Genomic DNA, 122,278 nt, shown 5'->3' on the forward strand with positions numbered 1-122,278 from the left:
CATTAATAACAGGCGATCAGCCGGGTGTGCGCCCAACATTAATAACAGGAGATCAGCCGGGTGTGCGCCCAACATTAATAACAGGAGATCAGCCGGGTGTGCGCCCAACATTAATAACAGGAGATCAGCCGGGTGTGCGCCCAACATTAATAACAGGAGATCAGCCGGGTGTGCGCCCAACATTAATACGACAAACATCTCACTAAAGACCTCTCCGCACCTTGGTGATGACCACCTTTGGTTTTTGGTAACTCCTAGAATTAGAAGATATATCGTTCCCTCATGTAGTGAGATGAGAAGAATCCGAGAGCTCCGAAGACTTTGTATCCTGTTATATGAGGACCAGTTTGGGTTCCATCCCTTGATGATGATAGTCCATTATTATCCCAGTGACCTCTCAGCTTCTCCTTTTGTCTCATGCTCTTACCCCTGACAACCTGCATTCTGTGCCCAATTGTCCTTCTTGTGTCCCAATTTGCACATTACACGTCTATCACCACCATCAATGATCATTTCTTAGCCTCGCCTCATCAACAATGGACTTCTGCAGAAATCTTGGCTCTTGGGTGGAGACCCAAGGACTCTTGCAGCCGCCAGGCCAGGGAAGGATTCCACAGGGAAGATGTGCAGATCGTTGGTGTAATGACAAGATAAAGAGAGGACGAGACGCAAGACTGCGGAGCAAAGCTAGAGACGGCCTAGTGTAGGTTCCCGAGGATGGAGCTAGAGAAGCAAGGGTCTGCCCAGGGAATGGAGCTGGATGCAGCAACATGGCGGGTGAAATTGGAGAGAGCCAAGTAGATGGATTGAGTAGGCCCCTAATCAGTGCAACCTATAGGTGCCAGTACCCGGTCTAGACTTTTGGGTGAATACACAAAGGCCAGGTGGCGGCTCTTCAGCTCCGACAGTACCGATGTGGGCTCAGAGTAGAGACAAAGTAACTGAGAAGATTTACGAGCCCGACCATTACTTGTTTCTGAGGTTTGGCTTGGTGTTGGGGATTCACTTCCAAGATCTATTGTATTCTACCTCATGGGGTAAAAATTTAGATCTGTATGTACTGTAAATACTTTGGCCTGTCTGCACCTCCTTTAGTGGCCACAACCTGGGCCTATGCCCTGTCATCTTCTCTAGCCCTGCCCTGCTCATGTTTACTAGTCGCACATGGCCTATATATACCCAACATGGACCCGTATTCATCCCACCCACCTCTCCATCCGCCTCCTGCTCGGTCCTCCATCATTTACCTCATTGCTCCTCCTCTCGAGGCTTTTTCCACCATTGGTGATGTTTTTGATTCTAGAAATGATGCAATATTGTAATTGTGAAGAGAAGATGAAACAAGAGCCGATCCCGACCCTCTGCCCAGCAGGTCACGGGCAATCCACCATATCATAGACCTTAGGTGCCCCTTGGTCTTTCCGCCCACGGCCCGGGCCGCTTGTTTGGCTCCACGTTCACCTCTGTATGTTGGATTGGAGCAGGCGGTGTCAGAGATTTCATGTTCCCCAGAACTTCCTGACTGACATCTTCTCCTCATATTTGACAACTTTTTTACACGATGCGTCACCTAAAAAAATAAACAACCTCAGAACTGCATGAGGCAATCTGTGTGCGGGATGAATATAGCCGGATTGTGGAGCTGCGAGGCCATGAAGTCACCGCCTGCAAAAATAAACAGACATACAAGTATAAGGCAGCCGAGGGATGTCAGGCTGTCACCGGGGATTCATCCAGAGAGCTACAAATTATCTGCAATCCATATGTAGATACATTAGCAGGCGCTGGGTTATTATCAATCCATATATAGGTATATCATCAGGCACTGGATTATTATCAATCCATATGTAGATACATCAGCAGGCACCGGATTATTATCAATCCATATGTAGATACATCAGCAGGCACCGGATTATTATCAATCCATTTGTAGGTACATCAGCAGGCACCGGATTATTATCAATCCATATGTAGGTACATCAGAAGAGACTGGATTATTATCAATCCATATGTAGGTACATCAGCAGGCGCTGGATTATTATCAATCCATATGTAGGTACATCATCAGGTGCTGGATTATTATCAATCCATATATAGATACATCAGCAGGCGCTGGGTTATTATCAAAGCATATGTAGATACATCAGCAGGCGCTGGGTTATTATCAATCCATATGTAGGTACATCAGCAGGCACCAGATTATTATCAATCCATATGTAGGTACATCAGCAGGCGCTAGATTATTATCAATCCATATGTAGGTACATCAGAAGAGACCGGATTATTATCAATCCATATGTAGATACATCAGCAGGCACCGGATTATTATCAATCCATATGTAGGTACATCATCAGGTGCTGGATTATTATCAATCCATATGTAGGTACATCAGCATGCACCGGATTATTATCAATCCATATGTAGGTACATCAGCAGGCGCTGGGTTATTATCAATCCATATGTAGGTACATCAGCAGGCACCAGATTATTATCAATCCATATGTAGGTACATCAGCAGGCGCTAGATTATTATCAATCCATATGTAGGTACATCAGAAGAGACCGGATTATTATCAATCCATATGTAGATACATCAGCAGGCACCGGATTATTATCAATCCATATGTAGGTACATCAGCAGGCGCCGTATTATTATCAATCCATATTTAGGTACATCATCAGGCGCTGGATTATTATCAATCCATATGTAGGTACATCAGCAGGCACCAGATTATTATCAATCCATATGTAGATACATCAGCAGGCGCTGGGTTATTATCAAACCATATGTAGATACATCAGCAGGCGCTGGGTTATTATCAAACCATATGTAGATACATCAGCAGGCGCTGGGTTATTATCAATCCATATGTAGGTACATCAGCAGGCACCAGATTATTATCAATCCATATGTAGGTACATCAGCAGGCACCAGATTATTATCAATCCATATGTAGGTACATCAGCAGGCGCTGGATTATTATCAATCCATATGTAGGTACATTAGCAGGCGCTGGGTTATTATCAATCCATATGTAGGTACATCAGCAGGCGCTGGATTATTATCAATCCATATGTAGGTACATCAGCAGGCGCTGGATTATTATCAATCCATATGTAGGTACATCAGTAGGCACCGGATTATTATCAATCCATATGTAGATACATCAGCAGGCACCGGATTATTATCAATCCATATGTAGATACATCAGCAGGCACCGGATTATTATCAATCCATATGTAGGTACATCAGCAGGCACCAGATTATTATCAATCCATATGTAGATTCATCAGCAGGCACCGGATTATTATCAATCCATATGTAGATACATCAGCAGGCACCAGATTAGTATCTATCTATATGTAGATACATCAGCATGCATCGGATTATTATCAATCCATATGTAGGTACATCAGCAGGCACCGGATTATTATCTATCCATATGTAGATACATCAGCATGCACCGGATTATTATCAATCCATATGTAGATACATCAGCAGGCACCAGATTAGTATCTATGTATATGTAGATACATCAGCATGCACTGGATTATTATCAATCCATATGTAGATACATCAGCAGGCACCAGATTAGTATCTATGTATATGTAGATACATCAGCATGCACTGGATTATTATCAATCCATATGTAGATACATCAGCAGGCGCCAGATTATTATCAATCCATATGTAGATACATCAGCAGAGGTCACAGTATACAGAGGGGGTGAGCTGTCCTCATTATCTATAGCCTTCTATAGGGGAGTGTAGTGAGCATGCTCTGTGACATATACAAAGGTCACTGTATAAAGAAGAGGTGAGCTGTCCTCATTATCTACAGGGGAGTGTAGTGAGCATGCTCTGTCACATATATAGAGGTCACTATATACAGAACGGGCGAGCTGTCCTCATTATCTATAGACTTCTATAGGGGAGTGTAGTGAGCATGCATTGTGACATATATAGAGGTCACTGTATACAGAGGGGGTGAGCTGTCCTCATTATCTATAGACTTCTATAGTGGAGTGTAGTGAGCATGCTCTGTGACATATACAAAAGTCACTGTATACAGAGGGGGTGAGCTGTCCTCATTATCTATAGACTTCTATAGGGGAGTGTAGTGAGCATGCATTGTGACATATATAGAGGTCACTATATACAGAGGGGGTGAGCTGTCCTCATTATCTATAGACTTCTATAGGGGAGTGTAGTGAGCATGCATTGTGACATATATAGAGGTCACTATATACAGAGGGGGTGAGCTGTCCTCATTATCTATAGACTTCTATAGTGGAGTGGAGTGAGCATGCTCTGTGACATATACAAAAGTCACTGTATACAGAGGGGGTGAGCTGTCCTCATTATTCAAAAAGTAAAAAAGAAGAAAAGAGGAAAAAAAACTAAAGGAGTAACAATATAATTTTCTGAGAAGCGATTCTTTCAGGATTTATTCCACACTCCCAATTCGGGATTATACTGATTTCGGGTGTTTACGGTTCACGCCTCTTCGCTGACAGGAGGTGACCGGGTGTATAACCTTATGATGACTTTTCGGCTGTCTGATGTCTGGAGTCTCCTCCGCGGCCGCTGCGGGTTTATTGGCCATCTTCCTGCCTCTTGTGTTCTTAGCTGGTTTTATTAATGGCCCATGAAGCGTTAATACCGCAGAAGAGTCCATCTTATATCCATCAGGAGAGGCGAGGGGTGACCTCACCGAGGAAGCAAAGGAGGCCACAGCTCGGCCCGAGTCAGGGTATAGCGGTCATTACATACAAGCCGGAGGTCTCCACAACCTTATAAACCAAGAAACCCGAGTAATAGGCTGCTAATATCGAGATTTTTATGAGAATTTGTGGCTGTGACCACAACAAGGAGCAGACAGGAAGGAATGAAGTGTAGAATCAGCAAAACCGACGGCAGAGGAAACAAGTAGTAAAATAATACCGCCAAACCAGGAAAATAGACAGAACAACAAATACAAGAGGCCAAAGGCGAAAGCTTCAAAGTAGGTGGAGGAATCATGTACAGAAAGCAATATATATAACGTGTATACAGCAGAGTATACAGAGAAAGCAGTCACCTATAATAAGACTATATAGCAGTTATATCAGAGTATATAGGGGAAGTATTATAGTAGTTATATTCTTGTACATAGGAGCAGTATTATAGTAGTTATATTCTTGTATATAGCAGCAGTATTATAGTAGTTATATTCTTGTACATAGGAGGTAGTATTATAGTAGTTATATTCTTGTACATAGGGGTAGTATTATAGTAGTTATATTCTTGTACGTAGGAGTAGTATTATAGTAGTTATATTCTTGTACATAGGAGTAGTATTATATTAGTTATATTCTTGTACATAGCAGCAGTATTACAGTAGTTATATTCTTGTATATAGGAGGTAGTATTATAGTAGTTATATTCTTGTACATAGGAGTAGTATTATAGTAGTTATATTCTTGTACATAGGAGCAGTATTATAGTAGTTATATTCTTGTACATAGGAGTAGTATTATAGTAGTTATATTCTTGTACATAGGAGCAGTATTATAGTAGTTATATTCTTGTACATAGGAGCAGTATTATAGTAGTTATATTCTTGTACATAGGAGGTAGTATTATAGTAGTTATATTCTTGTACATAGGAGTAGTATTATAGTAGTTATATTCTTGTACATAGGAGGTAGTATTATAGTAGTTATATTCTTGTATATAGGAGTAGTATTATAGTAGTTATATTCTTGTATATAGGAGCAGTATTATAGTAGTTATATTCTTGTACGTAGGAGTAGTATTATAGTAGTTATATTCTTGTATATAGGAGTAGTATTATAGTAGTTATATTCTTGTACATAGGAGCAGTATTATAGTAGTTATATTCTTGTATATAGGAGCAGTATTATAGTAGTTATATTCTTGTACATAGGAGCAGTATTATAGTAGTTATATTCTTGTATATAGGAGCAGTATTATAGTAGTTATATTCTTGTACATAGGAGCAGTATTATAGTAGTTATATTCTTGTACATAGGAGCAGTATTATAGTAGTTATATTCTTGTACATAGGAGGTAGTATTATAGTAGTTATATTCTTGTATATAGGAGTAGTATTATAGTAGTTATATTCTTGTATATAGGAGTAGTATTATAGTAGTTATATTCTTGTACATAGGAGTAGTATTATAGTAGTTATATTCTTGTACATAGGAGCAGTATTATAGTAGTTATATTCTTGTACATAGGAGTAGTATTATAGTAGTTATATTCTTGTACATAGGAGTAGTATTATAGTAGTTATATTCTTGTACATAGGAGTAGTATTATAGTAGTTATATTCTTGTACATAGGAGTAGTATTATAGTAGTTATATTCTTGTATATAGGCGTAGTATTATAGTAGTTATATTCTTGTACATAGGAGGTAGTATTATAGTAGATATATTCTTGTACATAGGAGTAGTATTATAGTAGTTATATTCTTGTACATTGGAGCAGTATTATAGTAGTTATATTCTTGTACATAGGAGTAGTATTATAGTAGTTATATTCTTGTACATAGGAGCAGTATTATAGTAATGCATATTGTGATATGTAAGGGGAGTATTATAATAGTATATATTGCATATATTATGGATTTAACCCCTTCCCGCCGATGGCATTTTTTGATTTTCGTTTTTCGTTTTTGACTCCCCTCCTTCTAAACCCCATAACTTTTTTATTTCTCCGCTCCCAGAGCCATATGAGGTCTTAATTTTTGCGGGACAAATTTTTCTTCATGATGCCGCCATTATTTATTCTATATAATGTACTGGGAAGCAGGAATAAAATTCTGAATGGGGTGGATTTGAAGAAAAAATGCATTTCTGCAACTTTCTTACGGGCTTTGGTTTTACGGTGTTCACTGTGCAGCCAAAATGACATGTCCCCTATATTCTGTGTTTCGGTACGATTCCAGGGATACCAAATTTATATGGTTTTATTTACATTTTGACCCCTAAAAAAAATTCCAAAACTGTGTTAAAAAATTTTTTTTCTAAAAGTCGCCATATTCTGACAGCCGTAACTTTTTTATATGTGCGTGTACGGGGATGTATAGGGCGTCTTTTTTTGTGGGGCCGGGTGTACTTTGTAGTTCTACCATTTTCGGGAAATGTTATTGCTTTGATCACTTTTTATTCAAATTTTTATCAGAATCAAAACAGTGAAAAAACGGCGGTTTGGCACTTTCGGCTATTTTTCCCGCTACGGCATTTACCGAACAGGAAAAATATTTTTATAGATTTGTAGAGCGGGCGATTTCGGACGTGGGGATACCTAACTTGTATGTGTTTCACAGTTTTTAACTACTTTTATATGTGTTCTAGGGAAAGGGGGGTGATTTGAACTTTTAATTCTTTTTATATTTTTTTATATTTTTTTTTAACTTTTTTTTTTAATTTTTTTTTTTTTTGCATTTATTAGACCCCCTAGGGGTGTTGAATCCCAGGGGGTCTGATCACTAATGCAATGCATTACAATGCAAAAAAGCATCCTTTCTTTTGCAGGCTGCATAGACCAGCCTGCAAAAGAGAGGATTTGCAGACAAGCCTGGGAACCTGTACAAGGCTCCCGGCTGCCATGGCAACGGGACATCAGCCCTGGAGCATGCTCCAGGAGTCGGCGATCCCGGCCAAAATGGCGGCGCCCATGCGCCACCGGGAAAATGGCGCCTTTGACCGCGGCGCCGGAGGGGTTAATGCCTCCGATCGGTCCGGGGACCGATCGGAGGCATTAGAGCCGGTTGTCTACTGCTTAAAGCAGTAGACACCCGGCGGCTATGGCGGCCGCCCAGCTCCCGGGCGGTCGCCATAGTTACAGACCTGACATGCGCCGTACTATTACGGCGCATGTCGGGAAGGGGTTAATAATAATAATTAGAGATGAGTGAACGCTGTTCAGGCTGTTCGGGATATTTGATTCTAATCTAATACAAGGCCGCAAACGCAATAAAAATTCGTGTCCCCTCCCACCTTCCCTGGCGCGTTTTTTGCACCAATAACTGTGCAGGGGAGGAGGGACGGGAACTACGACAACGGAGGCAATGAAAAAAATTGAAAAAAACCCATTGGCTGCCGAAAACATGTGACCTCCCATTCATAAGAATAGTGTCGGCCATCTTTGTCTCATGTTAGTTTTGGAGTCATAGAGTGAGTGTGGTGATACACTGATATTAGCTGTAACTAGGCCGGAAATAACAGATCTTATCAGAGCTCAATACATGATGCAGCAGCAGGGGACGGGGCGAGGACAGGGACACCCAGCTGTATATCCACCCCACAGTCCAGGTACTGCAGAGGGGCTGTCAGCACCCAATTTACTCCTCATCCTCCTCCTACAACCCCAGCCCCTACTTCAGAGGGGGTTGCAACTCAATTTTTTAGGGCTCCAGCCTAAGGGCCAAAAAATGAAGCCCTGCTGCTGCTGCTGCTGTGAGGCTCTAGTCACCAAAAGGGCCCCAAACCCTGCTTATTAAAGCGTCTCTATCTGTGGGAACAGTCCTGGATCTCTAGTCCCATCCTGGCATTGTCTTTAGTCTTTCCCTCACTTACCTTTAGTCTGTAGATCGCCTCAGTGGTCTCTGTATAAGTCGGCCTTTATTCACATGCTGATTGGTCTGTAGCAGGATACATGGTGCACTGCTCTCCTGTTGTTTCCTATGGGAGGAGGAGGAGGATGATGAGGAGGATGATGATGATGATGACGACGACGACTTCCTGCTTCCCTCACACACACAGGAGATAATAGGAGAGAGGAGGCTGCTGGGAACTTCCTGTGCTGGCTGCAGCTCATTAGCATGTTATTAAAGGCCGACTTATACAGAAACCACTGAGGTAATGTACAGACTAAAGGTAAGTGAGGGAAAGACTAAAGGCAATGCCAGGATGGGACTAGAGATACAGGACTATGCCCAGGGATAGAGACGCTTCAAAGGCTCCGCTCACCCCAAGGGACAACAAATCTCTGCAGATAGAGGCTGAACTAAGTGACCGGGCCTAACACTCTGCAGATAGAGCATACCTCCCAACCGTCCCGATTTCCGTGGGACAGTCCCGATTTGGGTGAGGTAATTTGGAGGGAGGTATGTCCCGATTTCAACTCAGATCTGCGTCCAGAGGACGCAGATCTGAGTTGAACACACATGCGGCTGAAGGAAGGAGCTGACACAGATCAGCTCCTTGCTTCCCGCTGCCCGCCTCTCTCCCTGACACACGCGGCTGAAGCTGCTCGCGTGCTCGCTTCGCCGCTGCGTCTCTCTCTCTCGCTGACACATGCGGCTGAAGCGAGGAGCTGACCTGTGTCAGCTCCTAGCTTCACTGCTGCTGCTGGCTCCTGGCTTGTAGACGCGATGTACACAACAGGAGCCGGCGGCAGCAGCGAAGCGAGGAGCTGACACAGGTCAGCTCCTCGCTTCAGCCGCATGTGTCAGCGAGAGAGAGAGACGCAGCGGCGAAGCGAGCACACGAGCAGCTTCAGCCGCATGTGTCAGCGAGAGAGGCGGGCAGAGAGCGGCGAGGGAGCGGAGGAGAAGGTAAGTTTAATGTGGAGGTGGAACGTGAATCTGGGGGCAGATGAAGGAGAGGACGGCATGACATTGGGGCAGAGATGGGGGACATGAATCTGGGGGCAGAGATGGAGGGGACATGAATCTGGGGGCAGAGATGTGGGGACATGAATCTGGGGGCAGAGATGGGGGACATGAATCTGGGGGCAGAGATGGAGGGACAAATCTGGGGGCAGAGATGGAGGGACATGAATCTGGGGGCAGAGATGGAGGGGACATGAATCTGGGGGCAGAGATGGAGGGACATGAATCTGGGGGCAGAGATGTGGGACATGAATCTGGGGGCAGAGATGTGGGGACATGAATCTGGGGGCAGAGATGTGGGGACATGAATCTGGGGGCAGAGATGGGGGACATGAATCTGGGGGCAGAGATGGGGGACATGAATCTGGGGGCAGAGATGGGGGGACATGAATCTGGGGGCAGAGATGGAGGGGACATGAATCTGGGGGCAGAGATGGAGGGGACATGAATCTGGGGGCAGAGATGGAGGGACATGAATCTGGGGGCAGAGATGGAGGGACATGAATCTGGGGGCAGAGATGGAGGGGACATGAATCTGGGGGCAGAGATGGAGGGACATGAATCTGGGGGCAGAGATGTGGGACATGAATCTGGGGGCAGAGATGGAGGGACATGAATCTGGGGGCAGAGATGTGGGGACATGAATCTGGGGGCAGAGATGGGGGACATGAATCTGGGGGCAGAGATGGAGGGGACATGAATCTGGGGGCAGAGATGGAGGGGACATGAATCTGGGGGCAGAGATGTGGGGACATGAATCTGGGGGCAGAGATGGAGGGACATGAATCTGGGGGCAGAGATGGAGGGACATGAATCTGGGGGCAGAGATGGAAGAGGGACATGAAACTGGGGGCAGATGAAGGGTGTATATGAAACTGGGGGAGAGATAGAGGGGGGACATATAATTTACGGGTGACTGTAGGAGGATTATACTGTGTGCGGGCACATGAAAAATTAACGAGTGGGCGGAGTCAACACAAAAGTGGGTGGGGCTAAATTTGCCGCGGCGCGCCGCACATTTTGTCCCTCTTTCGCTTCTTCAAAAGTTGGGAGGTATGGGTAGAGGCTGAAGTCTCCTGAAGGGCCCCAATCTCTGCTGGAGCTTAAGGGCCGGGAACTTCATTTATACGGGCTCATGTTAAGGGCCATAAAAGTGAATTTTGGAAGGTCTCCCCACATCATACACATATATACATACATATACACATCACACACATATATACATACATATATACACATCACACACATATATACACATCACACACATATATACACACATATATACACATCACACACATATATACATACATATATACACATCACACACATATATACATACATATATACACATCACACACATATATACATACATATATACACATCACACACATATATACATACATATATACACATCACACACATATATACATACATATATACACATCACACACACATATATACATACATATATACACATCACACACATATATACACACATATATACATCACACACATATATACATACATATATACACATCACACACATATATACACACATATATACACATCACACACATATATACACACATATATACACATCACACACATATATACATACATATATACACATCACACACATATATACACACATATATACACATCACACACATATATACACACATATATACACATCACACACATATATACACACATATATACATCACACACATATATACACATCACACACATATATATTCTCCCTTCGATCATCTGCTGTAATATTCAATGGCATATAATCCTGTATTTCACCTCTGTATTTCACCTCTGCCTGATTACTGAACTATATCCTAGCATTTCATCCAGGCTGTATATTTTTTGCACTTCCATGTCTTCTTATCTGCACTAGTGTCAGTCTTTTGATCTTCACTGATTTTATTGGTGTTTCTGGCCAAGTGTTTACTTGGATCCACACTGCCAGTCTCCTCATGTGTCACAGTTTGTAGATTAATTAGTTAACGACTTAAATTAGTGCTAGTCTGAAGCTGTGCTTTCCTATATAAGTAGATATAGCTTATGGGGTGCATCTCATATGCGGGGGCATCTCATCTGCAGCATGCATCTTAACCGAATTGCATCTTAACCGAATTGCATCTTAACCGAATTGCATCTTAACCGAATTGCATCTTAACGGAAGTGCATCTTAACGGAAGTGCAGATTAACCAAAGTGCACTTATACATGGCACTTAAACAGGGCACGGAACAGGCTAACCATGGCAGAACACCAGGTAAATTTCAACCTAAAATAACAAGTTTTACCTCATGGTATCCTGTAGCTGCACTGTCTCTTACTATCTTAGCCATTGTCTTCCTGCAGATCTCTCCTCCATCTCTACCACCAGTACACGCCATCCATATCAGACCTCTCCTCCACCTCCACCACACGCCATCCATATTAGTCCCTCTTTTCTTCCTTCTCCCATGTACAGCTCTCACACACTTTTCACACTCTTTAATCATCCCTTTACTTCTTTTAGCAGTGACACCAAACAGAAGCGCCCACATAAATCCCTGAACCCCCTTCTGTCTCTGTCCATGTTACTCCTCCTCGCTGCTGGGGACATCTCTCCTAACCCCGGCCCTCCTTCCTTCACTAACTCTTCTCCCTGCACACATAGAAGGCCTACAAACCTCATCAATATTTACCGTGTTCCTTCCCCTCATCTCTCCCCTGTCTCCTTTAACTGCTCTCTCTGGAACGCCCGCTCAGTGTGTAACAAACTAGAATATATTAATGACTTATTCCTTAGTAAATCCCTTGGCCTGCTCGCCCTTACTGAGACTTGGATCCAGCAGGCAGACACGGCCTCCCCTGCTGCTCTGTGTCATGGTGGCCTACAATTCTCACATACCTCTAGGCCTGACAACAGGCAGGGTGGTGGGGTAGGATTACTCCTGTCCCCACAGTGCATTTTTCAGTCCATTCCCCCGGTCCCCTCACTCACATTCTCCTCATTTGAAGTCCATGCTATCAGACTTTTCCGGCCACTCTCCTTACGTGTAGCTGTGATCTACCGCCCACCTGGCTCACCCTACCAATTTTTGGACCACTTTGCTTCTTGGCTTCCCCACTTTTTATCCAGTGACATTCCTACCCTCATCATGGGTGACTTTAACATCCCTATTGCCCCCCCTCACTCCTCGGCTGCCTCACAGTTTCTCTCATTAACCACTTCTCTTGGTCTCTCACAATGTTCTTCTTCCGCCACACATATAGACGGTAACACGATTGAGCTAGTCTTCCATCGACTCCTCACAGTCTCTAAATTTTCTAACTCTTCTCTGCCGCTTTCTGACCACAATCTTCTATCTCTCACCATCAGTGCTCTCTCCCCTTCACAAGACGCTCCTACCCATCACACATATAGGAACTTGCGTGCTATTGACACCCAGCACCTCTCAGATACTCTACAGTCCTCCCTGTCCCCCATCTCCTCAATCTCCTGTCCCAATCTGGCCACCAGTCACTATAATGAAACCCTCAAAAATGCATTGGATGAGGTTGCTCCCCCCTCCACTCGTAAAGTCCCACATAGGAGGCAGCAGCCCTGGCACACACCACAGACACGATTTCTTCAGCGCTGCTCTAGGTGTGCCGAACGTCTATGGAGAAAATCACGCTCACCTGCAGATTTCCTCCACTTCAAGTTTATGCTTAAAACATATAGCTCTGCCCTTTACCTCGCCAAACAAGACTATTTCACCGCCCTCATCTCTTCTCTCTCCAGCAACCCTAAAAGGCTTTTTGAAACCTTTCACTCCTTACTCACACCCAAGGTGCAGACGCCATTCACAGACCTTAGTGCTGATGACCTGGCCATGTATTTCCATGATAAAATTGATAAGATCCGTCAGGAAATTACTGCCCAAGCCCCAGGTGGCATTGACTCCCACACCTACGATAGTACTGATCCCCTCACCAGCCGCACTTTAGACTGTCCATTCTCATCTTTTGAACCTGTCACAGAAGAGGAAGTTTCCCAGCTACTTTCTTCATCTCGCCCCACAACCTGCAGTAGTGACCCCCTCCCCTCACACCTTCTCCAATCTCTGTCCCCTGCTGTCACTACTTACCTTACTAAAATATTTAACCTCTCTCTCTCTTCTGGAATCTTCCCATCCTCCTTCATGCTGTTATAATCCCGCTACTGAAAAAACCCTCCCTGGACCCATTCTGTGCTGCTAACTATCGACCCGTCTCTAACCTCCCCTTCATCTCTAAACTTTTGGAACGCCTGGTTTATTCTCGGTTAATCCGTTATCTCTCTGCTAACTCTCTGCTTGACCCCTTACAATCTGGTTTCTGCGCTCTGCACTCTACTGAAACAGCTCTCACAAAAGTCTCTTATGATCTCCTAATGGCTAAATCCAATGGTGACTTCTCTCTTCTTATTCTTCTGGACCTCTCTGCAGCTTTTGACACTGTTGACCATCAACTTCTCCTCACTCTGCTCCGCTCAGTCGGCCTCAATGACACTGCGCTCTCCTGGTTCTCCTCTTATCTCTCAGACCGCACTTTCAGTGTATCATTTGCGGGCTCTGTTTCCTCCCCTCTTTCCCTTGCTGTTGGGGTTCCTCAGGGCTCGGTCCTCGGCTCCCTGCTCTTTTCTCTCTACACAGCCCCCATTGGACAAACCATCGCCAGATTTGGCTTCAGGTACCATCTTTATGCTGATGACACCCAATTATACACATCTTCCCGTGACATCACCCCTGCACTCATACAGAACACCAGTGACTGTCTCTCTGCTGTCTCTAATATCATGTCCTCGCTCTATCTGACACTAAATCTCTCTAAGACTGAACTACTACTGTTTCCACCATCTAACAGATCTGTCCCTGATATATCCATTGCAGTCTCAGGCCTTACTATAACTCCTAGGCAGCATGCCCGCTGCCTCGGGGTCATATTTGACGCAGACCTTTCCTTCACCCCTCATATTGAATCACTCGCACGTTCATGTCACCTCCACCTCAAAAACATCTCCAGAATACACCCTTTCCTTACCAGAGATACACTAAAGACACTTATTGTCTCTCTGATTCATTCTCGCCTTGACTACTGTAATTCCTTACTAATCGGTCTTCCCCTCACTAAACTCTCCCCTCTACAATCTATTCTGAATGCAGTGGCCAGGCTCATCTATCAGGCTAGACGCTACAGCGATGCCTCCGGTCTGTGCCAGTCACTACATTGGCTGCCTATTCATTATAGAATAAAATATAAAGTTATTACTCTCATCCACAAGGCTCTCCATAATGCCGCACCTCCCTACATTTCTTCCCTCATCTCTGTCTACCACCCAACCCGTGTTCTCCGCTCACTCAATGACCTAATACTTCCATCCTCTATTATCAGAACCTCCCACGCTCGTATACAAGACTTCTCCCGAGCTGCACCACTTCTCTGGAATGCTCTACCCCGGACAATCAGATTAACTCCCAACTTCTACAGTTTCAAACGCAAACTAAAGACGCATCTTATCAGACAAGCCTATCACAATTCCTAATGCACAAAATTGTCTGAACACTGTATAAGCAATGCCGCCCCTGCTACCTCTTGTGTCACCCCCTCTACCTCATAGATTGTAAGCTCTTTTGAGCAGGGCCCTCAGTCCCATTGTGTGAAATGACGTTCTTTGTTATGTATGTCTGTATCTGAACCCTATAAATTGTACAGCGCTGCGGAATATGTTGGCGCTATATAAATAAAATGTATTATTATTATATATACACATCACACATATATACACATCACACACATATATACACACATATATACACATCACACACATATATACATACATATATACACATCACACACATCCACAATGACAGTTCAGGGTGGGGACTGAAGGGTTTCCCATTGTCTATTCCATCTGTGCTTGTCATGGGTAATGTGATATAAAGGGGGGCTCGGTAATGTTTGTGGAGCTTACATTGGGGTTTGTGTCCCTCCATTTGGGGAGTAAAGAAGGTTTCCGGGTATTTCCCCCCCACTGTGATAGAGGTTGTAGTGAGTGTGTATAGTGTGTAGTTGTTAGGCTGTGATAGTGGGGTAATAGAGGGGCTTTGGGGTGTTAGATGCCCCCAGACATGCGCCCCCTGCTGGCCCAGTTACATTGCAGAGGTGTTGCATCATTTCCTGGGGTGTCATAGTGGACTTGGTGACTCTCCTGAGGTGAATGGTGGGATCCCCTGACACAGAGCATTGTCTCCCATAGACTATAATGGGCTCCATATTCCTGCCAATAGTCCAATATTCAGATGATATTCAGAACGGATAACGGACATCGAATATTTTACTGCTCGCTCATCTCTAGTAATAATAATAATCTTACAGAACTATATTTTGCATAAAATAGTTCTACTTAACCCCTTCCCGCCGATGGCATTTTTTGTTTTTCGTTTTTGACTCCCCTCCTTCTAAACCCCATAACTTTTTTATTTCTCCGCTCCCAGAGTCATATGAGGTCTTAATTTTTGCAGGACAATTTTTTCTTCATGATGCCACCATTATTTATTCTATATAATGTACTGGGAAGCAGGGAAAAATTCAGAATGGGGTGGATTTGAAGAAAAAATGCATTTCTGTGACTTTCTTACGGGCTTTGGTTTTACGGGCGTTCACTGTGCAGCCAAAATGACCTGTCCCCTGTATTCTGTGTTTCGGTACGGTTCCAGGGATACCAAATTTATATGGTTTTATTTACATTTTGACCCCTAAAAAAAATTCCAAAACTGTGTTAAAATTTTTTTTTTCTAAAAGTCGCATATTCCGACAGCTGTAACTTTTTTATACATAGGTGTACGGGGATGTATAGGGCGTCTTTTTTTGCGGGGTCGGGTGTACTTTGTAGTTCTACCATTTTCAGGAAATGTTATTGCTTTGATCACTTTTTATTCAAATTTTTATCAGAATCAAAACAGTGAAAAAACGGCGGTTTGGTACTTTTGACTATTTTTCCCGCTACGGCGTTTACCGAACAGGAAAAATATTTGTATAGCTTTGTAGAGCGGGCGATTTCGGACGCGGGGATACCTAACATGTATGTGTTTCACAGTTTTTAACTACTTTTATATGTGTTCTAGGGAAAGGGGGGTGATTTGAACTTCTAATTCTTTTTATATTTTTTTATATTTTTTTTTTGCATTTATTAGACCCCCTAGGGGTGTTGAACCCCAGGGGGTCTGATCACTAATGCAATGCATTACAATGCTAATGCATTGCAATGCATTGCAAAAAAGCATCCTTTCTTTTGCAGGCTGTATACACCAGCCTGCAAAAGAGAGACTTTGCAGACAAGCCTGGGAGCCTGTACAAGGCTCCCGGCTGTCATGGCAACGGGACGTCAGCTCTGGAGCATGCTCCAGGAGCCAGCGATCCCAGCCAAAATGGCGGCGCCCATGCGCCGCCGGGAAAATGGCGCCTCCGGCGCCTTTGACCGTGGCGCCGGAGGGGTTAATGCCTCCGATCGGTCCGGGGACCGATCGGAGGCATTAGAGCCGGTTGTCTACTGCTTAAAGCTACAGACCCTACTATTACGGCGCATGTCGGGAAGGGGTTAAAGGGGTTGTCCCGTCACAAGGATCCTATCTATACTGCTTGTTAATGTGGATGTAAGACTTTTCCTAAATACATTGCTTCAGCAAAACTGCTTTGTTTGTCCACTATCTTACTTTATTCGATTCTTTGTGGCCACAGCCCTGACCTAGCTGCTGCTCATGAGTCCAGTGATGTATCTGCTGCTCTCGGGGGGAGGGAGGAGGGGCTAAGTGCAGGGAGGAGCCTGTGTATCTAGCTATTCCTTTTTTTTTTTTTTTTTTTTTTTTTTAAATGTAGATTATGAGCCCCACATAGAGCTCACAATGTACACTTTTTTTTTCCCTATCGGTATGTCTTTGGAATATGGGATGGAAATCCATGCAAACACAGGGAGAACATACAAACTCCTTGCAGATGGTTTTCTGCCCTTGGCGGGATTTGAACACCAGGACTCCAGCGCTGCAAGGCTGCAGTGCTAACCACTGAGCCACCGTGTGGCCCCTTGTATCTAGCTATTCCTGTGTCTGCACCACGTGACCTAGCTTCCTGCTCTCAGATAGGGGAGAGGAGCTGCTTGCATTTCTTCTGTTCTCCCAGTTATTAGGCTAATACAATTGTGTTCATTATGGCAGAGACAGGCAGTCCCTGTATGTAACACAGAATGGAGTTGCTGCTGCCTGTACTTCATAGGCCAATATGGGCGGGCGGAGCTACACACAAATTTGGGGGCGGAGCTAAACAGCAAGTTGCATGTGAAACCCCGCCCACCAAATGATGCAAGAAACCAGGAAGAAAGAAGATTTTACAGAAGTGAAGACTGGTGAGTATGTGAGGTGGGAATACCCCTTTAAGTGACCAATGTTTATGACAATGTGACGGGGAGTCCGGGGCTACACCTTGTGGGATTTTGCTTCTTATGTTGATACTTTTCGCTGTTGATGTTGAGTCTATTGATCCCCAGCACAAAGGTAAGCACCCCTCTTACAATACTGGGGGGCAGTTACAAGAATGTCACCTCCCCTCCCCCACAACTACACCACCGAGAAATGACTTTGCAACCTTAAAAATACTGAACTTTGATAACATCAGATCTCTATGGGAGTTTTTTTATTCTACTCTTCTTAGTATGGCACTACATGGGACATAACCAGCAACGTATAGGGAGGGTTTAGAGAGCAGGAAGGAAGTTTGTAAGCCCACCAGGCTGGGATAATGAAGATCAATCTGAATTACTAAATCTGGATCTAAAGGGTTTTTTTATTATTATTGGTAAGACAACCCCTTTTCATACCCATGTTGGCGTGAATTTCGTACCCATTGCGGTTCCTAATACTACTGTATTGGAGACATGATAGTTATGGCCTCTCCTTGGGACACACCGTCATTTGCCAGAGCCTGCTGTTAAGAGACTTCCCGGTCCCAAAGCCCATCCATCTATTAATTGGTTCACTGTTCATCTCAATGGCTGGCTGATAATCTGGTAATTCTCCTGAAGAGGTCGCTATTGTGGAGATGTAGGGGGCGGCCAATGGGATTCCTTCAAGGGAAACTGCTGATCCCTGAAGGTTTCTCTCAGGCCGACTTCACGAGACTCTAGAAGACCCCAACATATTGTATCAGCGAGAAGGGAATAAAGAGGAGACGGAGCTCATTGACAATTTCAAATACATTCATTGTTTTATTTTTTGTTTGTTTTTGTTATACAAAGATGTTAAATAACTTAAATACATTCTCAACAGCCGCTCAGAATCAGATCAAACCCTACAAGCTGTACACATGAGGTAGAGATAAATTATTATTAGAAAAATAATGTACAAAAAGAAATCCCCTCCTCTGACTCTCCTGCCGTGTCCCGTCTGCCGCTCCTCTCCATAGCGGAGATGTCCTCTCGAGTGCACACAAGGAATCTCAGAACCCAAATCGGTAATAATGAGAGGATTGCAAATGTTGGCGTGAATGTTGGACCCATTGCGGTTCCTAATATGCGCCAGGCCATTGGAAGCCATAGCCGTGCTGTAATGGTGGCCAATGTAGATCATGACATACTACTGTATTCTAAAGCAAAAATACACAGGTTAGATATTTGTGAAAATATGTGCCCCCCCCCCTAGAAGGACCTATACCAATATTCGGATTCTAAATTTACTAACTGAATTGCAAATCTCGTGGGATGGGAAAGAAAATACATACTGATGAGAGGTTTTGGGAAACAACAAGTCCACATTTAATTATTTTTTTCTCAGAATTGTACATTTGGTCGTCTCCCCCGCACGGATATACAGTGACACAGGCTTTACAATGTTCTCCATTCTGATATTTATTAATATTCTGATTTTTTAAGTTAAATGTCTTAGTACAAAGAGTAGAAGTGCAGCTTAAGAAGATGGTTTTATACAATAGATTTCCATGGCCCTTGGAATAATCGTCTGTACATTTCTCTATACACCCAACGTCTGCTTTTATATCTTATAGTTCAGAAAATAATCTAGAAAATTCCATGAATAAAACAAGGAAATATTAAATGCAGAAAGGATTGAACCTCTCCGTCTCCCCCCTACGTGGGTGGCCTCTTGGGTCATTCCTGGAGTGCATGTCGCTACAATGTTTGAGGGGTTACAAGGTTTCTATTTTTAGGTAAGAAAAAAATTAAATTTATTTACAAAAAAGTAAAAAAAATAAATTAAAAAAAAAATTCTTCAGCCGAGATCCTGAAGTCTCTAATGTAATGTGGAGTCGACAATAAAACCCAAAAACACTTTTTTGGGTCTGGGGAGTTTTAGACGTCAACATAAATCTCAGCATTTTAATATTTCCCAGTTTTGTTCATTGTCGATGGGAAACCAAAGAGAAAATCTGGATGTTACAATAGAATACACGGAGTCGCCATTTCTTCCACCCCGCTCTCCGCACAGCTGTGCACATCCAGCGCTCGCTTCTAGCAAAATATTCCAGAATTTACAAGAACTCCAGGGAATTTTTTGTTTCTGACACAATAACATTTTGCATCGATGTGTAATTTTACTGAAGCAGGAAATGGGGATTTGGGAAAAGCTCTGATTTATGTAACTCTGGATTTTTTTTGACCTTCGGTTTCTCCAAGTCTTACAGGGGGTAGGTCAAATGTCCGAGAAGACGGCAAGACCTAGATAAACAATATGGTCTAAGCCTCGTAAAGTAGAGGGATTAGTATCATTAGGTTTCCATTGCATTTCATCTGGGGAACAAAGGAGATCGGGCAGGAGAGACGTTTCACATCTTCTTAACCTACATTTAGAAAATTCCGTATAAAAAACAAGGCACCAGGTGCAAATTTTTGTACAAAAAATTTGTTACAAAATTATATTTTAGCATGAAAATTCTTTTGTTTAAAAAAATTAGATATAAAAGTCCACGTAGCTTCTGTTTTACGAAAAAAAAATCTCTATAAATTAGATAGGTTTTCCTGGAGTGGCAGAAATATTCTCGGATATAGCAAATGGCGTTCTGCATCGGCCAAGAAATCTGGCAAGACCGGATCCATTGCTCATCGGTGATTTATTAAATTAATTTAAAAATAATTCCTATACACTTTTGTACAGAGACATTCAAAAACATCAGACGGGTTTGCACCCCAAAAATTGGCTTGAGTAGCAGAGTAGGACCCTCCCCCACCTAGCAGTCCTCGATGAGTTGGGCATAACACTAAGTTAATGGATCAATTTTTAGATTTTGCTTCCATCATCCGGAAGATGAGAAGACATCGCCCTGGACTGAGATGTCAGGGGCATGTGGGAAACCCAATGGTACTCGCGCCGGGTTAGTGAAAAAAAAGCGTGGACTCTATCAGAGCAGCGACGAATTGGAGCAAGATGGGAACCCAAATTTAAGAAAAAAAATCTCAACCTAAATTCGAAATTTTCAAAAATTCTATCCCTGAAGAACTAGAATATATTGTATATTATTGAATGGTCTCAGTTTACGCTCATTGACACATCCTTACCCTACTATGGCGCCCCCATAGACAACCCGACTAACTGAATCTATAAGATCGTTAGAGTAAAGTTGCCCTGAAAATTTGCAATTTTTTTTTATATTCCAACTTTCACTTTTATAAAATACATCCTACCCTCCGCCCTGGCCATTCTGGATAAAAGCTGGATAAAATTTATTAACTTGAAACTTTAGTAAGGTCTTAAAATTTTTTAAGATTATTCTATTTTTTTTCATAGTCCTGAAGACTTAAATTTGTTAAATCCAGTTTAAATAAATTGAAAAATTTGTTTTTTTTAAATTTAATTGGAAAAAATTGGGCACATCATATTTATATTGAATACATTTTTTTCCCCTTTCAAAAAATTCCAGTTTGCCCCAATTTAATCCCATGTACAGAGCCGGGGTATGAAGGAGGAGGCGGGATTATTTATAGAAGTTTTGCCGCTTCTCTCTTCATATACCGCTCGCTTGCTCTGGTCCCTGAAATGCTCTGTGCCTCCTTATAACATCATGTGGAGGGTGTGTCCTAAGAACATGTGACATCACCAGTAGAAGTCTACTGTTGGGGTCAGTGATGTCACCTTATTAACCCTGTGTGATCCACAGAACGTCTTGAACATAAATCTGATATACCGCGGAGCGAGTACCATTGGTCGTAAAGGTAACAGGCAGCAAATTCTGGTCAATCTCACTTTTTTTTTTTGCAAGTTTTTTTAAATATTGTAATACCACAGGAAACCCCCAACTATGTACAATATATAACAGAAGAGCCATATCCACATGGTCATAAATACCCTTTAAATACAGAAAGCATCCAGGCTTCAGTGCGTGTAACACTACACTCCGAGGAGCTTTGTCCGCTCAGTAGTTCATTCCTCCTCCTTCACTAACACGCTATTATTTGCAATTTTTTTTGCTTTTTTTTTTTTTTTTGTATTTTTTTTGCATTTCGCAGGAATATTGAAAATAGGTCGATAAAAGGTAAAAACTATGTGCAAGCTTGTTGTATCTGATTCCGCCTCCTCCACGCGACTCTTCCGTACTGAAGGCACAAAATCTGTGTCTACTCGATAAACAAAGGAAAGGATTAAGAAAAGCGGGTGTGTTAGGGTAAATATCTGGAGGTAATACCACAATGAAACCATAGTGAGCTCCTTCCCAAGGCTTTAGAATAAATAAATGTTCTCCTATATAATAGAATATGCGCGTATTCACACTGAGTACAGCTCCGGTCGTGAGCAGATCATCGCTACACAATTAGAGCACTTTGAGTTTATTTTTAATTTTATTTTTTTTTTGTGTTTTTTTTTGTGTTTTTTTTATAGCTATGGATTTGGTCAATGCTGTGGAGTCCGAGTATTGGGGAGTGAGAGGTCAACGGTCTATTGGAAAGGACCTCAATGTGCAGCTTTTTATGGGACGGAGATGTTGCGGGGTGAAGCTTTACTCGCCTGGTGTGGGCCGCTAGGCTTGGTGGGAAAGATTTCAACATCTAGGGACTTCTTGAGGGGCTTTAGGGTCTGTACGGCATTGTATACATTCCTGAGGGCTATGGAGGAGAAGCTCTCAGGGAACTCATGTGACGATGACAGACGGAGAGGGCCATGAAGAGACATGTTCCTCGTTTACAGTCCTGACCGGCAGTCTCTCTGGGCTTTGTGTAGAGGATTTTTCAAGGTAGTTCACATTCTACTGACTCTTTGTTGCTCTTGAGAGTAAAGCGGACCATACAAACTAGACGCATGCCATGTACCCTACCGATATCTGCAGAACTATCCCGACTTCCCCAACAACAGATGGATTTCCATGTGCCCAATCCTTCTGTTGTCAGGGGAGATACATGTCTGGCAATGGTTTCTCCTCTTTGGGAAAATAATCATGACTGGCCAATCCTGGGTCTGGGGTCAGGAGTATCTGTCAGGTGAATGAGCCTTATACTGATGGCTAAAGTATCTGGCCAACCCAGGAGGAGCATAGACTGTTATTCTGAATACACTACTGCGACAGAGGCCTAAGAGAAACGTGGTCAACTGAGCGACATCACCCAACTGGCCTTTACAACATTGACTGATGATGCCCATACACTCCATCATCCCTCCAGTAGATTCCTCTGTCCCCTCCAGATGCCATTGTCTCCTTAGTATAACCCTTTATCCCCTCCAGAACCACCTGTTTCCCTACAAGACCCCTCTATTCCCTCCAGAACCATCTGTCTCCCTAGGAGACCCCTCTACTGCCTCCAGATGCCATTGTCTCCCGAGGAGACCCCTCTATCTCCTCCTGACTCCATGGTCTCCTTAGTAGGCCCCTCTATCCCCTCCAGAACCACCTGTCTCCTTAGTAGACCCGTCTATCCCCTCCAGAACCACCTGTCTCCTTAGTAGACCCATCTATCCCCTCCAGAACCACCTGTCTCCTCCAGACTCCATTCTCTCCTTAGTAGACCCCTCTATCTCCTCCAGACTCCGTTGTCTCCTTAGTAGGCCCCTCTATCCCCTCCAGAACCACCTGTCTCCCTAGGTGACCCCTCTATCCCCTCCAGACTCCATGGTCTCCTTAGTAGACCCCTCTATCTTCTCCAGACTCCATTGTCTCCATAGTAGACCTTCTATCCCCCTCCAGACTCCATTGTCTCCATAGTAGACCTTCTATCCCCCTCCAGACTCACATGTCTCCCTAGGAGACCCCTCTATCCCCTCCAGACTCCATTGTCTCCCTATTCGGCACCTCTATCTCCTCCAGACTCGCCTGTCTCCCTAGGAGCCCCTTATATCCCATCCAGCAGACATTTCTGCCCCTCATAATATCCATATCTCCCTGATTTCCAGTAAACTGATCTGTCCATTCCAGAACTTTCTGACCTCTATCTCATCCAAGCTTTTCTGTTCCCTCCTGACTCTTCTAGAGCTTGTCTTGAGTGGAAATGAGATCAGACATATTGTAATCCGACATGGCCAATTGTTCTTTTATCTGATATTTGCCACTAGAGTTGGGTCAGGACACCCGAATAGACATTAGATAGTTGTAAAAGTTGGTACAATTGTCTGGTCCATCCACATTTCCTTTAAATAGGTCCCCGAGCAACAATGAGTCAGTAGACGCTGCGATGGTGATGACCTATCAGAGGCCACCATGTGGCTGTAATATAATAACATATTAATACTGAAGGCTCTTGGCCAAAGCCTAAATTGCCTGAAGCCCCTCTCGGGTGAGGCGACGTCCCTTCGCTGTCATTGGAGTGGTCTGGAATTCTCCATTGTCCTCCATTATCTACGCCTAGAACTTTATGAAGACTAAGATGCCCTAGTGGAGAAGCTGAAGCCCTAAGTGACACTACACAGGCTTGTCCGGGGCTTGGTCTAGATTTAGGATCTGCCCAAGTCGCTTTGTCACGCTTACAGAAAAGATTTCCAAGCAACCATCATGAAGCGGGTCTGGTTAATATAAAATATCTGTCTAGTTCACAGCTTAGCCGAGGCGCGGGAAGCGTTCCTGTCTTGCATGGTTTGGCAAGGTTCGTGTCGCTGGCACATCTGATGAATGCACCATAGTCCTTAATATAGTGGTTTTAGAGTATCCTACAGTATCTAAGAAGGTTTTATTGCATCTAGTATTACAGTAAGTGGAATGAAGTCATCAGAAGAGGGAAACCAAGTCACTCTCTGGATTAAACCAATATTACGTTACTCTGTAACCTGGACGGGGAGATCGGTGTCATCCCCACTCCGGTCACCACAACTGCTCAGGTAACCTCCACAGGGACAAAAAGCAAAAATATATGTCTATATAATTATATATTTATACAATGAAAAATAAAACTTCTTCTAGTGGTTTTTAAGACAGTGATAGTGCTAAAAAAAAAGGCATCTGGGTTTTTGGATGCCGTAGTCTAAAGACAACCTACTCGAGCTATGTCGATCTTCACTGGTCGGTCATGGGACGGATCTCAATCTATCGGCCAGAGTTGGGCTTTCCATTGCCTGAGACACCAGTGTCCTGCAGTGACCTCCGATGTGGTGGGGTGCAGGACACTGGTCAGCTCTTTAGGGGGTAAAAACAAACACTAAAAACAACACAAGCTAAACTGGATAATAGAATTGTTCCCTTCTCATTCATCTGAATTCATGGAGTGGTCTCCAGCCAAGGATCCAGGAGTAACCGGGTCACCAACCATGCATGTTATGGCCTAAATGTTCACAGAGGCTGGAGAGAACCGCGAGGATCATGAGATGATGACCGTGTGAACAGACGGCATTGGAATGTCCTCTAGCTACCCAAGGTGCTCTGCCATGATCCATGACTCTTCACAAACCCAGAACATCAACAACAACAACGACAACACAGTTGGGTCCTTCTGAACCCTACAAAGTGCTTCTGTCATAGAGAGCTCTCCATCCAATATGAACGTCAGTCAACCCTGTTTGTTTCCATACGTTACGATGGTCTTGGACATATCGCAGGCCTGGAGGAGCCGGCTAGTCTTTGCAGGTGTACACTTCCTCCCTCTGAGTACACTGTTTGCACTCCACATAGCAGCACCAGCGAACCTGACACTGGCAAGGCCTCGTCACCACCTTGCTTTGGGTATTATGTCCTCGACCGCAGCAAATGCTTTCGCAGTTTTTGTCTTTGTAACACCTCCTCCCGAAGGTTCCAGGGGAGTACTTGCTCATCAGGCAAAAGTTTGGGGAATCGTCAATGTAAATTAGGTCTGTAGTCCTTGGGATGTGGTCGGTGTGACCTGAAATGGGTTTTTTGGCTGGAGAAATGTCCCCTTCCCCCGTAGCTTCGTTGGTGGTGCTTCCGACTTTCAGGGAAGTCTCATATTTTTGCTTCAGCTGCTTTCCAATTTCATGAAAAGGAGAAAGTTGTCTCCAACAAGTGCGGACAGTGCAAGATCCAGACACACCGTGACATTTGCAAGTGGTCTTCACTCCGGCTTTTATGACCTAGAAATAAAGAAATCAGTTAAATTCAGAAACCAAATCTTCCATAAATTAAGAGATGGTCTCAGTGGTGGAGAGATGATCCCCATGAAAACTGTAAGAAGCTGATCGACAACCCCTCCAACCACATCATATTCCTGCTGGGTTGTCACCCGTGTCCGGTGGAGGACTGATAGATTATATCTCGAGATGAAGTCAATGAGAAGCGGCAGATCAAGACACTGAGAAAACCAATAACAGTGTCTCACACCTCATAGAAACTTGTCGAGGTCCCAGATCAGGACCGGGGTGATATACCGGTTCTGGTGACAGTAACCTATCTATCTGCAGGGCTGGGGTGATATGCTGGTTCAAGTGACAGTAACCTATCTATCTGCAGGGCTGGGGTGATATGCTGGTTCTGGTGACAGTAACCTATCTATCTGCAGGACTGGGGTGATATGCTGGTTCTGGTGACAGTAACCTATCTATCTGCAGGACTGGGGTGATATGCTGGTTCTGGTGACAGTAACCTATCTATCTGCAGGACTGGGTGATATGCTGGTTCTGGTGACAGTAACCTATCTATCTGCAGGACTGGGTGATATGCTGGTTCTGGTGACAGTAACCTATCTATCTGCAGGGCTGGGGTGATATGCTGGTTCTGGTGACAGTAACCTATCTATCTGCAGGGCTGGGGTGATATGCTGGTTCTGGTGACAGTAACCTATCTATCTGCAGGACTGGGGTGATATGCTGGTTCTGGTGACAGTAACCTATCTATCTGCAGGACTGGGGTGATATGCTGGTTCTGGTGACAGTAACCTATCTATCTGCAGGACTGGGTGATATGCTGGTTCTGGTGACAGTAACCTATCTATCTGCAGGACTGGGTGATATGCTGGTTCTGGTGACAGTAACCTATCTATCTGCAGGGCTGGGGTGATATGCTGGTTCTGGTGACAGTAACCTATCTATCTGCAGGACTGGGTGATATGCTGGTTCTGGTGACAGTAACCTATCTATCTGCAGGGCTGGGGTGATATGCTGGTTCTGGTGACAGTATAACCTATCTATCTGCAGGGCTGGGGTGATATGCTGGTTCTGGTGACAGTATAACCTATCTATGTGCAGGGCTGGGGTGATATACTGGGTCTGGTGACAGTATAACCTATCTATGTGCAGGGCTGGGGTGATATACTGGGTCTGGTGACAGTATAACCTATCTATGTGCAGGGCTGGGGTGATATGCTGGGTCTGGTGACAGTATAACTATCTATCTGCATGGCTGGGGTGATATGCTGGGTCTGGTGACAGTAACCTATCTATCTGCAGGGCTGGGGTGATATGCTGGTTCTGGTGACAGTAACCTATCTATAGGACTGGGGTGATATGCTGGTTCTGGTGACAGTAACCTATCTATCTGCTGGGTTGGGGTGATATGCTGGGTCTGGTGACAGTAACCTATCTATCTGCAGGGCTGGGGTGATATGCTGGTTCTGGTGACAGTAACCTATCTATCTGCAGGGCTGGGGTGATATGCTGGTTCTGGTGACAGTAACCTATCTATCTGCAGGGCTGGGGTGATATGCTGGGTCTGGTGACAGTAACCTATCTATCTGCAGGGCTGGGGTGATATGCTGGTTCTGGTGACAGTAACCTATCTATCTGCAGGGCTGGGGTGATATGCTGGTTCTGGTCACAGTAACCTATCTATCTGCAGGGCTGGGGTGATATGCTGGTTCTGGTCACAGTAACCTATCTATCTGCAGGGCTGGGGTGATATGCTGGTTCTGGTCACAGTATAGCCTATCTATCTGCTGGTTCTGGCACCTTCTTGGCCTTATTCTACAGTAGACCAATAACAAAGTCCACGGCCAAGGTTAGAATGGATTACCCTCCTGAAGAGGAAAAGGCAGTCCAGGAGCGGATGGTTTGGTCCACACAAGGACGAGAGGTCTCATTACTGAGACTGTCTCCTAGGACCACCAATAAACGCCACAGCGAAGTATAAAATACAACGTACCACGGAGCGTGCTGCATAACAGTCACAGCAGACGCGGCTTTCATTGGTGGAGACTTCTACAGGATCAGAAAAATATGGATTTATATTCTTTATTCAGAAACAGTGCCACCGCTGTCCACAGGTTGTGTGCGGTATTACATCTCAATGGCATTCACTGCACTGGAGCTGCAGTACCGCATACAGCCAGCAGACAGGTGCAGCGCTGCGCCATCTCATCCCGGACAACCCCTGTCACGTTCGCTGCTTTTTGCTTTTTTTAACATCTGGAAACTTCTGGTGGATAATTGGGAATCCTCGGCCATATTCGTAGCCCGGGGCTCAGTCGTGTCTCTGCCTCTGCATATTCATTACATGGGGGGTTACGGGGCACTCGGAGACCCCTGCATTCCCACTCCTATGAACATTTGGACGCACAGTCTTGGTCTATGTTCAGATGTTTCAGGTTTCACCCCACAATACGAGGAGCCGGGCGCCCCCCTCGCCGGCCTGGGATTTGTCCGCTAAGCGCTGACATTCCTGAGAACATGGAGTGCGCGGTGCAGTGAAATAATACATGACACAGATGGGTGAGTGCCCGGCCTGGCGGGGTAACCGCATCTCCCTGCATGTGGCCCTCATGGTGGTGGGATATGCTTGGTCACACACACCTCACACAAGGTCCCACCCCGGGGGATTGAGAAACTCAGCAACTATTCTGAATGGGGCTCGAAAAATTCTGCAAATCTCACAAAAACATTGCGGCCTCCTGGTGGAGAGCGGCGGGAACAGCAGGGGTCACGAATGGCAATGGGACTGCTGGAGGCCGACAAGTGACCACTGAGGAAGGAGACCACCAATGGCCTCTACAACCGGCCACACCCTGTAGTCAGCCGGTATCCACACCATCAGCAAAGAACAGCGATGACATCATAATACACAAGGCAGCAAATAACAGCGATGACATCATAATACACCAGCATCAAATAACAGTGATGACATCATAACACACCACCTCTATAGACAGCGATGACATCATAACACCCCAGCAGCAAATAACAGTGGTGACATCATAACACACCAGCTCTATAGACAGTGGTGACATCATAACACACCAGCTCTATAGACAGTGGTGACATCATAACACACCAGCTCTATAGACAGCGATGACATCATAACACACCAGCTCTATAGACAGCGATGACATCATAACACACCAGCTCTATAGACAGCGATGACATCATAACACACCAGCAGCAAATAACAGTGGTGACATCATAACACTCCAGCTCTATAGACAGTGATGAGATCATAACACACCAGCTCTATAGACAGTGGTGACATCATAACACACCAGCAGCAAATAACAGTGGTGACATCATAACACACCAGCTCTACAGACAGTGATGACATCATAACACTCCAGCTCTACAGACAGTGATGACATCATAACACACCAGCTCTACAAACAGTGATGACATCATAACACACCAGCTCTATAGACAGCGGTGACATCATAACACACCAGCAGCAAATAACAGCGATGACATCATAATACACCAGCTCTATAGACAGCGATGACATCATAATACAACAGCTCTACAGACAGTGATGACATAATACACCAGCATCAAATAACAGCGATGACATCATAACACACCAGCTCTACAGACAGTGATGACATCATAACACTCCAGCTCTACAGACAGTGATGACATCATAACACACCAGCTCTACAAACAGTGATGACATCATAACACACCAGCTCTATAGACAGCGGTGACATCATAACACACCAGCAGCAAATAACAGCGATGACATCATAATACACCAGCTCTATAGACAGCGATGACATCATAATACAACAGCTCTACAGACAGTGATGACATAATACACCAGCATCAAATAACAGCGATGACATCATAACACACCAGCTCTACAGACAGTGATGACATCATAACACTCCAGAAGATAATACAGGTGATGACAACACAAAATAATTCCTCACAGTCCTGCTTGTAATGGGGCAGATGAGATGTAGGGCACCAGCAGTCGGTTCACCCTGTATTTGGGGTGACCTCACAACACGCCGCAGTCTGCGGAGAACACGACAGCTCAGCATTGTGGACAGGATGATACAACAATTATCAAACCACATTCCAGCCAAAAATTTCATCTGACCGCAAAACTTAATAAAATCATTACGCTCCGATCTCTGGAGACCGTGGAGAAGAATAAGCGGAGACCCCGGGGAGGTGCCGAAACATAATAAACAGTTATACTCACCTCTCCTGGGCCCCCCTGCAGTCTGCCGCACTCACCGGGTCCGCCTCTGGCCTCTTCCAGCCTCCGGAATGATGTCACGCACCTGGGGTCACTGCTGAGGCCTGTGATTGGACTCAACAGTCACATGGGGCACACTAAGTATCATGGTGTCACTCAGGAGGCCGGAAGAGGCCAGAAGAAGACTGAGAGCACCAGCGAGGAGGCCCAGGAGAAGAGCAGGGAGCGGAGAGTGTATATATATATATATATATACGACTGCTTGTTACCCCGCATGTTATACTGCGGGGGCTGAAGAGATCTCAGAATAATAAAGTCACTTCTGCTTCTATCCGACCAAGATTACACCGAGACTGAGAGTCAACAACGAGAGAAATGACTCCATCTATATATAATAGCAGTAAGACACACAGATGACATCACAACAAAGCAACTATAATAGGTGACATCACATAACTAAGGTAATGACATCACAAGTCACCAGCACATGATAGAGATGATGACATCATAAACATGGATGCAAAGATCTAAATATAGTTTTTAGGGCCAGGAGGTTTCTCCTATATATACACACATGCTACAACCCCTCCTTACAGAAACCACCCGCAACACACAAGTCTGTTCTCCGTATACCGCCCCCTCTCTGCACTCCACAGAGTAGTTATATTATTGTATATAGGAGGTAGTATTATAGTAGTTATATTCTTGTACATAGGGGTAGTATTATAGTAGTTATATTCTTGTACATAGGGGTAGTATTATAGTAGTTATATTCTTGTACATAGGGGCAGTATTATAGTAGTTATATTCTTGTACATAGGAGGTAGTATTATAGTAGTTATATTCTTGTACATAGGAGCAGTATTATAGTAGTTATATTCTTGTACATAGGAGGTAGTATTATAGTAGTTATATTCTTGTACATAGGAGGTAGTATTATAGTAGTTATATTCTTGTACATAAGAGGTAGTATTATAGTAGTTATATTCTTGTACATAGGAGTAGTATTATAGTAGTTACATTCTTGTATATAGGAGTAGTATTATAGTAGTTATATTCTTGTACATAGGAGTACTATTATAGTAGTTATATTCTTGTACATAGGAGTACTATTATAGTAGTTATATTCTTGTACATAGGAGTAGTATTATAGTAGTTATATTCTTGTACATAGGAGTAGTATTATAGTAGTTATATTATTGTACATAGGAGGTAGTATTATAGTAGTTATATTCTTGTACATAGGAGCAGTATTATAGTAGTTATATTCTTGTACATAGGAGCAGTATTATAGTAGTTATATTCTTGTACATAGGAGCAGTATTATAGTAGTTATATTCTTGTACATAGGAGGTAGTATTATAGTAGTTATATTATTGTACATAGGAGGTAGTATTATAGTAGTTATATTCTTGTACATAGGAGCAGTATTATAGTAGTTATATTCTTGTACATAGGAGCAGTATTATAGTAGCTATATTCTTGTACATAGGAGTAGTATTATAGTAGTTATATTCTTGTACATAGGAGCAGTATTATAGTAGTTATATTCTTGTACATAGGAGCAGTATTATAGTAGTTATATTCTTGTACATAGGAGTAGTATTATAGTAGTTATATTCTTGTACATAGGAGCAGTATTATAGTAGTTATATTCTTGTACATAGGAGTATTATTATAGTAGTTATATTCTTATACATAAGAGTAGTATTATAGTAGTTATATTCTTGTACATAGGAGGTAGTATTATAGTAGTTATATTCTTGTACATAGGGGGCAGTATTATAGTAGTTATATTCTTGTACATAGGAGTAGTATTATAGTAGTTATATTCTTGTACATAGGAGCAGTATTATAGTAGTTATATTCTTGTACATAGGAGGTAGTATTATAGTAGTTATATTCTTGTACATAGGAGTAGTATTATAGTAGTTATATTCTTGTACATAGGAGTATTATTATAGTAGTTATATTCTTGTACATAGGAGTAGTATTATAGTAGTTATATTCTTGTACATAGGAGTAGTATTATAGTAGTTATATTCTTGTACATAGGAGGTAGTATTATAGTAGTTATATTCTTGTACATAGGGGGCAGTATTATAGTAGTTATATTCTTGTACATAGGAGGTAGTATTATAGTAGTTATATTCTTGTACATAGGAGGTAGTATTATAGTAGTTATATTCTTGTACATAGGAGCAGTATTATAGTAGTTATATTCTTGTACATAGGAGGTAGTATTATAGTAGTTATATTCTTGTACATAGGAGGTAGTATTATAGTAGTTATATTCTTGTACATAAGAGGTAGTATTATAGTAGTTATATTCTTGTACATAGGAGTAGTATTATAGTAGTTACATTCTTGTACATAGGAGTAGTATTATAGTAGTTATATTCTTGTACATAGGAGTACTATTATAGTAGTTATATTCTTGTACATAGGAGTAGTATTATAGTAGTTATATTCTTGTACATAGGAGTAGTATTATAGTAGTTATATTATTGTACATAGGAGGTAGTATTATAGTAGTTATATTCTTGTACATAGGAGCAGTATTATAGTAGTTATATTCTTGTACATAGGAGCAGTATTATAGTAGTTATATTCTTGTACATAGGAGCAGTATTATAGTAGTTATATTCTTGTACATAGGAGGTAGTATTATAGTAGTTATATTATTGTACATAGGAGGTAGTATTATAGTAGTTATATTCTTGTACATAGAAGCAGTATTATAGTAGCTATATTCTTGTACATAGGAGTAGTATTATAGTAGTTATATTCTTGTACATAGGAGCAGTATTATAGTAGTTATATTCTTGTACATAGGAGCAGTATTATAGTAGTTATATTCTTGTACATAGGAGTAGTATTATAGTAGTTATATTCTTGTACATAGGAGCAGTATTATAGTAGTTATATTCTTGTACATAGGAGCAGTATTATAGTAGTTATATTCTTGTACATAGGAGTAGTATTATAGTAGTTATATTCTTGTGTATAGGAGTAGTATTATAGTAGTTATATTCTTGTACATAGGAGCAGTATTATAGTAGTTATATTCTTGTATATAGGAGCAGTATTATAGTAGTTATATTCTTGTACATAGGAGTAGTATTATAGTAGTTATATTCTTGTACATAGGAGTAGTATTATAGTAGTTATATTCTTGTACATAGGAGCAGTATTATAGTAGTTATATTCTTGTACATAGGAGGTAGTATTATAGTAGTTATATTTTTGTACATAGGAGCAGTATTATAGTAGTTATATTCTTGTACATAGCAGTAGTATTATAGTAGTTATATTCTTGTACATAGGAGCAGTATTATAGTAGTTATATTCTTGTACATAGGAGCAGTATTATAGTAGTTATATTCTTGTACATAGGAGTAGTATTATAGTAGTTATATTCTTGTACATAGGAGCAGTATTATAGTAGTTATATTCTTGTACATAGGAGGTAGTATTATAGTATATTCTTGGACATAGGAGTAGTATTATAGTAGTTATATTCTTGTACATAGGAGTAGTATTATAGTAGTTATATTCTTGTACATAGGAGGTAGTATTATAGTAGTTATATTCTTGTACATAGGAGTAGTATTATAGTAGTTATATTCTTGTACATAGGAGCAGTATTATAGTAGTTATATTCTTGTACATAGGAGTAGTATTATAGTAGTTATATTCTTGTACATAGGAGGTAGTATTATAGTAGTTATATTCTTGTACATAGGGGCAGTATTATAGTAGTTATATTCTTGTACATAGGAGTAGTATTATAGTAGTTATATTCTTGTACATAGGAGGTAGTATTATAGTAGTTATATTCTTGTACATAGGAGCAGTATTATAGTAGTTATATTCTTGTACATAGGAGTAGTATTATAGTAGTTATATTCTTGTACATAGGAGGTAGTATTATAGTATATTCTTGGACATAGGAGTAGTATTATAGTAGTTATATTCTTGTACATAGGAGTAGTATTATAGTAGTTATATTCTTGTACATAGGGGCAGTATTATAGTAGTTATATTCTTGTACATAGGAGTAGTATTATAGTAGTTATATTCTTGTACATAGGAGGTAGTATTATAGTAGTTATATTCTTGTACATAGGAGCAGTATTATAGTAGTTATATTCTTGTACATAGGAGCAGTATTATAGCAGTTATATTCTTGTACATAGGAGGTAGTATTATAGTAGTTATATTCTTGTATATAGGAGTAGTATTATAGTAGTTATATTCTTGTACATAGGAGGTAGTATTATAGTAGATATATTCTTGTACATAGGAGGTAGTATTATAGTAGTTATATTCTTGTACACAGGAGCAGTATTATAGTAGTTATATTCTTGTACATAGGAGTAGTATTATAGTAGTTATATTCTTGTACATAGGAGTAGTATTATAGTAGTTATATTCTTGTACATAGGAGCAGTATTATAGTAGTTATATTCTTGTACATAGGAGGTAGTATTATAGTAGTTATATTCTTGTACATAGGAGCAGTATTATAGTAGTTATATTCTTGTACATAGGAGGTAGTATTATAGTAGTTATATTCTTGTACATAGGAGTAGTATTATAGTAGTTATATTCTTGTACATAGGAGCAGTATTATAGTAGTTATAGTCTTGTACATAGGAGTAGTATTATAGTAGTTATATTCTTGTACATAGGAGTAGTATTATAGTAGTTATATTCTTGTACATAGGAGTAGTATTATAGTAGTTATATTCTTGTACATAGGAGCAGTATTATAGTAGTTATAGTCTTGTACATAGGAGTAGTATTATAGTAGTTATATTCTTGTACATAGGAGTAGTATTATAGTAGTTATATTCTTGTACATAGGAGCAGTATTATAGTAGTTATATTCTTGTACATAGGAGGTAGTATTATAGTATATTCTTGGACATAGGAGTAGTATTATAGTAGTTATATTCTTGTACATAGGAGTAGTATTATAGTAGTTATATTCTTGTACATAGGGGCAGTATTATAGTAGTTATATTCTTGTACATAGGAGTAGTATTATAGTAGTTATATTCTTGTACATAGGAGGTAGTATTATAGTAGTTATATTCTTGTACATAGGAGTAGTATTATAGTAGTTATATTCTTGTACATAGGAGCAGTATTATAGTAGTTATAGTCTTGTACATAGGAGTAGTATTATAGTAGTTATACTCTTGTACATAGGAGGTAGTATTATAGTAGTTATATACTTGTATATAGGAGTAGTATTATAGTAGTTATATTCTTGTACATAGGAGGTAGTATTATAGTATATTCTTGGACATAGGAGTAGTATTATAGTAGTTATATTCTTGTACATAGGAGTAGTATTATAGTAGTTATATTCTTGTACATAGGGGCAGTATTATAGTAGTTATATTCTTGTACATAGGAGTAGCATTATAGTAGTTATATTCTTGTACATAGGAGGTAGTATTATAGTAGTTATATTCTTGTACATAGGAGCAGTATTATAGTAGTTATATTCTTGTACATAGGAGTAGTATTATAGTAGTTATATTCTTGTACATAGGAGGTAGTATTATAGTATATTCTTGGACATAGGAGTAGTATTATAGTAGTTATATTCTTGTACATAGGAGAAGTATTATAGTAGTTATATTCTTGTACATAGGGGCAGTATTATAGTAGTTATATTCTTGTACATAGGAGTAGTATTATAGTAGTTATATTCTTGTACATAGGAGTAGTATTATAGTAGTTATATTCTTGTACATAGGAGGTAGTATTATAGTAGTTATATTCTTGTACATAGGAGCAGTATTATAGTAGTTATATTCTTGTACATAGGAGCAGTATTATAGTAGTTATATTCTTGTACATAGGAGTAGTATTATAGTAGTTATATTCTTGTACATAGGAGGTAGTATTATAGTAGTTATATTCTTGTATATAGGAGTAGTATTATAGTAGTTATATTCTTGTACATAGGAGGTAGTATTATAGTAGATATATTCTTGTACATAGGAGTAGTATTATAGTAGTTATATTCTTGTACATAGGAGTAGTATTATAGTAGTTATATTCTTGTACATAGGAGTAGTATTATAGTAGTTATATTCTTGTACATAGGAGTAGTATTATAGTAGTTATAATCTTGTACATAGGAGTAGTATTATAGTAGTTATATTCTTGTACATAGGAGCAGTATTATAGTAGTTATATTCTTGTACATAGGAGGTAGTATTATAGTAGTTATATTCTTGTACATAGGAGCAGTATTATAGTAGTTATATTCTTGTACATAGGAGCAGTATTATAGTAGTTATATTCTTGTACATAGGAGTAGTATTATAGTAGTTATATTCTTGTACATAGGAGGTAGTATTATAGTAGTTATATTCTTGTATATAGGAGTAGTATTATAGTAGTTATATTCTTGTACATAGGAGGTAGTATTATAGTAGATATATTCTTGTACATAGGAGTAGTATTATAGTAGTTATATTCTTGTACATAGGAGTAGTATTATAGTAGTTATATTCTTGTACATAGGAGTAGTATTATAGTAGTTATATTCTTGTACATAGGAGTAGTATTATAGTAGTTATAATCTTGTACATAGGAGTAGTATTATAGTAGTTATATTCTTGTACATAGGAGCAGTATTATAGTAGTTATATTCTTGTACATAGGAGGTAGTATTATAGTATATTCTTGTACATAGGAGTAGTATTATAGTAGTTATATTCTTGTACATAGGGGCAGTATTATAGTAGTTATATTCTTGTACATAGGAGTAGTATTATAGTAGTTATATTCTTGTACATAGGAGGCAGTATTATAGTAGTTATATTCTTGTACATAGGGGTAGTATTATAGTAGTTATATTCTTGTACATAGGAGGTAGTATTATAGTAGTTATATTCTTGTACATAGGAGGTAGTATTATAGTAGGTGTATTCTTATAGTACTATATATACTGTATTATTTCTCCTCCTGGCGTTCTCCGTGCCTTGTATACATCTTATATTGTGTATCTGGGATTTCCTTCGGGTTTCTCTCCAGGATTAGATTCGGGACTTGTTTTTATCATTTGCTTTTAGTAGCAAAACACAAATGGACTTAAGTCAGGGATAAAGGGGGTAAGTGCTTTTTTTTTGGTACGGGAGGGGGTCTGTTCCCATCTCATTGCCAGGGATGGTCTTCTCCTTTCTCAGGATCTACGGCTGAATATCTTGAGCTGTATTTGGCAGTAGAGAGGAAATTGTGTTTTTAATAAGAGGTCCATTCACATCCCAGACATCTCAATAAAGAGACTCTCACTTTAATTACTCATGTCCGCGCCAAAGTCTCTCCCCCTTTCATTAGTGGCTGAGGTCACGCTGAGCGCACTCCAGACACAACAGGGCCCAGCGCTGCCCCGAGAGATCACTATGTCTCTCAGGTTTGAAAAAAAATTAAATATAAAATTAAAAAAAAAAATAAAGAAATTATAATGGAGAAACCAATATATCAGTCACCTGACCCCTATAGGACTCCAGAGATAATGCCGGACACCTGCCATGAGACACCCCCACAATGAGACACCCCCACAATGAGACACATCCACCACCCCAAAGATGTAGGAATTCATAGCACCATTAATGGGGACGATCATTGGACTGGCACTGTAAGGATTACCCAAAGTTTATCTTTTTTCCTTCTCACCCCAGTAGGACATGACCCTTGTCAATCCCACATAGTAAGGTGACTGTCCAACAAGGACCCCTCAAACTACAGCCCTCCCCATCAGCAGACCCCTCACACATTAGACCCCCCGCCTTCAGTAGACCCCACACACAATAGACTCCCCCATCAGCAGACCCCTCACACAATAGACCCCCCCATCAGTAGACCCCCCTCACACAATAGACTCTCCCATCAGTAGACCCCCCTCACACAATAGACCCCCCCCATCAGTAGACCCCCCTCACACAATAGACCCCCCCATCAGTAGACCCCCCTCACACAATAGACCCCCCCATCAGTAGACCCCCCTCACACAATAGACCCCCCCATCAGCAGACCCCTCACACAATAGACCCCCCCATCAGTAGACCCCCCTCACACAATAGACCCCCCCATCAGTAGACCCCCCTCACACAATAGACCCCCCATCATTAGACCCCCCCTCACACAATAGACCCCCCCCATCATTAGACCCCCCTCACACATTACACCCCCCCATCAGTAGACCCCCCTCACACAATAGACTCCCCCATCAGTAGACCCCCCCTCACACATTAGACTCCCCCCCATCAGTAGACCCCCCTCACACAATAGACCCCCCCATCAGTAGACCCCCCCTCACACAATAGACCCCCCCCTTACACAATAGACTCTCCCATCAGTAGACCCCCCTCACACAATAGACTCCCCCATCAGTAGACCCCCTCACACAATAGACCCCCCCTTACACAATAGACTCTCCCATCAGTAGACCCCCCCTCACTCAATAGACCCCCCCATCAGTAGACCCCCCTCACACAATAGACCCCCCCTTACACAATAGACTCTCCCATCAGTAGACCCCCCTCACACAATAGACTCCCCCATCAGTAGACCCCCCTCACACAATAGACTCCCCCATCAGTAGACCCCCCCTCACACAATAGACTCCCCCATCAGTAGACCCCCCCTCACACAATAGACTCCCCCATCAGTAGACCCCCCCTCACACAATAGACTCCCCCATCAGTAGACCCCCCCTCACACAATAGACTCCCCCATCAGTAGACCCCCCCTCACACAATAGACTCCCCCCATCATTAGACCCCCCTCACACAATAGACTCCCCCATCAGTAGACCCCCCCTCACACATTAGACTCCCCCCCATCAGTAGACCCCCCTCACACAATAGACCCCCCCATCAGTAGACCCCCCCTCACACAATAGACCCCCCCCTTACACAATAGACTCTCCCATCAGTAGACCCCCCTCACACAATAGACTCCCCCATCAGTAGACCCCCTCACACAATAGACCCCCCCTTACACAATAGACTCTCCCATCAGTAGACCCCCCTCACTCAATAGACCCCCCCATCAGTAGACCCCCCTCACACAATAGACCCCCCCTTACACAATAGACTCTCCCATCAGTAGACCCCCCTCACACAATAGACTCCCCCATCAGTAGACCCCCCCTCACACAATAGACTCCCCCATCAGTAGACCCCCCCTCACACAATAGACTCCCCCATCAGTAGACCCCCCCTCACACAATAGACTCCCCCATCAGTAGACCCCCCCTCACACAATAGACTCCCCCATCAGTAGACCCCCCCTCACACAATAGACTCCCCCATCAGTAGACCCCCCCTCACACAATAGACTCCCCCATCAGTAGACCCCCCCTCACACAATAGACTCCCCCATCAGTAGACCCCCCCTCACACAATAGACTCCCCCATCAGTAGACCCCCCCTCACACAATAGACTCCCCCATCAGTAGACCCCCCCTCACACAATAGACTCCCCCATCAGTAGACCCCCCTCACACAATAGACTCCCCCATCAGTAGACCCCCCCTCACACAATAGACTCCCCCATCAGTAGACCCCCCTCACACAATAGACTCCCCCATCAGTAGACCCCCCCTCACACAATAGACTCCCCCATCAGTAGACCCCCCCTCACACAATAGACTCCCCCATCAGTAGACCCCCCCTCACACAATAGACTCCCCCATCAGTAGAACCCACACACAATAGACCCCCCCACACACAATAGACCCCCCTCACATAATAGACTCCCCCATCAGTAGACCCCCCTCACACAATAGACTCCCCCATCAGTAGACCCCCCTCACACAATAGACCCCCCCATCAGTAGACCCCCCTCACACAATAGACCCCCCCATCAGCAGACCCCTCACACATTAGACCCCTCCATCACCAGGCTCTATTCACACCAGGCTTCCATCATTGCCCCCCACCCCGCTCTTCCCCGGGGTCTCACTCACCTTGATCCCCACATTCGTGTTATGTAAGTCCATTCGCGCTCGGAGATCTCGGTCTGATTTTTTGCCCAAAAATTCCTTGACAAACTTGTTGCTGTATTTGAGGTTGTCGCCGCAGCCGCCCCACTGCCAGGCCTCCCTGTTCTCCAGGTCTGGAGCTTCGTCACACGTGCAGCGCTCCATCCGACCCGCACTGCACGCTTTGGCCATGGCGTGGGTGAGTCCAGCCGAGGAAATGGCGTAAAGGAAGGCCGTCTCCTTAAAACCTGCAGAAGAGACGAGGCTGTTAGTGGCGGCGCGGGCCATTCATGGGGTATACCTGGTATAGACCTTCTCACCGCTGAGGGTTTGTTACAGTGTCACCCAGACAATCCTTTACATATCGCCTGCACTGATACATTGTAACAAACTCATCTTCATGACATTGATCTATTTCTAGATTGCCGGAGCCCCCCTTAAACTTTCCACAATATTGAGACTCCTCTAATTTAGCAGATGAGGTCGCCATTTTTAATACCCCCGCCCCGGGACCCCGGCCAGGTTCATTTGACATGGGGCTGATGGCGAGCCGTCTCCACCGCGCGCCACATGGTTGCACAAGATATTAATTAACAAGCTCATAAACCCTGTGTGAATACGGCCATTCTAACCTCAGGTGTCTCCCGGGTCCGCCACCCACCTGTCTCTGGTTTCAGCACTTCTCACATCACTGACCGCAACAATAACCCTTTGTGTTCCGGAGAAGGGGTTAAAGTCGCCGCCAGAAGGACGTCGTATGGGCCGGCGCAGTCAGTGCTCAAAGAGTTAAATGGCAAGTCCCAGCCTGTCCCCCCCCCCCCCCCCCCCCCCCGACAACAAGTGACAGGACACAAGTGAAAGTCCAGAACTTCCCAGATAAGATGTGTCCTAAGTATAGAACCGACCGGGCGCAGCGCGTGCGACACTAGTATGGGGGGGGGGGGGGGGGTTGTAGCGGAACTTGTGACAAATGTATCAAGAGAAGGCTAAACAGAAAACAATGATGGAGAATTTAGGGAAGATGACGCAGGGGGCGCAGGCAAGGGGTGCAAAAAGTGGGTGCAAGCAGGGGGCGCAGGCGGGGGGTCATAGACAGGGGGCGCAGGTAGGGGGTGTAGACAGGGGGTGCAAGCAGGGGCGCAGGCAGGTGGTGCAAGCAGGGGGCGTAGACAGGGGGTGCAAACAGTGGGTGCAAGCAGGGGGCGTAAGTAGGGGGCATAGACAGGGGGCGCAAGCAGGGGGCGTAAGTAGGGGGCATAGACAGGGGGCGCAGGCAGGGGGTGTAGACAGGGGGTGCAAGCAGGGGGTGTAAGTAGGGGGCATAGACAGGGGGCGCAGGCAGGGGGTGTAGACAGGGGGCGTAAGTAGGGGGCATAGACAGGGGGTGCAAGCAGGGGGTGTAGACAGGGGGTGCAAGCAGGGGGCGCAGGCAGGGGGTGTAGACAGGGGGTGCAGGCAGGGGGTGTAGACAGGGGGTGCAAGCAGGGGGTGCAGACAGGGGGCGCAGGCAGGGGGTGTAGACAGGGGGTGCAGGCAGGGGGTGTAGACAGGGGGTGCAAGCAGGGGGTGCAAGGAGGGGGTGCAGACAGGGGGCGCAGGCAGGGGGTGTAGACAGGGGGTGCAAGCAGGGGGCGCAGGCAGGGGGTGTAGACAGGGGGTGCAAGCAGGGGGCGTAGACAGGGGGAACAAGCAGGGGGCGTAGACAGTGGGTGCAAGCAGGGGGTGCAGGCAGGGGGCGTAGACAGGGGGTGCAAACAGGGGGTGCAAGCAGGGGGCGCAGGCAGGGGGTGTAGACAGGGGGTGCAAGCAGGGGACGTAGACAGGGGGTGCAAGTAGGGGGCGTAGACAGGGGGTGTAGACAGGGGGTGCAAGCAGGGGGTGTAGACAGGGGGCGCAAGCAGGGGGTGTAGACAGGGGGCGCAAGCAGGGGACGTAGACAGGGGGCGCAAGCAGGGGGCGTAGACAGGGGGTGCAAGCAGGGGGTGCAGGCAGGGGGCGTAGACAGGGGGTGCAAGCAGGGGGTGCAGGCAGGGGGCGTAGACAGGGGGTGCAGGCAGGGGGCGTAGACAGGGGGTGCAAGCAGGGGGTGCAGGCAGGGGGCGTAGACAGGGGGTGCAGGCAGGGGGCGTAGACAGGGGGCACAGGCACATGGCCCCCACATACAGGCTCACATCTGCTGCATTTTAAGGTGATTTAGGGGCCGACATTAAGGTATGAAATGACTGGACCTAAGTAATGGTTTGTGGTCAGTGACAGCAAGCAGAGATCCTAACCATGTGAGGAACTGAGGCATGAAGTGTAAGGACAAGCTTTCTTCCCATAGGACTGTGCCGTCCCTTTAAGCAGGTGGTGCAGGAGTCTGTGGCACAAGGTCAGAGGTCACAGCAGGGAGGGGGATGGGAGTGTAGTGTGGCCACTATGGCTGCACTGATGGAAGGACCGGTGACCCAGAGCAGCCCAGTAATAATCTGTATGTTACCCGCTATCACCCAGCTTTCCCTGGTGCTGATCATACACACGTGAGGTTATTGTGCGACACCCGGAGTCAGAGACTGATTGATATGACACCTGACCCCTGCTAATTACTTAATGAGGGCGGGTGAGGTCAGGGGTCACAACTGGGGTCATTAAACCTACAGACTGTCCCAAAACAAGAGACCGGCGAGGGCGAGGCCTCCATTCACACCCTGCAAGTGGAGGTCTCCGGTAACCCTGCTGGAGCGTCCCGACCTCCTGTACTAGCCCCGATTACCTATAGATAGAGGGCTCCAGCCATTGGTTGTCAGGTTTAGGTATAGCGCCCTCTATATACCAGTGCATGTATCAGTCACAGCAGGACAGCAGCTCTGGAGGTGACAGGAGTAGACGCCATGAAGTCGCCTATAGGTTTATATGTCACATATAGATTTCCTGCACAGTGTAAGAATCCTGAGGCTGCAGCTGGCGGGGGAGGAGAAGAGACTGATAACAAGGGTACAATGTTTGTGGCCCCCCGCGGTGCGAAGCTGCTCACAGATGTTCCTGCAAACTGGAGATGATCCCAGAAATAATAAGTCACTGCTGTCACTCCACAATCTGCGGCCAGGCCCCAAAGAGCACAATGATGTCTATGGGATGTTACATCGGACCAGCAGCAGATTGTCCCGAAACTGAGGCCAAGCGCAAAAGTGAGTCCGACTCGTAGTGGGGACATAGAGACGGATTTATATCATGTAAAGTTTATTGTCTAGTCCCTGGGGTCTAGAGGATGAGCGCACAGTCCCTGGTGTCTAGAGGATGAGCGCACAGTCCCTGGGGTCTAGAGGATGAGCGCACAGTCCCTGGGGTCTAGAGGATGAATGACCAGTCCCTGGTGTCTAGAGGATGAGCGCACAGTCCCTGGTGTCTAGAGGATGAGCGCACAGTCCCTGGTGTCTAGAGGATGAGCGCACAGTCCCTGGTGTCTAGAGGATGAGCGCACAGTCCCTGGTGTCTAGAGGATGAGCGCACAGTCCCTGGTGTCTAGAGGATGAGCGCACAGTCCCTGGTGTCTAGAGGATGAGCGCACAGTCCCTGGTGTCTAGAAGATGAGCGCACAGTCCCTGGTGTCTAGAGGATGAGCGCACAGTCCCTGGTGTCTAGAGGATGAGCGCACAGTCCCTGGTGTCTAGAAGATGAGCGCACAGTCCCTGGTGTCTAGAGGATGAGCGCACAGTCCCTGGTGTCTAGAGGATGAGCGCACAGTCCCTGGTGTCTAGAGGATGAGCGCACAGTCCCTGGTGTCTAGAAGATCAGCGCACAGTCTCTGGTGTCTAGAGGATGAGCGCACAGTCCCTGGTGTCTAGAGGATGAGCGCACAGTCTCTGGTGTCTAGAGGATGAGCGCACAGTCCCTGGTGTCTAGAGGATGAGCGCACAGTCTCTGGTGTCTAGAGGATGAGCGCACAGTCCCTGGTGTCTAGAGGATGAGCGCACAGTCCCTGGTGTCTAGAGGATGAGCGCACAGTCCCTGGTGTCTAGAGGATGAGCGCACAGTCCCTGGTGTCTAGAGGATGAGCGCACAGTCCCTGGTGTCTAGAGGATGAGCGCACAGTCCCTGGTGTCTAGAGGATGAGCGCACAGTCCCTGGTGTCTAGAGGATGAGCGCACAGTCCCTGGTGTCTAGAGGATGAGCGCACAGTCCCTGGTGTCTAGAGGATGAGCGCACAGTCCCTGGTGTCTAGAGGATGAGCGCACAGTCCCTGGTGTCTAGAGGATGAGCGCACAGTCCCTGGTGTCTAGAGGATGAGCGCACAGTCCCTGGTGTCTAGAGGATGAGCGCACAGTCCCTGGTGTCTAGAGGATGAGCGCACAGTCCCTGGGGTCTAGAGGATGAACGCACAGTCCCTGGTGTCTAGAGGATGAACGCACAGTCCCTGGTGTCTAGAGGATGAGCGCACAGTCCCTGGTGTCTAGAGGATGAGCTCACAGTCCCTGGTGTCTAGAGGATGAGCGCACAGTCCCTGGTGTTTAGAGGATGAATGACCAGTCCCTGGTGTCTAGAGGATGAGCGCACAGTCCCTGGTGTCTAGAGAATGAGCGCACAGAGGTCTAGAGGTTCAGGTTAGAGTTTCCATCACAGTCACATAGTGTAAAGTTCACCGTGCAGTCCTGTATTTCTGCACGAGTGCCATGTGGTATACAGTGCCATATAGGAGCCCGATAACACAGTTCCCTACAATGTCACACAGCGCCCCCATCAGCAGAGCAGCAGCGCCAACAATGTGCAAGAGCCCAAGCGCTAACAACATGAAGTGTTCACCACTGTATACCGCACCATAGAAACACCTTATATACTGCACTACATGTTTCTGTAACTTTAGTGGAGGTGACATAAGAAAGTTCCCGATCCTCGATCTAGTGAATACCGCCATACTATGCTCATCTGATATCACATTATAGAACACTATACAAGAGTATAAACCTACTACACAACTCAGAGTAACATCCCGGGAGAACATAACCCTCAGATATCAGCCCATATGTGGCGCCCCCTATACCGGTGACAGACAATTCACCTACAAGCCGCCCTGGTGTATTATCACGTGGACTCACAAGCCGGGCAGACGGGAAAAAAATGTAATAAAGTATAAGCTGCGAAACATGGCGGCCATGGCAGGAGGACACACCTTGTTTCAGTAAACTGGCGCGATATCGTCCTTCCAGGGTGCAGTTCCAGCGTTCAAAGTGGAATTGGTACTCGCATTCCTGGGCGCTCATACTAATGGCCTCCATGAGGGTCTCCGCCACCCCGGGGTCTCGCCGGCACATTCTGCGCTGCTTCTTCTCCAACTTCAGTCGGTCACAGATTTTATAATGAGCTTTCTCTGCAGCTCCCTCTGTCTCCGAAGTCAGAGGAAGAATTGTCAATGGCTCGTTCCCTGTCAGCCTGGAAGAGGAAAGAAGAGGAATTACCAAAATGTAACCCAGAGTAACTAAGCCAAACACCCCACAGCAGCACAGAGGAATGCACAAAGAGTGACTGACACCGGCAAAAAGAATATTAGTATGATACCCCCCTATCTACAAAACTATACTGAAGAATATAACTACTATAATACTGCCCCTATGTACAATAATATAACTACTATAATACTACTCCTATGTACAAGAATATAACTACTATAATACTACTCCTATGTACAAGAATATAACTACTATAATACTACTCCTATGTACAAGAATATAACTACTATAATACTACCTCCTATGTACAAGAATATAACTACTATAATACTACTCCTATGTACAAGAATATAACTACTATAATACTACTCCTATGTACAAGAATATAACTACTATAATACTACTCCTATGTACAAGAATATAACTACTATAATACTACCTCCTATGTACAAGAATATAGCTACTATAATACTGCCTCCTATGTACAAGTATATAACTACTATAATACTACTCCTATGTACAAGAATATAACTACTATAATACTACTCCTATGTACAAGAATATAACTACTATAATACTGCCTCCTATGTACAAGAATATAACTACTATAATACTGCCTCCTATGTACAAGAATATAACTACTATAATACTACCTCCTATGTACAAGAATATAGCTACTATAATACTACCTCCTATGTACAAGAATATAACTACTATAATACTACCTCCTATGTACAAGAATATAGCTACTATAATACTACCTCCTATGTACAAGAATATAACTACTATAATACTGCTCCTATGTACAAGAATATAACTACTATAATAGTGCTCCTATGTACAAGAATATAACTACTATAATACTGCTCCTATATACAAGAATATAACTACTATAATAGTGCTCCTATGTACAAGAATATAACTACTATAATACTGCTCCTATGTACAAGAATATAACTACTATAATACTACTCCTATGTACAAGAATATAACTACTATAATACTACTCCTATGTACAAGAATATAACTACTATAATACTACCTCCTATGTACAAGAATATAACTACTATAATACTACTCCTATGTACAAGAATATAACTACTATAATACTACTCCTATGTACAAGAATATAACTACTATAATACTACCTCCTATGTACAAGAATATAACTACTATAATACTACTCCTATGTACAAGAATATAACTACTATAATACTACCTCCTATGTACAAGAATATAGCTACTATAATACTGCCTCCTATGTACAAGTATATAACTACTATAATACTACTCCTATGTACAAGAATATAACTACTATAATACTACTCCTATGTACAAGAATATAACTACTATAATACTGCCTCCTATGTACAAGAATATAACTACTATAATACTGCCTCCTATGTACAAGAATATAACTACTATAATACTACCTCCTATGTACAAGAATATAGCTACTATAATACTACCTCCTATGTACAAGAATATAACTACTATAATACTACCTCCTATGTACAAGAATATAGCTACTATAATACTACCTCCTATGTACAAGAATATAACTACTATAATACTGCTCCTATGTACAAGAATATAACTACTATAATAGTGCTCCTATGTACAAGAATATAACTACTATAATACTGCTCCTATATACAAGAATATAACTACTATAATAGTGCTCCTATGTACAAGAATATAACTACTATAATACTGCTCCTATGTACAAGAATATAACTACTATAATACTACCTCCTATGTACAAGAATATAACTACTATAATACTGCCTCCTATGTACAAGAATATAACTACTATAATACTACTCCTATGTACAAGAATATAACTACTATAATACTACCTCCTATGTATAAGAATATAACTACTATAATATTACTCCTATATACAAGAATATAACTACTATAATACTACCTCCTATGTATAAGAATATAACTACTATAATACTGCTCCTATGTACAAGAATATAACTACTATAATACTACTCCTATGTACAAGAATATAACTACTATAATACTACCTCCTATGTACAAGAATATAACTATTATAATACTACACCTATGTACAAGAATATAACTACTATAATACTACTCCTATGTACAAGAATATAACTACTATAATACTACTCCTATGTACAAGAATATAACTACTATAATACTGCTCCTATGTACAAGAATATAACTACTATAATACTACTCCTATGTACAAGAATATAACTACTATAATACTACTCCTATGTACAAGAATATAACTACTATAATACTACTCCTATGTACAAGAATATAACTACTATAATACTACTCCTATGTACAAGAATATAACTACTATAATACTACTCCTATGTACAAGAATATAACTACTATAATACTACTCCTATGTACAAGAATATAACTACTATAATACTACTCCTATGTACAAGAATATAACTACTATAATACTACCTCCTATGTACAAGAATATAACTACTATAATACTACTCCTGTGTACAAGAATATAACTACTATAATACTGCTCCTATGTACAAGAATATAACTACTATAATACTACTCCTATGTACAAGAATATAACTACTATAATACTACTCCTATGTACAAGAATATAACTACTATAATACTACTCCTATGTACAAGAATATAACTACTATAATACTACCTCCTATGTACAAGAATATAACTACTATAATACTACTCCTATGTATAAGAATATAACTACTATAATACTACTCCTATGTACAAGAATATAACTACTATAATACTACTCCTATGTACAAGAATATAACTACTATAATACTCCTCCTATGTACAAGAATATAACTACTATAATACTACTCCTATGTACAAGAATATAACTACTATAATACTACTCCTATGTACAAGAATATAACTACTATAATACTACTCCTATGTACAAGAATATAACTACTATAATACTACTCCTATGTACAAGAATATAACTACTATAATACTACTCCTATGTACAAGAATATAACTACTATAATACTACCTCCTATGTACAAGAATATAACTACTATAATACTACTCCTATGTATAAGAATATAACTACTATAATACTACTCCTATGTACAAGAATATAACTACTATAATACTGCTCCTATGTACAAGAATATAACTACTATAATACTACTCCTATGTACAAGAATATAACTACTATAATACTACCTCCTATGTACAAGAATATAACTACTATAATACTACTCCTATGTACAAGAATATAACTACTATAATACTGCTCCTATGTACAAGAATATAACTACTATAATACTACTCCTATGTACAAGAATATAACTACTATAATACTATTCCTATGTACAAGAATATAACTACTATAATACTACTCCTATATACAAGAATATAACTACTATAATACTACTCCTATGTACAAGAATATAACTACTATAATACTACTCCTATGTACAAGAATATAACTACTATAATACTATTCCTATGTACAAGAATATAACTACTATAATACTACTCCTATGTACAAGAATATAACTACTATAATACTACTCCTATGTACAAGAATATAACTACTATAATACTACTCCTATGTACAAGAATATAACTACTATAATACTGCTCCTATGTACAAGAATATAACTACTATAATACTACCTCCTATGTACAAGAATATAACTACTATAATACTACTCCTATGTACAAGAATATAACTACTATAATACTGCTCCTATGTACAAGAATATAACTACTATAATACTACCTCCTATGTACAAGAATATAACTACTATAATACTACCTCCTATGTACAAGAATATAACTACTATAATACTACTCCTATGTACAAGAATATAACTACTATAATACTACTCCTATGTACAAGAATATAACTACTATAATACTACCTCCTATGTACAAGAATATAACTACTATAATACTAATCCTATGTACAAGAATATAACTACTATAATACTACTCCTATGTACAAGAATATAACTACTATAATACTACTCCTATGTACAAGAATATAACTACTATAATACTACCTCCTATGTACAAGAATATAACTACTATAATACTGCCCCCTATTGGCAGGTTTATGACGTATGAGGTTTGCAGTACGTCTCACACATGACATGTAGCCGCACAGACTAATTTTCACATTTTGGGACATTTCCATCTGTGACTCCTCAGGTTTGGAGATGTTTCGGCTGGTCGCTCTCAGGTCGCTCGTTGACCCCCTATTATTTGGCGGTGTAATATTCCTTCTCCCTCTAATGAAGCCATGGCGGTCTGGCTCGCTAACAATAGCTCATTCCTGGGATCTGGCATCCTGTCAACCATCTTGGCCGCGTTGCGGAGCCGGTGACACTATCAGAGCTGACACATCGCACAGCCGAGGATTCCATCACAGTCATATAATGGGCACAATGAGAGACGCGGCCACGGAGAGAATTCATCCTCTGCGGCCAGTGATACGGTGTAACATGGGGCACATCGTCTCCTGGCCGCCCGCCCGCCATCTCTGCTCCTAGACATGGCCGCCTCCTTCATCAGGCTGCTCCATCTTATCAGCTGTTAGCAGGGTATTAGGTGAACTCCAGAAAATTCTCCAAAAATCCATCCTCAATGCGGGCAGAGAAGATGGAGGAACAAAGAGCGGCGGCCGGGGCGGCGGGGGAGGGGGCTTTCATATATGTCCAGGGAATGTCTCAGAAATGTCTTATCAGTCCTGAGATGGTGTCAGAGACGAGACAGTGACAGAAGGTGCGGCCCCGAGGAGCCCGAATAGAGCCATTATTAATATCGTAGGCAGGTAGCTCGCAATATGGCCGCCGCCGAGACCATGTGTAGTGGGGACGCCCCGCAATGAATATGGGAGGGGGGGATGTGCCCTAAACCCTTCCATTCTGGCCCAGACAGCACCTCGGGGGCGGGTCTCTAGCTTGGAGCACTAGAGGGGGAGGTTCCTGCTGCAGTAAGAGAATGAAGCCGTTTGTGTTATTAATTGACATTACACAGGGGCGGGGCTGTGACAACTACAGCACTAGACTGTTCCGCTGGGTCGGACCGGCGCTGATCAGCAGTGTGAAGCCCCTTAGTGCTGTTTCCACTTCACAGGCCATGTGACGTTCATCGGACACATGCTCAGTCCCATTCCAGTGTATGGTCTGAGCTGCAATACCAAGCACAAACACTGTACAATGTGGGGCACTGTGCCGAAACGCTGCAACCTCCAGACACAAATCAGCAGCCTGATATCCGGGACCCCCCATGTGAGGGCCTGTCCTGAGGATCGTTCAGCAGTAACTAAGCCCAGGACACCCCTTTAATCAATATGGGGGGTGCACAGTATAGGATTGGTTTGGGGATGGGGTGCAGTGTTGGGGGTGGGGAGGTTCACAGTATTGGGGTGGGTTGGTTTGGGGATGGGGTGCAGTGTTGGGGGTGGGGAGGTGCAGGGGAGTTACTGCTTGTCTGTAGGACGTGTTCACACTGGGTAGCGCAGTATCTGTGCAGCAGTTGCCCCCCACAATCACTGCTGCTTCTTGAGCCCCCTCCTCAGTGAAGGGGTTAAGTGTTTTTGGGCGGTCGCGGCCTCAGCGCTCAGTAAAGGCCGATGATGAAATAATTCTCGGAGAAACCCCAAGACAGATGTGAGAGCGGCCACACCCAGACCGGACACGTGCGGGCTCAGGACGGGCGGGAACCAGCGGCCAGCACCTCTAGAGGGCGCCACTACACACATCACACCCCTGAGATATAGCGCCCTCATCTGTGCCTCCGGTCAGCCGCTCCCAACCAAAAATTTCTCAAAGCTGAGCGTTCGTGTCAATTGTTGCCAGCCCAGACAATGCTCTGTGAGATGAACAGGACTAGACTGATACATTGTAACAAACCCTCAGCTGGATCAGCAGGAGAAAGTTATATATGAGACCAATGAGCTACAAGGGGCCCCTGAAGAACAAGGGCCACAGCTGATATTGGTCACCCCCAGCTCTGTAGGGGTAAGAAGTGCTCACTTACTGCCCCAACCTCCTCCAGGGGGCGCCCTTTACATAGTCACATCTCCAGGGGATCTGCCAGCACTCAGGGACCAAAATCCAGAAGGAACAAGTCAGGACGACTCAAGACATCTCAGAAAGGTCTCCAAATACAGAGGCAGCAGAGCAGGGGGCACCGCGCAGCAGAGCCAGGAGTACTGCGCAGCAAAGCTAGGGGGCACCGCGTAGCAGAGGCTAGAGGGCACCGCGCAGCAGAGGCTAGGGGGCACCGCGCAGCAGAGGCTAGGGGGGCACCGCGCAGCAGAGCCAGGAGTACTGCGCAGCAAAGCTAGGGGGCACCGCGCGGCAGAGGCTAGGGGGCACCGCGCGGCAGAGGCTAGGGGGCACCGCGCGGCAGAGGCTAGGGGGCACCGCGCGGCAGAGGCTAGGGGGCACCGCGCGGCAGAGGCTAGGGGGGCACCGCGCGGCAGAGGCTAGGGGGGCACCGCGCAGCAGAGGCTAGAGGGCACCGCGCAGCAGAGGCTAGGGGGCACCGCGCAGCAGAGGCTAGGGGGCACCGCGCAGCAGAGGCTAGGGGGCACCGCGCAGCAGAGGCTAGGGGGCACCGCGCAGCAGAGGCTAGGGGGCACCGCGCAGCAGAGGCTAGGGGGGCACCGCGCAGCAGAGGCTAGGGGGCACCGCGCAGCAGAGGCTAGGGGGCACCGCGCAGCAGAGGCTAGGGGGCACCGCGCAGCAGAGGCTAGAGGGCACCGCGCAGCAGAGGCTAGGGGGCACCGCGCAGCAGAGCCAGGAGTACTGCGCAGCAAAGCTAGGGGGCACCGCGTAGCAGAGGCTAGGGGGCACCGCGCAGCAGAGGCTAGGGGGCACCGCGCAGCAGAGGCTAGGGGGGCACCGCGCAGCAGAGGCTAGGGGGGCACCGCGCAGCAGAGGCTAGGGGGCACCGCGCAGCAGAGGCTAGGGGGCACCGCGCAGCAGAGGCTAGAGGGCACCGCGCAGCAGAGGCTAGGGGGCACCGCGCAGCAGAGCCAGGAGTACTGCGCAGCAAAGCTAGGGGGCACCGCGTAGCAGAGGCTAGGGGGCACCGCGCAGCAGAGGCTAGGGGGCACCGCGCAGCAGAGGCTAGGGGGGCACCGCGCAGCAGAGGCTAGGGGGCACCGCGCAGCAGAGGCTAGGGGGCACCGCGCAGCAGAGGCTAGGGGGCACCGCGCAGCAGAGGCTAGAGGGCACCGCGCAGCAGAGGCTAGGGGGCACCGCGCAGCAGAGCCAGGAGTACTGCGCAGCAAAGCTAGGGGGCACCGCGCAGCAGAGGCTAGGGGGCACCGCGCAGCAGAGGCTGGAGGGCACCGCGCAGCAGAGGCTAGGGGGCACCGTGCAGCAGAGGCTAGGGGGCACCGCGCAGCAGAGCCAGGAGTACTGCGCAGCAAAGCTAGGGGGCACCGCGCAGCAGAGGCTAGGGGGCACCGCGTAGCAGAGGCTAGGGGGCACCGCGCAGCAGAGGCTAGGGGGCACCGCGCAGCAGAGGCTAGAGGGCACTGCGCAGCAGAGGCTAGGGGGGGCACCGCGCAGCAGAGGCTAGGAGGCACCGCGCAGCAGAGGCTAGGAGGCACCGTGCAGCAGAGCCAGGAGTACTGCGCAGCAAAGCTAGGGGGCACCGCGTAGCAGAGGCTAGGGGGCACCGCGCAGCAGAGGCTAGGGGGCACCGCGCAGCAGAGGCTAGGGGGCACCGCGCAGCAGAGGCTAGGGGGCACCGCGCAGCAGAGGCTAGGGGGCACCGCGCAGCAGAGGCTAGGGGGCACCGCGCAGCAGAGGCTAGGGGGGGCACCGCGCAGCAGAGGCTAGGGGGGGGCACCGCGCAGCAAAGCTAGGGGGGGCACCGCGCAGCAAAGCTAGGGGGGGCACCGCGCAGCAAAGCTAGGGGGGGCACCGCGCGGCAGAGGCTAGGGGGGGCACCGCGTGGCAGAGGCTAGGGGGGCACCGCGCGGCAGAGGCTAGGGGGTAGCAGAAGCTAGAGGGCATTGTGCAGCACAGCTGGGAGTGCACAGTCTGAGCACATACCCCCCAACAATGCTCCAGGTATGTACCCAAGGTTAGTATCATCATCATCATCATCATCATCATCCTTATACTCAGCAGCAGCCTCCTCATCCTCCTCCTGCTCATCCTCCTCATCCTCCTCCTCCTCCTCCTGCTGCTTCTCCTCCTCATCTTCCTCCTCCTCCTCCTGCTGCTTCTCCTCCTCCTCCTCCTCCTCCTGCTGCTTCTCCTCCTCATCTTCCTCCTCCTCCTCCTCCAGCCTCAGGATCTCTGCTCTCTGACAGTGAATAGAAACATTCAGTTCTTGCAGCAATTGTATCCTAGCTGAGCTGTCCCCTGCATTGATACATTGTAACAAATAACCCCACTCCCCCTGTGTGAGGTCACTCATGTCCTCGCACTTCCCTGGACCGCTCTCTCCGCACTCCCCGGGGGGACACTTGGAAGGGGACGAGAAATACAAATCGCCCCCCGAGACGCCGGATAACTGCGCACATTCTGAGAATCATCCTGGTGAAGCAGCTGAAAGTGAGATCTACCGAGCACAGAACTATCCGCAGAGGACAGAACTATCTACACGGCACAGAACTATCCGCAGGGCACAGAACTATCCGCAGGGCACAGAACTATCCGCAGAGGACAGAACTATCTACACGGCACAGAACTATCCGCAGGGCACAGAACTATCCGCAGGGCACAGAACTATCCGCAGAGGACAGAACTATCTACACGGCACAGAACTATCCGCAGGGCACAGAACTATCTACACGGCACAGAACTATCCGCAGGGCACAGAACTATCCGCAGGGCACAGAACTATCCGCAGGGCACAGAACTATCCGCAGAGGACAGAACTATCTACACGGCACAGAACTATCCGCAGGGCACAGAACTATCTACACGGCACAGAACTATCCGCAGGGCACAGAACTATCCGCAGGGCACAGAACTATCCGCAGGGCACAGAACTATCCGCAGGGCACAGAACTATCCGCAGGGCACAGAACTATCCGCAGGGCACAGAACTATCCACAGGGCACAGAACTATCCACAGGGCACAGAACTATCTACAGGGCACAGAACTATCTACAGAGCGGCACAGAATTATCTATAGAGAACAGAACTATCTATAGAGAACAGAACTATCCGCAGATCATGGCACAGAATTATCTATAGAGAACAGAACTATCCGCAGATCATGGCACAGAATTATCTATAGAGAACAGAACTATCCGCAGATCATGGCACAGAATTATTTGGACAGATATAAATATTTCCACCTGATGATGTAAAAGCATCATACAGATGACACCTGTGACCTTCCAGACCACAGATATACAGCAGTAAAGAATATGGAGACAGTCAGCATGAAGAAAGAAGCAAGATAGTGAGTGGATGGCAGGTACCATAGAGGAGATAACAACATGTCAAGAAACAGTCAGCATGGAGGCTGCAGCACAGGAAACAGTCAGCATGGAGGCCACAGCACGGGAAACAGTCAGTATAGAGGCTGCAGCACGGGAAACAGTCAGCATGGAGGCCGCAGCACGGGAAACAGTCAGCATGGAGGCCGCAGCACGGGAAACAGTCAGTATAGAGGCTGCAGCACGGGAAACAGTCAGCATGGAGGCTGCAGCACGGGAAACAGTCAGCATGGAGGCCGCAGCACGGGAAACAGTCAGCATGGAGGCCGCAGCACGGGAAACAGTCAGCATGGAGGCCGCAGCACGGGAAACAGTCAGCATGGAGGCCGCAGCACGGGAAACAGTCAGCATGGAGGCCGCAGCACGGGAAACAGTCAGCATGGAGGCCGCAGCACGGGAAACAGTCAGCATGGAGGCCGCAGCACGGGAAACAGTCAGCATGGAGGCCGCAGCACGGGAAACAGTCAGCATGGAGGCCGCAGCACGGGAAACAGTCAGCATGGAGGCCGCAGCACGGGAAACAGTCAGCATGGAGGCCGCAGCACGGGAAACAGTCAGCATGGAGGCCGCAGCACGGGAAACAGTCAGCATGGAGGCCGCAGCACGGGAAACAGTCAGCATGGAGGCCGCAGCACGGGAAACAGTCAGCATGGAGGCCGCAGCACGGGAAACAGTCAGCATGGAGGCCGCAGCACGGGAAACAGTCAGCATGGAGGCCGCAGCACGGGAAACAGTCAGCATGGAGGCCGCAGCACGGGAAACAGTCAGCATGGAGGCCGCAGCACGGGAAACAGTCAGCATGGAGGCCGCAGCACGGGAAACAGTCAGCATGGAGGCCGCAGCACGGGAAACAGTCAGCATGGAGGCCGCAGCACGGGAAACAGTCAGCATGGAGGCCGCAGCACGGGAAACAGTCAGCATGGAGGCCGCAGCACGGGAAACAGTCAGCATGGAGGCCGCAGCACGGGAAACAGTCAGCATGGAGGCCGCAGCACGGGAAACAGTCAGCATGGAGGCCGCAGCACGGGAAACAGTCAGCATGGAGGCCGCAGCACGGGAAACAGTCAGCATGGAGGCCGCAGCACGGGAAACAGTCAGCATGGAGGCCGCAGCACGGGAAACAGTCAGCATGGAGGCCGCAGCACGGGAAACAGTCAGCATGGAGGCCGCAGCACGGGAAACAGTCAGCATGGAGGCCGCAGCACGGGAAACAGTCAGCATGGAGGCCGCAGCACGGGAAACAGTCAGCATGGAGGCCGCAGCACGGGAAACAGTCAGCATGGAGGCCGCAGCACGGGAAACAGTCAGCATGGAGGCCGCAGCACGGGAAACAGTCAGCATGGAGGCCGCAGCACAGGAAACAGTCAGCATGGAGGCCGCAGCACGGGAAACAGTCAGCATGGAGGCCACAACAATGGAACCAGAAACACAGAACACCCGGCTTATGAAGTAACCATAGTAACCATAAACTGTATACAGGACAGAACCTCACCCCATGTGACCCAGGACCAGATCAGTAACAATGTATCATTGTGCACCATGTAGACCACGCCCCTTCAGATTTAAAGAGACAGCAACACAAATAGACACATGAGTGCCATGAAGGTGTATATATAAGGTGTATACAAGGTCTCAGCATATACCTCCCCTCCCCCATACTATAAACCATAGAATATTACACCTGCTTCTAAGGAAAGAGTCCGGGACAATCACTGACCTGATGGACCTCTCAAAGAGGTTCTGCAGCAGCATGAGGAACACTGAATAATACATTCAGATGCTGCAGAACCTCTTTGGAATGATGAAGGTCATTAAAATAGAGACGAGGTTACCCCAGGATGGACCTGAGGGGCGACTACGGTGCATGTACTGTATTTTTTGGACTATAAGACGCCCCGGACTATAAGACGTAACGGACTGTAAGACGCCCCGCACTATAAGACGCACCGGACTATAAGACGCCCCGGACTGTAAGACGCACCGAACTATAAGACGCCCTGGACTATAAGACGCACTGAACCATAAGACGTAACGGACTGTAAGACGCACCGAACTATAAGACGTAACGGACTGTAAGACGCCCCGGACTGTAAGACGCACCGGACTGTAAGACGCACCGGACTATAAGACGCCCCGGACTGTAAGACGCACCGGACTGTAAGACGCACCGGACTATAAGACGCACCGGACTATAAGACGTACCGAACCATAAGATGTAACGGACTGTAAGACGCGCCGGACTATAAGACGCACCGGACTATAAGACGCACCGGACTATAAGACGCACCGAACTATAAGACGTAACGGACTGTAAGACGCACCGAACTATAAGACGTAACAGACTGTAAGACGCCCCGGACTATAAGACGCCCCGCACTATAAGACGCCCCGGACTATAAGACGTAACGGACTGTAAGACGCCCCGGACTGTAAGACGCACCGGACTGTAAGACGCACCGAACCATAAGACGTAACGGACTGTAAGACGCGCCGGACTATAAGACGCACCGGACTATAAGACGCACCGGACTATAAGACGCACCGAACTATAAGACGTAACGGACTGTAAGACGCACCGAACTATAAGACGTAACGGACTGTAAGACGCCCCGGACTATAAGACGCACCGGACTATAAGACGCACCGGACTATAAGACGCACCGAACTATAAGACGCGCCGAACTATAAGACGCGCCGAACTATAAGACGCGCCGAACTATAAGACGCACCGAACTATAAGACGCGCCGGACTGTAAGACGCACCGAACTATAAGACGCGCCGGACTATAAGACGCACCGAACTATAAGACGCGCCGGACTGTAAGACGTAACGGACTGTAAGACGCGCCGGACTATAAGACGCACCGGACTATAAGACGCACCGGACTATAAGACGTAACGGACTGTAAGACGCACCGCACTATAAGACGCACCGGACTGTAAGACGCACCGAACTATAAGACGTAACGGACTGTAAGACGCACCGCACTATAAGACGCACCGCACTATAAGACGCACCGAACTATAAGACGTAACGGACTGTAAGACGCACCGAACTATAAGACGTAACGGACTGTAAGACGTGCCGAACTATAAGACGTAACGGACTGTAAGACGCACCGAACTATAAGACGTAACGGACTGTAAGACGCACCGAACTATAAGACGTAACGGACTGTAAGACGCACCGAACTATAAGACGCACCAAACTATAAGACGCACCGAACTATAAGACGTAACGGACTGTAAGACGCACCGAACTATAAGACGTAACGGACTGTAAGACGCACCGCACTATAAGACGCACCGCACTATAAGACGCACCGAACTATAAGACGTAACGGACTGTAAGACGTGCCGAACTATAAGACGCACCGCACTATAAGACGCACCGAACTATAAGACGTAACGGACTGTAAGACGCACCGAACTATAAGACGTAACGGACTGTAAGACGCACCGAACTATAAGACGCACCGGACTGTAAGACGCACCGAACTATAAGACGCACCGGACTGTAAGACGCACCGAACTATAAGACGTAACGGACTATAAGACGCACCGCACTATAAGACGCACCGAACTATAAGACGCACCGAACTATAAGACGTAACGGACTGTAAGACGCACCGAACTATAAGACGTAACGGACTGTAAGACGCGCCGAACTATAAGACGTAACGGACTGTAAGACGCATCGAACTATAAGACGTAACGGACTGTAAGACGCGCCGGACTGTAAGACGCCCCGGACTATAAGACGCACCGAACTATAAGACGCGCCGGACTGTAAGACGCACCGAACTATAAGACGCACCGAACTATAAGACGCACCGGACTATAAGACGCACCGAACTATAAGACGTAACGGACTGTAAGACGCACCGAACTATAAGACGTAACGGACTGTAAGACGCACCGAACTATAAGACGTAGCGGACTGTAAGACGCACCGAACTATAAGACGTAACGGACTGTAAGACGCACCGAACTATAAGACGTAGCGGACTGTAAGACGCACCGGACTATAAGATGCACCGGACTGTAAGACGCACCGGACTGTAAGACGCACCGAACTATAAGACGCACCGAACTATAAGACGCACCGAACTATAAGACGCACCGAACTATAAGACGTAACGGACTGTAAGACGCACCGAACTATAAGACGCACCGCACTATAAGACGCACCGCACTATAAGACGCACCGCACTATAAGACGCACCGAACTATAAGACGCACCGCACTATAAGACGTAACGGACTGTAAGACGCACCGGACTAATTATTTTATTAAAGAGAATGAAAAAAAAGTCACATCATTGATCATTTTCCACAAAACTCCAGAACTGGTGCGGACAGAAGTATTGGCGCCCTCAGCCTAATACTTGGTAGCACAACCTTTAGACACAATAACTGCGCACAACCGCTTCCGCTAACCAGCAATGAGTTTCTTACAAGGCTCTGCTGGAATCTTAGACCCTTCTTCTTTGGCTCCTGCTCGCGGTCCCCCCTGAGATGTGAAGGGGGCCTTCTCCAAACTGCCACCAAGAGATCTCTCCCCCTCCCCCACAGGTGTTCTATGGGATTCAGGGCTGGACTCATTGCTGCCACTTTACAAGTCTCCAGGGCTTTCTCTCACCACCATTTTCTAGTGCTGACCTGAAGTGTGTTTTGGGTCCTTGTCCTGCTGGAAGAGCCCTGACCTCTGAGGGGGGAGACCCGGCTTTCTCACACTGGGCCCTACATGATGCTGCACAATGTGTTGGTCGTCTTCAGACTTCATAATGCCATGCACACGGTCAAGCAGTCCAGTGCCAGAGGCAGCAAAGCAACCCCAAACCATCAGGGACCTCCATGTCTGACTGTAGGGGGCGTCTTCTTCTCTTTTTTCCTGTAATCTCTATGTTGAGGCCTTCTCCTACTTTTGTCTCCTCTGACCAGAGAACATTCTTCCAGAACGGTTTTGGCTTTCTCAGGTAAGTTTTGGCAAACTCCAGCCTGGCTTCTGTCTGTGGGTAAGAAGTGGGGTCTTCCTGGGTCTCCTACCATACAGTCCCTTCTCATTCAGACGCTGACACTGGATAGTACGGGGTGACACTGTTGTACCCTCGCACTGCAGGGCAGCTTGGACTTGTTTGGATGTTAGTCGAGGTTCTTTATCCACCATCCGCACAATCTTGCGGTGAAATCTCTCGTCCATGTTTCTTTTGCGTCCACATCTAGGGAGGTTAGCCACAGGACCATGGGCTTTACACTTCTGGATGACACTGCGCACGGTAGACACAGGAACATTCAGGGCTTTGGAGATGGACTTGTAGCCTTGAGATTGCTCAGGCTTCCTCACAATTTTGCTTCTCAAGTCCTCAGACAGTTCTTTGGTGTTCTTTCTTTTCTCCATGCTCAATGTGGTCACACAAGGACACAGGACAGAGGTGGAGTCAACTCTAATCCATTTCAACTGGCGTCAAGTGTGATTTAGTTATTGCCACCACCTGTTAGGTGCCTCAGGTAAGTAACAGGTGCTGGTAATTACACAAATTACAGAAGCATCACATGATTTTTCAAACAGTGCCAATACTTTTGTCCACCCCCCTTTTTATGTTTGCTGTGGAATTATATCCAATTTGGCTTTTTGACAATTCTTTTTGTGGTTTTCCATTGAAGACAAATTAAATGAAGAAAATACCAAAGAATTTGTGACTGCAATCATTATCTGGAAGAACACGAGGATTGTCTGACAGAATGGCAGGGGGGCCAATACTTTTGGCCAACACTGTATAATACCGCTGTCAGCACATGGCACATTAAGGCACAGTCTACACAGAGAATTAGTGCGCCTTCCTAATTACAGGTTAACCCTTGCGTGTCCACTGCAGTGCACAGGGATACATAGGAATCAATGGAGGCTGCTAAAGGGTTAAAGCCAATCAGTGGCAATGCAAAAAGTCTTGGTGTAGTCGGGGCCTGAAGGCTCAGACATGTCAGGAGTCTCCCCTAGAGGTCACCAGTGTAGTCACTCTACAAACAGCCGCATTCCGTCTATTGTCCCCGCCAGGAATGTCAGCAATGTGCACGAGCCGCTGTCAGCACCTCAGGCCAGGACAATGGCCGTGTGTACACAGTCATTAATCACCTGCGGTTCTACGAGAAGCATCAGAGCTGCGACTTGTCTACAGCAAAGGATACTATAGGCGCAATTCACACCGTGCAGTTATTCAAGTCACATTAATTCACCCAACCAAAACGAAGGTATCATATACAAATCACCAGAGAGCGCAGCTCTGGAGTATAATACAGCATGAGTACAGGATAAGTAATGTAATGTATGTACACAGTGACTGTACCGGCAGAATAGTGATCGCAGCTCTGGGGTATAATACAGGATAAGTAATGTAATGTATGTACACAGTGACTGTACCGGCAGAATAGTGATCGCAGCTCTGGGGTATAATACAGGATAAGTAATGTAATGTATGTACACAGTGACTGCACCAGCAGAATAGTGAGCGCAGCTCTGGGGTATAATACAGGATAAGTAATGTAATGTATGTACACAGTGACTGTACCAGCAGAATAGTGAGCGCAGCTCTGGAGTATAATACAGGATAAGTAATGTAATGTATGTACACAGTGACTGCACCGGCAGAATAGTGAGCGCAGCTCTGGAGTATAATACAGGATAAGTAATGTAATGTATGTACACAGTGACTGCACCGGCAGAATAGTGAGCGCAGCTCTGGAGTATAATACAGGATAAGTAATGTAATGTATGTACACAGTGACTGTACCGGCAGAATAGTGATCGCAGCTCTGGGGTATAATACAGGATAAGTAATGTAATGTATGTACACAGTGACTGTACCAGCAGAATAGTGAGCGCAGCTCTGGGGTATAATACAGGATAAGTAATGTCATGTATGTACACAGTGACTGTACCGGCAGAATAGTGATCGCAGCTCTGGGGTATAATACAGGATAAGTAATGTAATGTATGTACACAGTGACTGCACCAGCAGAATAGTGAGCGCAGCTCTGGAGTATAATACAGGATAAGTAATGTAATGTATGTACACAGTGACTGTACCAGCAGAATAGTGAGCGCAGCTCTGGAGTATAATACAGGATAAGTAATGTAATGTATGTACACAGTGACTGCACCAGCAGAATAGTGAGCGCAGCTCTGGAGTATAATACAGGATAAGTAATGTAATGTATGTACACAGTGACTGTACCGGCAGAATAGTGATCGCAGCTCTGGGGTATAATACAGGATAAGTAATGTAATGTATGTACACAGTGACTGTACCGGCAGAATAGTGATCGCAGCTCTGGGGTATAATACAGGATAAGTAATGTAATGTATGTACACAGTGACTGTACCAGCAGAATAGTGAGCGCAGCTCTGGAGTATAATACAGGATAAGTAATGTAATGTATGTACACAGTGACTGTACCAGCAGAATAGTGAGCGCAGCTCTGGAGTATAATACAGGATAAGTAATGTAATGTATGTACACAGTGACTGTACCAGCAGAATAGTGAGCGCAGCTCTGGAGTATAATACAGGATAAGTAATGTAATGTATGTACACAGTGACTGTACCAGCAGAATAGTGAGCGCAGCTCTGGGGTATAATACAGGATAAGTAATGTAATGTATGTACACAGTGACTGCACCAGCAGAATAGTGAGCGCAGCTCTGGAGTATAATACAGGATAAGTAATGTAATGTATGTACACAGTGACTGTACCAGCAGAATAGTGAGCGCAGCTCTGGAGTATAATACAGGATAAGTAATGTAATGTATGTACACAGTGACTGTACCAGCAGAATAGTGAGCCCAGCTCTGGGGTATAATACAGGATAAGTAATGTATGTACACAGTGACTGTACCAGCAGAATAGTGAGCGCAGCTCTGGAGTATAATACAGGATAAGTAATGTAATGTATGTACACAGTGACTGTACCAGCAGAATAGTGAGCCCAGCTCTGGAGTATAATACAGGATAAGTAATGTAATGTATGTACACAGTGACTGTACCAGCAGAATAGTGAGCGCAGCTCTGGAGTATAATACAGGATAAGTAATGTAATGTATGTACACAGTGACTGTACCAGCAGAATAGTGAGCGCAGCTCTGGAGTATAATACAGGATAAGTAATGTAATGTATGTACACATTGACTGTACCAGCAGAATAGTGAGCGCAGCTCTGGGGTATAATACAGGATAAGTAATGTAATGTATGTACACAGTGACTGCACCAGCAGAATAGTGAGCGCAGCTCTGGAGTATAATACAGGATAAGTAATGTAATGTATGTACACAGTGACTGTACCAGCAGAATAGTGAGCGCAGCTCTGGAGTATAATACAGGATAAGTAATGTAATGTATGTACACAGTGACTGTACCAGCAGAATAGTGAGCCCAGCTCTGGGGTATAATACAGGATAAGTAATGTATGTACACAGTGACTGTACCAGCAGAATAGTGAGCGCAGCTCTGGAGTATAATACAGGATAAGTAATGTAATGTATGTACACAGTGAGTGTACCAGCAGAATAGTGAGCGCAGCTCTGGAGTATAATACAGGATAAGTAATGTAATGTATGTACACAGTGACTGTACCAGCAGAATAGTGAGCGCAGCTCTGGAGTATAATACAGGATAAGTAATGTAATGTATGTACACAGTGACTGTACCAGCAGAATAGTGAGCGCAGCTCTGGGGTATAATACAGGATAAGTAATGTATGTACACAGTGACTGTACCAGCAGAATAGTGAGCGCAGCTCTGGAGTATAATACAGGATAAGTAATGTATGTACACAGTGACTGTACCAGCAGAATAGTGAGTGCAGCTCTGGAGTATAATACAGGATAAGTAATGTAATGTATGTACACAGTGACTGTACCAGCAGAATAGTGAGCGCAGCTCTGGAGTATAATACAGGATAAGTAATGTAATGTATGTACACAGTGACTGCACCAGCAGAATAGTGAGCGCAGCTCTGGGGTATAATACAGGATAAGTAATGTAATGTATGTACACAGTGACTGTATCAGCAGAATAGTGAGCGCAGCTCTGGAGTATAATACAGGATAAGTAATGTAATGTATGTACACAGTGACTGCACCAGCAGAATAGTGAGCGCAGCTCTGGAGTATAATACAGGATAAGTAATGTAATGTATGTACACAGTGACTGCACCAGCAGAATAGTGAGCGCAGCTCTGGAGTATAATACAGGATAAGTAATGTAATGTATGTACACAGTGACTGTACCAGCAGAATAGTGAGCGCAGCTCTGGAGTATAATACAGGATAAGTAATGTAATGTATGTACACAGTGACTGCACCAGCAGAATAGTGAGCGCAGCTCTGGAGTATAATACAGGATAAGTAATGTAATGTATGTACACAGTGACTGTACCAGCAGAATAGTGAGCGCAGCTCTGGAGTATAATACAGGATAAGTAATGTAATGTATGTACACAGTGACTGCACCAGCAGAATAGTGAGCGCAGCTCTGGAGTATAATACAGGATAAGTAATGTAATGTATGTACACAGTGACTGCACCAGCAGAATAGTGAGCGCAGCTCTGGAGTATAATACAGGATAAGTAATGTAATGTATGTACACAGTGACTGTACCAGCAGAATAGTGAGCGCAGCTCTGGAGTATAATACAGGATAAGTAATGTAATGTATGTACACAGTGACTGTACCAGCAGAATAGTGAGCGCAGCTCTGGAGTACAATACAGGATAAGTAGTATTAGGATTGTAGTCATCAGTTATTCCTGTCTCACTAGTATTATTATTCGCTCCTCTGTGTATCAGTTGTCAGATATGACTAGGACGCGGTCGCGGTAATTGCGCTTTTCTTGCTCTGATCCTCTCGGTCAGTTGTCGGAGGATTACACTGGGATCAGACTTCATGTTTTCTCTGCAGGTTACACATGGCCGGCTCAGGGGGATTACTGAATATTCGGGTCTTACCAACCGGATGGTGATTGTGATTAATTATCACCTTGTAATGTTTCCCCTGGCCGGGAGGTTTGTGATCCCAAAAATAGATGAGAGGATTTACAGGGGCGACGTCCAGTTATAGGAGGATCAGGTCACACCATGGCGGCCGCTGAGATTACATAATGATCAAATCACGTTATCTGAACAGCAGCCAAAACCTCGATATCCTGATCCTATATCCTGCATCATGGCGGTATACAGCGCCAAATATACACCAGGTGGTATACACTACCTATACATGACATACCGACCAATATGTAGCACCCTGCATGGAAGTATATACATAGAGCAGACACAAAACACACAGGAAAACTCACCAAGAAACCTGAGAGAACTGAAAAATCTACAAAACAGAAAAAACTGAAAAAATACAAAACACGTAGAGGCAGTATTATAGTAGTTATATTCTTGTACATAGGAGGTAGTATTATAGTAGTTATATTCTTGTACATAGGAGTAGTATTATAGTAGTTATATTCTTGTATATAGGAGTAGTATTATAGTAGTTATATTCTTGTATATAGGAGTAGTATTATAGTAGTTATATTCTTGTACATAGGAGGTAGTATTATAGTAGTTATATTCTTGTACATAGGAGTAGTATTATAGTAGTTATATTCTTGTATATAGGAGTAGTATTATAGTAGTTATATTCTTGTACATAGGAGGTAGTATTATAGTAGTTATATTCTTGTACATAGGAGGTAGTATTATAGTAGTTATATTCCTGTACATAGGAGGTAGTATTATAGTAGTTATATTCCTGTACATAGGAGGTAGTATTATAGTAGTTATATTCTTGTACATAGGAGGTAGTATTATAGTAGTTATATTCTTGTACATAGGAGTAGTATTATAGTAGTTATATTCTTGTACATAGGAATAGTATTATAGTAGTTATATTCTTGTACATAGGAGTAGTATTATAGCAGTTATATTCTTGTACATAGGAATAGTATTATAGTAGTTATATTCTTGTACATAGGAGGTAGTATTATAGTAGTTATATTCTTGTACATAGAAGTAGTATTATGGTAGTTATATTCTTGTACATAGAAGTAGTATTATGGTAGTTATATTCTTGTACATAGGAGGTAGTATTATAGTAGTTATATTCTTGTACATAGGAGTAGTATTATAGTAGTTATATTCTTGTACATAGGAGCAGTATTATAGTAGTTATATTCTTGTACATAGGAGTAGTATTATAGTAGTTATATTCTTATACATAGGAGCAGTATTATAGTAGTTATATTCTTGTACATAGGAGTAGTATTATAGTAGTTATATTCTTATACATAGGAGTAGTATTATAGTAGTTATATTCTTGTATATAGGAGTAGTATTATAGTAGTTATATTCTTGTACATAGGAGTAGTATTATAGTAGTTATATTCTTGTACATAGCAGTAGTATTATAGTAGTTATATTCTTGTACATAGGAGGTAGTATTATAGTAGTTATATTCTTGTACATAGGAGCAGTATTATAGTAGTTATACTCTTGTACATAGGAGCAGTATTATAGTAGTTATATTCTTGTATATAGGAGTAGTATTATAGTAGTTATATTCTTGTACATAGGAGTAGTATTATAGTAGTTATATTCTTGTACATAGGAGCAGTATTATAGTAGTTATATTCTTGTACATAGGAGGTAGTATTATAGTAGTTATATTCTTGTACATAGGGGGCAGTATTATAGTATTTATATTCTTGTACATAGGGGGCAGTATTATAGTAGTTATATGATATTTGATATGTTTTCTTGCTTCCTTTGGTGGGATTTCTCTTCTAATCTCTGGGTTCACTTACTTTACTCATCTCATTGATATTATTGGTCATTTGTCTTTTCTTTGATGTATTTGCAGTGTCACCTCAGTCTTTTCTGTGTTAGTGTGAGCTGTCACATGGACCCAGGGTCGGACTGGGGTGACTAGGGCCCACCAGTGGGATTATTTCCAGGGGCCCACCCTACTGCCATATGTAATATCGCCCCTCCAGTTTTTGCCATTATACACGTTTAAAGTGCATTTTCACGCACAATACAGTGTGCAAAACAGCTATGGCTACACTACTACTTCCTTCATGCAACCAAAGATCGCAGTGTCCCTTTGGGACTCTTTCACATTAGTGAATGGAGTCGCATTGGGTCCCTCAGGTTGCAATGTGACTCCATTCACTAACATGAGTGAAAGAATCACAGGGCGACACATCTTTGGTTGTATGGCGGAAGTTATAGTGTAGCCATAGCCTTATGCTAGGTTCACAACAGCGGCAAGCTCTCCGTCATACAGGTCCACAATGGGACCAAAATGACGGAGAGGTGGACTATCAAAATGGCAGTTACACACAGACAGTGGCAGACCTCATTAACATAATGAAGTCCGCCAGGTGTCAGCCATTTTCAGGCATTGTCAGGCAGATAAGGGTATGTTCACACATCAGTATGCCATCCGTCCGTTTTGAATTCAGTTTGACACTTCAAAACAGACTGAGGAACATACTGATTGTATACTGACACCGGACTGATGCACATACTGATTGTATACGGACACCGGACTGATGCACATACTGATTGTATACTGACCCGGACTGATGCACATACTGATTGTATACTGACACCGGACTGATGCACATACTGATTGTATACTGACACCGGACTGATGCACATACTGATTGTATACTGACACCGGACTGATGCACATACTGATTGTATACTGACACCGGACTGATGCACATACTGATTGGTATACTGACACCGGACTGATGCACATACTGATTGTATACTGACACCGGACTGATGCACATACTGATTGTATACTGACACCGGACTGATGCACATACTGATTGTATACAGACACCGGACTGAGGCACATACTGATTGTATACTGACACCGGACTGATGCACATACTGATTGTATACTGACACCGGACTGATGCACATACTGATTGTATACGGACACCGGACTGATGCACATACTGATTGTATACTGACACCTTTTTATGCTGATAGCAAACACTCTCCGACCCCTAGAGGACAGATAAGGGGATTACAAGTAGCAATTGGAAACAGAGTAGAGATCAGTATGTGTATCAGTCCGTTTTGAAGTGTCAAACTGAATTCAAACGGACGGATGGCATACTGATGTGTGAACATATCCTAAGTCCTCAGCGTTTCAGAAACTTGGATATTGTTATGCTGGAGCTCTAGAAAAGAGCACCAGCATAACAATAGAGTGGGACATCATCTATGGGGTGGATGGACTACAACTCTCAACAGTTCCAGGGCATCTGGAGCTGCTGGGAGTTGTAGTAATTGAAAGATTTGGGGGCATCTCTCGATTGTCCACCTCAGACAGCGGGGGGATTGGGGGTGCTAGCAGTACCATTACAATAAATCACAACATTACAATAAATACAATGCAGTAATATTTTGTGCAGTAATACTCACAGGAGACGTCTTCTCACATTTCCCGTCTCTTCCCTTTGGACCGCCATGACCACTTCTTCCAGCTGTGACTTGACTCTGTAAAGTTTGAAACACAGACATGTCTGACTCCTCACTTCTCCATGTACCCAACCCATATATATATATATATATATATATATATATATATATATATATATATATATATACACAGCCCCTGCAGCCTATATAATACCCCACAGTGGCACAATAGACTGTGGGGCATAATAGAGGTTGCAGGGGGGGCCACTGTAGGGCATAATAGAGGTTACAGGGGCCACAGTGGACCCTTCAAGCTCTATTATGCCCCACAGTTGCACATCCATGAACTATTATTATACTCGGGGGTCTTTTCAGACCATATAGGATCCCCCGGTGCTCCGGCGGGCCAGTCTGACCCTGCTTAGGGCGCCTCCCCTAATCCTAAGAACCAGCGCAAGGAGAGCTACCGCTCTCCTTGCGCTTGTTCAGCCATCTACGTATCAGCGTAGGCGGCATCATCACGCCGCCTACGCTGATACACAGACGTCTGACAGAAGACGATGCGGCAGCAGCGGGAGCAGCAGCGCGCGGTCGGTAAGTATAATAACTGTTTTTTTTTTGTTTTATAATAGGCCGCTGCCTGCTGGAGTATCTACCAGCAGGCAGCGCCTATTTACCAACCCGGACCTGTTCACTGCTGCCCCCGCTTCCCCTTGTACTTTAGGCCGCGGCGGGCGGTAGTGAATAGGCCTGGGCCAGGCTGTGACCCACTGCCGCTGATATTATACTCAGGGGTCTTTTCAGACCCCTGAGTATAATAATCGGGGCCCCAGGGGAGGTGAGAGAACATAATAAACAGTGTTACTCACCTCTCCGGGATCCGGTGTTACTCCTAGCTGGCTTCGGGGCTATATGGTAATGCCCAGACGTCACGTGGTCTGGGATACTACCATATAGGCCCGAAGCCTGTTCTAGCAGTAACATATAGGCCCGAAGCCTGTGGTAGTAGTAATAACCTGTTACTGCGAGCACAGGCTTTGGGCCTGTATGGTAACAGGCTGTTACTGCTACCACAGGCTTTGGGCTTATATGTTACTGCGAGCACAGGCTTTGGGCCTGTATGGTAACAGGCTGTTACTGCTACCACAGGCTTTGGGCCTATATGTTACTGCTAGTACAGGCTTTGGGCCTATATGGTAATATCCCAGACCACGTGACGTCTGACACATTACCATATAGGCCCGAAGCCTGCTAGGAGTAAAATCGGATCCCAGCGAGGTGAGTAACAGTGTTTATTATGTTCTCTCACCTCCCCTGGGGCTCCGATTATTATACTCAGGGTCTGAAAAGACCCCCGAGTATAATAATAGTTCATGAGTGTGCAACTGTGGGCATAATAGAGCTTGAAGGGTCCACTGTGGCCCCTGTAACCTCTATTATGCCCTACAGTGGCCCCCCTGCAACCTCTATTATGCCCCACAGTCTATTGTGCCACTGTGGGGTATTATATAGGCTGCAGGGGCTGTATATATATATATATATATATATATATATATATATATATATATATATATATATATATATATATGGGTTGGGTACATGGAGAAGTGAGGAGTCAGACATGTCTGTGTTTCAAACTTTACAGAGTCAAGTCACAGCTGGAAGAAGTGGTCATGGCGATCCAAAGGGAAGAGACGGGAAATGTGAGAAGACGTCTCCTGTGAGTATTACTGCACAAAATATTACTGCATTGTATTTATTGTAATGTTGTGATTTATTGTAATGGTACTGCCAGCACCCCCAATCCCCCCGATGTCTGAGGTGGACAATCGAGAGATGCCCCCAAATCTTTCAATTACTACAACTCCCAGCAGCTCCAGATGCCCTGGAACTGTTGAGAGTTGTAGTCCACCCACCCCATAGATGATGTCCCACTCTATTGTTATGCTGGTGCCCTTTTCTAGAGCTCCAGCATAACAATATCCAAGTTTCAGAAACGCTGAGGACTTAGGATATGTTCACACATCAGTATGCCATCCGTCCGTTTGAATTCAGTTTGACACTTCAAAACGGACTGATGCACATACTGATCTCTACTCTGTTTCCAATTGCTACTTGTAATCCCCTTATCTGTCCTCTAGGGGTCGGAGAGTGTTTGCTATCAGCATAAAAAGGTGTCAGTATACAATCAGTATGTGCATCAGTCCGGTGTCCGTATACAATCAGTATGTGCATCAGTCCGGTGTCAGTATACAATCAGTATGTGCATCAGTCCGGTGTCAGTATACAATCAGTATGTGCATCAGTCCGGTGTCAGTATACAATCAGTATGTGCCTCAGTCCGGTGTCTGTATACAATCAGTATGTGCATCAGTCCGGTGTCAGTATACAATCAGTATGTGCATCAGTCCGGTGTCAGTATACAATCAGTATGTGCATCAGTCCGGTGTCAGTATACAATCAGTATGTGCATCAGTCCGGTGTCAGTATACAATCAGTATGTGCATCAGTCCGGTGTCAGTATACAATCAGTATGTGCCTCAGTCCGGTGTCTGTATACAATCAGTATGTGCATCAGTCCGGTGTCAGTATACAATCAGTATGTGCATCAGTCCGGTGTCAGTATACAATCAGTATGTGCATCAGTCCGGTGTCAGTATACAATCAGTATGTGCATCAGTCCGGTGTCAGTATACAATCAGTATGTGCATCAGTCCGGTGTCAGTATACAATCAGTATGTGCATCAGTCCGGTGTCCGTATACAATCAGTATGTGCATCAGTCCGGTGTCAGTATACAATCAGTATGTGCATCAGTCCGGTGTCAGTATACAATCAGTATGTGCCTCAGTCCGGTGTCTGTATACAATCAGTATGTGCATCAGTCCGGTGTCAGTATACAATCAGTATGTGCCTCAGTCCGGTGTCAGTATACAATCAGTATGTGCATCAGTCCGGTGTCAGTATACAATCAGTATGTGCATCAGTCCGGTGTCAGTATACAATCAGTATGTGCCTCAGTCTGTTTTGAAGTGTCAAACTGAATTCAAAAGGACGGATGGCATACTGATGTGTGAACATACCCTTATCTGCCTGACAATGCCTGAAAATGGCTGACACCTGGCGGACTTCATTATGTTAATGAGGTCTGCCACTGTCTGTGTGTAACCGCCATTTTGATAGTCCACCTCTCCGTCATTTTGGTCCCATTGTGGACCTGTATGACGGAGAGCTTGCCGCTGTTGTGAACCTAGCATAAGGCTATGGCTACACTATAACTTCCGTCATACAACCAAAGATGTGTCGCCCTGTGATTCTTTCACTCATGTTAGTGAATGGAGTCACATTGCAACCTGAGGGACCCAATGCGACTCCATTCACTAATGTGAAAGAGTCCCAAAGGGACACTGCGATCTTTGGTTGCATGAAGGAAGTAGTAGTGTAGCCATAGCTGTTTTGCACACTGTATTGTGCGTGAAAATGCACTTTAAACGTGTATAATGGCAAAAACTGGAGGGGCGATATTACATATGGCAGTAGGGTGGGCCCCTGGAAATAATCCCACTGGTGGGCCCTAGTCACCCCAGTCCGACCCTGCAAGCGCCTCCCCTAATCCTCCTCTGACATGGGCAGGGGCCCGATTGAAATGTCAGGGGCCCGATTGGGCCCCTAACCACCCGATCCACCCCATTGATGATCGGGCCCCTGCCTATGCTAAAATGATTAGCAATATAGTCGGGGCCCGGGGGCCCACCGGGGGATCCCCCGGTGCTCCGGCGGGCCAGTCCGACCCTGCATGGACCCCATTAGCAGACAAGATGGCGCTGTGCGTTATGTGTGTTGTGTTGGTTTGAGGCCTGGCCATGTGATATATGATGTGTATTATACACGCCCGGCTATAAATCTACAATCCTTCATATCTTCCTGTGTATAATTGAACCTCGCAGTGAGATTTCGGAGATTCATGTCAGTCCCGCAGATGACGGCTGCAGCGCTTCATTGCCGCTCGTATATCAGCCTTACAGTAATAACAACATATTCAGCCCAAGGATATCCCGGCACTTAAGAGATTACGAGTAATACACGGAGCCACCATAAAATCCCATCAGTGGCGGCTGCGCTCCGTCTGCCAGGACTTCTGTCCTTTATATAAAACGGAACCTTCACAGACAAAACTGACAACTGTGTCCTCATAATGGGAGATGATGAAGATGAGGTGCAGAGTCCGCAGCATGTGGAGTCACCCCTCCCCCACCTCTCATCCAGCCTCATACTACTGCTATATACTGTACCAAGAGAGTGCAACATTATATTCATCATATCATACTAACAAGAGATCCCCTCCTTATACTACAGCACAGTTATTCACCTATTAATACTGACAACTACCTGTATATATCATGTCTGAGAGGTTGTCACAGCCCCGCCCCCTGTTACTGACAACTACCTGTATATATCATGTCTGAGAGGTTGTCACAGCCCCGCCCCCTGTTACTGACAACCAGCTGTATATATCATGTCTGAGAGGTTGTCACAGCCCCGCCCCCTGTTACTGACAACCAGCTGTATATATCATGTCTGAGAGGTAGTCACAGCCCCGCCCCCTGATACTGACAACCAGCTGTATATATCATGTCTGAGAGGTAGTCACAGCCCCACCCCCTCTTACTGACAACCAGCCTGTATATATCATGTCTGAGGGGTTGTCACAGCCCCGCCCCCTCTTACTGACAACCAGCCTGTATATATCATGTCTGAGAGGTAGTCACAGCCCCGCCCCCTGTTACTGACAACCAGCTGTATATATCATGTCTGAGGGGTTGTCACAGCCCCGCCCCCTGTTACTGACAACCAGCCTGTATATATCATGTCTGAGAGGTAGTCACAGCCCCGCCCCCTGTTACTGACAACCAGCTGTATATATCATGTCTGAGAGGTAGTCACAGCCCCGCCCCCTGTTACTGACAACCAGCTGTATATATCATGTCTGAGAGGTAGTCACAGCCCCGCCCCCTGATACTGACAACCAGCTGTATATATCATGTGTGAGAGGTAGTCACAGCCCCACCCCCTCTTACTGACAACCAGCTGTATATATCATGTCTGAGAGGTAGTCACAGCCCCGCCCCCTGATACTGACAACCAGCTGTATATATCATGTCTGAGAGGTAGTCACAGCCCCACCCCCTCTTACTGACAACCAGCCTGTATATATCATGTCTGAGAGGTTGTCACAGCCCCGCCCCCTGTTACTGACAACCAGCTGTATATATCATGTCTGAGAGGTTGTCACAGCCCCGCCCCCTGTTACTGACAACCAGCTGTATATATCATGTCTGAGAGGTAGTCACAGCCCCGCCCCCTGTTACTGACAACCAGCTGTATATATCATGTCTGAGAGGTTGTCACAGCCCCGCCCCCTGTTACTGACAACCAGCTGTATATATCATGTCTGAGGGGTTGTCACAGCCCCGCCCCCTGGTACTGACATCACTGGTATAATGACATTAGACCCGCCCACTACAGGACCTGACAACCTCCTTTTCTCACAAGCATTGTTGTCTTGATGTCACCACAGCTGCGGGTTTGTTACATTTGTATCCCGGCTGATCCGTTACCCGATTTGATACTTTGTAACCAGTTTTCAGGATTAATGCTCCAGACTTTTTGGATCTATAAGAAGGTTCCGGTCACTGACAACCCGCAGAGCTCTCAGAGGCGACTACCACAGACTGGCCCTTTAACCCTTAGAGGGAATGTGCCGACCTGATTGACACTTTGCGTCATCCGAATCGTTCCCCAAGCACAACATGAACAATCATCCCGCAGGTTGTCTGAACAATAGGATTCCGGCGATTTCCTCGCACGCCCGCACCGCGCTTACGTCTTACTGGAGCCGGCGCCCTGACAACTATTTCTTTCAGACTCGGTCGGGTCCCTGTCGTCATCCTCAGGCTGCGCTAACACGTAAGCGTCTCTTGTGCCGTCTGGCGGCCTGTCCGGGCAGCGGCCGATCACCCACACCGTCACATTCTGAAGTTCAGCCGCTGCGTCAAACACTAAATCCTACTTTCAGAGCCAAATCTTTCTGAGTATGAATCAGAGGGCGAGCGGGGTCACAGGGGGTCACACCCAGAGCGGGGCGACAGGTCCAAAACCCTGACAATGCAAAGTGCTGACAACCTACTGGAGGCGACCTCATGAGACATACCATACATGGCGTATAATAACACCTGCTCCATCCACCGAAGGGAAACAGTCAGCAAGACCAAGACACACAACACACACACGCTAAGGTCTTATAATAGAGGAGCCGTCATGGTGGTCTGGATGGACTCGCAGGTATGACGCCTCCTCTGGTCACTGGATGTAACTGCACTGTAGGTCTATCTGGGGTCTGCACTTACCATAGAAGCCGGAGATGGAGGCCGAAGTAAGCTTAGCAGTTGTCAGGAGAAGTTGTCGCAGTCTGGGCGGGTTGGAGGCCAGAAGGAAAAATAAATTCTACAATCTGATATGGCGTCACCTGTGGTCAGCGAATGCAACTGCACGTTACAGTCTACAGCGCCGGCGTATCGCAGGTATCACGTAACGCTGTCTCTTGCCCCAGCACTTTTTTTTGGGGGGGGTAACATTAGCTTACAGAGGGGGCTATACAGACCCTACAGACCCTCGGTGTGGCCATGCTGGGACTTGTAGTTATGCTTTGTAGTGTGGGCCTTATTATAGGGGGCGCCGATGAGGGGTTAGTATTAGGATTGGTACATGTGGGTGGGGGTCCGGTTACACTGGGGCGCAGGGGTTAACCCTCTGTTGTCTAATGACTTAATCCTGTAACGGCTGCAGGTCGGGGTTGTCAGACACATCCCCTTTAATGCCTCCTCTCCTACGGCCTGAAAACTTGGCAGCGATCTGTATAATACACAGAGGAACTAGAATAGCTCGCGGACGGGCCAGTAACGCGCAGAGGATGTGGTGAAGGGAGTCGACCCGAACTAGATGGATTCACATCCAGCGTTGGCTCCAGCTGTTACCTCCGAAAAAAAAACAAAACCTAAGACATAAAAAAAGAGCGAGGGTCAAATGGTGAAAGAAAAAGAGTGCGCGAGTATGGAGGAAGCGCGGCGGCGGCGGTGGCGGCCGAGAGGGAAGGCTCTGCTGGAGACGCTCGAGAAACCTTGACTTATTCCTCAAGAATTCTCCTGCCCACAAACGAGAATAGCACATGTGGCAAAGACACGGGAGGGACGGCAGAGGCAGGAGGCCGCCATCCCGCTCCACACACCGTCACACCGTCACCTGCACCGTACAAACCCTGCATTGACTCCTGCTCCGGCCCTGCCAGCTCCGGCCCAGACCACCCAATATCTACACCTCATTCTGCTGACAGGCGCAATCTAGCGGTGGGATATTTGGGGTGGCCAAGGATACCGGTGAATACAGCACAACAAATCTATACTTTGGCAGATGAAATGGATGAAGCAGTTTACAAAAACACCGCGGCCGAGGGAGAAAAATAACAACGAGGCTCCGAGAGGAAGAGGGGGGGGAGGGGAAGCCGCAAAACTCAGGGAATGTATAGACTGTAACGTGAGAGGCTGCCGGCTCTACAAGATGGGGCGCAGACGGTATACCGCCAACATAATCCAGAGAGGTGTATGGAGAGATGAACTCACAAGCCAAGTCCACCATGTGGGGGTGGCCGGGATGGACAACAAGATACGACGTATGGCTGACCGGCCATGGACCAGGCCTCATGCACGCTCTACTCCCACTCCCATAGCCTGGGGTCATGTGCACGTCTTAGGATCATCAAATCCAAAAAGTGAGGGGCCAACAGCAAAACTCCAAACACGTTCTGATCCCGATGAAGGAAACGCAATTTTACTCCTGAAACAGAACCTTTAGGAGGACAATCTGTAAAACATGGCGTAGACCAGGGTGGCCCAGACCACAGGAGGCCACGTGTCCCCAGTATCTCCAGGCTGATGTTCTACTGGCTGGACCTGGTGGAAACCATTCATCACATGGTGTCCACTAGATTACCAGATCCCTCACTGAGCAGTCCCATAGACCCTGGATCATTGGTGGATTCCATCCTGAACGGGGCGCTGACAATGGGGTGAAGAGATCTGTGCTCACCATGATGTCCTCATGTTCTACCATAATCTACCAAAGTGCATGTATGTCCATCTGTGGGAGGGCCAGCCTAGTACCTGCCCATGGGCGCCACCAAAGTAAGCCCCCCATGAGTGATGCTCTTGACATTTTTATGGCATATTCTCCATCCAACAAAATAAGCAGTGACAACCAAGAAGCCCAAGACCCCGACCACTGTCCAACATCAGGGGCTTCTGGGTCAGATGACATCGTCACCATCGTGTGGCACCTACGATGTGTCCTCTCTGCCGCCATCTTGAAAAGCACTTGACCATGAGAGGGGCCGGCGTTCCTGAGCCTTGCTGGAGGGTGTAGTCTGACAACAGCTGAGGGACAGGACACGTCCGCCCGGATTAGGACTATCGGAAGGTGCTCGGATGTCACATCTCCTGTCACTCTCACTTTCCTTCTTAATGAACTGTTAAGCGGTGGGATTAGATGTCCCGTACGCTGAGTGACGAGCGTTACACGGGCTGTACGGGCGGACACACCAGGATATAGATCTTATATGGACTGACATCACTCGCTTATTTAAAGGGCCGGCGCACTCTTCTGTATACGACGAGTCATCATTGTATTGTGAGGAGTTCTGTAGTCAGATCTCTGCTTGTCGTCCATCCAGATTGTTCCGTCTGCTCAGCAGAATTTGTTACAATGTATCAGTTTAACCCTCATATACAACAGAAAGCTTTGTGACTATTGTACAGACTAATACATTGTAACAAAACCTCAGCGATCAGGAAACTTTCCATTCTGTGGCAGCAAGCAGGGGTGGTGCTGAAATAACTGTGTGTATAGTATATACATATAGTAACTCCCTATATACAGGCTATACACATATAGTAACTCCCTATATACAGGCTATACACATATAGTAACTCCCTATATACAGGCTATATACATATAGTAACTCCCTATATACAGGCTATATACATATAGTAACTCCCTATATACAGGCTATACACATACAGTAACTCCCTATATACAGGCTATATACATACAGTAACTCCCTATATACAGGCTATATACATATATTGAGTCCATATATATAGGGTGTATATATAACTCTGTGTATACAGGCTATATACATACAGTAACTCCCTATATACAGGCTATATACATACAGTAACTCCCTATATACAGGCTATATACATATAGTAACTCCCTATATACAGTATATACATATAGTAACTCCCTATATACAGGCTATACACATATAGTAACTCCCTATATACAGGCTATATACATATAGTAACTCCCTATATACAGGCTATACACATACAGTAACTCCCTATATACAGGCTATATACATATATTGAGTCCATATATATAGGGTGTATATATAACTCTGTGTATACAGGCTATATACATATAGTAACTCCCTATATAAAGGTTATATACATATAGTAACTCCCTATATACAGGCTATATACATATATTGGGTGTATATAGGGTGTACATATAACTCTGTGTATACAGGCTATATACATATAGTAACTCCCTATATACAGGCTATATACATATAGTAACTCCCTATATACAGTATATACATATAGTAACTCCCTATATACAGGCTATACACATATAGTAACTCCCTATATACAGGCTATATACATATAGTAACTCCCTATATACAGGCTATACACATATAGTAACTCCCTATATACAGGCTATATACATATAGTAACTCCCTATATACAGGCTATACACATACAGTAACTCCCTATATACAGGCTATATACATATATTGAGTCCATATATATAGGGTGTATATATAACTCTGTGTATACAGGCTATATACATATAGTAACTCCCTATATAAAGGTTATATACATATAGTAACTCCCTATATACAGGCTATATACATATATTGGGTGTATATAGGGTGTACATATAACTCTGTGTATACAGGCTATATACATATAGTAACTCCCTATATACAGGCTATATACATATAGTAACTCCCTATATACAGTATATACATATAGTAACTCCCTATATACAGGCTATACACATATAGTAACTCCCTATATACAGGCTATATACATATAGTAACTCCCTATATACAGGCTATACACATATAGTAACTCCCTATATACAGGCTATATACATATAGTAACTCCCTATATACAGGCTATACACATACAGTAACTCCCTATATACAGGCTATATACATATATTGAGTCCATATATATAGGGTGTATATATAACTCTGTGTATACAGGCTATATACATATAGTAACTCCCTATATAAAGGTTATATACATACAGTAACTCCCTATATACAGGCTATATACATACAGTAACTCCCTATATATACAGGCTATATACATATAGGAACTCCCTATATACAGGCTATATACATACAGTAACTCCCTATATACAGGCTATACACATATAGGAACTCCCTATATACAGGCTATATACATATAGTAACTCCCTATATACAGTATATACATATAGGAACTCCCTATATACAATATATACATATAGGAACTCCCTATATACAGGCTATATACATATAGGAACTCCCTATATACAGGCTATATACATATAGTAACTCCCTATATACAGTATATACATATAGGAACTCCCTATATACAATATATACATATAGGAACTCCCTATATACAGGCTATATACATATAGGAACTCCCTATATACAGGCTATATACATACAGTAACTCCCTATATACAGGCTATATACATATAGTAACTCCCTATATACAGGCTATATACATATAGTAACTCCCTATATACAGGCTATACACATACAGTAACTCCCTATATACAGGCTATATACATATATTGAGTCCATATATATAGGGTGTATATATAACTCTGTGTATACAGGCTATATACATACAGTAACTCCCTATATATACAGGCTATATACATATAGGAACTCCCTATATACAGGCTATATACATATAGGAACTCCCTATATACAGTATATACATATAGGAACTCCCTATATACAGGCTATATACATATAGGAACTCCCTATATAAAGGCTATATACATACAGTAACTCCCTATATACAGGCTATATACATATATTGGGTCCATATATATAGGGTGTATATATAACTCGGTGTATACAGGCTATATACATATAGTAACTCCCTATATACAGGCTATATACATATATTGGGTCCATATATATAGGGTGTATATATAACTCAGTGTATACAGTATATACATATAGTAACTCCCTATATACAGGCTATATACATATAGTAACTCCCTATATATACAGGCTATATACATATAGTAACTCCCTATATACAGGCTATATACATACAGTAACTCCCTATATATACAGGCTATATACATATAGGAACTCCCTATATACAGGCTATATACATATAGGAACTCCCTATATACAGGCTATATACATATAGGAACTCCCTATATACAGTATATACATATAGGAACTCCCTATATACAGGCTATATACATATAGGAACTCCCTATATACAGGCTATATACATATAGGAACTCCCTATATACAGGCTATATACATATAGGAACTCCCTATATACAGGCTATATACATATAGGAACTCCCTATATATACAGGCTATATACATATAGGAACTCCCTATATACAGGCTATATACATATAGGAACTCCCTATATACAGGCTATATACATACAGTAACTCCCTATATACAGGCTATATACATATAGTAACTCCCTATATACAGGCTATATACATATAGTAACTCCCTATATACAGGCTATATACATATAGTAACTCCCTATATACAGGCTATATACATACAGTAACTCCCTATATATACAGGCTATATACATATAGTAACTCCCTATATACAGGCTATATACATATATTGGGTCCATATATATAGGGTGTATATATAACTCGGTGTATACAGGCTATATACATATAGTAACTCCCTATATACAGGCTATATACATATATTGGGTCCATATATATAGGGTGTATATATAACTCGGTTTATACAGGCTATATACATATAGTAACTCCCTATATACAGGCTATATACATACAGTAACTCCCTATATATACAGGCTATATACATATAGGAACTCCCTATATACAGGCTATATACATATAGGAACTCCCTATATACAGGCTATATACATATAGTAACTCCCTATATACAGGCTATATACATATATTGGGTCCATATATATAGGGTGTATATATAACTCGGTGTATACAGGCTATATACATATAGTAACTCCCTATATACAGGCTATATACATATAGTAACTCCCTATATATACAGGCTATATACATACAGTAACTCCCTATATACAGGCTATATACATATATTGAGTCCATATATATAGGGTGTATATATAACTCGGTGTATACAGGCTATATACATATAGTAACTCCCTATATACAGGCTATATACATATATTGAGTCCATATATATAGGGTGTATATATAACTCGGTGTATATACATATGTATATCATGTGGCCATTCTGCCCAGATAGGGGGATATTGGGGGTCTTAGACCACCTGGCTGTATAAAGAGACAGTCCTGCCTCTCGGGGGTGCAGTGAAGTTGGGTGACCCCGACTCTACCACCTCTCTGACACTTCTATTGGCGGCCATATTGGTTGTCACTCCACTTTTTCCAGAATTTCCAGTGCTCTTGGAGCTTTTTCAGAGCGGTCGCTGGTATTTGGGCTGAAGCGCAGAGCGGCCACCTGGGCCTCATTTATCACCCACACGAGGGGCGTCTATTACCCGGGTCCTATCACCTCAGGCACAAATATTCGGCACCCACTTTTTCAGTGGCTTTAGTGTCCATAAATAACTCAACTTCTGCGACTCCTCAGATTATTTGGCATCTGCTGACCTTCAGACATCGAGGTTTCTGCTCCACGAGACACTTGGCGAAGAAAAATACAACACAACGAACACAGGGACACAACCGGCACAATCCAGGAGGCGACAAGGTTGTAGGACGGTGGAGCTATGTGTCCGGCAGAGTGCAGGACCCCGATACTATGCTCTTCAAGAGTCACCCATGCATCATCCCGACCTACTACTAATGGCCACTACTAACTGGTGGCCACACATGAGATGAAAGTCAAACTGGGTCACAAGGTCCAACAAAAATATCAACACAACATGGACAGACTTGAAGGTGTTAAAGTTGTCCGATGGTGGAGTCATATTTACTATGGGGCTCCAATGAATGCAACCACGATGCTACTGCACTGGTGGCCATACCCAAGATACGAGTCCAGCAAACCTGCCCCACCAGGTCCAAGAAAAGCATAGATACAAGATGTTAAAGTTGTAGGATGGTGGAGTTGTGTTTACTACTGGGGCCCCCTAGAACTTTACCCTACATGAAACTACTAACCAACATCTCAATGAGCGGGAGACCATGCTCACGGCATAGGAGTACGGGGTGTAGTCGATGCGATTTGTCCCCCGTGAGGCGACCCGCGCAGCCGCTTGTCTTAATGACATTAATAAGACTCCCAGCTCTGCTGCGTCTGAGATCACAAGTCACGGAAGGTTTGATTGGGGCCCTTTGAAGTGCTGTGGACATGTGCCGGCTCTCAGATGTAGGCGCTGACCGCCCCCCACTGCGGTCTGCTAAAACCAGCGCAGAAAGGGATTCCTGGATTATAAGGCTGAAAATAGCCGCTCCCTAAGGGGCCGTCTGTGCTCTGCTGTCACCTCTCATTACTCCCCACCAAAACCTCTGGCCGCACAACAAAAATACCAGTCATATGTGTGCGAGTCAATGGGGCAACCAGTCCGCACAGGCCCATAGCGAGGCCAGAGAGTGGCAACTCCAACAGCACCAGCCCAAAGATATGGCTGCCCATGGACAATTATATACTGTATACGGGCAACATGTACAGACTGTATACAGATATATATCTACATACTGTATACAGTCCCATAGCGAGGCCAGAGAGTGGCAACTCCAACAGCACCGGCCCAAAGACATGGCTGCCCATGGCCAAGTATATACTGTATACGGGCAACATGTACATACTGTATACAGATACATCTACATACTGCATACAGGCAACCGCTACATACCGTATACAGATACCATCAACATACTGTATACAGGCAACATGTACATACTGTATACAGGCAACCTCTAGATACTGTATACAGATAGCATGCATACTATATATACAGGCACCATCTATACATTCTGACACTTATTGTCTCTCTGATTCATTCTCGCCTTGACTACTGTAACTCCTTACTAATCGGTCTTCCCCTCACTATGGCGAGGCCTCCGGTCTGTGCCGATCACTACAGCGAGGCCTCCGGTCTGTGCCGGTCACTGCAGCGAGGCCTCCGGTCTGTGCCGGTCACTACAGCGAGGCCTCCGGTCTGTGCCGATCACTACAGCGAGGCCTCCGGTCTGTGCCGGTCACTGCAGCGAGGCCTCCGGTCTGTGCCGGTCACTGCAGCGAGGCCTCCGGTCTGTGCCGGTCACTACAGCGAGGCCTCCGGTCTGTGCCGGTCACTACAGCGAGGCCTCCGGTCTGTGCCGGTCACTACAGCGAGGCCTCCGGTCTGTGCCGGTCACTACGGCGAGGCCTCCGGTCTGTGCCGGTCACTACGGCGAGGCCTCCGGTCTGTGCCGGTCACTACGGCGAGGCCTCCGGTCTGTGCCGGTCACTACGGCGAGGCCTCCGGTCTGTGCCGGTCACTACGGCGAGGCCTCCGGTCTGTGCCGGTCACTACGGCGAGGCCTCCGGTCTGTGCCGGTCACTACGGCGAGGCCTCCGGTCTGTGCCGGTCACTACAGCGAGGCCTCCGGTCTGTGCCGGTCACTACAGCGAGGCCTCGGGTCTGTGCCGGTCACTACAGCGAGGCCTCCGGTCTGTGCCGGTCACTACAGCGAGGCCTCCGGTCTGTGCCGGTCACTACAGCGAGGCCTCCGGTCTGTGCCGGTCACTACAGCGAGGCCTCCGGTCTGTGCCGGTCACTACAGCGAGGCCTCCGGTCTGTGCCGGTCACTACAGCGAGGCCTCCGGTCTGTGCCGGTCACTACAGCGAGGCCTCCGGTCTGTGCCGGTCACTACAGCGAGGCCTCCGGTCTGTGCCGGTCACTACAGCGAGGCCTCCGGTCTGTGCCGGTCACTACAGCGAGGCCTCCGGTCTGTGCCGGTCACTACAGCGAGGCCTCCGGTCTGTGCCGGTCACTACAGCGAGGCCTCCGGTCTGTGCCGGTCACTACAGCGAGGCCTCCGGTCTGTGCCGGTCACTACAGCGAGGCCTCCGATCTGTGCCGGTCACTACAGCGAGGCCTCCGGTCTGTGCCGGTCACTACAGCGAGGCCTCCGGTCTGTGCCGGTCACTACAGCGAGGCCTCCGGTCTGTGCCGGTCACTACAGCGAGGCCTCGGGTCTGTGCCGGTCACTACAGCGAGGCCTCCGGTCTGTGCCGGTCGCTACAGCGAGGCCTCCGGTCTGTGCCGGTCACTACATTGGCTGCCTATTCATTATAGAATAAAATATAAAGTTCTCCCCCACAAGGCTCTCCATAATGCCGCCCCTCCATACATCTCCTCCCTTATCTCTGTCTACCGCCCAACCCGTGCTCTCCGCTCACTCAATGACCTAACACTTCCATCAGGGGTGCTCACACTTTCTCAGCATGTGAGCTACTTCTTTAAATGGCCAAGCCCTAAGATTGACTACCCACTACTTGTGGGCGGGGCCAGGGCGGGCCTGTAGGCAGTGGGGCGTGTCTGTGGGCAGTGCTGGGCATGTGGGCGTGGCCGCACGGATCGTGAGAGGTGGCCGTCCAGGTATCCCCGCTGTCTGCTTCTTCACAGCGCAGGTTGAGAGTTATCTCTGGACACTGGGAGGCTGAGGCTGCGGCAGCGGTATCCCCGCCTACCAGTGTCCATAGATGACTCTCAGCCTGCGCTGTGAAGAAGTAGCACCCCGGCCCCCTCCATCCCTAAGAGCGGCTGCAAGTGCTTGTTCACAGCGCAGACTGAGAGTCATCTACAGACACTGGTAGGCAGGGATACCGCTGCCGCAGCCTCAGCCTCCCAGTGTCCAGAGATAACTCTCAGCCTGCGCTGTGAAGAAGCAGACAGCGGGGATGCCTGGCTGCATCCCGCGATCGACCCTTACGTCCATTGCGATCCACCGGTAGATCACGATATTGGGCACCCCTGACTTCCATCCTCTATTATCAGAACCTCCCCCGCTCGTATACAAGACTTCTCCCGAGCTGCACCACTTCTCTGGAATGCTCTACCCCGGACAATCAGAGGAACTCCCAATTTCTACAGTTTCAAACACAAACTAAAGACGCTTCTTATCAGACCGGCCGATCACAATGTCTAATGCTAACCCTTCCCCCTCCCCTGTCCCCGCCCCCACATGATATGATGTCATCTCAGGATAACTTTATGGGTCCGAGCTCCATCCAAATGTTACAGGACACGACTGGTGACGGCTCATAAAGTCTTATGTTTGTGTAATGACAGTCACCTCTATTACAGAAGTGTCTGACCCCTGTATAAGCAATGCCGCCCCTGCTACCTCCTGTGTCACCCCCTCTACCTCATAGATTGTAAGCTCTTGCGAGCAGGGCCCTCAGTCCCAGTGTGTGAGTGACTTTCTATGTAATGTATCTTTCTGTCTGTATTTGACACATTGTACAGCGCTGCCGAATATGTTGGCGCTATAGATATACAATGTATTATTATTACTTGGGCACCATTTATATACGTTCTGCCGCCATACTGTATATAGGCACCTTCTATACATTCTATAGGTGCCTGGATATAAGACCTCCTTGGATACTGTACGGTAACACATTATCTTTACATGACGCCCTCTATTGGTCACCCTGCTGCCGGCCACATCACGTGTGGGTGTGGCTTAATAACTCTAATCTGAGTGGCTCATATTTGCAATGTAATATTTTGGGTGTCTTAGTTCTTCAATTTAACCCTTTCTTGTCCCTTCTGGATGTTCAATGAAATTTTCATATTCTCTCTCCAGAATATCATCAGATTACTCACGGTCGGCTGTATCGTCCATGGCGCAGCGTTCCTTCAGCAGACCGGGGTGGGTGCAGGCTCTGCCCAATTTTCCGCCCCTCTGAAGACAGTCTTGGGTGGACACGTAGGGGCTTAGGGGCTGGATTTCTGGGGGGCATGTAAAATATGGTCAGGGGAATGCCCTTTACTTGTGACCATACGAGATCTGGGTGTACAACAAAGCTAAAAGGGAGACCTACACCCCCAAAATGACTGTACCGGGGACAACTACACCCCTAAACTGGCTGTACCGGGGACAACTACACCCCTAAACTGGCTGTACCGGGGACAACTACACCCCTAAACTGACTGTACTGGGACAACTACACCCCTAAACTGGCTGTACCGGGGACAACTACACCCCTAAACTGACTGTACTGGGACAACTACTCCCCTAAACTGGCTGTACCGGGGACAACTACACCCCTAAACTGACTGTACTGGGACAACTACACCCCTAAACTGGCTGTACCGGGGACAACTACACCCCTAAACTGGCTGTACCGGGGACAACTACACCCCTAAACTGGCTGTACCGGGGACAACCACTCCCCTAAACTGACTGTACTGGGACAACTACACCCCTAAACTGGCTATACAAGGGAAAACTACTCCCCTAAACTGGCTGTACCGGGGACAACTACACCCCCAAACTGACTGTACCAGGGACAACTACACCCCTAAAGTGACTATACAAGGGAAAACTACTCCCCTAAACTGGCTGTACCTGGGACAACTACACCCCTAAACTGGCTGTACCGGAGACAACTACTCCCCTAAACTGGCTGTACCGGGGTCAACTACTCCCCTAAACTGGCTGTGCCGGGGACAACTACTGCCCTAAACTGGCTGTACCAGGGAAAACTACTCCACTAAACTGGCTGTACCGGGGACAACTACACCACTAAACTGGCTGTACCAGGGACAACTACTCCCCTAAACTTGCTGTACCAGTGACAACTACTCCCCTAAACTGGCTGTACTAGGGACAACTAGACCCCTAAACTGGCTGTACCAGGGACAACTACACCCCTAAACTGGCTGTACCAGGGACAACTACTCCCCTAAACTTGCTGTACCAGTGACAACTACTCCCCTAAACTGGCTGTACTAGGGACAACTAGACCCCTAAACTGGCTGTACCGGGGAGGACTATAACCCCTAAACTGGCTGTACTAGGTACAACTACTTCCCTAAACTGGCTGTACTAGAGACAAATACTCCCCTAAACTGGCTGTATGGGGACAACTACACCCCTAAACTGGCTGCTCTAGGGACAACTAGACCCCTAAATTGGCTGTACTAGGGACAACTATACCCCTAAACTGGCTGTACCGGGGACAACTACTCCCCTAAACTGACTGTACCGTGGAAAACTACTCCCCTAAACTGGCTGTACCGGGGACAACTACACCCCTAAACTAGCTGTATCGGGGACAACTACTCCCCTAAACTGACTGTACCGGGCACAACTACACCCCTGAACTGGCTGTACCGGGGACAACTACTCCCCTAAACTGGCTGTACCGGGGACAACTACACCCCTAAACTGGCTGTACCGGGGAAAACTACTTCCCTAAACTGGCTGTACCGGGGACAACTACACCCCTAAACTAGCTGTATCGGGGACAACTACTCCCCTAAACTGACTGTACCGGGCACAACTACACCCCTGAACTGGCTGTATCGGGGACAACTACTCCCCTAAACTGACTGTACCGAGGAAAACTACACCCCTAAACTGACTGTACCGGGGAGGACTATACCCCTAAACTGGCTGTACCGGGGAGGACTATACCCCTAAACTGGCTGTACTAGGTACAACTACTCCCCTAAACTGACTGTACCGGGGAGGACTATACCCCTAAACTGGCTATATTAGGTACAACTACTCCCCTAAACTGGCTGTACTGGGGACAACTACACCACTAACCTGGCTGTACTGGGGACAACTACACCACTAACCTGGCTGTACTGGGGAGGACTATACCCCTAAACTGTCTGTACTAGGTACAACTACTCCCCTAAACTGACTGTACCGGGGAGGACTATACCCCTAAACTGGCTATACTAGGTACAACTACTCCCCTAAACTGGCTGTACTGGGGACAACTACACCACTAACCTGGCTGTACTGGGGACAACTACACCACTAACCTGGCTGTACTGGGGAGGACTATACCCCTAAACTGTCTGTACTAGGTACAACTACTCCCCTAAACTGACTGTACCGGGGAGGACTATACCCCTAAACTGGCTGTACTAGGTATAACTACACCACTAACCTGGCTGTACTAGGGACAACTACTCCCCTAAATTGACTGTAACGGGGAGGACTATACCCCTAAACTGGCTGTACTAGGTACAACTACTTCCCTAAACTGGCTGTACTACGGACAACTACTCCCCTAAACTGGCTGTATCGGGGACAACTACTCCACTGAACTGGCTGTATCGGGGACAACTAATCCCCTAAACTGGCTGTACCGGGGACAACTACTCACCTAAACTGGCTGTACCGGGGACAACTACACCCCTAAACTGGCTGTACCGGGGACAACTACTCCCCTAAACTGGCTGTACTAGGGACAACTACTCCCCTAAGCTGGCTGTACTAGGGACAACTACACCACTAACCTGGCTGTACTAGGGACGACTACTCCCCTAAACTGGCTGTACCGGGAGGACTATACCCCTAAACTGGCTGTACTAGGTACAACTACTCCCCTAAACTGACTGTACCAGGGAGGACTATACCCCTAAACTGGCTGTACTAAGTACAACTACTCCCCTAAACTGGCTGTACCGGGGACAAGTACTCCCCTAAACTGGCTGTACTAGGGACAACTACTCCCCTAAACTGGCTGTACCGGGGACAACTACTCCCCTAAACTGGCTGTACCGGGGACAACTACTCCCCTAAACTGGCTGTACCGGGGACAACTACTCCCCTAAACTGGCTGTACCGGGGACAACTACTCCCCTAAACTGGCTGTACCAGGGACAACTACAACACTAAACTGGCTGTACCGGGGACAACTACTCCACTAAACTAACTGTACCGGGGACAACTACCCCCCTAAACTGGCTGTACCGGGGACAACTACAACACTAAACTGGCTGTACCAGGGACAACTACCCCCCTAAACTGGCTGTACCGGGGACAACTACAACACTAAACTTGCTGTACCAGGGACAACTACTCCCCTAAACTGGCTGTACTAGGGACAACTAGACCCCTAAACTGGCTGTACCGGGGAGGACTATACCCCTAAACTGGCTGTACTAGAGACAACTACTCCCCAAAACTGGCTGTATGGGGACAACTACACCCCTAAACTGGCTGTTCTAGGGACAACTAGACCCCTAAATTGGCTGTACCGGGGAGGATTATACCCCTAAACTGGCTGTACTAGGGACAACTACTCCCCTAAACTGGCTGTATGGGGACAACTACACCCCTAAACTGGCTGCTCTAGGGACAACTAGACCCCTAAATTGGCTGTACCGGGGACAACTACTCCCCTAAACTGACTGTACCGGGGAAAACTACGCCCCTAAACTGGCTGTAGCGAGGACAACTACACCCCTAAACTGGCTGTACCGGGGAAAACTACTTCCCTAAACTGGCTGTACCGGGGACAACTACACCCCTAAACTGGCTGTATCGTGGACAACTACTCCCCTAAATTGACTGTACCGGGGACAACTACACCCCTGAACTGGCTGTATCGGGGACAACTACTCCCCTAAACTGACTGTACTGGGGAAAAATACACCCCTAAACTGACTGTACCGGGGAGGACTATACCCCTAAACTGGCTGTACTAGATACAACTACTCCCCTAAACTGACTGTACTGGGGAGGACTATACCCCTAAACTGGCTATACTAGGTACAACTACTCCCCTAAACTGGCTGTACTGGGGACAACTACACCACTAACCTGGCTGTACTGGGGACAACTACACCACTAACCTGGCTGTACTGGGGAGGACTATACCCCTAAACTGGCTGTACTAGGTACAACTACTCCCCTAAACTGACTGTACCGGGGAGGACTATACCCCTAAACTGGCTGTATTAGGTACAACTACACCACTAACCTGGCTGTACTAGGGACAACTACACCCCTAAACTGGCTGTACTGGGAGGACTATACCCCTAAACTGGCTGTACTACATACAACTACTCCCCTAAACTGACTGTACCGGGGAGGACTATACCCCTAAACTGGCTGTACTAGGTACAACTACTTCCCTAAACTGGCTGTACTACGGACAACTACTCCCCTAAACTGGCTGTATCGGGGACAACTACTCACCTAAACTGGCTGTAGCGGGGACAACTAATCCCCTAAACTGGCTGTACCGGGGACAACTACTCCCCTAAACTGGCTGTACCAGGGACAACTACACCCCTAAACTGGCTGTACCGGGGACAACTACTCCCCTAAACTGGCTGTACTAGGGACAACTACTCCCCTAAACTGGCTGTACTAGGGACAACTACACCACTAACCTGGCTGTACTAGGGACGACTACTCCCCTAAACTGGCTATATCGGGAGGACTATACCCCTAAACTGGCTGTACTAAGTACAACTACTCCCCTAAACTGGCTGTACTAGGGACAACTACACCCCTAAACTGGCTGTACCGGGGACAACTACTCCCCTAAACTGGCTGTACTAGGGACAACTACTCCCCTAAACTGGCTGTACTAGGGACAACTACACCACTAACCTGGCTGTACTAGGGACGACTACTCCCCTAAACTGGCTGTATCGGGAGGATTATACCCCTAAACTGGCTGTACTAAGTACAACTACTCCCCTAAACTGGCTGTACTAGGGACAACTACACCCCTAAACTGGCTGTACCGGGAGGACTATACCCCTAAACTGGCTGTACTAGGTACAACTACTTCCCTAAACTGGCTGTACCGGGGACAACTACTCCCCTAAACTGGCTGTACTAGGGACAACTACTCCCCTAAACTGGCTGTACCGGGGACAACTACTCCCCTAAACTGGCTGTACCGGGGACAACTACTCCCCTAAACTGGCTGTACCGGGGACAGCTACTCCCCTAAACTGGCTGTACCAGGGACAACTACTCCCCTAAACTGGCTGTACTAGGGACAACTACACCACTAACCTGGCTGTACTAGGGACGACTACTCCTCTAAACTGGCTGTATCGGGAGGACTATACCCCTAAACTGGCTGTACTAAGTACAACTACTCCCCTAAACTAGCTGTACTAGGGAAAACTACTCCCCTAAACTGGCTGTACCGGGGACAACTACACCCCTAAACTGGCTGTACCGGGGACAACTACTCCCCTAAACTGGCTGTACCGGGGACAACTACTCCCCTAAACTGGCTGTACCGGGGACAACTACACCCCTAAACTGGCTGTACCGGGGACAACTACTCCCCTAAACTGGCTGTACCGGGGACAACTACACCCCTAAACTGGCTGTACCGGGGACAACTACACCCCTTAACTGGCAGTACTAGTGACAACTACTCCCCTAAACTGGCTGTACCGGGGACAACTACACCCCTAAACTGGCTGTACCGGGGACAACTACACCCCTTAACTGGCAGTACTAGTGACAACTACTCCCCTAAACTGGCTGTACCGGGGACAACTACTCCCCTAAACTGGCTGTACCGGGGACAACTACTCCCCTAAACTGGCTGTACAAGGGACAACTACTCCCCTAAACTGGCTGTACCGGGGACAACTACACCCCTAAACTGGCTGTACCAGGGACAACTACTCCCCTAAACTGGCTGTACCGGGGACAACTACTCCCCTAAACTGGCTGTACCGGGGACAACTACACCCCTAAACTGGCTGTACCAGGGACAACTACTCCCCTAAACTGGCTGTACCGGGGACAACTACTCCCCTAAACTGGCTGTACTAGGGACAACTACACCCCTAAACTGGCTGTACCAGGGACAACTACTCCCCTAAACTGGCTGTACCGGGGACAACTACTCCCCTAAACTGGCTGTACAAGGGACAACTACTCCCCTAAACTGGCTGTACCGGGGACAACTACTCCCCTAAACTGGCTGTACAAGGGACAACTACTCCCCTAAACTGACTGTACCAGGGACAATTACTCCCCTAAACTGGCTGTACTAGGTACAACTACTGCCCTAAACTGACTGTACCGGGGACAACTATACCCCTAACCTGGCTGTACTAGGTACAACTACTCCCCTAAACTGGCTGTACTAGGGACAACTACTCCCCTAAACTGGCTGTACCGGGGACAACTACACCCCTTAACTGGTTGTACTAGGGACAACTACTCCCCTAAACTGGCTGTACCGGGGAGGACTATACCCCTAAATTGGTTGTACTCGGGAGACTTTCCCCCTTCACCGTATGTTTTGGGGTGTAGGAGCTGAAGATCACTAAAAGATTTGTATAATAACTCAGACATATATGACTGACCGCTCATTACCATATTTAAAGGAGAACTGCACTCTTACAAGCCCTATAAGACAGATCACATTCTATTTCCTTCCCAGAATCATCTGCACCCCGAGATTGACATAACGCCACGAAGACTTGCATTTGGTGTCTCCATCCCCAGTCTGATAACATTGCATCTCCCATACATAGGAAGGAGGGTATATATATATATATATATATATATATATATATATATATATATATATGGGCAGAGTCACTACAGCGCCTCCTCTAGAGGACAAAACACGCATCATATAAAATATACTAAATTATATAAGGACACCAAAGAGGTTCTGCAGCAGTAACACCCACTGTATAAGGTCTGCCAAGACCTTATAGCTCTGTTCATCTTGAGCTTCCTTGTACATGAATGGAATGACAGTGTTACAGTGAGGACTGACACAGAGACGGAATGGCAGAAATAAAGGAGAGCTACATAACATCCCACGACAACTGACAACCCAAATGACATATCTGCGCGCAGTAAAAGGTCACCTGCAGTACAAAGCCACCAAAGAGGTTCTGCAGCAGTCAATATAGTTATCGGAGAGAAGTCAGAGCTAAATGGACAAGATACGGAAAGATTTCCGGGACAGAAGTGTCCAGGCAAGGTTTGATTTTGGGTGAGGGGCTCTTTAAGAGTCCATAGTGAGTAGAAGCTCCGCCTCCTCTGATAAGTTCCATCTTGTTACATTGTATCCTTGTCACATTCCGCACATAGACACAATATAACCCAGGGCCTCAGACGTTTCGGGTGTCTCCTGTCTGTACAATAAGGCGAGTCCGAGGGCGAAACGTAGCGGGAACGGTCTGATAAACTCTAAAAAGTGATGTGTAAGGAGAGAGGGGTCCCGGATCCCCCACCCCGGGGCCACAGGAAACAAGAGCGCCTTCTAAATTTAGTGCCCAGGCCCAGCGCTGGATTATGTTACTGCCTGTAATAAAAATCCCAGCGGGTTACAGATCGGAGATGGGGGGCGGGGGGTTTCCAAGATGTCTGATAAGGGGACATGAGCCGAGGTCTAACCAAATATTGTCCAACGGGGGAGGGGAGGTCCGCATACAGGGGGGGACAAAACCGACCCCAGAATAATATCATATCAAACTAGGAGCAGTGAAGGGGCCACAAGCAGAACAAGAAGGAGGGGGAGGGGTCAAAACATCAATGTCTGAGAGGTAGTCACAGCCCCGCCCCCTGTTACTGACATCACTGATATAATGATATGTGAGTGGTTGCTACTAAGTGTGTACAGGGCTGTAGTGTTCTGTGCAGTTACACTTAGTACTGGAGGGGTTAGAGCGCAGTGCACCAGATGTGGCCCCTGTGGCCCCGCGGCCTCTGCTACAAGCTCTAGGCTCAGTCTCACAGCGGCCCTGGAGCACTGGATGCCCCTCCCCCATTTCCCTTGGTCAAATCCCAAAAACATTAGAAAGAAATGTACGAAGTCCACATCTACAATGTCTGTGTCTAGACGGGGACATGTCCGGCCTGGTATCGGCCCAGTCTGGATTTAGGTGCCGTCACCTCTGACCTGCAATTTACTCCAAATGAGGGGCAAAGCCAAAGGTCAAAGAGAAAGTCATAGAATATCCAAGAGGAGCGAGCAATCCCCTATCTATCTATCTATCTATCTATCTATCTATCTATCTATCTCATATCTATCTATCTATCTATCTCTCTATCTATCTATCTCATATCTATCTATCTCATATCTATCTATCTCATATCTATCTATCTCATATCTATCTATCTATCTATCTATCTATCTATCTCCTATCTATCTATCTCCTATCTATCTATCTCCTATCTATCTATCTATCTATCTATCTATCTATCTATCTCTCTCTCTCTCTCTCTCTATCTCCTATCTATCTATCTATCTATCTATCCATCTATCTCCTATCTATCTATCCATCTATCTATCTCCTATCTATCTATCTATCTATCTATCTATCTCCTATCTATCTATCTATCTATCTATCTATCTATCTATCTATCTCCTATCTATCTCCTATCTATCTATCTATCTATCTATCTATCTCCTATCTATCTATCTCCTATCTATCTATCTCCTATCTATCTATCTCTCTATCTATCTCTCTCTCTCTCTCTCTCTCTCTATCTATCTATCTATCTCCTATCTATCTATCTATCTATCCATCTATCTCCTATCTATCTATCCATCTATCTATCTCCTATCTATCTATCTATCTATCTATCTATCTATCTATCTATCTATCTATCTCTTGTATATATATATATATATATAAGTATTATTGCTGTCCTAGCAGTTTTTCTCTTTCTCCTTTGCATTTCCTTGCAAGAACAGAGATGGAAAGTAAATCCCGGGGTTTTGGATTGCGGCTTAGTCCCCATAAAATGCTGGTGAGCTCTACTAGGACTTGGCCTGAGGTTCCAGCTCCATTAATAGCCCAGAGCAGCGCTCTCTCCCTGTGTGTTCCAGGTATGGAGCTGTAATGGCCTCCTCTCTGTACTGGAAGGTGAATGGGGGGCTGTGAGATCCTGGCCTTCTTCTAGCCTTTACTGTGGGGGAGGGGCAGCCATTTCTCAGCTGGGTTGTCAGAGATATATATATATATATATGAAGACACAATAGTCTGCACAGGAGCTGTATACCAAAATGTGCTGTTTATGGGATGTCTTGGAAACTCCTTCTCCTCAGCCTCTGCACACAGCACTAACCCTTATATACAGTCCTAAGGACAGGAGGTGACAGATCAGTGACATGGATGATCAGTGTATCCTATTTGATGCCGCCTTAGCCCATTGCCCCCGACTTCTGATGGTGATACACTTCTCCCTTTAAGCTCTTAGAAGCAGGAGATAGGGGAGAGCTATAAAGAATACACTGGAGATTCTGCACACAGCACATACAGACAAGCAGACAAGAAGATTGTTAAACTACATTTCATAGGATACACTGGAGATTCTGCACACTACACACAAAGATAGTAGTGTCAGTGTGAGCAAGGAGGGACAGTGTGAAGTTTCATCTTGTAGGATACACTGGAGTTTCTGCACACAGCACACACAGATAGAATAGACAGACGGTGTGAGTGAGAGTAGATTACTGCAGCATTGACTCACCTACTGACCTACTATATTGCTGACATAAGACTATGTGTAAGGAGACATGGAAGGAGGGTGGAGCTAGATGAGGGGGAGGGGCCTGAGGAAGGATTCAATACCTGGAAACATAAGAAGTCCTAGAGACTGGAGAGACTGACAATAAGAGCAATAAGCTTTGGGCTGGTAGTCAGACTGGTGATCACATGCCAAAATAACGGAGAGCTCCAACCATGTATATGGTCGGTGACAACCAGACCACCAGACGCACAGAGGTTGTCACCGAGGGTCGTCTACTTTTCCTTTGACATCAAAGTATCAGGTGGTCAGGTGGACCTATCAGGTGCTCGCCCCTCTCACGTAATGCGGCGGTGTAAGATGGTGGGCGCGGGGGCGATGTTTGTGTAGCTGCGCCTGTTTTTCTGAATTATTGCTCAGCAACACGGCCATAAATTAACAAAAAAAAAAAAAAAAAAAATCTTCAATTAAAAAAAGAAAGTTGAGTCCTGAAATTTCCAGCTTGTTGCTGCGTTTCCTGCTGAGTGACACGGAGGGTCCTGACAATAGTGACTGTGATTCATGGCCTCTCCTCCTGCTGTAGTGTCAGGCCTCGGACCATCTGTGCTGGCAGGCCCGGCCATGACATCATCAGACTTCCCTTACAGCAGAACCCTTCAGAGCTCCAGAGGCGGCCAATGTCCTGTGACTGCGCCCAGAGGTTACACAAACATTATCCTTCCAAGGTTAATCCCCTCGGAGCCGCCGCTGAGAAAGTCAACCCCGGCCCCCCCCATCCCACCCCCGCTCCTGCAAGTTCCCTGTCCTTCCTAGAATTCAGAATTTCACTATAGGAGCAGAGGCCATGACACAGGGCGGTGCACATACAGGTGGGAGCACTCCCTGCATAGAGCATGGGGCGGAGCAATTACAGGTGGGAGCACTCCCTGCATAGAGCACAGGGCGGTGCACATACAGGTGGGAGCACTCTCTCCATACAGCAGGGGGCGGTGCACATACAGGTGGGAGCACTCCCTGCATAGAGCACAGGGCGGTGCACATACAGGTGGGAGCACTCCCTCCATACAGCAGGGGGCGGTGCACATACAGGTGGGAGCACTCCCTGCATAGAGCACAGGGCGGTGCACATACAGGTGGGAGCACTCCCTCCATACAGCAGGGGGCGGTGCACATACAGGTGGGAGCACTCCCTCCATACAGCAGGGGGCGGTGCACATACAGGTGGGAGCACTCCCTCCATACAGCAGGGGGCGGTGCACATACAGGTGGGAGCACTCCCTGCATAGAGCACAGGGCGGTGCACATACAGGTGGGAGCACTCCCTCCATACAGCAGGGGGCGGTGCACATACAGGTGGGCGCACTCCCTGCATAGAGCACAGGGCGGTGCACATACAGGTGGGAGCACTCCCTCCATACAGCAGGGGCGGTGCACATACAGGTGGGCGCACTCCCTCCATACAGCAGGGGGCGGCACGCATACAGGTGGGCGCACTCCCTGCATAGAGCACGGGGCGACACGCATACAGGTGGGCGCACTCCCTGCATAGAGCACGGGGCGACACGCATACAGGTGGGCGCACTCCCTGCATAGAGCACGGGGCGGTGCACATACAGGTGGGAGCACTCCCTCCATACAGCAGGGGGCGGTGCGCATACAGGTGGAGCACACATACAGGTGGGCGCACTCCCTGCACAGAGCACGGGGCAGTGCACATACAGGTGGGAGCACTCCCTCCATACAGCAGGGGGCGGCACGCATACAGGTGGGCGCACTCCCTGCATAGAGCACGGGGCAGTGCACATACAGGTGGGAGCACTCCCTCCATACAGCAGGGGGCGGTGCACATACAGGTGGGAGCACTCCCTCCATACAGCAGGGGGCGGCACGCATACAGGTGGGCGCACTCCCTGCATAGAGCACGGGGCAGTGCACATACAGGTGGGAGCACTCCCTCCATACAGCAGGGGGCGGTGCACATACAGGTGGGAGCACTCCCTCCATACAGCAGGGGGCGGCACGCATACAGGTGGGCGCACTCCCTGCATAGAGCACGGGGCGGCGCACATACAGGTGGAGCGCTCCCTCCCTACAGCACGGGGTTACGCGCATACTGGTGGAGCGCACCCTCCATACAGCACCGGGTTGCACACATACAGGTGGAGCGCTCCCTCCCTACAGCACGGGGTTACGCGCATACTGGTGGAGCGATCCCTCCATAGAACACGGGGCGACACGCATACAGGTGGAGCGATCCCTCCATAGAACACGGGGCGACACGCATACAGGTGGTGCGATCCCTCCATAGAGCACGGGGCGACACGCATACAGGTGGAGCGATCCCTCCATACAGCACGGGGCGACACGCATACAGGTGGTGCGATCCCTCCATAGAGCACGGGGCGACACGCATACAGGTGGAGCGATCCCTCCATACAGCACGGGGCGACACGCATACAGGTGGAGCGATCCCTCCATACAGCACGGGGCGACACGCATACAGGTGGTGCGATCCCTCCATAGAGCACGGGGCGACACGCATACAGGTGGTGCGATCCCTCCATAGAGCACGGGGCGACACGCATACAGGTGGAGCGATCCCTCCATACAGCACGGGGCGACACGCATACAGGTGGAGCGATCCCTCCATACAGCACGGGGCGACACGCATACAGGTGGAGCTGGAGATTCTTCAATAGACAATTGCCTGACCAAAACTTCAATAGTATTTTTGTTTCCATACATAAAGTCCTGGTATATAGAGTTCCTGTATACCCCTATACACAGGTACATTATATGTATATAGTATACCGTCATGTAGACAGCCTGTATATTTGGGTCTATGTTCAGTAAATGTGCAGCGCTGAGTCATATCCAGATCCATTCATATGAAGGTGAAGGGGGCGCTATGGGCACCATGTTCCCTTACTGCTGCGGTGGTGCCAGGCACCCCCTATAGATCGCCTGATAATGAAGCTAGATCTGTTACTCTAGTCACTAATGTCACATGAATCAAGAATACCAATGTTTGGATGGGGTGAGGGGACACTCATGTCACATGAAGGTGGTGGGGGGCACTTAATGTGTGACATTCATTTGTGAATGGTGGGAATAGGCTTGTTGGAAGGTTTTGGGCGTCTGACCCAGTTATTATCTTCACCCCGTGACCCCGGTAATTATCTGTCACTGAATGAGCCCTCAGTGCGCGCGATAAGTCACTGATAAGGCAGGCGGCGATTAATGATTAATGGCGGACGGGCAGGAGGCGGCGCCGATCTCCATTCATGTGCCCTCAGGCAATCACAGGGTGGTCAATCATTAACACCAACATACTGACCACCAGGGCCCCGAACGGAATGGACCCACACAGGGGAGGGGACAAAGTGTCCAGAAAAGCACATGTTACCCCCATACTAAAATGAGTAACAGATAGTAATAGATTGTATTCCCCTGTCCTACAGTCGGCCTCTCCTCTCCTGACATGGCTGATAACAGATAGTAATAGATTGTATTCCCCTGTCCTACAGTCGGCCTCTCCCCTCCTGACATGGCTGATAACAGATAGTAATAGATTGTATTCTCCTGTCCTACAGTCGGCCTCTCCTCTCCTGACATGGCTGATAACAGATAGTAATAGATTGTATTCCCCTGTCCTACAGTCGGCCTCTCCTGACCCCCCGAGGTTGTGTCAATGTGTATTCTGCTGGAGACCCCAGTGGGTGAGGACATGCAGAGGACCTGTCATGCGGCCACATCAGTTGTCACCCAGCTTTCCCAGAACAGATATAACTAAGACCTATCTGAGCAGACGGCTCTATCTGGGGGTCATTCTCTGCCCTGAGCTCTGACATTTTGGTTACAATGTTGCGAGCTGCGTTCAGTCTCTACAATCCTTCTGCTACATTCCGGGCCCCGCCCCCCTTTATGAGGTCGCATCGTTGTTGTAAAGAAAGGGGAACATTTGCCAAATTTCAATAAGTTCCGTATCCCATAAAGCGAAACCAGATGTGAGTCCCAAAGACGTGGAACGTGAGAGTCGCTTTCCCTTCCAGTCAAATTTTTCGAATGCGACAGACAGCGTCCATTTCCAAGCGTCCTGAGTGTAGGGTTACAGCCCAGGCGGCGATGTACTGCAGGGGGCAGCGCCGAGCCCCCACCCAGGAATAACTCCCATCCGGCTGCTCTGCATTCTGTCACATGTGGCCTGATGATCAAAGAGCAAGTCTATGGAAACCTGAGACCCCCAGGGAATCTCCAGAAACTTCTCAGAACAGGTACCACATAACTGTGCCAAACATGGACCACCTACAGGAGTGCCAGGATAGATAGATAGATAGATAGATAGATAGATAGATAGATAGATAGATAGATAGATAGATAGATAGATAGATAGATAGATAGATAGATAGATGATAGATAGATACCATACAGTGCCCATACAATAATGACACTATAATAATACCACCATACAGAGCCTATATAGTGCCGCACGAGGGCACTTACAGTGGGGTCACTCTTCTCTTGCCTTTCCTATTATCTGATGACAAGACAACTAATTAAGAGAATATTTTCAGTACAGCCACTAACCATAAAACACAACAGTATGTACACATTACATATAGATTATATACACTAAATATAAATATATATATATATATATATATATATATATATATATATATATATATATCTTATACACACTACCTATAAATTTTATAGACTAACTACATAGAGTGTTGGCCAAAAGTATTGGCCCCCCCGCAGTTCTGTCAGATAATCCTCGTGTACTTCCAGATAATGATTACAGTCACAAATTCTTTGGTATTTTCTTCATTTAATTTGTCTTCAATGGAAAACCACAAAAAGAATTGTCAGAAAGCCAAATTGGATATAATTCCACAGCAAACATAAACAAGGGGGTGGACAAAAGTATTGGCACTGTATGAAAAATCATGTGATGCTTCTGTAATTTGTGTCATTAACAGCACCTGTTACTTACCTGAGGCACCTAACAGGTGGTGGCAATAATTAAATCACACTTGCAGCCAGTTGAAATGGATTAAAGTTGACTCCACCTCTGTCCTGTGTCCTTGTGTGACCACATTGAGCATGGAGAGAAGAAAGAAGACCAAAGAACTGTCTGAGGACTTGAGAAGCAAAACTGTGAGGAAGCCTGAGCAATCTCAAGGCTACAAGTCCATCTCCAAAGACCTGAATGTCTTTGCTGCCTCTGGCACTGGACTGCTTGACCGTGTGCATGGCATTATGAAGTCTGAAGACTCCCAACACATTGTGCAGCATCATGTAGGGCCCAGTGTGAGAAAGCGGGGTCTCCCTCAGAGGTCAGGGCTCTTCCAGCAGGACAAGGACCCAAAACACACTTCAGGTCAGCACTAGAAAATGGTGGTGAGAGAAAGCCCTGGAGACTTGTAAAGTGGCAGCAATGAGTCCAGCCCTGAATCCCATAGAACACCTGTGCGGGAGGGGGAGAGATCTCTTGGTGGCAGTTTGGAGAAGGCCCCCTTCACATCTCAGGGGGGACCGCGAGCAGTTTGCCAAAGAAGAAGGGTCTAAGATTCCAGCAGAGCCTTGTAAGAAACTCATTGCTGGTTAGCGGAAGCGGTTGTGCGCAGTTATTGTGTCTAAAGGTTGTGCTACCAAGTATTAGGCTGAGGGCGCCAGTACTTCTGTCCGCACCAGTTCTGGAGTTTTGTGGAAAATGATCAATGATGTGACTTTTTCATTCTCTTTTGTGTTTTTTCATTGCAAGAAAAATAACTGAAGATATTACCAAAGAGTTTGTGCTTGTAATCATTATCTGGGGACAGCGAGGATTATCTGACAGGACTGCAGGGGGCGATACTTATACTGTATATACCCTGTGTCACTTATATACTATATAAGAGTTTGTGCTGTGTAATCATTATCTGGGGACACCGAGGATTATCTGACAGGACTGCAGGGGGCGATACTTATACTGTATATACCCTGTGTCACTTATATACTATATACAGAGTCTGTGCTGTGTAATCATTATCTGGGGACAGCGAGGATTATCTGACAGGACTGCAGGGGGCGATACTTATACTGTATATACCCTGTGTCACTTATATACTATATACAGAGTCTGTGCTGTGTAATCATTATCTGGGGACAGCGAGGATTATCTGACTGGACTGCAGGGGGGCGATACTTATACTGTATATACCCTGTGTCACTTATATACTATATAAGAGTCTGTGCTGTGCAATCATTATTTGGGGGACAGCGAGGATTATCTGACAGGACTGCAGGGGGCGATACTTATACTGTATATACCCTGTGTCACTTATATACTATATACAGAGTCTGTGCTGTGTAATCATTATCTGGTGGACAGCGAGGATTATCTGACAGGACTGCAGGGGGCGATACTTATACTGTATATACCCTGTGTCACTTATATACTATATACAGAGTCTGTGCTGTGTAATCATTATCTGGGGACAGCGAGGATTATCTGACAGGACTGCAGGGGGCGATACTTATACTGTATATACCCTGTGTCACTTATATACTATATAAGAGTCTGTGCTGTGTAATCATTATCTGGGGACAGCGAGGATTATCTGACAGGACTGCAGGGGGCGATACTTATACTGTATATACCCTGTGTCACTTATATACTATATAAGAGTCTGTGCTGTGTAATCATTATCTGGGGGACAGCGCGGATTATCTGACAGGACTGCAGGGGGGCGATACTTATACTGTATATACCCTGTGTCACTTATATACTATATAAGAGTCTGTGCTGTGTAATCATTATCTGGGGGACAGCGAGGATTATCTGACAGGACTGCAGGGGGCGATACTTATACTGTATATACCCTGTGTCACTTATATACTATATAAGAGTCTGTGCTGTGTAATCATTATCTGGGGACAACGAGGATTATCTGACAGGACTGCAGGGGGCGATACTTATACTGTATATACCCTGTGTCACTTATATACTATATAAGAGTCTGTGCTGTGTAATCATTATCTGGGGGACAGCGAGGATTATCTGACAGGACTGCAGGGGGCGATACTTATACTGTATATACTCTGTGTCACTTATATACTATATAAGAGTCTGTGCTGTGTAATCATTATCTGGGGACAACGAGGATTATCTGACAGGACTGCAGGGGGCGATACTTATACTGTATATACCCTGTGTCACTTATATACTATATAAGAGTCTGTGCTGTGTAATCATTATCTGGGGACAGCGAGGATTATCTGACAGGACTGCAGGGGGCGATACTTATACTGTATATACCCTGTGTCACTTATATACTATATAAGAGTCTGTGCTGTGTAATCATTATCTGGGGGACAGCGAGGATTATCTGACAGGACTGCAGGGGGGGGCGATACTTTTGGCCTACACTGTATACACTATACACACACACTATATATACACAATATGTGCACATTACATACATATAGTAACAGATATATACATACACAACTACACTATAATTGGATCCTTCACATGTACACTATATACATTACACACACATTATATTGCTGGCACCTCTTCCTTCCCCGGGGCCCCCTGCTCTCAGCTGTGAAGGGCCCCTGCAGGAAAACCCCAATGATCAGCAGATTTCACAGAGTTCTTCCTAAAGCCTTAAGACAATGTAAACATCCAGGGATCCTATATGGCCGCCGCACCCTCACAGCGGAGACGAGCGGTGCCCTGACCCTGATCACTGACAGATGGAGCACAAGAAAGTTACTACAAATGTGCCAGGACTGGAATACAGAGAGCGCAAGAGGGGAAATATACCGGAGCCTCCACCACCTCAGGATTGTAATCTGTATTATATCAGTCTGTTATTATATTACTTTGCTTTATGTGTTGCTGTTTACTATAGATAGATAGATAGATAGATAGATAGATAGATAGATAGATAGATAGATAGGAGATAGATAGATAGATAGATAGATAGATAGATAGATAGATAGATAGATAGATACAGTGGCGTAACTAGGAATGGCGGGGCCCCGTGGCGAACTTTTGACATGGGGCCCCCCCTCCCCAAACCGATGCCGAAGACCTCGACTGACCCCCTCCTCCGTACTCTATTATGTCCCTTAGTAAGCCCTGCACACAGTATTATCCCCAATAGTGTCCCCTGCACACACAGTATTATCCCCAATAGTGTCCCCTGCACACACAGTATTTACCCCTAGTGTCCCCTGCACACACAGTATTTACCCCTAGTGTCCCCTGCACACACAGTATTAACCCCTATAGTGTCCAATGCACACAGTATTATCCCCCATAGTGTCCCCTGCACACACAGTATTAACCCCTATAGTGTCCCCTGCACACACAGTATTAACCCCTATAGTGTCCAATGCACACAGTATTATTAACCCCTATAGTGTCCCCTGCACACACAGTATTAACCCCCATAGTGTCCCCTGCACACACAGTATTATTAACCCCTATAGTGTCCCCTGCACACACAGTATTTACCCCTAGTGTCCCCTGCACACACAGTATTATTAACCCCTATAGTGTCCCCTGCACACACAGTATTTACCCCTAGTGTCCCCTGCACACACAGTATTAACCCCTATAGTGTCCCCTGCACACACAGTATTAACCCCTATAGTGTCCAATGCACACAGTATTATCCCCCATAGTGTCCCCTGCACACACAGTATTAACCCCTATAGTGTCCCCTGCACACACAGTATTAACCCCTATAGTGTCCAATGCACACACAGTATTAACCCCTATAGTGTCCAATGCACACAGTATTAACCCCTATAGTGTCCAATGCACACAGTATTAACCCCTATAGTGTCCAATGCACACAGTATTATTAACCCCTATAGTGTCCCCTGCACACACAGTATTATCCCCCATAGTGTCCCCTGCACACACAGTATTATTAACCCCTATAGTGTCCCCTGCACACACAGTATTAACCCCTATAGTGTCCAATGCACACAGTATTATTAACCCCTATAGTGCCCCTGCACACACAGTATTATCCCCCATAGTGTCCCCATATGTCCCACTGTGGACACCTATAAACATTTATTATACTCTGGGGTCTGAAAAGACCCCAGAGTATAATAATCGGAGACCCGGGGGATTAAAACCATTAAAAGAACAGAGACAGTTGCTTACCTGTTCCTGTCGGCTGTCCTGTCCGCTCTTGTCCAGCTTTAATGACGTCAGACGTCACATGACCCGGGAAGCTGGCCTGGGTCATGTGACGTCAGACACGAATGACGGAGGCCTGGCAGGATCGTGGAGAGGTAAGTAACACTGTTTTTTATGTTACCTTACCCCTCCCGGTGCGCCGATCATTATACTCGGGGGTCTGCAAAGACCCCCGAGTATAATGATAGCCTCTGTGGGCCCCGCAGTGTCACTTGCCGATCCCGGCCCAGCCAGGATCGGCAAGTGAATGGGGCCCGTAACGGACTTTTAAAAAAAAAAAAAAAAAAACCGCAGCGGTAGCGGCTGTCACCGGGCCCCCTAATGGTCCGGGCCCTGTGGCAACTGCTACTGCTGCTACCACGGTAGTTACGCCACTGGATAGATAGATGGAGAGAGATAGATAGATAGGAGAGAGATAGATAAATAGGAGATAGATAGGAGATAGATAGATAGATAGATAGATAGATAGATAGATAGATAGATAGATAGGAGATAGATAGATAGGAGGGAGATAGATAGATAGATAGATAGATAGATAGATAGATAGATAGATAGATAGATAGGAGAGAGATAGATAGGAGATAGATAGATAGATAGATAGATAGGAGATAGATAGATAGATAGATAGATAGATAGATAGATAGATAGATAGATAGGAGATAGATAGATAGGAGATAGATAGATAGGAGATAGATAGATAGATAGATAGATAGATAGATAGATATTTGGTCTCTGCAGGATACATCAGTCTATCGCTTTGTATAGATGTGGCGATATGTCGCAGCGTTTGTTTCCCGTTCACCTGGTAACCGCACATCTGGATTTCGTTACATTAGAAGGAATGCAGAGATTGGGGAATGTGCAGACGTCACAATAAACCGCGTGTCGTGAGCAGCGTTTCTGTGCCGTGTTCGCACTCCCGGAGGACGTAAATACCGCAATGAAGAGAAATAGTAAAAGTGAGAGAAGAAAAACACGGAGCGCCTTTCCCATGTAGAGCACAGGATACACCTGCCGGCCCGGCCACTATTCATGGCTTACTGGCGCCCCCTGCTGCTCACAGGCTGGAAGTGCAGAGCCGCAGAGTAACAGGTGAGAGCGGAGGATGGGCAGTTCACACCCTGCGGCCGGGAGCGCTGTCACTGGCTGCATTCACACCACACAGCTGGCGCAGGTATGACCGCACTGGCGGAGATTGGCAGATCTTACTGCAGTTTCTTAATGTTACAATAAAATAAATGTATAAAAGTACATCAGATGTGTCTGCAGACGTGTGAACACATCCCAAAGATACAATGTATTCAGATCAATAAACCAGAACACACAATGTATCACACCCATCATCCCTGACCCCAGGAGCTGACAATCTAATCTCTATATCACACAATGTATCACTCCCATCATCCCTGACCCCAGGAGCTGACAATCTAATCTCTATATCACACAATGTATCACCCCCATCATCCCTTACCCCAGGAGCTGACAATCTAATCTCTATATCACACACAATGTATCACCCCCATCATCCCTTACCCCAGGAGCTGACACTCTAATCTCTATATCACACACAATGTATCACTCCCATCATCCCTGACCCCAGGAGCTGACAATCTAATCTCTATATCACATACAATGTATCACCCCCATCATCCCTTACCCCAGGAGCTGACACTCTAATCTCTATATCACACACAATGTATCACTCCCATCATCCCTGACCCCAGGAGCTGACAATCTAATCTCTATATCACACACACAATGTATCACTCCCATCATCCCTGACCCCAGGAGCTGACAATCTAATCTCTATATCACACACAGTGTATCACCCCCATCATCCCTGACCCCAGGAGCTGACAATCTAATCTCTATATCACACACACAATGTATCACCCCCATCATCCCTGACCCCAGGAGTTGACAATCTAATCTCTATATCACACAATGTATCACTCCCATCATCCCTGACCCCAGGAGCTGACAATCTAATCTCTATATCACATACAATGTATCACCCCCATCATCCCTTACCCCAGGAGCTGACACTCTAATCTCTATATCACACACAATGTATCACTCCCATCATCCCTGACCCCAGGAGCTGACAATCTAATCTCTATATCACACACACAATGTATCACTCCCATCATCCCTGACCCCAGGAGCTGACAATCTAATCTCCATATCACACACAATGTATCACTCCCATCATCCCTGACCCCAGGAGCTGACAATCTAATCTCTATATCACACACACAATGTATCACTCCCATCATCCCTGACCCCAGGAGCTGACAATCTAATCTCTATATCACACACAGTGTATCACCCCCATCATCCCTGACCCCAGGAGCTGACAATCTAATCTCTATATCACACACACAATGTATCACCCCCATCATCCCTGACCCCAGGAGTTGACAATCTAATCTCTATATCACACAATGTATCACTCCCATCATCCCTGACCCCAGGAGCTGACAATCTAATCTCTATATCACACACAATGTATCACTCCCATCATCCCTGACCCCAGGAGCTGACAAGCTAATCTCTATATCACACACAATGTATCACCCCCATCATCCCTGACCCCAGGAGCTGACAATCTAATCTCTATATCACACACAATGTATCACTCCCATCATCCCTGAGCCCAGGAGCTGACAATCTAATCTCTATATCACACACAATGTATCACTCCCATCATCCCTGACCCAGGAGCTGACAATCTAATCTCTATATCACACACAATGTATCACTCCCATCATCCCTGACCCCAGGAGCTGACACTCTAATCTCTATATCACACACAATGTATCACCCCCATCATCCCTGACCCCAGGAGCTGACAATCTAATCTTTATATCACACACACAATGTATCACCCCCATCATCCCTGACCCCAGGAGTTGACAATCTAATCTCTATATCACACAATGTATCACTCCCATCATCCCTGACCCCAGGAGCTGACACTCTAATCTCTATATCACACACAATGTATCACCCCCATCATCCCTGACCCCAGGAGCTGACAATCTAATCTCTATATCACACACACAATGTATCACTCCTATCATCCCTGACCCCAGGAGCTTACAATCTAATCTCTATATCACACACACAATGTATCACCCCCATCATCCCTGACCCCAGGAGCTGACAATCTAATCTCTATATCACACAATGTATCACTCCCATCATCCCTGACCCCAGGAGCTGACAATCTAATCTCTATATCACACACACAATGTATCACTCCTATCATCCCTGACCCCAGGAGCTTACAATCTAATCTCTATATCACACACACAATGTATCACCCCCATCATCCCTGACCCCAGGAGCTGACAATCTAATCTCTATATCACACAATGTATCACTCCCATCATCCCTGACCCCAGGAGTTGACAATCTAATCTCTATATCACACACAATGTATCACTCCCATCATCCCTGACCCCAGGAGCTGACAATCTAATCTCTATATCACACACAATGTATCACTCCCATCATCCCTGACCCCAGGAGCTGACACTCTAATGTCTATATCACACACAATGTATCACTCCCATCATCCCTGACCCCAGGAGCTGACAATCTAATCCTGAATTAATGTTTAGGGTATTGCACAATGAGCATCCACCCCCCGCCCCCAGATGTGGCCCCTGCAAGAAGGAAGGGGAAACTTTCTGATCTACATCTTTTTTTCTTGATCTTCTATGATGGTTTCCAATATAGTTCTAGAGGAAACTTTCGATGACCAGCCCTGCGGCTCACCAGACACAGGATACATCATCATCATCATCATCATCATCATCATCATCCTCACTACCATCACTATCATCTCTAACATTCTCAAGAACTGAGGGTGTCAGTACAGAACAGAGTAATACACAGCAGTACAGCACAGAGCACACAGTACAATACACAGCAGTACAATACACTACACTACACAGCAATACAATACACAGCAGTACAATACACTACACTACACAGCAATACAATACACAGCAGTACAATACACTACACTACACAGCAATACAATACACAGCAGTACAATACACTACACTACACAGCAATACAATACACAGCAGTACAGTACAATATACAGCAGTACAGCACAGTACAATACACAGCAGTACAACAGATACAAAATAAGACGACTGAATAGTACAGATATAATGTAACCAAACTGACCAGCACAGATACAAAGTAACCAGACTGACAATAACATATACAATGTAACCAGAGTGACTACAGCAGATACAGTACAATCAGAAGGACCAGAAAAATATTCAGTGTAGCCAGCAAAGATTCCATGTGACCAGCACTGACACAATGTAACCAGACTGACCAGCACAATCAGAGTGCCCAGAAAGTATACAGTGTCACCAGCATAGATACAACGTAACCAGACTGACCAGTACAGATAAAATGTAACCAATACAGATACAATGTAACCAGAGTAACCAGCAAAGATTCAATGTAACTAGTAAAGATACAATGTAATCAAATGGAACAATAAAGATGCAATGGAACCAGTATATATGTATCCAGAATAACCAGCGGACGTATAATGTAGTGAGAGTGAGCAGCTGATACAATGTAATCTGAGTGACTGGTAACGTACAATGTATAACTCCATGTGTCACCACTACAGGTCCAAACACTGTATACCAAATAGATAGCTACACCGCACCCCATCAGCCCCAGATCAGATACACCGCACCCCATCAGCCCCAGATCAGATACACCGCACCCCATCAGCCCCAGATCAGATACACCGCACCCCATCAGCCCCAGATCAGATACACCGCACCCCATCAGCCCCAGATCAGATACACCGCACCCCATCAGCCCCAGATCAGATACACCGCACCCCATCAGCCCCAGATCAGATACACCGCACCCCATCAGCCCCAGATCAGATACACCGCACCCCATCAGCCCCAGATCAGATACACCGCACCCCATCAGCCCCAGATCAGATACACCGCACCCCATCAGCCCCAGATCAGATACACCGCACCCCATCAGCCCCAGATCAGATACACCGCACCCCATCAGCCCCAGATCAGATACACCGCACCCCATCAGCCCCAGATCAGATACACCGCACCCCATCAGCCCCAGATCAGATACACCGCACCCCATCAGCCCCAGATCAGATACACCGCACCCCATCAGCCCCAGATCAGATACACCGCACCCCATCAGCCCCAGATCAGATACACCGCACCCCATCAGCCCCAGATCAGATACACCGCACCCCATCAGCCCCAGATCAGATACACCGCACCCCATCAGCCCCAGATCAGATACATCGTATCCAAAGACCTCCAGACCAAAAATACATTATACCCCATCACCTCCAGATCAGATACCCTGTACCCAGTCACCTCCAGGTAAAATACACCACATCTCATCTCCTCCAGAGCAGATACAAAGTATTTGCCACTAGGAAAGAGGATCTAATTTTTCCAGCTTCAGTGCTCTGCAGAGTGTCCCCGGGACTCTTACTCAGATACTTTGTATCTCTCCTTACATTTCCCAGTATCAGGAATACAATGTATCATTCTCTTTACATATCCAGATGTCATCAGCTTAGATACATTGTACCTCTCTCTACAGGTCCAGGTGTCATTAGCTTAGATACATTGTATCTCTCTCTCTACAGGTCCAGGTGTCATTAGCTTAGATACATTGTATCTCTCTCTCTATAGGTCCAGGTGTCATCAGCTTGGATACAATGTATCTCTCTATACAGGTCCAGGTGTCATCAGCTTAGATACATTGTATCTCTCTCTACAGGTCCAGGTGTCATCAGCTTAGATACATTGTATCTCTCTCTACAGGTCCAGGTGTCATCAGCTTAGATACATTGTATCTCTCTCTACAGGTCCAGGTGTCATCAGCTTAGATACATTGTATCTCTCTCTACAGGTCCAGGTGTCATCAGCTTGGATACATTGTATCTCTCTCTACAGGTCCAGGTGTCATCAGCTTGGATACATTGTACCTCACTCTACAGGTCCAGGTGTCATCAGCTTGGATACATTGTACCTCACTCTACAGGTCCAGGTGTCATCAGCTTAGATACATTGTACCTCACTCTACAGGTCCAGGTGTCATCAGCTTAGATACATTGTACCTCACTCTACAGGTCCAGGTGTCATCAGCTTAGATACATTGTACCTCACTCTACAGGTCCAGGTGTCATCAGCTTAGATACATTGTACCTCTCTTGTCCTGTCTTGGTGCCATCAGCTTAGATACATTGTACCTCTCTTGTCCTGTCTTGGTGCCATCAGCTTAGATACATTGTACCTCTCTTGTCCTGTCTTGGTGCCATCAGCTTAGATACATTGTACCTCTCTTGTCCTGTCTTGGTGCCATCAGCTTAGATACATGGTGATAGACTGTATATTCCCTCTGCAGGTCTCCTCCAGTTCCAGGTCCATCCATACACTGTGCAGCTCCGGGGTCACCTACCCAAAGTAAGCAGCCGCTGGTCCGCTGGAGAGAAGGACTATAAGTGACAGCCATCCCAGGAAGACCTGTCCATCCAGCATTTTGCTGCGGCTCTGGCGCTGACCATCTCGTTCGTGTAGTTTAGAGTTGAGTTGTGCTGCAGGCGGCGGTGCGGCTTCTTATAGAGAGGAGCGAGGCGGAGCCGACACACAGACAGTCAGAGAGCAGAGCCCGCCCTGCACCAGCCCTCCCAGCATCTGCCCCCTCCCCCCGACACACACACACACGTGCCTGCACCGACACCTCCGCTCTCCGCACCAGCCTTAACCCCTGCACTGCTGGACAGGAACAAACTTTAACCCCTGCACTGCTGAACAAAAAATAACCCCTGGGCTGCTGGACAAAAATAGCCTTAACTCATAGAGTGCATGGGTTAAGGATGATTCTTGTCCAGCTCTGCAGGGGTTAATGCTGTTTGCTAACCAGCAGTGCAGGGGTTAAAGCTGGTTCTTCTATAGCAGTGCAGGGGTTAATTCTTATTAAGCTTATTCTTCAGCAGTACATGGGTTAAAGTTTATTCTTGTCCAGCAGTGCAGGGGTTAAAGTTTATTCTTGTCCAGCAGTGGAGGGGTTAAAGTTTATTCTTGTCCAGCAGTGCAGGGGTTAAAGTTTATTCTTGTGCAGGGGTTAAAGTTTGTTATTGTCCAGCAGTGCAGGGGTTAAAGTTTGTTATTGTCCAGCAGTCCAGGGGTTAAAGATTATTCTTGTCCAGCAGTGCAGTGGTTAAAGTTCGTTCTTGTGCAGGGGGTTAAAGTTTATTCTTGTCCAGCAGTGGAGGGGTTAAAGTTTATTCTTGTTCAGCAGTGCAGGAGTTAAAGTTTATTCTTGTCCAGCAGTGCAGGGGTTAAAGTTTATTCTTGTCCAGCAGTGCAGGGGTTAAAGTTTATTCTTGCCCAGCAGTCCAGGGGTTAAAGTTTATTCTTGTCCAGTAGTGCAGGGATTGAAGTTTATTCTTGTCCAGCAGTGCAGGGGTTAAAGTTTATTCTTGTCTAGCAGTCCAGGAGTTAAAGTTTATTATTGTCCAGGGGTTAAAGTTTATTATTGTCCAGCAGTGCAGGGGTTACAGTTAATTCTTGTCCAGCAGTGGAGGGGTTAAAGTTTACTCTTGTGCAGGGGTTAAAATTTATTCTTGTCCAGTAGTGCAGGGGTTAAAGTTTATTCTTGTCCAGTAGTGCAGGGGTTAAAGTTTATTATTGTCCAGGGGTTAAAGTTAATTCTTGTCCAGCAGTGCAGTGGTTAAAGTTTATTCTTGTCCAGCAGTGGAGGGGTTAAAGTTTATTCTTGTGCAGGGGTTAAAATTTATTCTTGTCCAGTAGTGCAGGGGTTAAAGTTTATTCTTGTCCAGTAGTCCAGGGGTTAAAGTTTATTCTTGTCCAGTAGTGCAGGGGTTAAAGTTTATTCTTGTCCAGCAGTGCAGGGGTTAAAGTTTATTATTGTCCAGGGGTTAAAGTTTATTCTTGTCCAGCAGTGCAGGGGTTAAAATTTATTCTTGTCCAGCAGTCCAGGGGTTAAAGTTTATTGTAGTCCAGTAGTGCATGGGGTTAAAGTTTATTCTTGTCCAGCAGTGCAGGGGTTAAAGTTTATTCTTGTCCAGCAGTGCAGGGGTTAAAGTTTATTCTTGTCTAGCAGTGAGGGTTAAAGTTTATTCTTGTCCAGCAGTGCAGGGGTTAAAGTTTATTCTTGTCCAGCAGTGCATGGGTTAAAGTTTATTCTTGTCCAGCAGTGCAGTGGTTAAAGTTTATTCTTGTCCAGCAGTCCAGGGGTTAAAGTTTGTTATTGTCCAGCAGTCCAGGGTTAAAATTTATTCTTGTCCAGCAGTCCAGGGGTTAAAGTATATTGTAGTCCAGTAGTGCATGGGGTTAAAGTTTATTCTTGTCCAGCAATGCAGGGGTTAAAGTTTATTCTTGTCCAGCAGTGCAGGGGTTAAAGTTTATTCTTGTCCAGCAGTGCAGGGGTTAAAGTTTATTTTTGTCTAGCAGTGCAGGCATTAAGGTTGGTTTCTTATTCAGCAGTGCATGGGTTAAGCTTTTTGTTTTTTGATGTAGTTTTTTGTTTTTTTTTGTCCAGCAGTGCAGAGATTTGGCTGATTCTGGTCAAGCCTTAACCCCTGCACTGCTGGAGAGGAACCAGCTTCAGCTTTGAAGTAACCCCTTCCTCATGGGACAAGAATCAGCTCTAAGTTATGCATTTCTGGATCAGAATCAGCCTTAACCCCTTGACTGATGCCCCCCCTCCAAAAAAAAAACCAAAAAAAAAAACCTTAACTCCTGCACTGCTGGACAAGAATCAACTTTAACCCCTGCACTTCTGGACAAGAATCAACTTTAACCCCTGCACTTCTGGACAAGAATCAAGCTTAACCCCTGCACTGCTGGACAAGAATCAACCTTAACACCTGCACTGCTGGACAATAATCAGTTTAACCCCTGCACTGCTGGACAAGAATAAACCTTAACTCCTGCACTGCTGGACAAGAATCAACCTTAACCCCTGCACTGCTGGACAAGAATCAACCTTAACACCTGCACTGCTGGACAATAATCAGTTTAACCCCTGCACTGCTGGACAAGAATAAACCTTAACTCCTGCACTGCTGGACAAGAATCAATCTTAACCCCTGCACTGCTGGACAAGAATCAACCTTAACCCCTGCACTGCTGGACAATAATCAGTTTAACCCCTGCACTGCTGGACAAGAATCAACCTTAACCCCTGCACTTCTAAACAAGAATCAACCTTAACCCCTGCACTGCTGGACAAGAATCAGTTTAACCCCTGCACTTCTGGACAAGAATCAACCTCAACCACTGCACTTCTGGACAAGAATCAAGCTTAACCCCTGCACTGCTGGACAAGAATAAACTTTAACGCCTGCACTGCTGGACAAGAATCAACCTTAACCCCTGCTGGACAATAATCAGTTTAACCCCTGCACTGCTGGACAAGAATAAACCTTAACCCCTGCACTGCTGGACAAGAATCAATCTTAACCCCTGCACTGCTGGACAAGAATCAACCTTAACCCCTGCACTGCAGGACAATAATCAGTTTAACCCCTGCACTGCTGGACAAGAATCAACCTTAACCCCTGCTGGACAATAATCAGTTTAACCCCTGCACTGCTGGACAAGAATAAACCTTAACCCCTGCACTGCTGTACAAGAATCAAGCTTAGCCCCTGCACTGCCGGACAAGAATCAACCTTAACCCCTGCACTGCTGGACAAGAATCAACCTTAACCCCTGCACTGCTAGACAAGAATCAAGCTTAACCCCTGCACTTCTGGACAAGAATCAAGCTTAACCCCTGCACTTCTGGAAAAGAATCAACCTTAACGCCTGCAGTGCTGGACAATAATCAAGCTTAACCCCTGCACTTCTGGACAAGAATCAACCTTAACCTCTGCACTGCTGGAAAAGAATCAACCGTAACCCCTGCACTGCTGGACAATAATCAGTTTAACCCCTGCCCTGCTAAACAAGAATCAACCTTAACCTCTGCACTTCTGGACACGAATCAAGCTTAACCCCTGCACTTCTGGACAAGAATCAACCTTAACCCCTGCACTGCTGGACAAGAATCAGTTTAACCCCTGTACTTCTGGACAAGAATCAACCTTAACCCCTGCACTGCTGGACAAGAATCAGTTTAACCCCTGTACTTCTGGACAAGAATCAACCTTAACTCCTGCACTGCTGGACAAGAATCAACCTTAACCCCTGCACTGCTGGACAAGAATCAACCTTAACCCCTGCACTGCTGGACAAAAATCAGTTTAACCCCTGCACTGCTGGACAAGAATCAGTTTAACTCCTGTACTGCTGGACAAGAATCAGCCTTAACCCCTGTACTTCTGGACAAGAATCAACCTTAACGCCTGCACTGCTGGACAAGAATCAAGCTTAACCCCTGTACTTCTGGACAAGAATCAAGCTTAACCCCTGCACTGCTGGACAAGAATCAGTTTAACCCCTGTACTGCTGGACAAGAATCAGTTTAACCCCTGTACTGCCGCACAAGAATCAAGCTTAACCCCTGCAGTTCTGGACAAGAATCAACCTTAACCCCTGCACTGCTGGGCAAGAATCAACCTTAACCCCTGCACTGCTAGACAAGAATCAACCTTAACCCCTGTACTGCTGGACAAGAATCAACCTTAACCCCTGCACTGCTGGACAAGAATCAACCTTAACCCCTGCACTGCTAGACAAAAATCAACCTTAACCCCTGCACTTCTGGACAAGAATCAACCTTAACCCCTGCACTGCTGGACAAGAATCAGTTTAACCCCTGCACTTCTAGACAAGAATCAACCTTAACCCCTTTACTTCTGGACAAGAAACAACCTTAACCCCTGCACTTCTGGACAAGAATCAACCTTAACCTCTGCACTGCTGGACAAGAATCAACCTTAACCCCTGCACTGCTGGACAAGAATCAACCTTAACCCCTGCACTGCTGGACAAGAATCAACCTTAACCTCTGCACTGCTGGACAAGAATCAACCTTAACCCCTGCACTGCTGGACAAGAATCAACCTTAACCCCTGCACTGCTGGACAAGAATAAACCTTAACCCCTGTGCTGCTGGACAAGAATCAACCTTAACCCCTTCACTGCTGGACAAGAATCAACCTTAACCCCTGCACTGCTGGACAAGAATCAATCTTAACCCCTGCACTGCTGGACAAGAATCAACCTTAACCCCTGCACTGCAGGACAATAATCAGTTTAACCCCTGCACTGCTGGACAAGAATTAAGCTTAACCCCTGCACTGCTGTACAAGAATCAAGCTTAACCCCTGCACTGCCGGACAAGAATCAACCTTAACCCCTGCACTGCTGGACAAGAATCAACCTTAACCCCTGCACTGCTAGACAAGAATCAAGCTTAACCCCTGCACTTCTGGACAAGAATCAAGCTTAACCCCTGCACTTCTGGAAAAGAATCAACCTTAACGCCTGCAGTGCTGGACAATAATCAACCTTAACCCCTGCACTGCTGGACAAGAATCAGTTTAACCCCTGCACTTCTAGACAAGAATCAACCTTAACCCCTTTACTTCTGGACAAGAAACAACCTTAACCCCTGCACTTCTGGACAAGAATCAACCTTAACCTCTGCACTGCTGGACAAGAATCAACCTTAACCCCTGCACTGCTGGACAAGAATCAACCTTAACCCCTGCACTGCTGGACAAGAATCAACCTTAACCTCTGCACTGCTGGACAAGAATCAACCTTAACCCCTGCACTGCTGGACAAGAATCAACCTTAACCCCTGCACTGCTGGACAAGAATCAAGCTTAACCCCTGCACTTCTGGAAAAGAATCAACCTTAACCCCTGCACTGCTGGACAAGAATCAACCTTAACCCCTGCACTGCTGGACAAGAATCAACCTTAACCCCAGCACAGCTGGACAAGAATCAGTTTAACACCTGCACTTCTGGACAAGAATCAACCTTAACCACTGCACTGCTGTGACTAGTATCAGCCTTAACTCTTACACTGCAGAACAACAATAAGCCTTAGCCCTTGCACTAATGGACAGGAACCAGCCTTAACCCCTGTACTGCTGAAAAACAATCAACTTTAACTCCAATTTAACTCCTGCCTTGCTGGCCTATGATCATATTAAATCTGAACTTGCACTTTAAGACTTGCTCTGAAACCCTCCCACCCCTGTAAGCCTTGACCCTTGCATCACCCGATGCAGCATTTTCCTCTACACTGCTATCTATTACCCTTGGGGCAAATACTCCTTAGAACCAACCATAAAGGGGTCTCCCATGAACAGAACTAGTTTTAAATTTGTAGTTAAACATTTTTGCAAATAGAAGTAATGAGACATTTTGCAGATTTTAAAGATTTTCTCTAAATACCTTGTGGTCACAGTCTTGGAACTTGATCAGTTGCCAGTGGATATAACCACAAATTCAGGAATCCACTATGATGTCCTTATTGTGGTCAGTTTATCTTCTCATACATGTAGTGTCCTCCTGATAACCAGCCATGATGTCCTTATTGTGGTCAGTTTATCTTCTCATACATGTAGTGTCCTCTCCTGATAACCAGCCATGATGTCCTTATTGTGGTCGGGTTATCTTCTCATACATGTGGTGTCCTCCTGATAACCAGCCATGATGTCCTTATTGCGGTCGGGTTATCTTCTCATACATGTAGTGTCCTCCTGATAACCAGCCATGATGTCCTTATTGTGGTCGGGTTATCTTCTCATACATGTAGTGTCCTCTCCTGATAACCAGCCATGATGTCCTTATTGTGGTCGGGTTATCTTCTCATACATGTAGTGTCCTCCTGATAACCAGCCATGATGTCCTTATTGTGGTCAGGTTATCTTCTCATACATGTAGTGTCCTCCTGATAACCAGCCATGATGTCCTTATTGTGGTCAGGTTATCTTCTCATACATGTAGTGTCCTCCTGATAACCAGCCATGATGTCCTTATTGTGGTCAGGTTATCTTCTCATACATGTAGTGTCCTCCTGAGAACCAGCCATGATGTCCTTATTGTGGTCAAATTATCTTCTCATAAATGTAGTGTCCTCCTGATAACCAGCCATGATGTCCTTATTGTGGTCAGGTTATCTTTTCATACATGTAGTTTCCTCCTGATAACCAGCCATGATGTCCTTATTGTGGTCGGGTTATCTTCTCATACATGTAGTTTCCTCCTGATAACCAGCCATGATGTCCTTATTGTGGTCGGGTTATCTTCTCATACATGTAGTTTCCTCCTGATAACCAGCCATGATGTCCTTATTGTGGTCGGGTTATCTTCTCATACATGTAGTGTCCTCCTGATAACCAGCCATGATGTCCTTATTGTGGTCAGGATATCTTCTCATACATGTAGTGTCCTCCTGATAACCAGCCATGATGTCCTTATTGTGGTCAGGTTATCTTCTCATACATGTAGTGTCCTCCTGATAACCAGCCATCATGTCCTTATTGTGGTCAGGTTATCTTCTCATACATGTAGTGTCCTCCTGATAACCAGCCATGATGTCCTTATTGTGGTCAGGTTATCTTCTCATACATGTAGTGTCCCCTCCTGATAACCAGCCATGATGTCCTAATTGTGGTCAGGTTATCTTCTCATACATGTAGTGTCCTCCTGATAACCAGCCATGATGTCCTTATTGTGGTCAGGTTATCTTCTCATACATGTAGTGTCCTCCTGATAACCAGCCATGATGTCCTTATTGTGGTCAGGTTATCTTCTCATACATGTAGTGTCCTCCTGATAACCAGCCATCATGTCCTTATTGTGGTCAGGTTATCTTCTCATACATGTAGTGTCCTCCTGATAACCCGGATACAATAAGGAGGTCACAGCTGGTTCCTGACACGTCCCAGATGACAGAAACATCTGCATTTGTGGTTGTATCCATTTGCAACCGATCAAGGCAGAAGATGTCACCACTGAGATGGTTAGAGGAAATCTTACTAACTCTGCAGAATTTGTAACTTATTCATATTGGCAAAAATGTTTAACTTAATTATCTACAAGTATTGCTCTCATTATGTTTGTTGGAGACCCGATAACTGCAACTCCATTACACCTAAGACAGGAGGAAGACACAACGGAGGTGGAACACCCCAGGACCAGGCCTTGCCCTTAAGGACAGCTTTAACCCCTGCACTTCCACACCCAATGCCATGTGTAAGTCCTGCACTTCTGGGCAAGCCCTGCACCCGCTTATAAAGTGACTCAATGTGATCTGTGTCTGACAATCCAGGGCGCAGCAGTCACTGTCACTCATAGGATGGCGGAGGTGTGATGGGGTCAGGAGGGGCTCAGCCTGCGCTGTTTATAAATTTTGTTCCATGTGTGGATGTTATCTGGCAACGGAGCTATCTATCTATCTATCTATCTATCTATCTATCTATCTATCATGTATCTATCTATCTATCTATCTATATATCTATCTATCTATCTATCTATCTATCTATCTATCTATCATCTATCTATCTATCTATCTATCTCCTATCTATCTATCTATCTATCTATCTATCTATCTATCTATCTATCTATCTATCTATCATGTATCTATCTATCTATCTATCTCCTATCTATCTATCTATCTATCTATCATGTATCTATCTATCTATCTATCTATCTATCTATCTATCTCCTATCTAGCTATCTCCTATCTATCTATCTATCATCTATCTATCTATCTATCTATCTATCTATCTATCTATCTATCTCTCTCCTATCTATCTATCTATCTATCTATCTATCTATCTATCTATCATCTATCTATCTATCTATCTCTCTCTCTCCTATCTATCTATCTATCTATCTATCTATCTATCTATCATCTATCTATCTATCTATCTATCTCTCTCCTATCTATCTATCTATCTATCTATCTATCATCTATCTATCTATCTATCTATCTATCTATCTCTCTCCTATCTATCTATCTATCTATCTATCTATCTATCATCTATCTATCTATCTATCTCTCTCTCTCCTATCTATCTATCTATCTATCTATCTATCTATCTATCATCTATCTATCTATCTATCTATCTATCTATCTATCTATCTCTCTCCTATCTATCTATCTATCTATCTATCTATCTATCTATCTATCATCTATCTATCTATCTATCTATCTATCTATCTATCTATCTATCTCTCTCTCCTATCTATCTATCTATCTATCTATCTATCTATCTATCTATCTATCATCTATCTATCTATCTATCTATCTATCTATATATCTCTCTCCTATCTATCTATCTATCTATCTATCTATCTATCATCTATCTATCTCCTATCTATCTATCTATCTATCTATCTATTTATCTATCTATCTTCTATCTATCTATCTATCTATCTATCTATCTATCTATCTATCATCTATCTATCTATCTATCTATCTATCATCTATCTATCTATCTATCTATCTATCTATCTCTTATCTATCTATCTCCTATCTATCTATCTATCTATCTATCTATCTATCTATCTATTTATCTATCTATCTTCTATCTATCTATCTATCTATCTATCTATCTATCATCTATCTATCTATCTATCTATCTATCTATCTATCTATCTCCTATCTAGCTATCTCCTATCTATCTATCATCTATCTATCTATCTATCTATCTATCTATCTATCTATCTATCTATCTATCTCCTATCTATCTATTTATTTATCTATCTCCTATCTATCTATCTATCTATTTATTTATCTATCTCCTATCTATCTATCTATCTATCTATCTATCTCCTATTTATCTATCTATCTATCTATCTATCTATCTATCTATCTATCTATCTATCTATCTCCTATCTATCTATCTCCTATCTATCTATCTATCTATCTATCTATCTATCTATCTCCTATCTATCTATCTATTTATCTAATCTATCTATCTATCTCCTATCTATCTATCTATCTATCTATCTATCTATCTATTTATCTCCTATCCTATCTATCTATCTATCTATCTATCTATCTCCTATCTATCTATCTATCTATCTATCTATCTATCTCCTATCTATCTATCTATCTATCTATCTATCTATCTATCTATCTCCTATCTATCTATCTATCTATCTATCTATTTATCTATCTATCTCCTATCTATCTATCTATTTATCTATCTATCTCCTATCTATCTATCTATCTATCTATCTATCTATCTCCTATCTATCTATCTATCTATCTATCTTCTATCTATCTATCTCCTATCTATCTATCTATCTATCTATCTATCTATCTATCTATCTATCTATCTATCTATCTATCTCCTATCTATCTATTTATTTATCATCTATCTATCTATCTATCTATCTATCTATCTCCTATCTATCTATCTATCTATCTATCTATCTATCTACAGTCCTATGAAAAAGTTTGGGCACCCTTATTAATCTTAATCATTTTTTGTTCTAAATATTTTGGTGTTTGCAGCAGCCATTTAAGTTTGATATATCTAATAACTGATGGACACAGTAATATTTCAGGATTGAAATGAGGTTTATTGTACTAACAGAAAATGTGCAATATGCATTAAACCAAAATTTGACCAGTGCAAAAGTATGGGCACCCTTATCATTTTATTGATTTGAATACTCCTAACTACTTTTTACTGACTTACTGAAGCACAAAATTGGTTTTGTAAGCTCACTGAGCTTTGAACTTCATAACCAGGTGTATCCAATCATGAGAAAAGATATTTAAGGTGGCCAATTGAATGTTGTTCTCCTATTTGAATCTCCTCTGAAGAGTGGCATCATGGGCTACTCAAAACAACTCTCAAATGATCTGAAAACAAAGATTGTTCAACATAGTTGTTCAGGGGAAGGATACAAAAAGTTGTCTCAGAGATTTAACCTGTCAGTTTCCACTGTGAGGAACATAGTAAGGAAATGGAAGAGCACAGGGACAGTTCTTGTTAAGCCCAGAAGTGGCAGGCCAAGAAAAATATCAGAAAGGCAGAGAAGAAGAATGGTGAGAAGAGTCAAGGACAATCCACAGACCACCTCCAAAGAGCTGCAGCATCATCTTGCTGCAGATGGTGTCACTGTGCATCGGTCAGCAATACAGCGCACTTTGCACAATCAGAAGCTGTATGGGAGAGTAATGAGAAAGAAGCCGTTTCTGCACGTACGCCACAAACAGAGTCACCTGAGGTATGCAGAAGCACATTTTGACAAGCCAGCTTCATTTTGGAAGAAGGTCCTGTGGACTGATGAAACAAGGATTGAGTTTTTTGGTCATACAAAAAGGCGTTATGCATGGCATCCAAAAAAAAACAGCATTACACGAAAAACACTTGCTACCCACTGTAAAATTTGGTGGGGGTTCCATCATGCTTTGGGGCTGTGTGGCCAATGCCGGCACCAGGAATCTTGTTAAAGTTGAGGGTT

General features: G+C 45.4%; 1 protein-coding gene across 2 annotated transcripts; it reads right to left on the reverse strand.

Moving 5' to 3' along the window:
• Window positions 1-23,867: 23,867 nt before the first annotated feature.
• On the reverse strand, window positions 23,868-111,437 carry WNT9A (Wnt family member 9A). 2 transcript variants are annotated; one of them, XM_075271902.1, is made up of 5 exons: window positions 111,320-111,437; window positions 85,986-86,111; window positions 45,577-45,836; window positions 40,416-40,678; window positions 23,868-26,154 (listed from the first exon to the last, which is right to left on the reverse strand). In XM_075271902.1, exons 1-5 carry the CDS (start codon window positions 111,397-111,399, stop codon window positions 25,681-25,683), a joined length of 1,203 nt encoding a protein of 400 aa, XP_075128003.1. In that variant the 5' UTR covers window positions 111,400-111,437; the 3' UTR covers window positions 23,868-25,680. The 2 variants fall into 2 exon arrangements, with proteins under 2 accessions (XP_075128003.1, XP_075128004.1); XM_075271903.1 differs by lacking the exon at window positions 85,986-86,111.
• Between the last annotated feature and the right edge of the window lie 10,841 nt (window positions 111,438-122,278).

The sequence above is a fragment of the Leptodactylus fuscus genome, chromosome 4 (assembly GCF_031893055.1).
Source record: "Leptodactylus fuscus isolate aLepFus1 chromosome 4, aLepFus1.hap2, whole genome shotgun sequence".
Classification (NCBI taxonomy): Eukaryota; Metazoa; Chordata; class Amphibia; order Anura; family Leptodactylidae; genus Leptodactylus; species Leptodactylus fuscus.

Excerpts from the sequence above, each read along its gene's own strand:
- WNT9A (XM_075271902.1), bottom strand. The coding sequence starts at position 111,399 with ATGCTGGATGGACAGGTCTTCCTGGGATGGCTGTCACTTATAGTCCTT. Across the intron at positions 45,837-85,985 it reads CATGGACGATACAGCCGACC|GCTGACAGGGAACGAGCCAT; the intron begins GTGAGTAATCTG and ends TTCCTCTTCCAG. Across the intron at positions 26,155-40,415 it reads ACACGAATGTGGGGATCAAG|GTCATAAAAGCCGGAGTGAA; the intron begins GTGAGTGAGACC and ends CTTTATTTCTAG.